General features: G+C 41.3%; 2 protein-coding genes across 14 annotated transcripts; one reads left to right on the top strand and one right to left on the bottom strand.

Annotated features, from left to right (window-relative positions):
- The first annotated feature begins 2,139 nt into the window (after nucleotides 1-2,139).
- Nucleotides 2,140-31,483, top strand: ZNF518A (zinc finger protein 518A). Of its 9 annotated transcripts, XM_054690710.1 has the most exons (7): nucleotides 2,412-2,518; nucleotides 4,945-5,030; nucleotides 17,259-17,400; nucleotides 18,468-18,503; nucleotides 22,221-22,272; nucleotides 22,809-22,932; nucleotides 23,077-31,454. In XM_054690710.1, the coding sequence occupies exon 7, from the start codon at nucleotides 23,204-23,206 to the stop codon at nucleotides 27,644-27,646; it is 4,443 nt and encodes a 1,480-aa protein (XP_054546685.1). In that variant the 5' UTR covers nucleotides 2,412-2,518; nucleotides 4,945-5,030; nucleotides 17,259-17,400; nucleotides 18,468-18,503; nucleotides 22,221-22,272; nucleotides 22,809-22,932; nucleotides 23,077-23,203; the 3' UTR covers nucleotides 27,647-31,454. The 9 variants fall into 9 exon arrangements, 8 of the variants coding, with proteins under 8 accessions (XP_054546684.1, XP_054546685.1, XP_054546680.1 ...); XM_054690709.1 differs by lacking the exons at nucleotides 2,412-2,518; nucleotides 18,468-18,503 and adding an exon at nucleotides 2,140-2,241; XR_005122388.2 differs by lacking the exon at nucleotides 18,468-18,503 and having other exon boundaries at nucleotides 2,410-2,518; nucleotides 28,685-31,483.
- A 2,333-nt stretch (nucleotides 31,484-33,816) lies between these two features.
- On the bottom strand, nucleotides 33,817-94,015 carry BLNK (B cell linker). Of its 5 annotated transcripts, none has more exons than XM_037496003.2 (18): nucleotides 93,538-94,015; nucleotides 73,267-73,332; nucleotides 71,145-71,194; nucleotides 67,577-67,630; nucleotides 64,655-64,695; nucleotides 61,405-61,561; nucleotides 58,800-58,963; nucleotides 57,368-57,449; nucleotides 53,257-53,328; nucleotides 50,187-50,259; nucleotides 48,517-48,541; nucleotides 47,657-47,702; nucleotides 44,757-44,841; nucleotides 44,276-44,307; nucleotides 41,898-41,974; nucleotides 40,812-40,895; nucleotides 38,706-38,861; nucleotides 33,817-34,309 (listed from the first exon to the last, which is right to left on the bottom strand). In XM_037496003.2, the coding sequence occupies exons 1-18, from the start codon at nucleotides 93,582-93,584 to the stop codon at nucleotides 34,190-34,192; spliced, it is 1,431 nt and encodes a 476-aa protein (XP_037351900.1). In that variant the 5' UTR covers nucleotides 93,585-94,015; the 3' UTR covers nucleotides 33,817-34,189. The 5 variants fall into 5 exon arrangements, with proteins under 5 accessions (XP_037351900.1, XP_037351901.1, XP_037351902.1 ...); XM_037496004.2 differs by having other exon boundaries at nucleotides 47,657-47,699; XM_037496005.2 differs by lacking the exon at nucleotides 67,577-67,630.
- Nucleotides 94,016-117,773: the final 23,758 nt, after the last annotated feature.

Here is a 117,773-nt window from a genome sequence, read left to right as displayed (position 1 = left end):
GAGACGGATAATATTTGAAGCTCAGGTCCAACTAACACTTGTTTGATAGATAGAGGAGAGTAACCTACAATATTTTTAGGCAAAATATGTAACTATTTTGAGCTAGGTCACCCAGGTTTGTGATATGTTTTTTCCAATTCTGGTTATACTTGATTATATTCTTGGAGATAGGGAGTCTGGACTGAGAGGGAAAAAAGAGCAAGGAGAGAGCCATTTTAAAGAGATTCTTTACTTCTTTAATTTGATTGTAACAATTGTCATTTATATAATGCTTATAAGGTTCCAAGATATCTATAACTTAAAGCATGTTTACATTTTTTATAAATGCATATGTAAGCTTGTAACTTTATTATGAAATGGTGTTATGATTCAAATGTGTGAATCCCTAGAATGAAATGTAACTTACACTTTAGAAGAAAATGTCAGTTTTGAAGTGATATGACACAATATCCTTAAAAAAAATGTATATATATCTCCTTGAAAAGCAGAGGTTTACAGTCAAGATGGACATTTTGACCATCACCACAGTACCGTTTGCACTGTAGATTCAATTAAGTTGATTACTCTCTTCAATCTGTCAAATAAGTGCTATTATATATTGCATAAACCTGTCACACTCAGAGGTAAAAATCTCTCAGGTAGTAAATAGCTGAGTCAGGTCTTTGGAGGAAACAGCTATTTAAAAACATTTATTTAGATGTCCTATGCCCACTAGCTGTCCTTCTCAAGTACAAAGTATTTTTGAATCCTTTAAGCTATGATTCAACTTTCTCCCCTTTATATTTTCTTTCTCTTTTAATCATCTATTTCCCTTCCTTTTTGTTTCATACCCTGTTTCTGAACATCCTTAACCTCAGTGATCAAAATTTAAAAAGGAGGGCAAGAAAGTGTGTGAGGATTATATGATATGGATGGGGGAAGCATAGACAGAAAGAGATAAGATTGGGGCCAAGTAATATTTTATTTATATAAAACACACATGCTCTCCAATTCTTCCATAACACATCTGCAGGTTGCAAGATTTGGTAGATGAATGGATATGTGTAAGAATGAAGTTAAAATGTGAATAGTGAGGAGGGTGGGGTGTAATTTCTTATTCTGAAAAATAAAACCCAAAACTACAACAAAATACAGAACAAACAGCTCCACTTTCCCCAATTTTTTTTTTATTTAAAGCAAATCCCACCCTTTCTTTCCTCTTGCCTGTGTGTATGTTTGACTTATATAGAAACAAAGATTGGAGAAAGGGGAATAATGGAAAATAAAATCTGTTTTGTAAACACCGTGGCGTCCCTTTTGGTGTTTGCAGAGTTCTCCTTGTATGTATTGTAGAGGAACATGCGTGCAAGAGAGTAAAGCATGGTCTAAAGTGGATTTCCCTTCACTTGCCATTCCTGGAGGAATTGTGTAGACCAATAAACACAACAGCCCAATAAACACAGTAAGAAAACTTCCTGAAGAACAAAGTGAAGATTCCTCTACGTGCTTTTTATTAAAGCATGGAGAAAATCTTGTGACTAGCTACAGATGGGCACTTTCTGACCAGTGAAAAATGATTATCATAATCATTTAAAAGTGTTTTTTGTTTTTTTTTTAATTCTAAAGGGCACGTGTATTCACATGGAACCAAAATGACAAAAAATTCGATCTTATTGCAGCTTTAATATGTTGGTGTCTCTCTCCGCCCCATTCCTGGCTTTAAAAAAAACAAACCCACACCACACACAGCATTTTGGTTTTGTTTGTTTTTTTAAGTAAGGTAATTTATGTAAAAAATGAAGTCAATTAATAGGTTTGACTCCAGAACTGCTCTAGAGAAGAGGAGCCATACCGGCTCTGGGGTGACACCGGATGTTAGTGGATCTCTTTGTCCAGCTCTGCAGTGATGTGCAGGGAGGATTCCTCTCGTGGGGATGAGAGCTTCCTTTATTGCAGTACCAGTTTCAGACCAATTATTAAGTATATACATGCTTGGAGGCCAGTAGATCTCCCAGAGAGCTTTGTGACAGCTTCTCTCATGGAGGTGGGTTGCAAAGGCTGCTAAAACCTGCGTGTCAAAAGCAAGGGGTGGGGAGACGCCATTTGCAAAGCCGGAAATGATTAAAATCTCGAGGTTGAGACCATTCCCAGTCAGCAAGGGCTTGCCAAGAGCACAGTTCCTGCTTCTGGTGCCTACTTTGAAGAGCATAGCATGGACGTTTGTCTACCATTCTATTGGCAGTAGGATCTCTCCAGTTACTGGTGAGCAAGGGGCGGGCAGTGAGTCAGTGGCGGGGCAGGCAGCGGGAAGTGCACTAATGTGAGAGGTCAGCGGCGAGCCCAGCTCAATGGCCTAGTCTCGTCGGGCTGAGGCGCGGGCCCTGCCGGCCTCCGTCCTCTTCCGCCGCCTCAGGTGCAGCGCGGATCCCTCCGCCGCAGCGACCGCTCCTGGTAGCGCTGCGATCGGCTTGTCGGCCATACCCGGATGGAAGCGTAATGGCCGCCATCAGGGACTCGCAGGCCATGGGGACCACGACAGGTATTCCCTGTGAGCGGGGCCGCCCAGACCTGGTAGGATGCCAGGACTTCTGAAGGGGCAGTCAGGGGGCAAAGGACGAGTTTGTGGGGCGCCAGGGCCTCCCGAGCGGGCTCAGGGTCCCGCCTCCTGTGAGAGGAAGCCTCTGTTAAATAGTCCCGGCCATTCAGCGCTTCCGGCTAACTTGCCGCAAAGTTTTCCTAGACAAGTCGGCCCTTTTCCCCGTGGCTCTGGCTGGCCGCTGGAGCACACCCCCGCCTCGCAGCCTGGGCTGGCCTCACGTCCCGGCTGTGCGCACTCCCCTCTCTCCCGCTACCTTGGAGCTGCAGCTGAAGCGCGGCGACGTGTGCCTCCGCGCGCGAGGGGCGGCCGAGCCCCGGAGGAAGGGGCGGATCCGGCGCGGTGTTTGGGACCGAGCCGGGCGCGGCGCTCGAAGCTCCCACTCGGCGCGTTCCGGGGCCGGTGGAGACAGCTGGGGCACCCCTCAGACCGCACCCCTCCAGCTGTAGGTTCGCGGGCGCACGGCCACCCGACTCGACGGCGTCCCCATTGTGGGTCCAGATTATGGTCTTTGGAGGTCTTTTCTTGCAGATATGCTCAGCTCTCTGCGCGCGCTCCCACCTCCAGAGTTGGCTGAAGGCGCTCTTCCCTGCAGACCCTACCATGCCCAGTAGCTGATGGATTTCTTTGTAACTGGCTGTCTCACTTGTAGGGTCCATTTTGAGTCTGTTCTTAACATGGTGGCCTCATTGTCAAGTAGACAGTGTCTTCCTGAATGGCTGTGGAGTTGGAAAATGTAGAGAGGGGATGTGTAGAAGACAATGTCATAACTCATAGGTAGGCCGATGAAACAGAATTGATAGCTTTAGGGTTCTGAATACAAACATGAAGGTTTGATTTCCTTTTTAGATTGAAATTTGGGGCATTGAGTGTTTGGGAGCTCTTTGAACGAAAACATTCGTTGGGTATGTTTGGATCAAAAGTCTTAAAAACCCTGGAAAAATAAAATAGGTCAATGTTTAAGGATTTCATAAGAACGTTGAACTTGGTACGCTTGTCACGATGATAAAACAGGAGGACACTCTACATCAGGGGAGGAATTTCATTAATTTGAAAGTCTCGGTGTCAGGCCTAGTTTACTGATAGTGTTGAATTGATTTCCTTGTAGCAAGGGATCTATCTGATTTGAGTGTTCCCTGAAGTTTAGTGTTCTCCGATTGAATAGATACGAACCATTCAACTTAAGTGAAATGCCCTGACATTTTCAGCTTAATAGCACTTTAAAGTCATTGTCTCTTAGGAAAACTGTGGTTTTTTTTCCCCTTGAAAATCATAAAGATTTTGCATTGCATTAACATTTTCAGGATGTTAGCATTTCATGGTGAACATAGACAGTGTTGATTTTTGTTAAAATTCTCATAATTCTAGATCTCAAATCTGTAAACAAAGGGGGAGATAGGGATGTAATGTTAAGTATTAGCAACCTATTGTGCAGTCAGTTTTTTCCTTATTGCAGTAACAGGAAGTTTAAATATCAATTCATACGTTTGATGTTTGGTTTTATGGAAGGATAAAAGGACAGTGACCACAACAAATACTTGCTGTGTGCATTGATAATTTATAAAATTTTAAATGGTTTTTATTTTTATGATGATGACACTTCAGATCCTATCCTTTATTCTTTAGTAGTAGTGTACTGTGGTCTTAATTTTTATAGCTTGAAGCACTCTGGAGGGCATATGTTTTGGCATAAATCTAGAGTTTGACTTTAAAATATACTTTAAACAAATCCTTTTAATATACTTTATTTTTCTGTTTGTAATTTTAATTGTTCTTATTTAGAGCATTATATGCTTTAAGACCACCTTCGTACAACTTTAAAAAAGAAAGACTTGAGTCTTACCTGGTTGGCTTTAGGTACTTACTAAAAACCTTTGGCAAAGAAAACTATAAGAAAAAAAGAGTGTGGTAAAGTTGAAATATCTATTATCTGATCTCAGGTGGTTAGGTTCTGTGTGGAGTGTTAGCTTCACATGGTGAGCAATTTTCATGACATGTTAGATATCAGAAGTGAGTGTTAAAAGAGATCGCATTATGGTGGTAGAATATATGGGTTGGAGTCAGACCCAAATTTTAGTTCTACTTGGTAACTTTGGGCAAAACTCATTTTCCCTGTCTTGTAATAAATTAAGAAGTCGAATTAGATTTGAGTGTAAACTCCCTGCTAATCTTTGCGTTTTGTGACTTCTGTAAATTTATGACTTTATCATTGGGTATCAATGATAGGTTATTTGCCTAAGGGCCAAGAGGTAGTTTTCTTTCTGAAGTTGTGCACTTAAGTTAACTATGAAATGAACTTGAATCAAGAGTGTAAAACCATTTTACTAACAGTTTTTGCATAGTTTTAAAATCTTGATCTTCATTTCCAGATATCATCTCTTTTGATTGCTGTTCCTGTATTGTGACTTTGCCCAAGCATTAAATTGTGTGCCTTTTGTTCCTTGAAGAAAGGAAGGTATGGTAAAGATAGAAGTATATGTGCTATTAAATAGTAAGTTGATGTGTTTTAATATTGAACAAAATAAAGTAAAATAGTTATGTATATGTAGCTTTTCATAAGTTATAGTTTTATTTTTAGCCTAAATAGAATACTTAATACATGGGTTTTCATTTAATGTTAATGAAAAGCATTTTTGGTTTCATAGTATATTACTTAACATTTCATTATATCTAACATTTTAAACTGTATCGTCCTTCTTCTATATGTAAATGTAACTAAGGACTTATGGATAATGAACGATGGAAATAAATATGGCAGACAGTTGCATTGAAGCTGTAGAAATGGTCAGAAGAATGTTTTACTCCAGCAAGTGCAAAGTAAATACACCTAAAGAAAAATTGTCTAATGTATATGTTTTTTTCTATATGACTAATGGCATCTACATTCTGAGTTAGAAAAGAGAATTGGGAATCACTGTAGAGTTATGATTGGTTTTCTGAAGGCAATCATCTGAATAATTTGGTGTGGACAAAAAGAGGAAAAAAAATCTGCCAACATATCCATGGTTTTTTAAACTTTTTTTTTTTTTTTTTTTTTTTTAAATAGAGGCATGTTTATTTATTTATTAATTATATTTGTTTGTTTGTTTTGTTTATACATGCACTGGGTACAGTCAGAAGCGCGGGAGGGTGAGAGAATTCACCAGAGCCACAGTGGGGAGCAGAGCAGGCAGAAGGACCGAAGTACACTGCTGAGGGGAGCAGCGGGTGGCAGGAGAGGTCTGCGCACCATGTGGGATCCTCCTCCGGTGGCCGGGGAACAGCCGGGGATCGAACCGGCGCCGCAGAGGCCGCGGGCAGCTTCGCAACCCAGCGCTCAACCGCTGCGCCACCGGGGAGGCCCATATCCATGGTTTTTTAAAGAGATTTATTTTTATTTTTGCATGCAAGAGCTGGGGTGGAGGCTAGAGGTGTGGCGGGGTAAGAGGATTCACCAGAGACAGAGTGGGGAGCAGAACAGGTGGATTCACTGAAACATACTGCTGAGGGGAGCTGCAGATGAGACAGGTCTGCTGCACCGTGTGGCTTAGCTCCCTGGCCAGGATTGAACTTGTGCTGCAGTGGCTGCTGATAACTTCACAGTGCTAACACTTAACCCCTTGGACCACCAGGGAGGCCCCCATATCCATGGCTTTATAAGGAAAGTTTTGCAAGTTCAGTGGAAAATATTTTACCCTTGTGCAGGAAAAAAACCATGATTTATCTGCTCTTGAAACAAGTGTTTCTTGCTGTTTGTGTTCAATAGGTCCTGAGACACCACATTACATAGTTCCCCTCACCAAATGAATTAGTGTGCCCATAAGTATAATCCTAAGTTAGGAATAATATTATGTATGTAACTACAGAAGTAACTAAAGTAGACCTAAAGTAGACTATACCACCTTAAATTATTACTTTAGTAATCATAATCATGTTCAGTGATTTCAGTAGCAGCTTTTTTTTCAGGACCATTTTTCACAAAGTCTTTTTTTTTTTTTTTTTGTTATAAGTTAATGTCTAAAAATAACATGAGTAGAACACAACAAGGCTGAGTTGATACCAGGTTATTTTTTATGTTCATTTACTTGAGCAAGTTCTTATATGACGTCTGACACCTTCTATAGTCGATAACACATGGGTACTGTAAAGCCAATGCTGATGCTAGGAGTTTAATATTAGTGCTCAAATATATCAAAAAGAGTAATATGAAAAATAAAAAATCCTAAATAAAATGAAGTAAACAGGAGATTGTTGGAGGTTATGGCTGGTAGCATCAACACACATGGATTTTGTTGACACATTATCTTGATTTGGGAAGCTATCCCTCCCCTATTTTGAGTTCTTTGTTGGCTATCAGTCTTGTAACTCAATTCTAATCATCCCTGTTGCAATAGTGATTGCCTGTTGCTCAAGCAGAGCCAATCAGAGTCCTTTTTCCCTCTAAATTAGTTGTAATCCTATCTGTAGTGAGACAGTGAAGCCATATAGAGATGGGGGATGGTTGGAAAAAGAATGCCTATTTCAGTTTCAGAGACTATGTTATGTGGTCTATAGTTTTCTTTTGATTCTATTAGTTTCCCTCATATCTTCCCCAGTCTCCAGGGCCAGAATTCTGTTTATAAATTAGTGTGACTTGGATTGGCCGCAGAAAATGATGAGTTCTGATGAGTATGTGGCCCTTAGGAATTCAAGATCTGTAGCTTCAAGTTGATCATTCACATCCATCTACAGTATGTTTTTTTCCTCTACCTATTTTTCATGCATCATTCATGTATTCAGTCCTTCGTTCAACCTGCAACCATTTATTGAATGTCTGCTATGTACAATTATATGCAACTACCTATGTATAATTATATGCAAGGATTATTCATACTAGGCTGAGTGGATGATAGACTTTCTTTAGTATAACATTTTTTTATGTGTTTAGGTTAAACAGATCAATAAACATGTGTTGAGAATAATCAGTGCTATGCTTAGCATTTTAGAAATATGTAAGAATAAAAGAAATTCTTCACCTTAAAGTGCTTATAGTTTGTTTAAGAATCCAAATTAATGTACATTAAAAAAACAGAGCAGATAGATGAGTATACAATTGTACAGTATGGATTTTGAGTTTTGAGTTGTGGTAGGAAGGACATTAGTGAAGACAGAGTCTAGAAAGACTTCTTGAATGGGTTTTGACTTATGAGTTGGGTTTTGATAGGCATAAAGTATAATTGAAGAAAGGATGGAGTTGAAAATGATTAAGGGCTGATCCAAGATGGAGAAGAAATTCGTTTGGTTCAAACAACTTGTATTTTAGGGGAATGAGAGATAGTGGGAAGAAAGTTCGGCTATTTTAGGTACATCTATATATGAAGCATTTTGAAAGCAAAACAGAAATTTTGTTTTTTTCCCTAAGGTGGAGATTTCTAGTTATTTTTCAGTGAGATGGCATTTTTGTGATGCTAAAATACAAAATAGGTTATCAAGTGGTATACATTTATCTTTGTGGAAAAAAAATCTTGTTGCTATATTTGTCTACCTTGAAGATTTTTTAAAACAGTAATTAACCTGCAGTGCTGTTCTGTTTTATGTATGTAATTAGTCTGTATTTTCTTACCACTCCTTTTTGGAAAATCCTTAGTTTCAAAACCATTCTCCTCCCTAGAGATGCAGCCAGTTCAAAGCTAGTGTAGCAGAAGATTTAAAAACATTTTAAAAGAGATAGGCAATGGAATTAATGTTTAATTGTTCATAGAATATTCATTTTGAGCTCCAGATGCTCAGAATGAGGTGCAGGTTAATGCCGTGTCAGTCTCTTATTACATGCTGTGTTTCATAGGTCTTTGCCTACGTACTTTTTTCACAGCCAATTATCTGACTTTCAACGCAAGAGAGTTAACAGTTGGAGTATCCAGAGACACTCAACTCAGAGAGTTAACAGTTGGCAAACTTTTGCGATAAATGGTCAAATAGTTTATATTTCAGGCTTTGTGGGCCATATCAGCTGCTGTTGCTATAACATTGAAGTAGCCAGAGACAATATGTAATTGAATGAATGTGGCTGAGTTCCGATGAAACTTAATTTACAAAAACAGGCAGCAGGCTAGATTTGGCCCACAGGCTGTGGCCGTAATTCAGTAACCTTTGCTGTAGGTTTAGTGAGACATTTTATTCCACAACTCTTCACAGTCACCTCTACCCACCTGCTAACATCCTCCTCTCTAGTAGCTGTCAATGAATTATCTTTATTCTAACTTCAGCTTTTCCATTTCTTTACTAGATTCCTATTCCCTCTACTGAAAGATACCGCTGTTGCATTTCTTTCCTTCCTCCCGCCATCATCAGTTATTCCATTTTTACTGATCATTTTCGCAGGCGTGCCATCATACTGTACTTTCTCATCTCAGAGAAACAAAAACACAAATCCAGTTAAACCCTTTATCTTTTTTTCCTGTATAGTACCAAGCAAATTTTTAATTCTTTGAAAAGGGTTGTCTGTACGACATCTCTACTTCTTTTCCCATTTTTCTCTTAAAATTGTGCTAATCTGCCTTTTCCCTCTATAACTCCGCTGAAACAGTTTTTGTGTCATTAGTAGTCTTGATATTAAGTGCAGTGGTCAATTCTTAGTCCTCATCTTACTTGACAGAGTTGATCATCCCTTATCCTTAGGAATAGTTTTTCATTTTGCTTTCAGGATACCATTCTCCTGATGTATTTTCAGTCTCACTAACTGTTTCTTTCTCATCTCTTTCCTAGTATCATGAGGCTCAGGCCTTGGGCTTCTACCTTTGTTTACCATTGCTGATTTCATCCATTTCTACATACGAAACTACATACACACATATTCACACACACTGATGACTCCCAAAATTTTCTCTTACTCTTGCGCCTCTGTATCCTATATTCATATTCACATTCAGCTGTATGACTAAAACTGAACTGCTGATAGATATTCCAAACTTACTATTCCCACAGTCTTTTCTAGCTTAGTAAATAGCAACTCAGTTCTTTCAGTTGTTGAGATCAAGATTTACAGAGTTATCCTTGACATTTTTCTTTTCTTGTAGACCAAATTTAGTCTGTTAGCAAATTCTATAGGCTCTATCTTTAAAACATATCTGGAGTCTGACCATGCCTCATTGTTTCCACCAAGTTGCCATCATCTTTTACCTGGGTAATTGTTGTATAATCGCTAAACTGGTCTCCTTGCTTTCACTTTTACTTCCTGCCAAATATTCTGTTTTTAACATAGCAACCAAAGTGATCAGCCCATGGTATTTCTCTGCCCAAAATGGTCCAGTAACTTTTTGTCTCATTCATAGTAAAATCAAAGTCCTTAGCAATTTTAGTCCTCTACTTCTTTGACTTCACCTCCTATTACTTTTCCACTGGTGCTTTCTCTTCCAGTTACATTCAGGTTATTGCTGTTTCCCAGATATGTCAGGCATATGCCATACCCATGGTCTTAGGACTTAACTATTTATTTATTTATTTTTTTGGTAATGTTCTCTCCTTCAGCTCCTTAAGATCTTGGCTCAATTAGGATATATTAAAGTGAGGTCTCTTTCACTTTGTATTTAAGAATTGCAACTCTCTGATTCTGCTTTATCTTCACTGCTTAATTTTTCTCCATAGCACTTGTCACCTTTGAATATATCATTTTTTACTTACCTTGTATATTAGTTGAATAACTTGTAGTGTTAGCTCCAGGAAGAGAGGGATTTTTATCCTTTTTTCGCTGCTATATTCCCAATGATTAGGAAATAAACTGGCGCAGGTTAGGTGCTAGCTACAAGCTCAACTCTATGCTAGATGCTAGTGATACAGTAAGGTATATGACAGATGTGGTCCTTAGACTTATGCAGCTTTTAGTGCAGTGAGAGAGACAGAAAATAAATTTGTAAGTAGATAAAATATTGCCTGAAAAAAAAAAGTATTACAAACTAGATAGGGGCGTAAAATAGAGAACATATTTTTTTCTTTTTGAGAAGGTAAATAGGTTGGGAATGACCTTTCTAAGATGAGACCCAAAAGATGAGAAGAATCTATCCATTTGAAGAAAGTAGGGGCTAGCAGGTACCTAGACCTGGGGTGGGAAAGAAAGGAAAAAGGAGTCTTTGAGGAGCTGAGACACTGTATGTTAGCTGGCTAGAATGTATTTATAGATGGAGAACAGTGTGAGATGAAATTTAGAGAGAGGTCCAGTAACAGATGTCACTGTTCTTGCAGGCTTTAGCGAAGAGATTACATGTTATTTTAAGAGCCTTGGGAAGCGACTAAGGAGTTTTAAGTGGGGAGTATTTTGACCTATTTGATATTAAGATCGCTTTTGCTCTTGTGGGGAGTCTGGATTCAGAGGAGGGGGGGTGGGCAAGAGGGAAGTGTGAGTGCCAGTTAGGAAGATTACCATTTTAAACGAAATTAGAAATGACAACAGGTAAGGTAATGATAGTGGAGATGGAAAGAAGAGTTTAAGATGTGTCTTGGAGTTAGAAGCAATAGGACTTGCAGATGGATTAATGCGGGATGTAAAGGAGAGAGGAATCAAGTGTGAGTCCTTGTTTTTGGGTTGAGTAAGTAGATGGAGTGTGATGCCATTAGTTGAGATGTGGAATCCTGGGGAGTGAAATTTGTTTTCTACCCATAGAGATGTGTATGTGTTCAAAGAAAAATCGAACAGTTTATATTATTTTGGGAGATAGATTACAGATGTGTTCATAAATATTCTCTTCATCAAGTAACAATAAATCTGATTCTCCTTCCACTCCTTATGTTCCAAAATATTAAGGAAAATCTGCCTATTCTCCTAAATCACTGCTGTGGCAAAATGATAGAAGAACCAAGGATGAACATAATCGTTCTCCTTCTCAAACTTAATTCATTGGTTTTTATCTACTTTGAACAGATTATGTCTGTTTTTTTCTCCTAATTCCTACATATAAAAATGTAATTTCTGATTGTGTGCATGCATGGACACATGCACTAATGTGTGTGTGCACACATGTATGTGTGCATTTTAAATCAGATTCCATTGCAACAAAAACACAGTATGGTCTATATAGTGTTTGATACAAAGTGATTTAATCTGAAACCACAGACTTAATCTGAAACCAGGTATTTGTGTTGAAAATAAGAATAAATGAACTGTTAGTTTCCTGTGTATCCTATCTTCTTAGATTTTGTGAGGGATAGAAATAGAACTTGTCTTTAAGAAACTTATAAATGATCTTGGGAGGCAAAAACAAAAAATGAGATGATGTAATTATAAAAGTTAGTACTTAAGTGGTGTGCAGTGGATATTCAAAGGAGGAGACTAGTGTGTGTTGGAGGATATTTCATGTTCTGACAGGAAGTAGAGGAAAGGAAGTTTGACTATATTGAATTGAGAGAGAGAAGAGGATATAACAAGCCTGGTAAAAGGAAACAGTATGAACAAAGGCAGATAAAGGTATTATGTGTCCTGGAATGGAGAACATACTGGGTTATTTTGTATGTGTTGCGCGTGTGTGTATCTAATAGTCATAGCTTCAAAGAGAAATGAAATAAAATTCACCACAACCAGTAACTGCTGCTATATTTTAATTTTTTACTTTAACTCTTACCTGATTGTACACTAATGTCACTAGCCTGCTTGAACGTTCTGTGGCTCATTACACACTTGCATTTTGAACTCTTGTATATATAGAAGGTCTTAATTCCGTTTGTATACATAACCCTTCAGAATCTTATCTGTGTTTTAAGCACATTAGACCACAGTGATTGGGAGTTGTTGTTTTTTAAAGATTTATTTATTTATGCATATAAGAACTAGGGTACAGGCCAGAGATGGGGGTGTGAGAGGATTCACCAGAGGCAGAGTGGGGAACAGAACAGGCAGATTGACTGAAGTACACTGCTGAGGGGAGCAGCTGGTGAGACAGGAGGTCTGCTATGCCATGTGGGTAGCTCCCTGGCCAGCTGGGGATCGAACTCATGCTGCAGTGACTGTGGATAGTTTCACAATGCTGTGCTTAACCCCTTGTGCCACCAGCGAGGTCCCTTAAACCACAGTGATTTGAAGAGAGCAAGCTTTTACTATATGTAGAAATTCTACAAAATTTATTCTTTTCACTTCTTTGTAATATGATAGGTATTAACCTTTCAAACAAACTTAAAAAAAAAATCGAAACATGTACAAAAAGCCTAAGCTGAAAATGTTCCAAGTCATAAAAACATAATAGTTAATTTGAGGGTACTGAACTGGGTTCTGCTTTGAAAATAAGAGGTTTTTTTCCCCTTATCCATTCCATTCAGGCAGAATCTTACATGTTTGTAGTAAGCTTTTTCTTCTGAATGTCATTTTTGTTCTGTCTTCAGTTATACGAAAATAATGGCTAATCTATCTGTGTAATGTAACAAGTTACACAGCTATATACTAAGTCACAAGTAGGGTTAAGCTAAAGTCAGAGTATTTTAGTTTTTTGTTAAGCAATTACAATATGCAGATTTTCCTCCACTTATGTGGTTATGTCCTGATAAGCCTGTAATAAGTTGAAAATACATTTAATATGCCTAAACTGCCAAACAGCTTGCCTTAAACGTGCTTAGAACACTTAACATTAGCCTACAGGTGGGCAAAATCATCTAATACGAAGCCTGTTTTAAAATAAAGTATTGACTGTCTCATGTAGTTATAAAAACTACTGTAAGTGAGAAAAACAAAATGACTATATGGGTTCTCACAGTTGAAAGCACCCTGGACCTGAAGAATATTTGAAGCATTGAACTAAAATTAATTGCTGGATGATAGGGATGCTGATGGTCACACAGAGTGTCAATTTTTCGCTTCTGACTAGGCTTGAGAACAGCTGGTAGGACGTTGTTTGCTATGGTTCTCAGCAATTTGTTATGGAAAGCAGACAAAAAGCTCCAGGAATGGTACTTTTTGAGTCATTATTCAAGTGTTCCTTATCCTTGATATTTTACTTTGGGAATATCTTTAAAAAATTTCTTTGTTTCTACCTCATGAATCCTAACCTCTGCCAGTGCTGCCAATTCTCTTTCCTCACTTTTTGTTTGGATTACCACTTACTCCTCTGATTTTCTCACTTCCTTTTTTGCTCACTTTCTCCAATATGTCTTATCTAGAAAATCTGATGATATTTGTTAAATACTTCTTTTATAATCTCACTGCTCATGATCTAACAAAGGCTCCCTATTACTTTCCACTCAAGTTGAAATCTGTCCTCTGCAACCTGTCTCTCTCACCCTCCCATTATGCATTCTTTTGCCAGTCTAGATTGTGCTGAGCTGAGGGAGAAAAATGCTTTTCTTCTAATGTTTCTGTATTTTGTTTTTCTGGTCTTGGCAGGCTTTGCTCCTTTGTTACATGTTTATGTCCCACTGCTCTTTAAAGGGTTCATCACAAAACCTACTTTTATGTAAAGTAAATACAATCAACACTGATCTGTCAATTCAATATCTTAAGAACCTTTTGTTACAAGTCATAGAACTAGCTTAAGCTGTTTTAAGCTGAAAGGGGGTACTTAAAGCAATTCCTAGAATTCTAGAATTCAAGGATAGGAATATATATATATAGAAAATACTTAGTAAAGAAATATGCTAATGACAGTACCCCTTTGGCTACAATCAAGGTACTTAGGAGAGCTGATGATTTTCTTCCATTTGTTTTGGTTTGTGTTTTGCTATGCCATGCTGTCAGTCCTTAAAAACAAATAAACAAAAAACAACAATTAACCTGTTAATAGTTTGGATGATATCTTTCTATAGATTTGTTTATGCTTATATAAGCATGTAGAGTTTTTCTTCCTAACATAGATATGAGGTTCTTTCCTCCTCATTTAAAAATGTATTGCATGTCTTAATCTTTAACTTCCTTTTTTAAAAACTAAAAAAGTTCACAGTAAATATCTTTCCAAGTCAGTTCATATATATTCCTATCTTTATAATGTTTTCATGTAGATGTTCCATAAATTTCATAATTTTCCTGCTTATGAACATTTAAGTGATACTTAAATACAACTATATGTTATGCTTTTATTTCTGTTGGATAGGTTGTTAAAAGTGTAGTTTATGGGGTCATACTTAGAATGTATGAAGGAAATCAATTCTGTTCAAGGAACCTATAAATTGCTAAAAGTGACTCAAGCAGTGGAAAACCCAAAAAGCTCAGGAATCATAGAAGAACTTGCAAAAGTTACAAGGCCTACAGTCTAAAGAGGAGCCACACCTGTATGGTATTGTTGGTGTAATCTGTGTAATTTTAGGAGGGAACAGTTCTCATGTTTGGTGAACTACTGCAGAGCAGATGAGATAGTAGAAATTCTCCATAACACCAGTGCAAAAATTGTTAAAGATAACATCAAACAAGAAAATTTTAAATAGTTAGAACATCAAATCTAGCACTTTAAGAACAATATGCTTAACTAGTGTAAAAAAATCTGAACATTATAGTTACTATACATTTATTGTATAATATATAGAAAAATATGGCCAAATTTATACTGATTTTATACAATTTTTTACTGTTGTATTTTTTTTAACAGTGTACCAAGATCAGGAAGCATATTATTGGTTGAATACCATTTATTTTTCGATATAAACATTCAACTTTATATTTGTATAATAAAATTGCATACTTCACTGTTATTCTGGTGATATCAACACCCTTAATTATTCTTTAGGTAACGTCATAGCTCATAAACTAATTGCTAAATAAAAAAACACTTCTATGAATTTATTTAATATTGAGCATTATATTATACATGTAAGCCATAATCAAATATATAATGTAGATTAAATGGTATGAATTATTTTAATATGTTTATAATGACTATAAATATATATTTTGCAAACTTTCTTAAAAAGGTTGTGTTAGCTTATAATCCCTTCATTGGTATATCAGAGTGCCTCTATTAGTAGAAAATGAGTTTTTAAAAATGAAGTCCTATGAAACAGGTCTTAATTTTTGTTAGATTTAACAGATATATATCTAACTTTGTAAACAGTTTCTAATACATAATTTCTGTACATATCTTGTCAAGAACTGGAGACAAATGGTTCGTGGACCATTGGCAGGTCATATTTTTAATAGCACTGTGTCTAGCCTAACCTGGGAGGGGAGAAAGGGATTATTGGGTGGGATTTGTGTCTCAACATATATGGTATTTAATCCTCTTGTGTTTGGTGTGGTGTCCACTCTCAGATGTGTCGAGTATCCCCTATGTCAGAGATTCTTCTCTTTTGCTTTCCACGGAGAATAAACCTCCAGACTTACGCTGTGTACGGGGAACAGCAGCTACCTATTTTCAGGGAGTGGGGCAGGGAATTTTAGTATCTAACCAAAACTCAGAAGCAACCTTACTTCAAATTTCTTAGCTTCTTTCTCCCTTCTTCCCATTTCAGTTATTCGCTGCCAATTCCTACACCTTTTGAACATACGGACTATAGAATGAGTTAGTTCTTAACTTTCCCCACTGTCTGCTTGGGATTTAGTTTTCTGGAGCCTACGAGGTCATTCACTACTTACTGATCTATTTTCTGGCCTCTGTAAATTTGTTGCTAATTGTCATCTCTACTGTTCTGCATTTATTTATGCTTTTTAAAGGACTTCTTATGTATTTGTCATGTGTTCAGTGTTTCCCTTGTCCAGTCTTTTTTTTTTTTTAACTGTATCAACAATATTTACATTTATTTCTATTTTGTAGACTATATTGTTGATACTTTTTCTGTATCACATTATCTCCTTTTTTCAGTTCTTTTTTCTGATTGAAATTTGATTTTGCCTGAAGTATTACATAAAACTTTTTTCCAGGAAAAATATGTAGGTAATACAGATACTCTCTGAACCCTTGCATATCTAAATTGTGGTTTTCCCACACATTTAAGTTATTCTGGTATAAAATTAATTCTTGGGTTAATTCTGTCCCCCCAAAATTCTGCAGATGTTATTTTGTTGTCTTAGTATTTAGAATTATAAATTCAATTTCTGATTAACCTTGGTATATGATTAAAATTGGTGTTGGTGCTGAAAAGTTGATCATCGTTTTAGGCTAACTCCATCTGTTTTTTGGTGGAGTTTTTTAAACTTTTTTTAAACGTAAACATTTTACTAGGACAAGTTGTAGATACTGAGTTTTACATTCTCCTCCCACTAATAATCTGGCCTGGCATTTTGGGAGCCTTTGATTTTGAAAATTCAAGTCTTAAAAGAATTAATAAAATTAATAAAAAAGATTACTGACTTTGATCTCTTTCTCATGGTAGTATATTCTTTTTTTTTCCTCAGTGTATTATCTCATATTTTAACTGAAACTGTCAATTATTATTTCATTTTTGAAATCTTTTCCTAAAGTAACTTTTACTGTAATTACTGTTTTTCACTGCTGGATGGGAGGGAAGGGGGTAGATTTCTCCAAGTGTTCAGATTATTTCCCTCTTTTAAGCTGCTGTTTCCAAAGGGATGTTTCTACCCATTTATCTTTTTTGGTTGCATTGTTAATTGAGATGAATTCTTAAAATAAACCAAGATGGCCTCAGTTTTTTTGTTTGGGGCGGGGGAAGAAGTTAAGAGTAAACGTAATTTTTCTAATAGCTTAGAGACTATTTATATGGGGAAAAAAACCAGAATTCTTCAACAAGAAGACAGTGGTCATGCATATAAGGAAGATTTATCTTTTGTTTAAAAATAATTTCCTCTTTACATCTCTCCTTGCAGCTGGTGCTAGCAACCCCCAACTCTGTTTGATCTGAGAATTCTGGATTCATTTTCTTCCTCCTCATATCCCAGCACAAATCTCCTCTCACCCCCAAAGTACTCTACACAGTCTTCCTTTCAAGCCCTCACCTTCCATCCCAAGGTATGTTAAGGGTGGAAGTGGGCAGAATTTGTCAACATTTTCTTACTTAGAGCCTGCTTTATTGATACTAAATATTGGTTGAATAAATGTCCCCTAGTCAACTTCCTGTTCTAAATTGGGGCTTGGCAGTAGGTCAGCATTTATTTTTGCTCCTCTGTCTTGCAACCATTTCATACCCAACACCTTGTAGTATTTGTAGGGAATGTTTTAGTTTCTAACCATTTTATTTTAACGATTGATTTATGCATACAAAAACTGGGGTGTAGCCGGAGGTGTGGGGGATGAGAGGATTCACCAGAGACCGAGTGGGGAGCAGAACAGGAGGACTGACTGCTGAGGGGAGCGGTGGGTGAGACAGGAGAGGTCTGCTGTGCCATGTGGGTTAGGTCCCTGGCCAGGGATCAAACTCCTGCACAGTGGCTGGTGATAGCTTGACAACAATTAGACTTTAACCCCTGTGCTACCAGGGAGGCCCAGTTTGTAACCATTTTGCAGGATTTTCTGTATTACATTTTTTTGTTTATGTTTCAGTGGAAATTGGGAGAGAGGAGAAGTCAAATGACTTGCTATTTTAATGCAGAAAACTCCATATTATTTTAAAGGAACAGTCTCACTTCATCTAAATAGTATTATTTCAGGGCTTTATGATATATAGGTTAAATCTCATGAGGTAATAATACATAAGTAAAAGGCAGTAATTTAAATAGGACATTAAAAATCAGTAATCCTTGTTGGCTGGGTCGAGATTGCACTATAATGAAGAACATTAGTTAGTTCATTGGAGAATTAAAATTATAAAATTTTTATTTTTTAATGTTATCTGTTATTTTTTACTAATAAGTGGCAACTGTAGCATAATTTGCCATCAGGTATCTTTAGTTGCTTCTGGTTGCTACAGATTGAACATAGTTGACAGCAAAATAGAGTCTATAAACTTAAATTTTAAGGGCAGAAAACAAACTCAAAATTACCTGAAATATACGAACTCATACACAAAATACTGACATTCAACATTAATTGTTGAAGTTATAAAAGTTTCTTCTTTTATGTCATTGTTGTCCCTGCAGGCGTGTCGCTGTGATTGTCCTGCCGCCATAGCACATGTGAGCAAGCACCATAGTTCCTTGTGCTCTCCTCTCCCCTGTTTGACCTTCTCCCCTCCTCCCCATGCTGTTTGCCTCTAATCTCTAGTCAGCACGCAAGTTTTATCTTTTTCTTGACCCTTTGTTTGGTTTTCCTACATTCCATCTATAAGTGAAACCATTTGGTATTTTTTTCCCTTCTGACTTATTACACTTAGCGTAATAACCCCTTACAGCACCATCCATATTGTTGTAAGTGGCATGAGTTTATGTTTTTTGATCACTGAGTAGTAGTCCATTGTGTATATGTACCACAACTTTTGGATCCCTTTGTTCGTTTTGGGGCATTTAGGTTGTTTCTGTCTTAGCTATTGTAAATAGTGCTGCAGTAAATATAGAAGTGCAGGTGTCCTTTTGAATTAATGCTTTTGTGTCCTTTGGGTAGATTCCTAGAAGTGGAATCGCTGGATCATAAGGTAGATCCATTTTTAGTATTTTTGAGGGTCTTTCACACAGCTTTCCATAGTGGCTGGACCAGTTTGTATTCCCACCAGCAGTGTAAGAGGGTTCCTGTTTCTGTATATCCTCATAAAATACAATAGAGGAAAAATAGGCAAAACACTTCATCATCCATCCTCCTAGCATTTATTGTTTCCAGGTTTTTTTTTTTTTTTTTTTTTTAATACGGGCCATTCTTACAGGTATGAGGTAGTATCTCACTGGAGTTTTGATTTTCATTTCCCTGATAATAAGTAATGTTGGACCTTTTTTCATATGCTTATTGGCCATTTGCATTTCTTCTTTGGAGAAGTGTCTTTTAGCTCTTCTGCTAAATAGCTTTTTGGATTGGGTTGTTTGCTTTGTTTTTGTGGAGTTGTGTAAGCTCTTTGTAGGTCTTTGATGTCAGTGCCTTAATCAGTTGTATAGTGTGCAAATACTTTCTCCCATTCTTTAGGTTGTCTCTTTGTTTTGGTTACTGTCTTTTTTGTCCTAGCCTTTTATCTTTTTTGTTTTCCTTCCTTCTGGAGATGAATCTTCAAAAATGTTTCTGAGGTATATGTGATGGAGTGTTTTGCCTGTGTTTTTCTTGTATTTTATGGTTTCAGGTCTTACATTCAAGTCTTTTGTCCATTTTGAGTTGGTTTTTGTGTGTGGTGTCTAGTCTAGTTTCATTCTTTTCTATGTGGCTGCCCAGTTTTCCCAGCACCATTTATTGAAGAGACTTCCGTGTTCAAGTACATATTCTTTGCTCCTTTTTCACAAATTAGTTGACCACATATATTTGATTTTATTTCTGGGCCTTCAGTTGGATTCCATTGGTCTGTGTGTCTTGTTTTTGTTCCAGTACCACTCTGTTCTTATTATGGCTTTGTAGTATAGCTTGAAGTCTGGGAGTGTAGTATAAAGGTCACACACTTTAATGGGTGAACTTTGTGACATCTGTTTCATCTGCCATGTGACCTATTGATTTTAATTATTTTCTGTGTGTACTGGAAAGGTGAGGTTGCTGGATGGTCAACTCTGATTAAGCAGTGTATTAATATATATGACCTACCTCGGCCTTTAGTGTTAGCAGGGACCATGTTTTTTAATCTCTCCATAGCATCGATCAGAATGCCTCACATTTATGGTAGGCATTTACTAGTGTTAATTGATTGAGGTATTGAAAAACATTTTTTTACACTAGTTGTCAGGCTTGGATATGTTACGGGAAAATTTTTAATTGTAGAGATATTTTAAAATGGAATTGATAGTATTGAATTATTTATTTTTAAAATTTATTCAGTTATGCACACAAGAACTGGGGCATAGGCCAGAGGTGTGGGGGGTGAAAGGATTCATCAGAGACAGAATAGGGATCAGAACAGGCAGACAGAGTGAAATATACTGCTGAGGGGAGCAGCAGGTGAGACAGGGGAGGTCTTCTGCGCCATGTGAGTTGCTCTGGGGGATTGAAATGGCTGGGGGATTGAACTTGTGCTGCAGTGGCTGCGGACAGCCTCATAGGTTGCGTCTTAACCTGTTGCGCCACCAGGGAGACCCCGGAATTGATAGTATTTAGAAGCATTATCAAAATCTAGCTTTAGTGTTACACATAGTTTTTAGACACATGTTACATTTAGACTGTGTCTAAAAGAAGCAGTTTGCCTTTTATAATGATATCCTTGGTAGTTTCCTCTTGTGTGGAATACAGTTTCCTCTATATGGTAGTAGAAAAACTTGCCTATTAATAATGGCCAAATTATCATATTTGGAAAATGGAGGCAAGTCATTGATAGATATACTTTAAATGTTGCACATATTTGAACTCCTCTGCCCTTAAGTTCTGGTAATGCCGTGGGTGATTCCATTGATGATTATGATGCTTATCACTATTGTGAATGTGCCACAGCATTGGGAATCTTCTCAGTTGGTATGGAGAATCCACCAGGTGTCAATGAGTGCTTTTCTAGCCAATTATTTCTTTAAAAAATTATTTTTACATTTAACTTTGACATTGTGAAAACTTTTAAATAAAAATTTTAATATTTATTGCATTAAGCATGGTATATGAAAAATTCAGTAAACTGGTACCCTGCTAGGAAATTCATTATCAGTTTAGTATGTATGTATCTGATGAATAATAAATGTCAAAAGTATTAAGTAGTTAATTTTTAATTGCTTTCTCTCAATAAACAATTTATAAAATGGGGAAGTTTCTAGTTATATTTAGATTAATTGAACATTAAAGTTGAGGCTTTTGTATAGACATCCTGGCTGAAGCTTAACATGATTTATGCTTTGTCTTTTTTGGCTTATCTGATTTTGTCTATTATCTTTTAAATGTGCAAATATAGTGCTTTTATTATCATACCTCAATGCCTTTGTATCTGTTTTACAAAGCTTCATCACATATTTTGAGATTCCATTTTTTGCTAGTTCATCACTCTTTTCCCTTCCAAAGGCAAGAATGAATCAGAGAAATTATAGCAACACAGAAATCACAAAATAAAAAACAAGCTTATTTGTACTTTTAGTACTGTGATAACCAAATAGTCTCACATCACTCTCATGAGATTTTAAAGTTTGTTTCATCTCCTGTATTTTTTTTTTTTTAAGATTTATTTATTTATGCATACAGGAGCTAGGGTGTAGGCCAGAGGTGCAGGGAATGAGAGGATTCACCAGAAACAGTGGGGAGCAGAACAGGCAGATCAACTGAAATACACTGCTGAGGGGAGCAGCAGGTGAGACAGGAGAGGTTTGCCTCACCATGTGGGTTAGCTCCCTGGCTGGGGATCGAACTTATGCTGCAGTGGCTGCTGATAGCTTCATAGTGCTGAGACTTAACCCCTTGTGCTCCCAGGGAGACCCTCTCTCGTAGTTTTTAATAATGCTAACAGTATTATCCTTTCCCATCTACCAGTTTACTCCTGACCTCTTTGACCTTAGTAATATGGAATATAAAACTGGTTAAAGTAAAGGAAACTTCGCTAAATAACCTTTTAAATATAAACGCCAGTGATTTCTACAGTGTATTTATGCCATAGACTTAAAGGGTTCGTATACAATCAGTCTGAAAGTCACAGCAGAGCATACACATTATAAATTTTCAAATTATGCAATGGTTCTTTGACTGCTTAACTGAACTGATTAATGTCAATCTATGAATGCATGTTTAATAATCTGCCTGCATCATTTGTAACAACTCTTTGAAGGAGGTGGGGGAAGTACTAATGGATTTTTTTAATTTTATAGATGAAGAAACTAAGACACAGATATTGAGACTTCTCTAAAGTAACACAAACTAGTAAGTGTTTGAATTAATGGACACACACTGTAATGGATACATTCTAATGTGCCAAGGGCATTCCTTTTCACTATCTGCCTGAGTTCTAAGTACAAAAAGCTAAATAACTAAAATCATAGGGAACCAGAGAAGTAGTAGGTGGACTTTATAATACCCTGTTATGTATGTGCTATTTCTGTTAATTTCCTCTTACTTAACATTTACCAGTTAGTAATGATAATTTGAGAGAACAGATAATGTTTTTTTGTTGTTGCTGTTAGATGAATGGAACTTTTATTTTAAACATAAGTTATCCCTGAGGCCCTAAGGATGTAGAAAATCTGGAGAGAAGTTTGTTGAAATTTTCACAAGGTAGTAATACTGAAGGATCAACTAAGAATGTTACAGTTGTGTCATTGGAACCACATATGTATAATTGGAACTTCAGTTTAGGGATCCTTTTCTTGTTAGCCTTTTCAAAATCTGTTTAAAACCTGCAGTATCAATATAGACATCTTTGAGCTTAAGAGTTCTTATCCAGTTGTGGTTTTCTATAGATGAATATACTGAGGTGCAGAGAAGTTGATGTTTGCCCAGTGTCACAGAACAGAGCTGGAACTCACGCTTGTATTTCCTGATTTCAAGAATGGTGTTATTTCTACTTCAAACCGTTACATCTTGGTAAGCTGTTCTTAAAATACTTAACAGAATTAAATCTTTCATTTATATGTGATTAACATTCCTACTTTGTTTCAAAATGAATTTAAAAAGAAAAAATTTACTCACACTTTTGTAATGAAAATTTCATTTCTTGTTTGATTTTAGGTGAGTTAATGTGTGGGAAATCCCCGTATTTTGAAGATGTCTTGGCACAGTATTGTGTCCTGTATAAATCACAAGTAACTTCGAGAGTTTTCAGGAAAAAAAAGAAATTTGGATTTTTTGTAAAATCATGCCATCCGAACAGAAACAGTTATTTTTTGATGAAAAACAGAGTACTCTAAAAAAAGATTATGATGTGAAAAATGAGATAGTTGATACTTTGAGATCAGTACTTAAACCAAAAATTTCAGAAAGTAGTTTTCATTATAAACTAAAAAATGTGAAAATTGATTTGCCGAAGATAAATATTCCAAATGAAGTTCTCTTGAAACACGAAGTTGACAAGTACCGAAAATTATTTCAGTGCAAACCACAGACTGCAAGAAAATCTATCAGTATAAAGACTATAAACCGTGTAGAGGAATGTATGCTGTTCCATAAGTCTGAGAGAGTTGAGGAGGGTATAAAAATGTCTGCAAAAATACTCAACTTCAACTGTTTAAAATGCCAAGATAGTACTCGATACAGTCCAAATGATTTGCAGAAACACTTTCACATGTGGCACCATGGTGAATTACCTTCATATCCTTGTGAAATGTGCAGTTTTTCAGCAAATGATTTCCAGGTCTTCAAACAACACAGACGAACCCATAGAAGCACTTTAGTAAAATGTGACATTTGTAATAATGAGAGTGTATATACTTTATTAGACTTGACAAAGCATTTTGCATCCACACATTGTGAAAATGGTAATTTTCAATGTGAAAAGTGCAAATTCTCCACCCAGGATGTTGGCACATTTGTTCAGCACATTCATAGACATAATGAAATCCATTATAAATGCGGTAAATGCCATCATGTATGTTTTACCAAAGGAGAGCTTCAGAAGCACCTTTATGTTCATTCTGGTACATTTCCCTTCACTTGTCAATATTGTAACTATGGTGCTACCAGGAGAGAGCACCTTATAAGACATGTTATAACTTTGCACAAAGAACATTTATATGCAAAAGAAAAACTGGAAAAAGACAAATATGAAAAAAGGATGGCAAAGACTTCAGCAGGACTTAAGCTAATATTGAAAAGATACAAGATAGGTGCATCAAGGAAGACATTCTGGAAACGTAAGAAAATCAATGGAAGTGACCGAAGTATGGAAAAGAACACTCAAGTGCTTAGAAAAGTGACTAGAACACTGGTTAAATCTGAAGACCAGAGTCATCTTGTTCAGGAACATTTAAATGTGGAAAAGGGTGAAAGACTGTACGGTGAGAATAATGATAAACCTGCTGAGTCAGAGTCAGAAAAGCCAGTTGTTCTGTCCACTGGGCAATGTAATAGAGTTGAAGAGGGATCAAATTGTACTTCAGGTTTCTTGAAGAATGCTGTGCAAGGACCTACAGTGTTAATGGTGAAAAACAATAGAATAACAGTTCCTGCTAACTACAGTGCTAAGTTTATGGGCTTCAAGATGGTGGATGGAAAACAACATATTGTAATAAAGTTGCTGCCTACCAATAAACAGAATTTATATTCAACAGGCTCACAGTCAGAGACTGCAAAGGATAGTACTCATTTGCAGCCACAGACTTTGGATACCACTGGATTTTTATCAGGAATAACAACTGAGTTAAATGACACAGTTTACATGAAAGCAGCTACTCCACTTTCATATCCACCTGTACTTCCGGGGAAAATAACTTCAGAAAAAGAAATGACTTTGCTATCTCAAAGGAACAATATGCTTCAAACAAAGGATGATGAAAAAAATGTATCTTCTTTGTCAACAACATCAGAATTGATTACATCATCAGTGAACTTGACCACAAAACTTGAAACAAGAGATGATGACTTATGGGGAAGTCATATTACTCAGAGTCACCCTGAGGTACTAGGTACTGCCATTAGAAGTCCAGATATAGTCAAACCAAATGCATACAACAGTGGAGATATGCATAACTATTGCATTAATTATGTCAACCCTGAGTTGCCTGTCGAATCTCCCAACCAGGGATCGTTACCTTTTCATAATTACTCAAAAATGAATAATTTAAGTAAACGTCGTAGGTTTTCAGGAACGGCAATGTGTGAAAACCCTCAAAGAGAACCTTCATTAAGCAAGACAGTTTCTCAACAACCGATAAGTGAATCGGTTTTATCCCTAGTGAGGAAGGAGAGCTCAAACCCAGATAGCCTGTTAGCATCTATTAGCCTTTTACATACTAAAGATGGAACCTTAAAAACACAAACTGAAATTGGAGAAGAATGTGTTTTAGGAAAAGGACAAAACATTGATGGACAGAGCCTATATACTAATGAAAATCAGGATTTAGAGAGTATGACTGAAAAGTCTAAATGGGATGACATTTCTAATGTTGACTCACCCATGATGCCTAGAATCACATCTGTTTTCTCTCTCCAGAGCAAACAGGCATCAGAATTTTTGCCACCTGAAGTAAACCAGTTACTTCAGGATGGATTGAAAGCAAAAACTGATGTAAAACAAGACTCTGCTAACTCTCCAAATAAAGACCCGCCACTTGATTATGACCAGTCCTATCAGAGACTTGAAGGAGAAGGCAAAGTCATTGAATCTTCAAAAGAGTTCAAAATACAAGGCATCTTTCCAATTCCGTCTGCCAGTGTGGGGATTAATGTACCTACAAATGATCTGAATTTAAATTGTAGTGGAAAAGAAAAACAAATGCTGTCAGTGTCACAAGATATGAGAGATTCAGAGAAGACAGCTAGAATTTCAGGTATTGGCACATTACTTAAGACTCAGTCAGATGCAATAATAACACAGCAGCTTGTAAAAGACAAACTGCGAGCCACTACACAAAATTTTGGTTCTTTATATATACAGAATCCACTTATAAATTCAGAACCAAAGAATACTATATATGTACAGACCCCAAAAGGCTTTTTTGTACCATTGCACATTGCAAACAAGCCTGGGTTACATGTCCTTTCGCCAGGAAGATCGCTTCCATTTGTTAGTGCACAAGGTGTACCTGCTTCTCTTCTTTTTAACAAGAAACCTGGGATGCTTTTGGCATTTAATAATGGGAAACTTGAAGGTGTTCCCGCTGTCAAAACTGAGAGTGTTCAAGCTTGTGGAACTGCAACTAAGGAGCCTTGCAGAATGCCTTTCTTAAAAGTAGAACAAAATAATAATTGTCTGACACCTGCACTTTGTTCCAGCATTGGCAGTTGTTTGAGTGTGAAAAGTTGCTCAGAAAATACTTTGCCATTAAAAGGCCCTTACATTATTAAATCAGCAGCAAATTCTTCCGTGAAAGCTGTTCCCACTTCTAATGTAATATCTGAGCATCAGGGCACTAAGTTGAATATCTTGGATTCAGTAAAACAGCAGAACGAGACTTTTCCAAAACCACCTCTTTATACCCTCTTGCCTGATGGCAAACAAGCTGTTTTTTTCAAGTGTGTGATGCCAAATAAGACTCAGCTGCTTAAGCCTAAATTCGTCCAAAATAGTACTTATTATCAAAATATACAGCCAAAGAAACCTGAAGGAACACCACAAAAAATACTGCTGAAAATTTTTAACCCTGTTTTAAATGTAACTGCTGCTAATAATCTTTCAGTAAGTAATTGTGCATCCTCATTGCAGAAAGACACTGTACCATCTAACCAAACTACAGGAGAGCAGAAAGAGCCAGAATCTTCTAGCAATGCCTTACCCTTCATACTAGATGATATGATGCCAGCAAATGAAATTGTAATAACTTCTGCGACGTGCCCAGAATCTTCTGACGAACCGATATGTATCTCTGACGGTTCAGAGACCAGGGTATTAAGATGTAAAACAAATTGTACAATTGAGAGAAGCTTCAATAGAAAAAAGACTTCCAAAAAAAATTTTTCAAGAATAAAAACTCAAGTAAGACATATAGATTCTGAAACTGCTTTTGTATCTAGAAACAGAAACTGTAAACGAAAGTATATTGATAGTGACCTAGAACCTCCAAGAAAAAAAGCAACATTACATAGAAAGTGTAAAGAAAAGGCTAAACCTGAAGATGTCCATGAATCATTTGGATTTAGCAGACCTAGACTATCAAAAGATTCAGTCAGAACTTTGCGGCTTTTCCCCTTCAATTCCAAACAGCTTGTGAAATGTCCTAGGAGAAACCAACCAGTTGTAGTTTTGAACCATCCTGATGCAGATGCACCAGAAGTAGTAAATGTAATGAAAACTATTGCTAAATTTAATGGACGTGTACTTAAGGTTTCATTGTCAAAAAGAACTATCGATGCTTTACTAAAACCAGTTTGTTATAATCCTTCTAACACAACTTATGATTTTTCCAAGAGACACAAAACATTTAAACCTATTAGTTCTGTGAAAGAGAGATTTGTACTAAAATTAACACTCAAAAAGACAAGCAAAAACAATTACCAGATTGTGAAAACTACCTCTGAAAATGTTCTGAAGGCTACATTTAACTGTTGGTTTTGTGGTAGAGTATTTGACAATCAGGATGCCTGGGCTGGTCATGGACAGAGACATTTAATGGAAGCTACTCGTGATTGGAATGTGTTAGAATAATTTATTGTTAACTATGGAAAAGAAAAGTTATCTTAGAAAACAATACTGGGTTGATAACTTAATGCAGACATTTTCTATTTCAATTTAATACCTGAAATTACTTGTAAAAATTGGTAGTGTGTCAACCGAAGAGCAGAAGGTATGTGTGATATTTGAAATTGCTTTCGCCACACACATATGTTGAAAGAAACATGACAGCACAGGTGTACTTTGATTTAATTTTTTTAAAGTGTGTTCTTGAGAAGTTAGGGCTAAAGATAACATAATTTTCTTGACTCAGTTCTTCAGTGACTCAGCAGAGGGTAATGGCTGATGGCCCCATTCCCTCTCTTCTTCCACCAGCCTTATGAATCTGAAAAGTGTAGCTCCTCCAAAGATGGAGAGCTCTTTCATCATGGAACTGAAGGAGTTTCTTACCATTTGTGAAGATGTACTGAGAAAGCTTGAGTAAAGAACTTACAACTTACTCTACATCTGCTATAGTTCTTTGGAGGGGTACTGGGTGCTTTGAGAATACATTTAATTCACTACAGTTACACCTCATGTTTGAAAAGAGCTTCTGACAAATCTTACTTTCTTATAAACTCTACCCTCTGACAGAGGTTGGAACACCCTCGCCAGATAATTTTCTTTTTTCTAAATGTCAAGCATTGCATTCGTAGATGGGCAGCTGGTAAAAGAATTAAACTCTGTCTAGTTTGAAGTCCAATGAAAGAATTTGGGCATTTTTCTGAACTTGGTTATATTTTCCAGTGATTGTCTTATACAGAACTAAGCTTGTTTAATTTAAATTGTTTGTTACCCATAGTCCAAGTGACCTTTTTTTTTTTTTCCATGGTTGTCATCCCTTTAAAAAGAGTGGAACTTAGAAGCACTTCCAAGGGTATGGCTTTTCTCAAAAATTGAATTTTTTTCTACAGAAACAATATTATGAAGCAAGATTAGCAAAGCAAATCTTATTTTTGTTTGTGTTTAATTACTCTTAGTATCTGAACATGTCCACGTTGGGACAAACCATTTTTATTATCAATTTTTCAGTATGACTGACAGCCCAAAGCAGATGATTTACTGATTGTTGGCAGTTGAAAATCGAGAAGCATTATAGTGAACTCTGGCAGTGCATGAACTTCAGGACAGATTTCTAAGGGATATGCCCTACATAGAGTTTTGAAATGGACATTTTCATGACAACAACAGAATCATCGGTTTAAACTTCTCATCTTGTAATCTTGGATCAGATTTGTTGGATCATTAGATAATGGAGTTCTTGTATTACAAAATTATGTGAGACCATTTTTGTTACATTGCTACTATAAGTGTTATTGATACTTTGATTGAATGAAAACTTCAGGGCTTGTTTTCTGTATATAACAAAAAAATTAAACCTGTACATATTTTTGTACGTTTCAGTTATGTAAATTTTGCACAGAAAGTTTTGACATAAAATTTATTTTCTTTCAATTTAGTTCTGTGCATGCACTAATAAAACTGGTTGTTTAATTTAAAAGGCGTATATAAGACTTTACCCATGTTATTTTCTTGGTTTTTATTTCAGATGTACTTTTTTTTTTTTTGGGTAAATTCATTTTTCAGGGATTGAACACTATTGTTAGCAAGTGCCTAAAAGATGTGAAACAGTTTACATTTGTCAACTGTAACAGTAGGTCCCAAATGGGCCCATTCCCCCAATAGTTCTATTTTAAAGAAAGCCATACACAGATGCTTCAAGCTATCTTGCTATGCACATTATACATGTACTGGTTTTGTGCAGTTTGTCTACTTTCTTAGTGAAGTATTTTTTGTATAAAACCTGTTACAATTGTGTTTCTTAAATTGAGCCTAAGAATGGAGTTGATTGAAAAGATACAGTATATATTAATGATGTATATGATGTTTAAAGAATGGTAAGCATTGTTAATTTCTGTAATGAACCCGTTTTCAATTAAATTTATCTTGTTTGTGTTTACACAATTCTTTTCACTGTGCTAAAATTAAATGGGAATTTTATTCTAATGGGAAATATTTAGATTTTAAAGTTCTTTTTTTATGATAGTGAACTATGCAAAATAAAATGGGATTTTTTTTCTTCTCCAAAATCATAGGTGAGATTTTGTTTGATAAGGGTAACAGTTAACTATAATTTTTCTGTCATTGTACTGGGAAGGAAAGCCATAGAGAGGCTTATGCTTTTCAATATCCTAACAAGTAAAAGTGAAATACTTTATTGTGGATGCATCTGTTATGAGGCATCACTTCCTGTGGACAGAGCGATGGGACTATTTTGCCAGTATTTGCAGCACTGTAACAATTCAAAATTGCCATACCAGTAATGAATAAAATCTTGAGATACACATTTTTTCTCTCAAAGTTTAAAAAGCCATTTAAAAATGCTTTATGTCCAGATATTTTAGTTAGTACTCTCTCTGATTTTTATAATTTTGGTTGCTCTGAAGGTGGCCAGTTTGCCTGGAACTTTGCTGCTGCAGTAGAACATAGAAAAACCCATTATCCTTTCCTTCTCGCTGAAACTAAGTTAAAGGTGGCATTCTAAAATACGACATTAATAATTTGTGTTTCTTACTGTAAGTGGAATGGCTAATTTTATTTTTGCAATCTAATTTCAGAGTCAGAAATGTTCTTTTTTCCCTGTTTGCTAATCTTTACTAAATGCACCTTGCTAATTTTACATTCACTTTAAAAAAGTTTGCTTTTTAGAATTTTTTGACCTTATTAAGCATTCAGGAGCATGTTAAAGTGCAATAATAGTTTTCATGAAACATTTTATTAAGGGTCAGCAAAATTTTTCAGTGAAGGGTCAGATTGTAACTTTGTAGATCATTTAGTCTGTCATAAACAGTCAATGTAGAAGCAGCCATAGACAATACATGAATGAATTAGTGAATACATAAAACCTCATTTAAAATACAGGTAGTTGAATCTGGCCTATCAAATCATTTACCAACCTTTTTTTCCCCCCTAAAAGCTATGCTCTGGGATTTTTAGTAAAAACACAAGTCTGATAGTTTTTGGTGATAGTCACCAGTTGTATGAATGTTACTAAGTATAAAAATTTAAAATATGAGCATAAATTGCCAATGTAGATGTGTTTGTAGTAAAAGGAAGACAAAATGAATAAATGAAAATGACTAATGGGTAAATTAGATAATCATTTGTGTAAGAGTAATGTAATTTTTGGAGGAATTAAAAATGAGATCAAACAATTGCATGAGAATGTATGTCCAGGTTAGATTAAAAATAAATGCTAGTTCTTATAGTGGTTTGAAATAGCTGTTAATAAAAAGTAATTCTTTTTGGATTGGGGAGAATGGAGACGAGGTGAAAACAATATTGGGTTAATCCCATATGACTAACTCTTGATGGTTTTAAATAAGTGATTCCATTTTGCCATTGACATCTGCTTAACTTGAGATTTGTCACTTTTGGGTTGGAGCATTGGTTCTGTGCTTTGCCTTGGCACTTTGTTAGTATCCTAATTTTCAGCTAAGTTCTTTGACTTTATTGAAATTTGCTGGGGGAATTTTCAGGGCATTTTTTGTTGATAGTTAAGCATGGCTTTAGCAGAAAATTTCCCCTGTAATGGAGAGTTGAAATAGGACAGCTTGGTTGGTTTGGTGTTCACGGATTTAAGTATGTTTGCTTCCTTTAGTAAATGGACAATTGAGAAGTAATATCTTAGTGCTATTTGACACAATGAGGTACTTTTTGACTAGGTTAAAGGGACGTCTATTAATGGACACCCCTAATTTAAGAGTTTTTTTCTGCTGGTTGATAGGTTAATATTTTTCATAAAATCTTAAGACATTTTAAAATTTCAAATATTCTAATGCTTGCTTTGTCTTTTTTTTTTTTTTTAAGATTTATTTATTTATTTATACAAGTACTGGGTACAGTCAGAAGCGTGGGAGGGTGAGAGAATTCACCAGAGCCAGAGCGGGGAGCACAGCAGGCAGAAGGACCCAAGCACACTGCTGAGGGGAGCAGCGGGCGGCAGGAGAGGTCTGCGCGCCATGTGGGACCCTCCTCCCGTGGCCGGGGAGCAGCTGGGGATGAAACTGGCGCCACGGAGGCTGCGGGCAGCTTTGCAACCCAGCGCTCAACCACTGCGCCACAGGAGAGGCCCTTGCTTTGTCTTCTGAGACTCACTCACATTATGTTTATGCTGTTAGGTTTGATACTGTTCCACAGGTCTCTAACAATCTTCGTTTCTGTTCTTTTTACTGTTTTTCTTTCTTTTCCTCAAATTGGACAGTGTTAAATTCATGGATTCTGCCCTCTCAAATCTGCCCTCTTAATTATTGTTGAGCCTATCTAGTAAATTTTTTATTTCAGTGATTATACTTTTAAACTCTGAAATTGAAAGTTTTAGAATTAAAACTTCTGTTTATATTCTCTACTTTATATTCTCTACATCATTCTTACCTTTTCATACCTTAAGCATGGTTTGAGGTAAATTAAAATCTTTGTTTAGAAAGCCCAGTGCCTTGGTTTCCTCAGGGTTTCTATTGCTTGCTTCCCCCACCCTCCAATAAGTGGTTGTACTTTCCTCTTGGCATGCTTTTAATTTTTTTTTCTGTTGAAAAGGAGACTTTAGCTATAATGTGACAGTTCTGAAAATCAAGACTGTCCACCCCCATTCCCCTGGTTTTGTTACTACTTGTGATTGTTAGTAACTTCCCTGAATGAATTTATAAAGTCTATTTTTTGTCATGTGTGACCACTGAAGTTTCATGTTATCCTAATGGTCAGGTAATGATTTGGCAGATTTCACACCGGAATGAAAAAAAAAAAATTCTCCCAGTTGTTTGCCAGAGCACTATGGTGGTGGTGGGGGGAGGTGGTGGTGGCACATTTCATCACTCAGGAAATTTACAATTGTGCCTTAGCCTTCACTTGCTTCTTTAGCAAAATGTCCTACTCAGTCAGAGATGACAGCTCAGGACCTTCTCAGGTCATTCTTCAGTGCACACAGGGCCCTGGGCTTGCATGTCACCTTTTAGATTGCCAGGAGCATTCCTAAGTCCTATGGACACCTTACTCCCCAGCCTTTCCTCAGTTTCTTGGTTAGTGCCTTGCTTGCCCTATATGTTGTCTATTGGCTCTGTCAGCAAAGACTGAAACATTTACCTGTTAGCAAACATGAAGCTTAAGGTGAAGACTGAAAACTTAGATCTTAAGATCAGGAACAAGACAGGTATCCTTTCACTAAGTTCAAGATTTATTCCTGTGGGGTTTTTTGTTTTTTGTTTGCCGTGTTGTTTTTGGTGATTTATAGTCCACAGATGGGTGAACCCATCTGCTATCTATCTGTCATACAAATTTCCCACACCCATTTATACCTGATTTCACTATCAAAAATGTATATAGAGTATTAGTTTCCTAGGACTACCGTAGCAAGGTATCATCTATTGGGTGGCTAAAAAATACAAGGTATCATCTATTGGGTGGTATCATCTATTGGGTGGCTAGTGGGTGGCTAGCCTCCCACTTCAGGAGGTAGGTGGGGAAGGGCACAATTCAACCCATAACATAAATGGTCATCATGACAATATAGGACATTAAAAAATACAGTTATCTTTACAACTGAGTCTGCGAGTACTCTGAAATCTAGCATTTAAAAACTCTTTCAGAGATTGTGCTTATTCAGTGATCAACTATAACCCTCATTTAATTATTAGATTTATCTTAATTAATTGCTTATCATTTCCTTACTGTCCAAAGTACATAGGAGAAAAAGCTTTGATATGACAAGATGTAAAACATTTGAAATGGTTTGGCTGCTTGCAATGATACCTCTTTTATACCCTAGTGTTCACAGTAGCTCTTTTTTTACCCTGGTTTGAAGGACATTTCCCTAGGCCTTTACTTTCTTCCCACAGTGAACCTCACTGTGACTCCTTTTAATAGGCAGATCAAAGAGGGTATGATTACATTTCATACATAAAGCTAACAACATAATACTGGACAAGAAATTCTAGAAAGTTCAAATACACATCCACACCTCCCTTGGTTGGGAGCACTGACAAAGAGGACCACGATATTCTCATCTCTACAAACATCACATTTTTACCTATATTCTATTCTCTACACATTAAAATTTTAACCAAGACCTAACTGGCAAGCATCAACAGTAGCCAGCCCATCTACATTGGTGCTCCAGTGACCATTGTAATGGCCTGAATTTCCTACAGCTTTCTTTTATTCCAGATTATATTATTTTGGAAATAATGTTATTTTCTTACATGATAAAAAACTTTTCTTACATGTTTCTTTTAAATAAAGACATTTATTTGGACAACATGAGCATAATAATTCACCCTTGCCAGATATTAACAGTTCATCAGGTCAGGCCATAGTATAAGTCCGTTTGAGCTCCTTACAAAGACATGGATGACCACCTCAGTAGCTGCCTCCATCTACCATTTTATTACCAGATGATTCGTAATCCAATATATGAAGTTTTGGGATTGTTTCTCTGAGATGAAAACTTGGGAGAAATGTCCGGAGCAACAACGTTGACATCCTTTATGAAACCTTAACAGCGTATTTCAGTCTTGTGGAATCTTTTGTGTTATTCTGACTGTCGATGAGAACCAGAGGGCTATGTTGATGATTCTTGATAATTTCAGCAACGCTTCCAAAGTACTAGAGCAAGAAAACATAGATGAATTGTACACTGGCACTTATGTTAACTCGGAGTACCACACCTCCCATTTTCTCCCACTTTCTCAAATTCCTCTAAGTTACTAGGTCCGCTTGACAGTCTACCAAAGTAGAATGTCTAGTTTCTCATTTAACAAAGGCTGCCACCTTTGAGGTGACTCACATTGGCCTTTTCTGTATTCAGTGAGAATAAAAACACACACAACTGACAGCCTTCATGTAACTTACTTCACTGAGTTATGATGTAACATTTTAATATTTTGATTTATATTTAGTGTCAAATGTAAAATTGTCATACAGATTTTTCTCTACATTCTTTACAAATCATAGATTATCTGTTTTGTTGCATGTCTTAGATACAAGCACTGATGTGATATATTAACCTTAGAAATTAGTGCTTTGAGAAGTTCATGTTTGTTTTTAATAAGAAAAGTTTTATAAATCCTCATTTCCATTTTACTTTTACTCTTAGTACGTTTAGAGCTAAATTAGAGCCTAATTAGTAATGGAACTTTATATGCTAAGCTTTAACTATTCATCAAATAAATACACTTAGAGTCATTTTTTGAAAAGTGGTAATTATTTTACAACAGTTCCAAGAATTTAACAATTTCTGCCAATTGATTTTATTGTCTTAATTTTTCATAATGACAAGCATTTGGAATAATTTTTAAAAGCTTTTATTAATTATTCACATACCTTCCAAGTATCTATATACTGAATAAAGTAAAATATTCAGAATACTGGCCAATTTTTTCAAATGAAATACTCGTTATCTTTTAGATAATTGGTTAGCTGCATATTAGATCATAGAGGAGATGTGAGAGACATGGATGTTTGATTACCGCTAGTCTTTATTTCTTATTTTCTCTCCAGTTATTCAACCCTTTTGCAATTGTTAATGAAATTCTTTTATGATACTCATAAAGACATTCATTCCATTTGTTTGGCATAGCACATTAAACCAAATATGGACTAAACCAGGAAATGAAGCACAACCTCTTTGAAGGGGATTCCAAGTGAAAAAGTGTATTGAGAACCCAAGAAACATAGGAGTTAGATGCTGTGCTTATCAATATACAAACAACATCTCACTCTGTTCTTCCAAGTCCCTTAATATTTTTGAGTATTGCTTTGTTGTAGTATTTGGGGATTGAAATGTCTGCAGTAGGGAGTGGAGTTGACATATTTAAAAGTGTGGAGTGGAATCGGGATATATTTGTGATACAATTAAAAGAAGAACTGGGCATAAATTAGTTGCAGTTTCCCCTCTGTTTATACTAATTCAGTGAATTTGAAGAATTATACATGAACAGAAAAACAACATGTTTGATAAAATCTTGTGGCCAATAAACTAAAGCAAACAGGTGTCACAGTTGCAAAATCCTTCAATACTGTATCTATACAATGCCCAAACAGCTGCATAAAAAGTTCAACAAATTAATCATTTGGTTACTCTTTCCACATGGTTAACATCACAAAAACAATGTCTTCACTTTCTCTTCAGATGTTCAGTATCTAGGAAACATGACTTTGATTATAGATAATTTAAGTAAGATTCTTAATGTGCTCTGTCAGTACTTCCGGTAGTAGTATATAATAATAACATACTATTTATTTTGGTACCGTAGATTGGATATGTGGACAGTGAGGTGAAGACCGATCTATTCATCCTGAGGTAGAGATGAGGATTCTTTAGGCTAAGAGGAATCTCTGCTTACTAGTGCTTCTAGCAGGACAAGAAGTCCAGAGACCCTTTGGGCACTCAAGATTTATGAGAAAATTTCAGGACCTTTAAAAAGGACAGCTCCCCCATTCACCCTTAAGTTTCTTATAGAAGAATTGGACCCTTGGGGAAGCTTTAGAGTGAAATCATCCATCCAAAGTCACTCTAGAATCTACTAGGATCAACTCTATTTACTGATTATTATTGAGGAACATTTATTTTGAAAGATTAATAAGACAAATTTCCATGTGAATGAAGGTTTTTGTGAGTTGGGAATATCAGACTCTTGTTAAAGTTTAACTGGTGTGAAATGATAATACAATCTCTATTTTAAAGCCCTAGTCTGGTATTGATCTGTTTTGTGTCTTTAGATTCAAGAGTTTTGTGTTTTAAATGACCTGAGACTTTATGAAAAACAAAATAAAACCCCAAATTATAAAAATCCTAGAAGAAAAAAACAGGGCTTCAAAAAGTTTCATGAGATTGTGTTTGGAATTGTTTTTTGACTATGACACCAAAGTACAATAAAAAACAAAAATAGAAAATAAAATTACATCAATTTTGAAAGTCCTGTTCATTGAAGGACATAATGAGCAGAGTGAAAAGGCAACTATGGAGTGGGAGGAAATATTTGGAAAGATCATATATCTGATAAAGGATAAATATCCAGAATACATAGAGAACGCCTACAATGGAACATCAAAAAGATCAAATAATCCAATTAAAAAGGGGGCAAGGGACTTGATTAGGCATTTTTCTAAAGATGATCGACAAACATATGAAATAATACTCAACATCACTAATCATAAGAGAAATGCTAATCAAAATTACAATGAGGTCACATCATACCATTAGGATGGTACTACTGTAAGAAACAAAACAGAAAAATAACCAGCGTTGGTGAAAAAGTTGGAAACTTTTGCACTGTTGGTGGGATTATACGGTGATGCAATCATTATGGAAAATAATATGGTGTTTCCTCAAAAATTGAAATGCTTTATATAATTTGCATAAAATCATATGATTCTGCAATCTCACTTCTGGATATCTGTTCTGAGGAATTGAGACCAAGGTCTTGAATAGATATTTGCCATATTCATAGCAGCATTATTCACAATAGCCAAGAGATGAAAGCAATCATTGACAAATGAATGGATAAACTATGTAGCCTCAAGAAGGAAGGAAATCCTGTTACATGTCACAACATGTATGAACCTCGAGGATATTCTGCTAACTGAAATAAGCCTGTCAAAAAAAGGACAAAAATTGTATGATTCCACCTATAATGAACCATCTAAAGTAGTCAAATATGTAAAAAAAAAAAAGATAGTACAATGGTGGTTGCCGGAGCCTGGGGTATGAGGGAAAAGGGAAATTGTTGTTCAGTGGGTATTGAATTTGTTCTGGAGTTGGGTATTGAATGGAATGGGTGTTGAAAAAATTCTGGAGATCTGTTTCACAGCATTGTAACTATAATTAATACTACTAAACTGTACACATAAAAATGGTATGACATACTTTATGATAGGCATTTTTAGCACAATTTAAAAAGGCAAAATAAGGAGTATATTCATTGACATATAAGATCTTTTCAGTTTGTTTTACAAATGCTTTTCTCCTGCTTATAATCACTCAGCCAACAAATCCATTTAGTAAGTATTGATCAAGCATCCACTGAAGTTACCTATAGTGCTATGGTTCTGAAAATACAGAGATGAATAGGACATAATTCCTGACAGACACAGTTCATCTAGCAGAGAAGACAGACACTTCTGCAATTATGACATTTTCTAACAATTCAAATACTAGCAAGTGTTAGGTTTGGAATGGTTATAGATCTATATAGGTCTTGAAAATAAGTTTCTCTTAACTTGAATCTTCTCATACTATTTTATCTGTTTAGACTGTTCTTTCCACTTTTTCTCCTCATTCATGCCACTTTTCATTCTCCCTACTCATATTTGACTTATCACTCAAGACCAGAATAAGTATACCTTCCCTTCTGATCATTCAAATATGGACTTACCAGCCCACATTTCAGAGTTGATTTACAGGAACAGGCTGGATAAACTGAGGTAAGATGAGCATTGAGTCTGGTCCAGATTAAAGAGAAATTGAATTTTATGCTGTTAGTAATCAAGACCCATATGTTTGTTTGTTTGTTTGTTTTTCTTGCACAGCCATAAGTCATTCTCATCCTAGGGCTATAGCCTGATACTTCAACTCAAACTTCTGTGTGTCTTATGGATCCTTCCCTGGTCACCTACCTGTTACTTGAGTTGAGATCCTACTTCTTGACTTAGGAGTTCTGTACATTGAAATTTGATTCTTGTACCTATCATTTTATTTAGCATTTCATCCTTGACAACTTCTATGTCCCCCTAGACTTAAATCCTGAGTCAGACTGACCCTAAGAAACAGGATTAAAAGACTAAGAAATAGCCCTTCAATCATACCAATCTGCCTTCCTTTTTGTTCAGTCATAGGATATTCTGTTTGAACATGTATTTTATCTTGTACTCTATTTGTGACGTGTGTAAATCTTGGACCAAGTATACAGGTATCCTTTCTCCTCATTTGCAGCACCTAACATAGTATGATGCCATTGTGCTCAATACACTTATAAGTTGGATTAAAAGACAAATTACTGACCTCTTCACCATTTTTCTTTCTGCCCAAAGCATACTGTTTTGTTGCTTCAATAAATCGCACGGGGATATTATATACCCGCTTATTAAAGAATACAACTAGTGTATATGGCTGTTTGGAATCATGGCCAGAGCTTTTCCGAATAAGAAATGATCCATCCTGTTTAAGAAAATAAAAACATAATTATGGCTAGTAAGTATCCTTTAGAAATAGGTTTATGAAAAATATCTGTATTACATTCAAAAGGTAATTATTTAGCTATGTGATGTCTATTATTCATTAGTTTTATTATTTTCCAAGAGAATACTTCAGTTAAAAAACATCAGAAATCTCAAGTGAGGCCAATGCTAGATTTTTTAATACACTAAGTAAGATGTTTATAGGACTAGAAATACATGAAGGGACACATTAAGATCACACATAGAGGGCAGTCTTGAACTAGGAACCATGCTCGTAAGTTGCCTATGAATTAAAAAAAAATTCCATTCAAAAGTACCATAAAAAACAAGGCAGAATTTGGGAATCAAAAATACTTCCTGCTGATGAAAATTCTCTCCCCTAAAACTGATATTGAAGCAGAAAAAAACTAACAAATTTAATTAAATATCCCAAATTTAATTATTTTGTAAAAATGCCCTAGAATCATAAATTCAAAAATTATGAACAAACACTGGACAAAAAGTAGGAAGAAGAAATACAACCAGAGTTGATCAAACTCAGGAAAGAAACTGGAGAAAAACAAACCTATCTCAGAAGTGACAAGATGCCCAAAGGACAGTGTCCTGAGATGAAGATTTAATAAATGACTGAAGGAAGGTATAGAAGTAACCAACACTGGGGAAAAAGAGATTATAAAAAGAAGTACAATTGGGTTAGAGAGACAGTGGTTGTAATGAAAGAAAGATAAAGTACAAAAAAGGCCTAAAGCAGATGTAATTTGAGTCCTTGAAGAAGAAAAACAAAACAATGGAACAGAATTAACTTTGAAGATCATGAGAAAAGCTGTTAGAAATAAGAGATAATAAAGCTACATATTGAAAGGGTTTCTGTCTATCTGAAACTACTGATCTGGAAATCAACTCGGTTAGTAAGACTTTAAAAACCAAAAGTCAGCAGATCCTTAAGACCAAAATACCAACTTACACATAAAAGCAAGGAAATAACATTAACATCAGATTTTTCAGATGCATCTTCTATAAAACAAGGCAATTCAGTGGAGCAGCTTTAAAAAATTTGAGCAAAGAATCTTATATCCAGCCAATATTTCTCTCTGGAATAAAGCTGTGAAAAAAACTGTTTCGTATGTGCAAAAACTCAAAGAAGAAGGTAAGCAGTTCTGAGAATCTAATAAAAGGTAAGCTTCAGGGCCTCCCCTGGTGGCACAGTGGTTGAGTGCTGGGCTGTGACCCGCAGCCTCTGCAGCGCTGTTGGTTCCCCGGCCGCCAGCGAGGGTCCCACAAAAAAAAAAAAAAAAAAAAAAAAGGTAAGCTTCATCAAACACAAATAGATAACTTGGAAACCTGAAGAGGAACTGATGGAAAGCATTTCATATGCTGACTTATAGAACTAGGAATAAAAGAAGGGTAGAAAGGAACAGTATGCAAGTGTCATATATTCTGTCAAAGTAGGGCACACGTGAAAAAACAGAAGAGGAAAAGGAGAACACTTTAATGGTGTGTTGTCCAAACTGTCTCTAGAGTTCCAAGACATGACTGGGTTTGGACTCTCGAAAAATTTACCTCCAAGTATTTTCTGCCATCTTGACCCAAATCTTTAATCCCATGGATTGATCCAAAATAACCTGTTACTTCTCACCCCTGGATTTTATGTAGCACCCAACTTTACAGAGATCTCCCCTGGAACCTTCTCTCCCACTGTTTGGAGAGCATGGATCCCCATAGAGAGGAAAGGACAAGCAGAAATGAGATGCGGGACAAAGAGGAAGATTTTTGAAGAAGAGGAGGGGATGGGAGTCGCTCTCGAGTAGGTAAAGAAAAAAGATTTCCTGTTTTCATAATTGTTGTGATTATTTAATTAGCATGGTATCAGGATGACCACTGTGCTTATTACAGCCTGAGGACAGGAGATGGGATTTAAAAATGAGTGGACCTTGTTTGATCTGTATAATGCTTCTTCTGCAGACTTTCGATCACAGTCGCCAGCGTACCATGGCTTACAGTGGACATCCGCCTCCTGTGAAATAGAGGACAGGGTAGGTATGAGATGGCCTTTCACCGACTGTATCCTCTATGAACTAGAAATGAAGACCAGCTTTGCAGTACCAAGTCAAGCCTAACTATTTAACCCTTTGCACTCCGCTGTCCCCTCTCAGGGGACATCGGAATTCTAGCATATCACTCGGATGTCCCCTCTCAGGGGACATTGCAATTTATTAGTGATTACGGGGAATTGAGGTTATTTCAATGCAACTTTTTGAGACATGCATGTTTCCCTGAAGTTTTATCTTGAAATGGCACAAGAAATTAAATCAAAATATCATAAAATGGTTTGGAGTGCAAAGGGATAATTTTGGACAATAATTTTATGCTTAGTTTTATGCTTCATTTGATCAACTGTAAGGATTATGGAACTTATTTTTCCCTCATTTAGCCTTAGCTGCTAAACTTAGTACTTGAATATAATGACTGATTCCTGCTAGAGCTCTGAACATTGTATCACTCCTTTCTCCTAAATGAATTATAATCTCCCTTTCCATTGTGTTCTTACCATTATCACCTTGAGGAGTGCCACAATTTCGGAGTGTTTTTACAAATGTTATCTTATTTGACTCTTGTAACTACATCGAAGGCAAGAAGGTTACATGTTGTCATCTCGGTTTTAAGTTTGAGAAAGTTCAGAGACACAGAATCCTTTTCCTGTCTTTTTAAAAACTGTGCTTTTGTATGTGTCTTAACATCATATGCTCCCACAGATCTATTCTGAGAATACTACAAAGTTTAAATAGAATCTATGTGAGAGAACAATAAAAAGAACTTTTTTTTTTTTTTTTTTTTGCTGCTTTCAAGAAAAATATTGTTATTTGGGGCATTTAGAAAACAGATATATTCTATGTCCAATAACAAATGACAGCTCCCAAGCCCACCTACAATGCAGTCTGTTCTCAAGCTCTGAACCCTCTCATAAGACATAACCCTCCCTGCAGTTTGCTAGTAACAACAAGAGCTTGTTTCATACCTGTTCTGATAAGCTGGAATTAGGTGAAAAGCTAGGTAATGGACCATCCACTGTTGGGCTTCCCCCTTCTGGAAATCCTGAAAGAGATTTGAAAAATCAATTGATCATCACTGTATCTTGAGCAGTTACTCTACCAAAATCTCAACACTGTGCTTGAGGGCGCGCACACACACACACACACACACACACACACACACACATCAAACAATCCTTAAGAGCCATGGTTCTCAAAACATAATTTGAGGACCATGGTAATCCTCAAGATCCTTTTAGGGGCTTGCAAGGATTTCTCTATCAGTAGAATAGAAGTTCCATAAGGCCAGGGACTCTATTTTAGTCTCTGCTGTAGCCTCTTTGTTGAGAACAGTGCTTGGTACATGGTGGATGGTCAGTAAGTATTTGTAAATTCAAAGTATAACTTGGGTTCAAAAACAATAAAATATAGCAGCTCTCTTGCCTGCCTGTGACTATACAGGTGCTTCTCTTTCTCTTTTTCCTAGTAAACCTAGTCTTTTTAAATGTAAAAAAATGAAAAGTGAAAGAAAAACAATAAAATATAATAAAGCTTTACATAGTGAGAAATAAAATTTATGTAGCCAAGCCACATTTACTTTGTATTCAGAATTTTAAAAAAATGTATCTAGTGTAACTTTCATTTAGGGTGAATAAAAAAATATCTAATTAAAACCTTAAAAATTGTTTTGTTTAAAACTACCATGAGATACCATCTCACACCAGTGAGAATGGCACATATTAAAAAAACTAGCAACAACAAATGTTGGCGAGGATGTGGAGAAAAAGGAACTCTTGTGCACTGTTGGTGGGAGTGCAAACTGGTCCAACCACTATGGAGAGCTGTGTGGAGATTTCTGGACCTACTAAACATAGAGCTTCCATATGATCCAGCAATTCCACTCCTAGGTATTTACCCAAAGGACACAGAAACATCAATTCCAAAGAGCACCTGCACTCCTATGTTTATAGCAGCACTGTTTACAATAGCTAAGCTTTGGAAACAACCCAAATGCCCAAAAATAGATGACTGGATCAAGAAGATGTGGTACATATATACCATGGAATATTACTCAGCATTCAAAAAAGATAAACACATGCAATTTGCAGCAACATGGATGGCACTGGAAGGGATCATGCTCAGCGAAATAAGCCAAAAAGAAAAAGAAAAATACCGGATGGTCTCACTCATAGCAGGAATCTAGAAAACTTAAATAAGGGACCAGGAAAATGAATATAAGAAAGTGAAAATCAAAATCAACAAAAAACTATGAACCAGAGACACTTTTTGGGGGGTGGGGGGCGGGAGGGGAAGGATTGGGGTCAGAATGGGGCGTTTGCAATTGTATGGGGGAATATAAAAATAAAATTTAATATTTAAAAAAAAAAAACACATTCTTCAAACTTATATGCCTTCTGATTGAAGAATTGAAGTAAAAGCAAGTACATGAGTAGTCACAAACTCTCTCTCTCTCTCTCTCTCTCTCTCTCTCTCTCACCACACACACACACACACACACACACACACACACACACACACAGAGTTAAATTCAGCAATCCTCTCAACAGCTCCATGAGGTAAACATGTTTTCCCATTCACCCCTCACACCCTCACAGATGAGGAAGTAAAAAAACAGACAGGTTAAGAAAAAAAAAATTGTTTTGTTTAGCATAAATGCACATGATTTTTGTACGTAACAGTTTTTCTTTTATTTAAATTTATCTAATCTTGATTATTTTGTATTGTTTTAGATTTTCCTTTTTTTCCCTACACTGAGAAAAATGGGTTTGGGCAGTTAGGTTCTGAAGTTTGACATCTTATATTTTTAGGGTGATAGATTGTTTGTCTAGGGAAAATTATCCTGATATTTGTTTAGAGTGATAGATTGTTTAGGGAAAATTATTCAGATATTTGTCAAACCTTCTTTTCAGGATATCTTTTATTGATTTATTTTATGATAATTAAAATGTATTTCAGAATTAATATAAATATATATCATTATTGAGGACCACCTATATATACCAAGCATTAAACCAGAGACTGCCCAAATATGTGTTCTTTTATTTTATCTTCTTATTTTGGAAACAGTTGTATTGTTTCTGTTAAAAAATAATAAAGTAAATGAAAGATGACCTGTATGGTCAGTAAAATATTCAATCAATACTGAAAACTTAAAAAATAAAAACTACCTCAAATCTGTTTATATTTTAGGACACCTCTGTGAAATAAATGTTCTCGGCTCTCTTTTACAGATGAGGAAACAGACTAGTGAGTTTACGGTTACATTAGAACCCGGGGCCCTCAGGCGGGAAGGCCCGGCCTCACCACCACCTCATCTTGCTCGTCATGACTCCACTGTACTTACTTGGCAGAGGTATGGGTTTTTGATGGATTTGTCTGAAATGAAAAATTTCAGATTAATTAAAGGGCAAAGCATAAGATGAAAAAATTTGAATTTTTGTTTACATTAAAGACGCTATAAACAGGAATATTACAAAAGAGACTGCATGAGTGGCCAATAAAACACATCTAAAAATAGGAAGGGCACCAACATCTTCAAGATAAATAAAATTGCTCCCTTTAGTTTTGAAAACAAAGGAACCTCAATTAACAAATTGGATTTTTAGTTATGTCTAGTAATTAACCTGAATGTTACGTTTCTGCAAGTCCAAGCAGCTCTTTTAAAGTTGTTATCTATTTAACATTTCATTGCAAAAGTTGTTACCTCTACAATTCATTGCAAAGCAATGGACTATCAGATCTTTACCGAGCACTGCAAGCTGGTGTTACTGTGAGGTGTAGTAAGGCAGGCGTTCATATTACAAGAGGAAACTAATTTTTCTTACTTTTGGGCAGGAGGAAACCCTGGTGACTGTGCAGCTTCTTGTCTGTGACTAGACCCTCGGTGACGTTCAGCAGGTATAGGTCTTTCTGCAAGAGGAAGACTCTCATTTAGCATTTGAATGAAATGTCTGTCCCCAGGTCCACACTCAGTAATATCAACCAGATTTAGCCAGGTGTCTTCCCAGAACAAGCCTTTCTTCAGGATGTCACCCATGTGACACCTGTCAGTGAAGTCCTGGGAAGTGTTTGTGCAGGACACCCATCCCGCAGAGGCATAAACATACCTACCCTTTGTGTTCATCCCTTGGCAATGCACATGGGAACTGCACCGGGTGGCCTGGATCCCTGAGTGTGTGAGTATAGGTGGGAGCCAGAGATGAACGAATTTCAGCCACCCTACTTTCTCTGTGGTCTCCACATGGGTGTTACTATGCTCTGGTGTGTCCTTGTTAGTCATAAGAGATGGTATAAGTAATTTCTTGCTGATTATAGGTAAAATGTCAGAGTTTGTGAGTGACCAACTCTGAAAAATTAACTGAGCAAATTCAAGGTTATCCTTGTAATAGTGTTAATCTCACTTGCATTTTGTTGTTTTCCTGGGGTGAGAGGACAGGGTGGAGTTATAACTAGTAGATAGGGAAATAGGCATAATCTGAAATGTAAAACTTTATGTTGAAGCCCATAGTGAATTTTGCTACTTAACCATTAATGATGATGAATGTGATTATTAATTATTTTAATGGCTTATTTTCTCTCAAAATTGGTCTAAGACAGGTTGAAATCTGGGTATGTCTCAAGCATGGAAGAAATGTTGAGAACTATTGTTACAGGAACCCCAAAGGAATAAAAGCAGTAAGAACTCAGAGTCCAATAAATGCTTAGATAAACTTCAGAGTTTCTTGCAACAGAGCCTTGCACTTTTGAGCTCATGTTTCAAGTTTGTGGCAAGTTACTTTGAGTGGCCACATGAAATATTTTGCTCATGACCTTATAAATTGGTCTTTTCAGTAGGAGAATATATTAGATCCCCAGAAACTGAGGAGCTTCACTAACTCTGCTTCGGCCCTGCCATCCTGAGGGCTTCCTTCCCAGGTAAGACGAGGCTGCTCACCTGCTCTGGTTTGGACAGCATTGCCTGTGCTCTTAAAAAATAAGAGATGGCATGCTGAATTTGGGAATGAGGACACCAGAGCCACATGGTGCAGGCCATGAGCTCTTTCTTTACTGATTTCTGGAGGCTCCTGAAGCCATGTTATTTGCACAGGTTGTACATACTTCCTACAAGGACCCCCTTAAGGGTCCATTGTCACTCCAAGCTCCCTACTCAAATGGCACAAAAAGACTCTAAGGAATGGCAGAGCATCAAGGCAAAAGCATCAAGGAAAGACAGAAGAAAGCAATACTCTATGCCTCAGAAGTACTGTGGGGCAGAGTGTAGAGAACAGGAACCCTGGCGCACTGCTGGTGGGAATGTAGACTAGCCTCTGTAGGAAACAGAATGGAGATTTCTTAAAATATTGAAAATAGATCTACTGTATGATCCAGAAATTCCACTCCTCACTAGCTACTCAAAGAATACAAACACACTAATTCAAAGGGATGGATGCACTCCTGTGTTCACTGCAGCACTGTTTAAATAGCCAAGTTATGAAAACAACTAAGTACCCAAGGAAAGGTGAGTAAAATAAGAAGATGTAGTATATATGCACAACTGAATACTGCTCAGCTCTAAAAAAAGATGAAACCTTGTCATTTGCAAGATAGTAGATGGAACTGGAAGGGGATTATGCTGAGTGAAATAAGTCACAAGAAAAACAGATACTGGATGCTTTCATGCTTTCATTCATATGTGGAATATAAAGAATGTAAAACAGAGGAACAGATAAAACTAAACCAAAAACAAACCCTAGACATCTGACTGTAGAATTGCGGCTACCAGATGGGGAGGGGAGGGTGAGATCAGAGGGTGAAGGGGCCCAATGGGCTGTAGAGGAAGATTATGGGTGCTTAGGTGATGAGTGTGGTAACATAAATTGAAGAGGTGTGAACGTATATGCTGTGAAACGTATACAGTGTTGTAAACCAATGTTGCCTCAATTAAAAAAAAAAAGATAAAACTGAAAAAAAAAAAGACTGAGAAAACTTACTCCTTGAAAAATAAATGTTTGATTAAAAAGAAAAGAAACAGCCTGGGGGGGAAGGTGTGGGAAACAATTAAAGCAGACAGAAAAACGTTTATTGTCCATTGTCAGAGAAACCAGGACAGTGTATGTAGATCTGCTTATATGAACTCAGAAAATGGTGAGAACATTCACTAAGCTTATAACACTGGGTGCCTTCAAGCATGCAATTAGGTGGGTGCAGGACTCCAACTGCATATAGTAATTTATGTGTTGAGATTACAAGGGATTCTTTCTTCTTTCTATTTTGTTCCCAAAGTACATTTCAAATACAAATATAGTGTTTAAGTGGGAAAGTTCTAATAAAAGTGTATTAAGGTTTGGGAGGTTTTGAAAAGGTGAAGGAAAGCATTTGAAGATGTACTCAGGGAGACATTTGAACTTTAAAAGCATTATTTTGAAAACTTGGCAAAAGAATACATTCAAATAAACAGTGTTTTAAAATTTCCATTACCTTAACTAAACTATGAATTCTACGATATGTTATGGCTTTAATTAGCCTCCATACCCATGTAAAGTCCTAGTCCTGCCACCCACACTAAAGACAGTGCTAAAAGGCTCAGGTCCTGACCAACTTACTCAAGGTGAAGTGAAAACCAATTGAGTTTCTTATTTCCAATTGTCTTAAAAATCAAGAAAGAAATTTAGAAATACATTTATATACAAATCTTTAAAGCCGCTTGTAGAGGACATGTTCACACTGCAAAATTAAATAGATTTACCTTCACAAATATTTGATGCATTCTGTTGAGAGACAACTGGAGTCTGCTAAAAAAGAAAAGGCAAGGAGATTCAACACAGTGCGTGATGGAAGTTAAAGTCAAAGGAACATTATTAAAATAAATACTTGGGGAGTACACATCTCTGCTGCATAGCTGTTCTTTTAATCACAGGGACAACAACTAAAAACACACTCACCCCAATCCAATCTTTGCAGTAAGTAACAACAGACTGGAAGGGTGCCCTGGAAGGAGCAGCGCCACCTTGCACAGGGACTGCCCTACTCCATCACCAGGGTGGATGGATGCCCCGCCCTCTAGAAGGCAGCAGCACTTTTGCAGTGGGCATCTAGCATCCAACTTCCGTCTCGGTCCATCATTTAGTTGTTGGCTACGTAATTGTAAATGTCAGGATACAGGGTCGTACTAGGTCAAGCTGGGCTTCTTTGAATAATGGGCTGGCCCAATTCTGGCCAGAATCTGAGTGTAGTCAAGACTATGTGTGCCTCATACACAATAGTCAACCATTAGCTCCCTGACCTGGGGTGAAAAGCAGAAATGAGGGGATCACATGGGGGGATCACATGGGCGTATCCCATGGGCAAGATGGATCATGGGGGAGCAGAGAGCCTGCCCAGACTTCAGATGTAAGGCTGACACACAGAGTGAGGCGCCAAAGTCAAGTGAGGATGTGAGCCTCTCGCAAGCGGGGATTCCAGGTTTCTCTTGGACTATCTTGGGAGCACTACAGTTGTTAGAGCTGGCTGATGTTCACCTTAGCAGGAAACATTTTCAACTTTCAATAAGTGGATAAGGATGAACATTGTGGGAAATGAGCCATGTCTAATGCAAAATTAACTTACCGTCTTCAGCATAGCTGGTTTTTTCCTGGGAGAGAAGAGAGACTTTGTTAAGCATACAAAGATAAAGCGGAGCTGACCACTGCTCATTTTAATCTCAAATGTAAACTGGAATAACAGAGGTGATATGTAGAAGTGTAGGAAGACTACGCTTGAAGGATGGAGAGGGATGGAAGCAGGATTCAGTCATGATCCTCTTAGTCTCCCATAGGGTCCGGGGACAGATGGCAAAGGGGTTAATTGGGGATAAACAGGAGCGCCAGTTGCCAGGGAGTTGGCATAACTGAGCTCTTGTTCCAGTTCTGCTATTAATCTGTGACCTCAGGCCTCTTTCTCTCAGCTGTGCGGCCCGTCTGAGCTTTAGTTTCCTTATCTGTGAAACGAAGACCAGAATCAGTGTTTCCAGAGCCCTCCCTCCAAAGGCACAGGGGCAATGGCTGGGGTGGAGGGTGGAGATCTGAGGGTGGCCAGAGGAAAGCTGCAGCTGTCACCTCCCCATGCCAACTTCCACCCTGCTTGCAGGTGACTGTTCTCCATGAGACAACTGCCCAGGATTTCACTCCAGAATAGAGAAATTCAAACTCAACATAAGTTTGAAAAATGCTGTGAATTGTGGTCCTGAAGGGGCTTGTCTGAGCTGACATTCTGGTTTGCCCTAGCTTCATTAGAAGCTGGAATCTGATGTTGCTGAGAGTGTATGCCTCTCTCCTGAGTTTATTTCCACTGTTGGCTGTGTCTCCTGCCTTATTTTTGTCTGGGAAGAACACTACTACTTCCCAGTGCCTCTGAGATGCCTGGCACTGGCATAGACTCTTTATATTCATGTGTTATTTAAACCTGACAGTGATCTTTAAAAATGGAGATGCTCATCATATTTGAGAGATTAGGAAACTGAGGCTCAGATTAAGTAATTTGCTGAAGGGGATAAAGTTGAGTCAAGAGAGACATGTACAGTTTTGGTTAATAAACCCCTAAAATGAAAGATTTCCTAGCTTTACGGGAAGGCAGATTTAAGATTGTAACTTTGCAGGCCAGCTTTAGACATATTTAAATGAGCTTTAAAAATTACCTATGAGCAAGTGTAAATTATGGGATGGCTGTGGTATCATCACAGTCCCATACCCCCTGACTGTTCGCAGAACCCCTTGATGTTCAATAAAAAAGGAAGGACTCGCTTATCTGATTTTTGAAAGGAACCTTGGCAGTGTTGCTTTTGATCGAACACCCCAGTGTGTGCTGGGCCATTTCTTTACAGATCATCAGCACTTGAAAGACAAGTCAAGGACCTAAAAGTAAAGCTGAAACCTCTACAGAGTTTCTGTTTGTGTTATACAAGTCAGTAAACTCAAGATTGAACTAAAAATTGATGGGAGAGAAGACTATTAGCTCTTAATTTTAGCAGGGGCACCCCAGTTCTACTTGAAGCTTGCCAAGGAGGCAGAGGAGAATAGGCAGTTGGGTTCATTTCCACACGCTGCAGAAACACACTGATTATAATGTGAGGTGCACTTATTGCGCAGGTGGGCACTTCTGGATGGAACTAGCAGAAGAGCACCCTTGCCCCCAGAGTCTCATTGAGGACTTCTTTGTGGATTTGGGGCAAGCCCTGCTCACAACAGCAGGGGAGACCATCCCCTCAAATCTCAGAGCTGCTTCTCTGCACAGGTACTCACCCGGCCCTGGGCAGAGGGCACGGCACAGCAGGCGAAGATGGTGACTTAGTGTCCCAGACCCCGCCATTTCGACCTGCACAGACAGACACACAGGTCAGTCTCCAAGTTTTCAACCTGGGCTGTGGCCACAGTGACTCTGGCCGTGTCAGCAGGCTCAGAAACACAAGCACATTGTTTTTGTTACTCTGAGTTAGCATATACAGGTAGTGGAGCTTGTGAGGAGAACCTGTAGGTAAAGGTGATGAAACAGAAGTAGGATGCAAATTAAGGACTCCATCTTAACCTTTCTAAATGAACTTCTTTACCTTCTGGGCCAAGTCCACAGACCCTGATCCTGCGGGCTAACGAGAGCCCCACAGGGTTCAGTGCGGGGAGAGAGAGTTCATACTATCTTCTCTAGTCACTGCACAAATGTGCACACGAGTGGTGCCCAGAGACAGGGAGGCACAGACCCACCACTCCCGACATGCACCTGTGACGATGCTTATTCACAACCACATTTAATACTTCCATATGTCCGATTTCATGTGCAGAGGCTATTCATTCACCTGAGTCCTCAGGACCCCATTGCACAAATAGAGACAAGTAGCCAGTTACTGCCCAAACCTCATCATCTTCTTCTTCTTCTTCTTTTTTTTAAGATTTATTTATTTATGTATACAAGAACTGGGGCACAGGCCAGAGGTGGGGGTGGGGGAGGGTGAGAGGATTCATCAGAGACAGTGGGGAGCAGAACAGGCAGACTGACTGAAATGCACTGCTGAGGGGAGCAGCGGGTGAGGCAGGAGAGGTCTGCTGCACCATGTGGGTAGCTCCCTGGCCAGGGATTGAACTCGTGTTGCAGTGGCTGCGGACAGCCCCATAGGCTGTGTCCCAACCCCTGCACCACCAGGGAGGACCCCAAACCTCATCTTCTGAAGTCATAAAAGGGGCCAGAGGACCTTGTCCAGTGCACCCAATTTTCCCTCTCCCTACCTGAAGATAGATGTCATCAATCATTAGCAGGGAGACAGACAGAGCTTCACCCTTCACTGCTGGGATAGGGAGAGGGGCCGGGCTCAGTCAGTCCCCACAACATCCCTGGCTGCCTCCTCTCAGGCAGACGCTCACCTGCCTGAATATTGTTGCTCTGTGAGACAAAGGCTCCTCATTGAATTACAATGAAGTGAATAAATATGTTATTAAGAAACTACTGTATTTTTAAGTCCACAATTCCTGATAGGCTCAAAGGGAATAATCTATAAACATAGATTGGACCTGCCCTCAGTATATGTTATTTTAGCTTTTGAGAAAAAACACACATAAGTAAACACTGAAGTAATAAACGCCAAGAATTATTGGAAAACTCGTATGTGTAAAGCATGGCAGGGCTTACAGAGGAGGTGAAATAGAGCTAGGCCTGTCCTCTCTGAATTTACAATTAAAGACCGTCTCATCTCATAGGGCCACCTATTCCAAGCACAAAAAGAGAAAATAAGACCTCAAAAAGTATCAAAAACAGAGATATTGGAGCTCATTCTCATGTGCTTTACTGGAGAGGTGTGCTCAGCCTTCCCTCAGAGCCCTTCTACTCCCTACACACTTTTACAAAGGTTTCCATCACCCAAGTGCTGATTCTGGAACATTCCCAAAGGAGAGCAGCAGCAGAGTGGGCTGCATGGACTCCACATGGCAGCCTTCCTGGCTCCAGCAAGGGAGTGTCCCCTCTGTTGTGCCTTCACGTACCTGCCACCTCACCCGGACATGACTTCTAAAAACATTTCATTCAGAGACTCCCTTTGCAACTGTCAACATTTCACATGACAATAAGGGAAATAACTGAATATGTAGTATGGGGCCAACAGTATTTAATTCTCTAGTGAATCAAACAAATATAGTTCATATTCTCGGTACTTCAGATTGACACTGAATAATACTTTCTGAACTACTCATCGATTTCGGTGGAAGATTTTGAGGAAGCAAAAACAAACAAACACCAAACTAAACAAACCAAACCAAGAAATAAGGAAGTGGAAAGGTCTGAGTCAGTTTCCTCCCAGGGGGGTTCCCTCTGCTTAAATGCTGGAGATTTGCATTCATCATCCTTATCCCACCTACGGTCTGGCTTTTCTAAGTGTCCCTTTCCTTCCTACTTCAAAGAGTTGACCAATGTCTTCCTTTCCCCTGCCCTCCCCATGAATAAATGGCTTCAGAGGAGAGGGAGGGCGTGCCAGCCTCCAGGGTGGTGCTGGGGTACAGCACTGGCGGGGACCTGAGGTCCTACAGTTTTGCATCGTGAGGTCAGGGTTCTAGTTATTTCCATCAGAGATTGGCTGGGTGACCTCTTTCAAGCCACTGTGCCTCCCCCTTTGAAATGAGGACACCACCACCGTCTACCTCACCTACCTCAGAATTATTGTGGTTATACAATAGGGTAACTTTGAAAATGGAAAATATTAGCCAAATATAAAGTCATATTGCCAGGAAAGGGCTGAAAGTATCTGAGAGTCAAAACATTATGCTAAGTGAAAGGATCCAGGTGGAAAAGACTTGTTTTGTATGACACCATCTATATGAAATGTCCAGAAAAGGCAAATAAGTCTATGGTAAGGGAAGGCGGGTTGGTGGCTGCTGGGGCTGGGGCGGGAGCAGTGTTGACAACAAAGGGGCCTCTTCCTCAGGCCTGGAAATGGGAAGCCCTGACTTCCCTCACATTCCTTTGCCCCTTGTCAAATCTCAGCACTCCTGCCACTCAGGAAGCTGGTTGTTTTGGGGGTGCCAACTTCCTTGATGGTCATCTTGAATAAAACTCCTTCATATAAAGATAATTTTCTTGATTCAGAGTTTGGCTTTCTGGGTGTCAGCAAAAGACCCTGCTTGGTCATTTACACTCCCTTTGCTTTTGTGTGCATGGATGGCCAAACCCCTTTTTAGAGCATGTACTCCTTGCACCCCTTAACGTTTGGGTTCCCTGGTCATGTGCTAACACCTTTTACAAAGATACCACCAGAGAACAAATGAGGATAAGGTCTTCTGACCTCAAGTATAATAATTTCACAAGAAAAAAAATGCCAAACACAATATACTTTACCTAAAGCTGTCCTTGGAGGAGAGCCTGGCTTTGTGGAGTTATTTGGCTTAGTTGATCTGTTTACCATGGGAGCTGTTAAAAACAGAAAACACAGGCCTGAGTTTCAGTCATTCAGGGCAGGCCCTCTCCCAGATTTAATAACTAATGTTATTTCAGTTTCAACTTGTCTCTTGAAAGTATGATCCTAAATCAATCAATATGGAATTTCCAGACTGAGCAGACTGCCTTCTGACCCTACAAGGAAGTGGTTTTGTTAGGGGAAAAAGGCTATCCCAAAGCTAATTCCATACAGGCTTTGTGGACTCCACCCCCACCCCAGGCCAAAGCCAAAGACACTGGGAACTCCAAATCCCATCACCACCCAAGGGAAGGTGGCTGGGACCTGAGGGTGGGGTTAAGCAGCCAGGTGGATACAAAAGGCAGACATGTGGGCTTTGGGGCTCTCTCCATTTTGGGGCCCTCAGCCAGCTCGCGGCGTCCGTCTAGCTCTGAGAGTGACTTTGGGGTTTCCAGGTCGTCGGATCGGGTAGGACGCATTAAAGACTTTATTTCCCTATTTTCTCCCTGAGTTGTACATTTTCCTTATTTCTTTTTCTCTTGTAAATAAACCTTTTATTAACCCTTTTGCGTGTGTCTGTAGTAGAGTATTCATAAGTCCCTTTAAAGCGCGCGGGTGAGGACCCACAGCCAGGAACCCGTTTAATATCGGGGTTGCTCTATAACAGTTTTACCTGAACTAATCTTTCCTTTTGCTGATAACCTGGTCCCACCCTCTTTCCTCTATAAACACCCTCCATTTCGTGTATCTTTCCTTTTGCTGATAACCTGGTCCCACCCTCTTTCCTCTATAAACACCCTCCATTTCGTGTAACCCCTTGCAGTATCTAGCTGAGATTCATGAATCATTTAATAAAGCCAATTAGATCTCTAAATTTGTGAATTTTGTTTTATAACAGAACTTAAACACATACACACACACACACACACACACACAAAGGAGATTCACACTTAGGGAGAAATGCATTATGGAAATAATGCATCAGATCAGAGAATTTGCAAAGAATAGGAGACACTCATTATGTAACAGGGTGGTCCCCAGGAAAGGGGGGTATTCCAGGTTTCCTGCCCCACCCAGGGGAGGGTGGAGCTGAGCAGAGAGAGAAGAAGCTGGAGAGGAGACTGAGGAAGGAAGGAAGCAGGATAGAGCCAGGAGACCTGGAGGAGGCACATGAAGCAGAGAGACACATGAAGAAACTGCGCTTGCCTTTTGGTCGTGGACTGGTTGACACAGATGTGGGTGAGAGACCCGTGGGGAGGTGACAATGGCAGTTTTTGTCTTGATTTTGATTTTGCTCTTTTTCTCCATACTTGTCTGGCTTTTTCCAATCCTTTTCTGTGGGTCCCCACTGGAAGATGCTTTAGACTTGTGGCAGGCTTTGGGGCTTTGCTCTGGGCCAATCCCATTTGGATGGATTTTTACCCACAAGGGAACGGGTAACTTTGGGTGCTTGATTTAAAAACTAGATTCTTTGTCTTTGCTGTATTGTTCACTAATTGTATTAAAGTTCCTTCCCACTAAAGTCTCATCTGTTTTGTGTTGATGCGGCAGATGGCAGAACCTATTTTGAGCAGGCAGGTTTGCAGGGTCTGGGCTGCCCCTCTCCCTGCCCTGTAACAGATTTGGTGCCCGGGCCTCCCCGGTGGTGCAGCAGTTGAGTGCTGGGTCGTGAAGCTGTCCACAGCCTCTGCAGCGCCGGTTCGATCCCCGGCTGCTCCCCGGCCACCGGAGGAGGGTCCCACATGGCGCCCAGACCTCTCTTGCCGCCCGCTGCTCCCCTTAGCAGTGTACTTCGGTCCTTCTGCCTGCTCTGTTCTCCGCTCTGGCTCTGGTGAATTCTCTCACCCTCCCGCGCTTCTGACTGTACCCAGTGCTTGTATAAATAAATACATAAATCTTAAAACAAAACAAAACAAAAAACAGATTTGGTGCCCAACATGATTTAGGACAGAGCCATCCGTGGTTAGTCAGCCCCATGGGGCAATTGGGCTTCCCTGTGGCACTGGCTCCTATAAGCACAAATGTGATTTTTGGTTTCTCTAGTGTGTTTGTTTCATATGTCGATTTGCTGTTGAAAAACTGGCTTGGGCTTTGTAAAGATTCACACTTAGGGAGAAATGCATTGTGGAAATAATGCATCAGATCAGAGAATTTGCAAAGAATAGGAAACACTCATTAGACACACAAGCCTTTCTCAGGAGAAACATCTTTAGATGAATATTGTTAAAAAGAGAAACAAGTCCCAAATGGAGTCATTCATACTGGACCCCATGAAGACTTAGTAACTAAAGTACTTAGAGAGTCAGCCCCTCTCAAAGTGGAATTCTAAGCCAATCAGTCTGGAGTTTCTGGTCTGTGCCAGTGAGGTGGATCTGCATCGTAAAACTCCTGCTTCCTCTGAGGAAAGATGGTTTGTTGAAATAATCTTTTCTTTTGCTAATAGCTTGTCCCGCCCTCTTTTTGGTTGTAAAAACCTCTGCCTTTCTACTTGCTAGATTGGATGCTGTCCTACCATGGATTCTTAAGTAAAGCCAATTATATCTATACATTTATTCTGTGAGTTTTAACAATCTAGTGAAGATGAAAGGAACAGTCAAATTATTTAATGAGGGATTTTGTTAAAATGAATTGGAATTTCATTGGCTTGGAATTTCATTTGCCAGATTGGAGGTGGAGTTCAAAGGTTTTTTGTTTTTGTTTTTGTTTTAAATCAGGAGACTTGCATGGAATCTAATAAAGGACCCAACCTCCTTGCCATAGTAACACACACTATTCCTCTTGGACTTTGAACTTTGTCTCTGGTGGCAGAAGTGGGGTATTGATTTGAATTGATTGTTTCCTGGGAGTGGGTGGCTCAGGAACTCAGGTGGGTCTTGAAGCTGGTGATGATATTTAGAGAGCATGGGAGAAGGTTGCTACATGGTGGCAGAGAAAAAACCTGAGCACTGCTACTTTGGAGTTGAGATTATTAGAAAAGTAATGTTACTTGAAGAGGAATCTTCATACAGGAGTATAGTCTCCATAGTGACTTCCCAGACTAAACCTCCACTGATCTGAGGGTATGTAGCCCTGGTTTGGAAGATTTTTCGTTTGTAATTGAATTTGTTTTTTCCATGAAGCGTTTACAAATCAAATTCTTCTAATGCGCCGGAGAGTTAAAAAAAATCTATATTTAAAAAATTTGGACACAGCAATTTCATGCTTTCATTTTTGGTTCTCTCAGGTATTATTCCTGGTGCAATGTTTCTAAGGTAAATATGGTGGCTTTTGACTGGGTGTGTATTTGGTTTTATGGGAAATCTATTCTAAGTGAGGACACTGAAGATAATGTTAGGGGGAAAGGGTGTCCTGAGCAAACTCCATACAAGTTTTGTGAATTCCACCCCTATGACACTGGGAACCACAAATCCCATGATCACCAAAGGGAAGGTTGCGAGGACCTGAGGCTGGAGTTAAGCAACTAGGCTCTCTCACTTTTGAGTATTTATCTGGCCATGTGGCCGGGGGCTTGGGGGCTTGACCATGAGGCCTGCTAGGTTTTTCCGCCAGCTCGGCGGGTCATTGGGATTCCAGGTCAGCGGAAGGGGTAGCACGCATTTACGAACTGATCTCCCTGAGTTATTCATTTCCCATTTCCCCTGCCCTTGTAAATAAACCTTTTATCAACCTTTTGTGTGTGTCTGCAGTTTAGCATTAATAAGTCCCCTTTAAGCGCATGGGTGAGGACCCACAGTCAGGCAACCCCATTTTATATTGGGGTTTGCCCTGTAACAATAAGAACTAAGGTACTTTCCTAATGTGAGATGAAATCATTAAATCATGGAGAGAATGGAGGAAGAAGGTAAAGAAAGGCTATGAAACAGAGCTTGGTCACTCACTGATGCTCTACTTCACCTGCCAAAGCAAGCCAATGTGTGGCTAAAAGGAGAGACCCCTGGAGGTGCCCACCTGGACTCATCATTTCTGAGTCCTTGAGTGCTTGCTTCCAAATAGTCTTGTGATTCCCCAATCTACCTCTAGATGTTTCTGGTGCTTAAAACTGCAAGCACTTGCCTTTTGCCGATGGGAGTGAAGTGCTTTCTGTGGGATGAATATAGTTTTCATCGTCAGCTTCCACAGGGACCACATAATCAGCCTAAAGGAAAGGCAGAAATAAATGAAGATTATGCTAGACATTTCTAGTTTATGATATGGAAAGGAGAGATTTAAAATAATATTGATTGAGATAAATATACATGCCATTAAATTTATGCAAATTGTATAATTTGATGGTTTTAGTATATTCATAGAGTTTTGAAACCATCACACAATCTAAGTAAATTTTCATCACCCCCAAAAAGGAAGCCAACACCCCATTAGTCACTTCCTATCCACCCTCCCCTCTGATCTTGTCAACCATGTATCTATTTCTGTCTCTTCTAAGATTTGCCCCCTCGGGCCATTGCACATTTGAAATCATGCAACATGTAGTCTTTTGGGACTTTTTTTTTGAATAATGATTGCAAGTTTCAACCATGTTGTTGTATGTATATTTACTTCATTTCTTTTCATGACCAGTAATATCGCATTGTGTGAATGCAGTCATGCACTGCTTAACAGGGGAGACTGATGATATAAATCCAGAGTTGGGGGCCTCCCCTGGTGGCACAGCGGTTGAACGCTGGGTTGCGAAGCTGCCCGCAGCCTCTGCAGCACCAGTTCGATTCCCGGCTGGTCCCCGGCCACTGGAGGAGGGTCCCACATGGCGCGCAGACCTCTCCTGCCGCCCGCTGCTCCCCTCAGCAGTGTGCTTGGGTCCTTCTGCCTGCTCTGCTCCCCGCTCTGGCTCTGGTGAATTCTCTCATCCTCCCGCGCTTCTGACTGTACCCAGTGCTTGCATAAAATAAATAAATAAATAATTCTTAAAAAAAAAAAAAATACAGAGTTGGGCAATTTGCACAGGTGTAAGAAGCAAGAGCAGCTGAAGGAAAGTGAAGGGCTGGTTCCTCTACAGGTCACGCAGGGCCCCAGGACTAGGGCTCCCTTTATGGGTCCTACTGCTCCCATCATATATATCTGAGGAGGAGAGAGAGGGAGCAGAGAAAAGAGAAGGTGGAGGAAAGAGAGCGAGAGAGGACCGGGAGGAGAGGCAAGGGGGGATAAAGTCAGGGAAATGCCTTGTGAAGGAAAGAGAAGATTCACAGGAAACCAAGGGAGGAAAAAGAGGGGTGATAAGTGGGCACAGACCCAGTCGTGCTATACCATGTGCCGCTAGTAAATGAAAATGTTTCAAATAAGATCACATGCACCATTTTAAGAGAAACAACATGCTTGCAGTGTAGCAGTGGGAGCTACGGGAGGAGAGATGGGGTGGGGTGGTCAGAGCCCAGGACACAGGGCTCGGGACTGCAGGGAAGGAGCCTGTCAAATGGCCCTGGCGCCTGTGCCCTTACCACATGCATCCTCCTGCTTGGCCTGGGGAGTCTTGGGGACAGATTTACATTACCTCATCCTCGAGTAGTTCTTTGGGTTTCGGTGGAACTTGAGGTTTCTGCAGAGAAGTCGCGGCTGGCAGAGTGGAGGCCAGCCTCGCCTTTGCGGAAGGCCAGCTGGGCTTACTGGGGAGGGTCTTACTGAAGGGCGGAGACTGCCTCTGGCTTGATCGATTGTCTTGAAAGGAACAAGAAAAAGTGTAAGACAAAGGATGGAAGCCACCAAGATTTAGGAAGTAGGAGAATCACCAGCATTTATGTAGCCATAAGTGATTCATCAGGGCATTCCTTAAAGGAGAACAATCACATGTTAGGTGAACAGTGTCAGTGTCCACGGACTTACATTATGAAAACCAGAAGAATGTCCCTATCAGAAATGTCCTCCTGGGGGAGTGACGGAGACCTGTAGACACAGGATGCAGATAGCCTGGGCTGGGGCAGTATTGGGGCGGGGCACTCCTCGATGGCTCACTTTGCTCTGTGAATCCTTAAGGCCAGTGCTGCTTCATCCTGCTTATACATAAGAACTATGTGGGGAGCTTTTAAACCTGTCAAGTCCAAGCTCCACTCCAGACCTAGTAACTTAAACTTCTAGGGAGGGACCTGGTATTAGAGGCTTTAAAGGTTTCCCAGGTTATTCTATGTTGTCAGGGTTGCTTCTACTCATTTGGGTCAGCCCTTCAGTAGTTCCCCCCAAATTACAGTGAATCCATGAGTTCCCCTGTACAGGGCTGACCTCAGCAGGGATCAGAGGAGTCCAGGCTCTGAAGCCCAAGACTGAGGGCAGTCCTCTGACCTGCATCTGCCAGCTGCTCTCCTGTGGGCTAGCTACCTGTCATTGAACCTCTTTGAGACTCAGACTCTTCATTTAAACAAATGAGGTTTGTAATAGTCACTTAGAGATAATTGTAGGGATTAGGAAGAGAGCAATGAAAGCAGGTGGGTCATGTGTCTGGTAGAGTGGGTGCTCAAAAAATGGAACTAAGCTGATGCAGGTCATGTGGTGGAGGGCTAAGGCCTCACAAGCCCACCCAACTCATCCTGCGGATGTGGATTTGGACATAATACACAGTGAGAAAACCTCAGCATAGGAATAACCAGCAAGTTCCCCATCTAACAGCCCGGGCGCTTACACTGGCCTCAGCCACTCATACTGGCACCACTGGATTCCTGCTGCTTCCTCCTGCAACAGTCCAGCCCTGGATTGAGGCAGCTGCCCCTGCCCGTCAAGCTCCCAGCTCTGCTCCACTGGGGCCATCTCCTGCCCTCAGCTAGCACTTGTGCCTTGTGGAAGGTGTGTGCTTAACTTCACATAAATGCCCCCTGGGGAGCCTCTTTCTGGGTGGCACACCAAGCCCAGGCACCAGAGCATCCACTTGCTGTGCCTATGAGTTGACAGTTTTTGTAGTTTTATTTGTAGCTCTTGGAGTTTGCTGAGATTTCCTAAGGTAATAGTTAAGCCCATCAGAAGTAGCAAACACAGAAGACAGGCTTTGAAGAGGGTACTTTTAAGTGAGTCACTTAACCACTCTGTGGTTTCCTGAACTGTGAAATGGGTCTAAGAGCCTCTTCCCCCAACGCTGTTGCGATGATTGAACAAGGTCATCACCAAATATGGTGAGTAATGTGGGGAGCAGAGTGGTGAAGAGCATGGGCTTGGGAAGCTGAGTGGTCCAGTTCCCATCCAACTCTGCCACTGATAAAACCTTGGCCTGCTGGTTCACTCCTCTGAGTCTCACTCTCTTCCTTGGTAAAGGGGCATGGACACCTTATTCATAAGATTATCAAGAGGGTGAAGTAGGTCTCAACAGTAAATCAACTAATTTGTAACTATAAAGAGTTTAGCAGTCTGTCTTGCTTGCTGCTGAATGCTCAGTGCTTCACATGACTCTGGCACATAGTAGGTGCTCAATAGATCAGTTGTGGAATGAGGCAAGGGGCAGTGTGTGGTACCCTGTGAGGAGGCAGCTAATGGCAATGTTGATGGTCATGGGCCTTTACCCTCTGGACAGAGGGTCCCTGTGGTCACCAGGGGCCCCTTTCTCTCCTCAATTAAAACTGGAACACAGACTTCTTGAGGGATACTTAAAGCAACACTTGGGCCTGAACCCCCAATCTGAGCTGTGTCCATTTAATCTTGGAGGCTAATTCTAGGCTTAGGTCTCCTCACCCCAACCCCCACAGAGTTACAAATCCACAGCCAAGGCCCAGTGTGTCAGCAGCCATCGGGATGTGTACATGGAGGAAGGATGGGCTTAGCAGACACCGGGGGTCTTGCAGGTCATCCTTGTTCTGTACAGATGTCTCAAGGGAAATTGCAGAAATTCGTGTACAGGAAGCCCAAAGAGAGGCAGGGACTACTGGGAATTGGGTGGGGACAACACCCAGGAGCATGCTGGCTTTAGTTTTTGCCCATTTCCAACATTCCCCATTTAAGAAGGATCCCTTCCCTGTCAAGTAGGCAAAACTTTCAGCTGGGTGCCATTACCCATGAGTGACCAGAGGACCAGCTTGGAGGAGTTGGAAGTGGGATCAATTTTGCCCACCATCCTGCAACCTTGGCCGATGCCCTCTCGCGGCCCCACTAGCATGGCGCTCAGGGTCTGGGCCTGGGCTCACCTACGTACTCGCCCCTGGCAAAGGGCAGGGCTGGGTGAACCGTCCTGGTCTCCTGCTCGACAGGCGGTGGCTCATAGCTGTCGTCCCCGGTCTCCTCGGCCGGCAGCACGTACATCTCGGAGTCAGAGTGTTCATCTGGGTTTTCATAATCGCTGTCCTGCAAGTGCAGACACTGCTCAGTGCCTGACGGAGCCTGGACCTCATGGCAGAGTCTGCCTTAGGGGACCAGACTGCTCCTCCAATGCAGGGGGGAAGGGAAGCAAGGCTTGGAGGGGCAGCACCACGGGAGGCAGCACCAGGGGTAACGTTGGAAGGCAAATTTTTCTGCACCCAGGACTTATCAGCCCACCACCATTTACCATCCAGACCACCATCCTGGGCGGGGAGCTGGGGGACCATTTAAGCTGAAGGGTGTTAGAAACTATGTCAGCAAGGAAAAATCATAGGAAAAATATACTTCAAAAAAACAAACAAAAGAAAACAGAACCCACCAAAAATTGAATAACCAACAGATTATCATGAATGCTGACAGCTAAAAAAAGTAAGTCTAATAAGGAGCGGGTAGAGGCCTGCACGGCACAGGATACATGACAACTTCAAGTAGATGATGGGGCTTATTTTTAAATAAGCGTGGCAAGCTCAGAGGTTGGGCTTCCAAAGGACTCAGAGCCTACTCTGTTTCTTCTGTTTTTTGTTTTTTTTTACGTAAATATAAGTTTTATTTAAGTTCATATTGAAAAAACGCGGGCGTGGTGTAAAGCACAAACAGTGCAAAGGGCGTTAAGTGAAATCCTCTTCCCAGCCTCTCAGTTCCTCTCCCAGAGGCAGGGTGACTTAGCTTCTCGTGCATTTTGTTCAGAGGTAGCTTTTGTGGAGAGTTTTATGTGAATATTAACGGGAGGAAATATTTGATCAAGCACTTGAGTCCTCTGACCTGTGTGTCCACCGCTCCCGTGTTCTGCAAGGACACACAAGCTCCATCCATGACTTCCCAGGGAATGGGTCATGCACCCGCCTCATAGCCTCCCCTCAGAGAACTTACATTCTGGGCGTGGGGAGACCAACGACAAACAAAAAGTGAATAATAAATAATCAGCAGATATGCAAACACCCAAGATGGTGATCACTGGTGACAGGTGCTGGTAAGGGGACCATCAGGACCCCACCTCAGATAGCAAAGGGAAGAGGGTTCTGCCCTGGCCGGGGTGCAGGAAAGACCTTCCTGAGGAGGAGGCATTGAAGCCAAGCCTGCAGGACAAGGCAGAGCCAGCCAAGTGAGGAAGAATGGAGCTCTCTTTGTTTTTTCCTCTTCTCCCTTCTTCCTCACTTGCCCAAATGCGCAAGACTGAAATCACTGAGGCAGACAAGATATTGCCCTGTTGCAGGAACCGGGGGCAGCCTGGTGCCTAGGTTGTGATGAAAAGGCCCTGCTGAGGGGCTAAATGGTAGTCTGGACAGGCCCACAGGGCAGGACATCATAGTCCTGGAGGCTCTAGCAACAAGCCTGCATTTTATTTCATGCAGTGGGAATCCAATGTGGCAAAAATAATTGTTTAGTCAATTCTTGTTATAGTTGGTCATTTAATTTTGGTTGTTTGACTTTGGGGCACGGTCATCCCCACCTCTTTAGGCTTATTTTATTTTGTGTTTCTGAGCCCCGACGGGGTGCCCATTTTACAAACTTGAGCCAGAGCACTGGGTTTCCTTGGCTTCCCTCTGGGTGGAAACCAGTCTCTGCTTTGCTCCAGATGTGGCTCGGTGTGCAGCCAGCAGGGGGCGCAGCTGCAGTTCAGCTGAGAGATCAGGGGCCAGGGTCCTCAAAAGAACTCTGCCCAAGTGACCCACAGAGAGGCCATCTTTGCAAAGAGAGGCCCTCTTGTAAAACCTCTTTTCTCTCACTTGAGAAGGGAGGAACTTCTGTCTCCTAATGCCCTAAATAGACTCCAGGCGGTGTATATAATGCAGAGCTGAACCCAGGCTCTAGTTTGGGCACTGCCCAAGGTCTTGGGTCCTCATTCCGCAGGGTCACTGAGTAACTGCGTGATGGTGAGTAACTCCTTTTCATCCTTTTTCTCCCAGTTTCCTAATCTGTAAGAAGGAAGATGTGGTTCTGTGGAGGCCTTCTTGGTTCCCTTCCAGATATAAAACTTACAGGCAGGAGCAGGTTGACATTCTGTATGACTTTGATGTCCATGAGGGATAATTATTGTGAAATAAAGTTTTAGGATGTTTTGCCCCAACAGGAAGTGACTGCTGGGCCCTGTGGGTTGAAGGACCTCCTTAAAGAGGCTGACAGTTAATTCTGACACAGCACCCTCAATGTCACCATGGTGGTCAGACCTTTCTCTCTCACTCTGTGGCCCCAGAGCTGTGCTCATGTCCTCTGTCACAGCAAGCACCTTGGTGTTAAAAGCCTGCTTCTGAGGGCCTCCCTGGTGGCGCAGTGTGTTGAGCGCAGTGCTGTGAAGATATCCGCAGCCTCTGCAGCGCTGGTTCAATTCCCAGCCGGCCAGAAAGAGACCCACATGGCATGGCAGACCTCTCCTGCCTCGCCTGCTGCTCCCCTCAGCAGTGTCTTTGGTCCTGTTCTGATCCCTGCGCTCTCTGGTGAATCCTCTCACCCTCCTGCACCTCAGACTGATACCCCAGTTCTTGTATAAATAAATAAAATCTTTAAAAAAAAGATTTAAAAAAAAAATAAAAGCCTGTTTCTGAGACTCTGGTGGCCTGGGTTTGAATTTAGGAACTGCAAGTAACAGAACGTCTCCTTGCCTTTCCCTGTAAAATGAGCAGGGCCGATACGCAAAATGCTTAACAAGTAACATGGCCCAGGGGCTGAAGAGAGTCCCACGGTCTCCCGCTGCGCCAGGGTTTGTTTAGGGCTCCTGGGCAGGGCTCAGGTGGTACTGGGACTCTGGGGAGCTCAGGGGCATCGGCCAACTGATATGGCCCGTTTCCAAGTGTGGCGAGCACTCTGGATACCAACTCTGATAAGCTGCCTGCTCACAGAGGTGTGGCGAGTGTTACTTGAGGCCGTGCACACGAAGCTCGTCAAGGCACCACAATGTGACCGTAACCTCAGCCATTATGAGGTTACCCCATCTTCTCCGCAGTGCCCTTCCAGCCCAGCGCTCTCCCCGCTGCCATGTGCAGCTGACGTCCAGTGCATGGCTCAGAAGCAAGCCCTGTGAAAGACCTCCCGCTGCCCTGGTGAAAATGGCACCCGCCTGTCCTTGGAACAAACACTCACAAAGTCATCTGACCACTGCTCCTCTTCATCTGCAGGGTTCTCTGAAACGACATGTGGGAAGCAGATACACAAGCGTAAGTGTCCACGGGCAGCCTCACCCGGCAGCCATGATCTCTGCCCGTGGGTCCCCTTTACTTGGCCTTGAATGGTAATTACAGTCATCTGTGCTCACCCACGGTCAGCGCCTCTGTTTTTTCTTAAAGAATCAGTTCTCTAAGTATAAATAGAGGTCCCACTGGAGCAGAAAAGTGTTATGACTCGCCCTGGCTTTGCAAGGGACATCTTTGGGACCTTAAAAGTAACTTACCATTAGGACCTGCCCTCCATATTGTGGGGATTCTAGGGATTTCTTTGAATCAATATGTGGATGGTGAGTTGGCAGAACAGGGGGCAGGGAGTCAGACAGGCTCTACTCCCAAGGAGTTGGACAGTGGGCAAGACACCTAAGATCTCAGAGCCTCAGTTCCAGATCTATAAAATGAGGGGCTATCTTCTGTGATCCTCTCTGGTTTTAACTTGGACTTATTTATTTAAAAAAAAATTAGCCAATCCTGTACTCCATGGTAGACAATATTCTCAGAGCTTTGTACTCATTTAGCTCTGTCTAAAACCTTGTGAGGAAACTGAGGCATAGAAAAAAATAAGTCATTTGCCCAAGATCAGACAGTACGTGGTAAAGCCAGGAGCTGAACCTACAAGTTGACTTCCTAGCGCATGCTCTGAATCCCAGCCCTGTGCTGCCCCACTGTCTTTGAGCTCCAGGCTGCAGACATTGGCCTTGGCTCTACAGGGGCAGGAAAATGTATATGACAGGTCTCAACTCCTGAACAGCTTATGCTCTTGAATAGCAAAATAGATCTGAATTATGACATCCAGGGAGAATATGACCCTTTTCTCCAAAACACATTTGAGTACAATAAACATGGCATCTGTCCCATCACATACACGGACCTCTGAAGGTTAAATATAATTCACTCTGCTGTGTGGGAGATCAACCTGATACAGGCTTAGATGACAGCGTGGCTCCAGTGACTTTATCGTCAATTGTCCTGACTCCTCTCCCTTCAGCTCCTCTCCCTCCAGCTGCTGCTGGAGGGTATGGTGGATGCTCCCTCAATCCCCAGAAGCTTTCCTTATCACTTCTGTCCCCTGCCACCGCAGATCACTGACTCTATCTCCAGAGGGGGTTCGGAGGGAGGCTCACAGAGACACAAAGAAAGGAGTTGTGGAGCCAAAACTGGGGCAGGAAGGAACTCTTTGGGTCTCATTTTAAGAGGTGGCCACATTTTAAGCAATGGCAGCTGCAGCAGCACCCCCTGGGAAAAAACATGATTGTCACGAAGAACTTCATTCTTTAAGTGGGGTCAAACTGACATTATTGGTCAAACTGACATTAACAGGAAATAATTTTTTTTTAAATCGAAGTGTATTTGACATAAAACATTACGGAAATTTAAGGTGTACACCATGTTAATTTAATGCATTTATATAGTCATGATTGCCATTGTAGCAATAACCATCACCTCTATCACATAAAAATTTTCATTTCTTTTTAGTGGTTGGCATCATTAGTTCTAGTCTCTTAGCAAGTTTGATGATTAGAAAACAAAATTGTAGAAAATAATTCTCATTAAGTTATCCTTTGGACTGTCTTGTACCAAGTTAGAGTGCATTGCAATCATTAGCATTTGCCAAGTAACTTTAGAAGAACTGGTAAATAAATCCACTTCTCCACATGGCCACCTCTCTTAGCAAGTGCGGGGGGAATTGAGTTTCTGATAGCTTAAATTTGGGGATAAATGGAAGCTGAAACTTAAGTCAGCAAGATATTTTTGTTACAACCATTAAAAATAAGAGTCTTTCTACAGTGACTTTGTAGAACATATTTCCCTGCTTTTGTCAACTGCATTTGCTGGGCCCTTCCTTAATGAGCCAATATCCACTTTATGACCACTTACTAGTGGAAGTCATTGCTGTAGTCATCTAATGAGTTTCCCTGTTTCCATTATCTTTTCCTCTCCAACGTGGCCTTCCTACAGCTTCTAGGAAGCTGTTCCTTTCTTTAAGAATCATCAGTGGCTGCCTATGGAATCAAGTCAAGGTTCTGTGTCAATACCTCCATCCATGTGGCAGCCTTCCTCAGTCACTTACAGTGATACCCAATGTCTTCTTGCTCCCATCCTGTGCTTCTGAGCATTCTCTGCCTTGCTCATGCTGTTCCCCCAGTCCATCTCCTTTTTCATGGAAATCCCTGTGCTCCCTCCTCCATTAAAATTTTCCCCAGCCACAGCCCATCAATATTTCTCTGGGCCCTCTCATGCTGCTAGCAGTTCATACATGCAGTTCATACATGCAGTCGCATGTGTTTCCTTCTACCCTGTACTATGATGAAGCTGTTTGGGTCTCTCTATACTAAAATGCAAGACCTATTTAATTTATCTTCGTATCTGGATGATCTTTTGCATTTGTACTCCATGCACTAATAAATAATAATATAATGATATGTAATAATATAAATTTTATATAGTATTAATGGCATCTTTACATACACTAGTATATATTAATATAATAATGTAATGTTATCATATAATTTAATGGTATAGTTATTAAAATTAATATAATGAAAAATAATAAAAATATGAGTCAACAAATGAGTCAAGTGATTGAAAATTAGGACAATAATAATTATGTATTGAACATTTCCAATGTGCTGGGAGCTAGGCTAAGTGTTACAAATGTATTTCTTCATTTATCCTCAAACAGTAATAAGAGGCAGCTGCTGTTACTATCTTTGTTTTATAGTTGAGGGAACCAGGGCTTCCTCTGAGGGGCTGGAAAACCTGATTGAGGCCCATGGCCAGTGGTGTGGGGCTGGCTTGGAGGTCAGCCTCTCTGTGTTGGCTCCTGCAGCTGAAATCTCACCTGAATTTGGCCTGGACTGGAAACTTGCCCCTCCACTGAGCATGCAGGTAAAACCTAGAGGAGACAAGGATGACCCGATCCAGGAATTGTGGTGTATCGGGGGGAGAGGGGGCAAAAACATCAAGTGGTAGATGTTATTGGATGGTTCCCCACCAGCCCCAGCTACACCCAGACTCAGGTCCCAAAAGTGACTAACTCACAGCATCATACTTCTCAAGTCAGAACCTTGCAGGCCCTCACTTGGACTGCAAAGTCCTAAGCAGTGAGTGGCTCCCGCATTTCAGGGAGCCTCCCAAAGTGTGTGGGTGGTATGTTTAGAACCATGTTCCCTGGTTTCAAATCTCGACTTTCCTCTTTTCTGTATGCTTGGCAAAAGGCCAGTCCTTGAATTGTTTATAGCTCAATTTCTTTGCTGTAAAACAAGGCAGGACTACTGCCTCATGTCTTTTGAGAATCAAGTTATATCACACACGTGAAGCACGTAGCGCAGCCTACTTCACCACAAACGGTGTTACTTGCTTGGGTCTTAATATACCCTCAAAACAATGCCAAATCCTTTTTGTTTTCAGTAGCAACCATGCAGTATGGCCACCTCAAAGAAATGGATCCAGGAAAGCCTCTGGTTAGTGAGTAAAATGCTTAGGAATGTTGAGCTCTCACTTAACTTGGGTCAGCTGGTTAAATTTTGGGTATGGGTTGGCCTACCCCCACATCCCCAGGCAGCTGAGATGGGCCTCTGATCAGGGAAAGCCTCTGCTGTTGTGTCATGTACCTGGTTTGGGATTTATGCTCCATTTACTGTGTCATAATCCCATGCCACACAATAAAGCACCTCTCCCCTGGCTGCCCCGCTGTGTGGTTCACATCTGTGGGCACAGCACCTGGCACAACGAGACATGTGAGAATGGTCACGATGGCTCCATCTCAGCGTCTGCTCCTGGCCAGGACATGCGGGGTTTTGAGCTTGGGCTCTGGGGTCAAGCTGTCTTTGGCCCAATTGCAATGCTGCCGTTTGCTAGTAAAGCAATCACAGGCAATTGCTTGGCTTCTGGACCTGCTCATCTTTCAACGGCACATTAGCAGCAGTACCTATAGTGCAGATTTTGAGACCATGAAAATGAAGCAACACATTCAGAGTGCTTGGGTGAAAGCCTGGCATAAGGTAGGACTCCACAAACGCTGGGATTGCTGTTCATTTACTTCCTCTAACTCACAGTAATCTGAAGGATAGGCTTTATCTCCAGAACAAATATGAGACTCAGGGGCATTATAAAACTTTTCTAAGTTCACACGGTGTTTATGTGGCAATGCCAGGATTCCAGCTGAGACTAAAAGGACTGAAAAGTTTCAGATCTTTTCGCTAAACCCCCCAGTCAGGGAAGTAAAAGACTGAATCTAGACCAACAGCCGTGTGTTAGACTGAGGACAATCCAGGGAGTGGTTGACTTTCCTGGCCCATGTCCTAGCACCTGGCGGTAACTCCCCAAGTTCAGAGAAATGTAGGAAAGGAGGGCTTGGAGGTTGCAGGAGGCTGTTTGGGAAGGTGAAACTGAAGTGGGGGTCTGGAAGCCTTGGACAAGAGAATGAAGGGCGCCCTCTTTTCACCCACTAAGATGGGGCTTGAGTGGCAGTCCCTGAGCAGGGCTTAGCGGGTGCTGGGTGGGGGCATGATACAGTGCACACGTGTACAGAACGCACAGCTGTTCTGGAGGGTCACAGGAAAAAATGCCAAGTGGGCAAACGAATCTAGCTTCCGTGCTAGCTGGAGGAGGCTCCCATCATGGTGACACTGTAGTTCTGAGGCAATTTGGAGATGGAGAGACTGACAAGGATGGTGTTTGAGTTACTCAGGTGTGAGGAGACAAAGTCTGCACCAGGCTGGGCATCTTGGGAAGGGAAAGGAATGTCTGTCAGGACAGTAAAGGCTGCCATGGGGAGAACTTGAGCAAGGGGTTCTGGATCATCTGCCCCAAGTCCCTGGGGCAGAGGCTGTTGTCATCCCAACCGTGGGCCTAAAGGGGTGCGCCCCTCAGCAGCATGTCTGACACACAGCCTCAGTGTGGCTGCTGGTCTGCTCTGGAGGTTGTGTGTGCTCCAGGCTGCTAGGCCTGCCCAGGTCTCCCCTTACAGCGCTGGTGGTGGGAACCAGTGGGAAGACTGCAGTGAAACAGCAAGGAAAATGGCAGGAAGGTGGGCCAGCCGCAGTGGTGGGTCAGACACCGGAAAGGACCAGAAAGACAACTAACTACAGAGGCTACAGGGGAGGCAGGAGTGCCCAGTACCCTGAAGCGCCTTTCAAGGGATGTGGTTTAGTGTGTGGAGATAGGGCCAAGGCCAAGATCCAGGCTGACTGGGAGAGGTGATTTGCAACAAAATATTGAACATCTTAGAAATTCTTTTGTCTGCATGTTTACTCGTCTCTTTCCAAGGCTCTGTTGACAGGGGGTGAATGTACAGAAGTCGGAGACATAGTCTTGGCTCAGCCATCACCTGGCTGCGTGACCTCGGGAAGTCAGTTTGCCTCTCTGATCTCTAGCTATCTCTAGAGTAATCTGGAAGGCAAGACCAAGAGACAACAGAGCAGGGACACAAACAGTGTCCTATTTCACTTCTTCAGTGAACAAAGGGTTGTTCCCCATACCCTGTGTTTCTGTGGTGGCCATTTATTTACCCAAGAATCCCAGGCTCAGCATCTTCCTTTGACCTGAGGAAAAATCCTGTGCTTGAGCCCCTCACCCTTCAAATCACTCTGATCTCTTCCCTGCAGGGATGGGTTCACCCTCTCAGGTCCACCCAAAAGCCCTGGACGTCAAGGCCCAAGGGCACAAAGACAGAGGGCTTGTTCAGTTCTAGTCTCCCCGGGGGAGTTGTGAAGGCACCAGTGGAACTTCTGTGATGGCCTCTGCAGACTCTGGAGACACTGAGCCTGTTCTCCCCTCCCTCACTCCCAAACCAGCCCTCGGGCTTCAAAGATACAGGAAGTTGTGAAAAGTATGAAAGTGCAGGTTGTGGAGTTCAAATCAGAAGCTGATACCGGGGACCTTCAGAATATTAGGAAATGTGCCATGAAAGTCTGAACACCTCAGCTGGGGTCAAAGGGAGGGAGGAGTAGGAACTAGAGGTGGGCTTCTCTTTCCAGGTTGCGCTAACCTTGGGCAGGTCACTTAGTTGTTGCTGAGATTCATTTTCCTCATCATTTCTATAAATGGTGTTAAGGATAGTTAAAGGAATTACTGTCTGGACTGACTTCAGCACAGCAGAGCAGAGTAAACACCATGTCTGGATTGTTTTCCTCCCCACAATAGTACCAGCAGACTGAGTGGACCATGAGGAAGGTCTCTCAGACACAAAGCAGGGTTTTTGGGTCCGAACTGACAACAGCAGTCTCCACAGGGTCCTGGTCTACAGGAAATCTGGACCTTACTCTTTATGTAATTCAAAGCTCTCAACCAGGAGAGGAGGTCATTCTTAAATTTAGGATGGGTGTCTTTTGTGTATCAGTGAGTAGAATAGAGTTTCCTTCCCAATAGGTAAATAGCATCAGCTGAGTATTCTGAAATATTCTTACCTGAGGCATAGTCCCTTTGAGGAACACTTGGGGGTGCTTTGACTTTCAACCTGTAGATAATAACATTAGACAAATGGTCAGCGGGGAGAAATGCTGTCAAGGTCCACAGCAAGAGCAGATGTAGAGATAACACAGAGACAGTATGGCTTCTTATAGACCCGTGACACTGAAAGACTTAATCTAGTTCATGGAGTGAAGCTATTAATCAGCAGTTCCCACGTCCTCCCTCTTCCCTGTGAGCCGAGTGACCATGACCTGAGCACAGGCAGTGACAACCTCCATGAGGGGTAAGCACTGAGCTCAGAGCTTCAAGAGAACTGGTTGACAGAAATCCGAGAGATGAACTCTTTTTTTAATGACTTGTTCAATAGATGACTTAGCAGCTGGTGGGGAAAATGAGCTATAATGAGAACTTAGTTGAAAGTTGGGCTGAAATTATTTTTGCACCATTAGAAAAATGATGAATAAATGTCTCCAGATTGAGAATTTTAATATTTAGCTTATTTAGAAGCGGAACTGTTTCAAGCACTCTCAAAACCACCTTAGGATCTTTTTGCGCATAAAACACATGCTAAATATTCATAATTCCTCCCCACTCATTCATCCAAGAAATATAAAATTAAGTTTTAAAAATATATCCCACTTTTTAGCTCTTTGTAAGTTGATAATACCTCCCCATCCATTATTTAAAATGGATAATGTTTATAGTAAATTATTCTTTTAATAATATTCATTTTATTTAAGAATGATTTGCTTAACATTTAAAAAAAAATCTATAAAATCTTTATTGCCAGTAGACTTTGTTTACTAAAACATCACATTCTTTCATAGAAGCAGTATAAAATGTAAGCAAGACATACAAAATATTTCATTTCTTGAGGAAAAAAAATCAGTATAGAAATTCATATTTAATTACAAGTAAACCCCACAAGTCTTATAAACCAGATTGTAATTTTACCATATAATCAACATTTATATTTGCATAGAAATTCAGCTTTTTGTTTCCCCAAGGACTCTCATATCTGTTATTTCATTCATACTTCATAGCAGTCCAGCAGAATATGCTAGCAAGATAGTATCCTTAGAGCTGTGATAAGATCCAGAGAAAGTGATTGTCCAAGAAAAACCAAAACAAAACCAGGCCTGGTGTTAGGTATAGACCAATAAAACTTCAAAAAACACAAACCAACTATTACCCACTCATGCTCTCATTTCATAAAAAAAGAAAAAAGGGGGAGGTGTATTTTAATACCCCTAAGTAGGAAGGTCCTCATCTCAGAATATACAGACTCAAGAAAGAACTGTGGGTCACTGGAAACCCACCAGGAATGAAAGGTGCGGTTTTGGCTTCACTTTGCAGCCAGCAGCTGCACACCAACCCCCACACTGATATTCTCATTCGACCATGGACAACTCTGTCACGGTCTTGTGCTAGGAAACCAGAGTGTTCAACCATGTTTCCTCCGCTCAAGGTGGCACCTGCTGCCTGGCTAAGAGTGAGAGCTTAACTACAGGTCACTTAGCACCAAAGGGCAGTCAACTTCACCAGGGGTGATGACTGTGGCCGCCATTTTCCAAGCTGAGAAGAAACATGGTTTGTCAAGTAAAGTGCTTTTGAGGACAAGGGGCAGGATGAAACAGAAACTGGAAAAATTTGGGTTTTATGGCTGTTGTGAATAAGATGATGCAATAGAGAGACATTTTGTAAGAGGCTTCATTAATGAGAAAACTGGCATATGGAAAATTAGCAACTGTGGGACAATTAATCTAAAGTTACAACTGATGAAAACAATGACTGGCAGGGCCCTCTCCTTTCAATGAGATTCTGTATGTATCAGAAATAAGAAATGAAAATAATCACACACCTCTCCCAGTCACAGGACAGGACATGAAAACAAGTTCTCCTCCCTATGAGATGTCCATTGCCTCACAAGTAATGGTCCCTTATGTAGATTAAGCCTCATTTATATTCTGAGGTCTGAAAACACTAGGAAAAGTGATCTTTTACTTTTAAGTGTACTAATACTTATTTCCTTCTACTTAGCACAGGCTTATATAAAATGTTCTTTACATGTTCATTATGTCAATAGTTATTCATACAGAGCTATGGCGTCTAACTTACTTCTTGATTTTGTTCATTATTCCACCTTCATTGTTCTTAATATCATGGACCATCTTTTGAAGTTGTCTGTAAGAAACAAAATTAAGCATAAAATGTTAATGACTAGGTTGATTTTTTTTTAAAAAAGAAAAGTCTTCTATCTTTTTTGAATACAAAGAGAAAACTATCAAATAGCATAAATTATATTGCATTTAATTAATGTGATCATCTACTACTTGAGTGAGTTGAAAATGTGGCTACTTCTATAAGGAACGTGATTCTATAAGGAAGTCTCCATCCACTGGATAGTCTGGGTCAGTCTCAGGCTGTGAAGAGGAATTCTGATTCCCATATCTGTCCCTTCTGAGGAGACATTTGAGGCAAAAGCCCTCTGATCCTTTCAAAAGACTCAGTGTTCATCATTTACTATTAGAGTATCCACAGTGCAAGCACTGTTACGTTGAAAGACATAGCAGAGTCTGAAATCAACAAGATGTTATTGCTGGTCTTAAATTTACTCGGTAGAATCTGGAAAAATTATTATTTAAAAGTTGCACGTACACAAAATTGATAAGGAAAATGACCTGTGAATCTGATTGCTTTGGATAAAACTGCGTAAAATTGAAAGATAAATGACAATGACACACTGGAAGAAATATTTGCAGCAAATAATGGCAAAATAACTGATTTGATTTACCAAGACATCTTGCAATTCAGTAAAAAAATTAGTAATTCAATAGGAAAATGAGTGAAAGAAATAAAAGTGACCACAGACTAGTGAAAGAGACATCACTTATATTTAAGGAAATAGAAATCAAAACAATGAGATATATTTTGTTTATCAGAATGGTGAAACTTCAGTGTGATAAAACCTAGGGTTGACAAGGATATGAGAATATAGATATTCTTGGGAATATAAATTGCTATAAATCAATATATCTGTCAAAATTTAAAACCTCCATACCTTTTTGACTCAAAAATTCCATTGCTTGGAATTTGCTTTATGAACATGGTCATAAAACAATACCATTAAATGCACATAAACATGTTTATTGCAGTATTATGTGTAATAATCCTTGTCCTTCCCCTCTGTCCTCCTAAAATCCTGACCATCAGTTACAAAAGGGGAACTTGTTAAATAAACTTTGATATGAGTCACACAATGGAATACCATAGAGTCTTGTGGGAAAAAAAAAGAAACATAGATTGGTATTGCTGATAGATAAAATTCCCGAGGGATATTGTTAGCAAAAATGGAGGAGAAAGAAAAAGAGAAGAAAGGTAAGAGAGTTCAGAATAGTGTGTATCATGTAGTGGTGGGGGAGGAGGTTGTGCATCACTTTTTAGAGGGATGTTTAAGAAAAAGTTGAAAGGTTGTCTTCAAAGCCAATAGAGGGCCTTCACACAAATCAGAAAAAGCTGTGCCTTTCTTTTGGGAGGGCACTGCCCAAGTGCAGGGCAAACAGAACAATTATGAACTTTCTGGGCACCCACTCAAAGGCAGAGTGAGGATCCAATGGCCCTCGTGAGGGCGGGGACTTCTGCTTCCTAAAAAAGGGAGATTTTACATTCTAATGAAGATTTTTTTCCTATACTTTATAGCATGTATATGTACAAAGATCACTTTTATTGTCTATTTTATATACACATGTAGAGGAAAATGTTAGGTATACAGCCACCTTTTCTTCCCTGCATAGTAACTTCCTTACTTTATATATATATAAAATTTCACATGATTCTGCCCAGGAAGAATAGAGTATGTGAATTCACCTTTCTGGCTAGCTTGTTCCTTTGTTCTGAGGAGATTATTTGATTTGGCATTTTAGTTTGTACACAGCCATTGCTTTGGAGAAAATTGTGATTTCCTGTAAACCTGAGTGCTGGTTTCTCTGACTCTGGGGGTGAGGCCTTCTGTTAGGTACTATGCATTGAAGGGGAACATTTGAGCTTAAGCATAGGTCTGTGAAACCTGTTCTTTAGGGGGCATCTAAAAAATGTTCCCTTGGCTGTGTGGTCTAGAATACATGTGCAGAAAAGCTTTTCTGTGGGGCGATGGAGCAGTTTAGAGGACGACAGGACAGCTCACCTGAAGAATTCTGCTGGAGCTGTGGCCATCCTCTGCTAGGAATTAACTTAAGGCTTAATAACCCACCTATACAGATGCTTTGCTGTGGTTGTATACTGGGGGCCATTGGGCACCAAGGAGGTTTGGTGAGATTTACTGGGTAAGAAATAGACATTCGTCCTCTCAACCATCTTGGGAAAAGAGATTCTCAAACAAGGAATGGAGACTTAGACTGAGGATTTTGGGGAGCTCTTTCTCTTTCTAGGTCTAATAACTATTGGGTGCTAGAGTCTGGAAAACACAGACAAGCCTGAGGGGTTTTCAATAGTGGGGAGCAGGGGAAGGGAGGTGGGGTGCGACCCTGATCTAAGGCTGGCTCTGAGAAGAACTATTCCTGATACCATAACTAGCGATTTTCAACAGAGAATTCCTCTTCATCGTCCCTGTTAGCAGTTGCAGCTACTAACAGGGCTATGAGGAGGGAGTGTATTCCCGTGGCATGAAGGGATGGAGGAGAAACATAAGAGAAACTTCATTCAGGACACTACAAGGTTGTGTCTTGGAGAATTATCCTCAGTGGGGGCCAACTGAAGACCCCAAGTTTGGATGTGGGAAGGGGTAAGTGCCAAGTTGTAATTTGGGTAACAAAGGAAATGAAAGTATATTTTATACTCCCCACTTAGGGAGGTGGTGTGGACTATTCTACGGATGCCAGAGCACAGCCAAGCTCCAGGCTCAGGAGCAGAGAAGAAGGGCTGGATGAGGGAGAAGGGAAACACCTCTCCCTCCTGAGACACCCACAGGGTCCCTGGAGCTGGACCCTTGAGCTGCCTGGGAACCTTACAGTATTTCAGGATTTGTTCCATATATCCTGCATCAAACCTTCTCCTTTTCCTGAGGAATTCTGAAAAATTTCTGAGCCAGAGGTAAGGGGAAAAATGAAAGAGGCTTGAGGGTGGAGAGAAAAATATTGCGAGGAAATTGAAATGGATGGATTGGGAAGAAATTGAATAATTCTAAGGCAGAGCAGAGGGCAATGCTGGTTTTTCCACTGACAGTAGCTGAAAGGAATGTCTTTCATCTGAGTTACTATTTAACTAGAAAGAAGGTTTATGAGCCAGAGTGAAGGACCTTATCAGATGTTCTGAATAGCAGGGAGCCAGGGGCTGATCTGTAAAAGCAACTTTGCTATAGGTGTAGATTAAACATGTAAATCGCTGCAAAAAATCTGGTGCAATTTTGTCATTTACTCAACTTGATATTTGCTGCTTCTTGGCATTTCCTAATTACTTGTTATCAGATTATTAAAGTTATTATAATTATAGTAAATTGTCGAGTTGTTGCATAAATGATATGTGTTCTGTTTAAAATTTTTCTTTTCCCTTTGCATCTTGTTCACACAATCTGCTCAGTTACTGCTGTTACCAGGTAACTTCTGTCACCTGGAAAAAGTGTCCATCCAAACAAAAAAGATGTGCTGGCACTGGGCTCATTCTGTCAGCTCTGCACACATGATGTACAGCTCCGCTGCTCCCCTGGGGCATTGGCTCTATCGGGGGGCACTTTTCCTTCTTTGCTACCTGTAGCATATGCAATAGCAAAGGGACACACCACACGATGGGGAGAGTTTGCTCCCTATTTAGACATCAGTTGTCTTACTGAGATAAGTTGTAAATAAGTGTAGGTGAAAGTAGATAACATATAAAACAGCTTCACTTTGATTATTCCTTTCAAAAATATGCTCCCATGGTTATGGAAGGATTAAAAGATTGAAATGTTCACATTTTTAAAAGTTGTAAAGAGATAGCCATGTTCATTTAACAAAATAAAATAAACACAGTTTATCTAACATATTTCAAATATATGGCTATGCCGTGTTTAAACAGTCTGACATTTTAATATGGTGAGCAGGTCATATAGAGAATTTTAATAGTTATGATAGTTCCATAAACCAAGTTAAATTCTTTATTATCTCCTCTTCAATTTTTTTTTTAAGATTTCAAGCTTTTGAATTAATGTCAACAAACTTAGTTACATAACAACAAACTGGTGTAGGGTGACTCTGGCTAAACCTGGATCTCAACAGATTTAGATCCCAGAAAATACTGAGGGAAGAAAAAAATTCTTTGAAAGTTATCAGCAGTTTTCAAATAAGTAGCATACCCTAGAATCTGAAAGAGTAGTAGTTGTCACACTAGAATGAACCAGAACCACTGGATGCTTTTGAAATGAGGAGGGCCAGGCCCAGCCCCCAGAGTTTCTAATTGGGTCGTAGGTTCCTGGTGGGCTCAGCTTATTTGCATTTGTAAGTTCCCAGGTGGTGGGGCCACACTTTGAGCTGCGCTGTGACAGCTCATACCTTTACCCACCATGGGCCTTTTACTTGTGTCCAAATAAAGGACATGCCCTCTCTGGGAAGCTGAAGCCCTTGTTACCCGAGGGCAGGCAGGTGAGGCTTCAGGTAGACAGCTGAGCGGTCAATTTGATAACCTAGTATGGGCGTGTGCTTTACTGGAATATGCGACTTCTGACTATTCTCCTTATTGATTTAGAAAACCCTAGGCCTGTATATTTTTACTTTATAGTCGTATGTTTTCTTCTGGAGTCCTAGTTTGCAAAAACTGCAGGGTGGAGATGAAAGGCTCCAGGAAGAACAGGTACCTCATGTCTGTAACAGTCCAAAAGGGGCTGGACCCGCCTGGAGCAAGTCTCTAAAATGGAGTCACAGCTTGCTGTGATGTCAGGGCTAAGGCATGACCACAGCCCTGCCCTCACTGTCACTCATCCTCCAAAGACGTGAGAAACAGGAGGTAAGGACAATACGGAGCCACAGTGGGAGGCCAAAGGTTTACTCAGACACTTTCCCCAGGAAAGCAGGAGTGATAGCAGGAGTTAGAGACTAGGGAGCAGTGCCTGCTTCAACAGGGGAAAAGAGCAGAGGGAATTAGATGCCAAAGTATGGATGCCAATGACCAGGCTTTTACTTTTGCCTCTGCTCTGACAGATATAGTTCATGCACAAAGATATCACTTATCTCCTTGCCTTCTGTCCCCAGGCAGCCTGGCACCAGGGCAGGGACTTCAGCCCCAGGAACTGAACACAAGCAGCCCAGCCTTCTTCAATAAGTTTCTGAATGGAAGCGAAGAGCTTCCTTCTGTGGGCAGTCTCTATCCATCTCCATCTTAGACTATAGAAGTGGTTTCGACTTTGGCAACATATCTGAATCACTTGGGAGCTTTTAATAATTCTCACGCCCAGGCCTCCCTGGTGGTGCAGGGTTTAAATCTTAGCATTATCAAGCTATCCACAGCCACTGCAGCACAAGTTCGATTTCCTCAATCCCCGGCCACATGGTGCAGCAGACCTCTCCTGTCTCACCTGCTGCTCCCCTCAGTGTATTTCAGTCAATCTGCCTGTTCTGTTCCCCACTCTGTCTCTGGTGAATCCTTTCACCACCACCCCCGCCCAACACACACCCCTGGCCTGTGCCCCAGCTCTTGTATGCATAAATAAATAAAATACATCTTAAAAAAAAATTCTCATGCCCAGGCCTCCATCCAGGCTATTGACTTCTAGGTGAATCCAATATGTGGTCATGGATGAGAACCGCTGGCAGTATTACCAGACCAGATTAGATCTTTGTAGATCTCCAGGAAAGACCACTAGCTAAGAGTTCCCAGAGATGAGAGGAATCCACAGGTGATGACTGCCTGTCAGAAATGCTTCTGCAGGCTGAGAACAGCCTCAGGGAGGTGGAGGGCAGGACAATCCAGGCAGGCTCCACCAGGCCAGGGGCACCGGTAAGGCAGCAGCACATGGGTATTTTGGCCAGATACCCAAAGAGTAGCCCAAGAAAATGCATACTTTACAAAATACTTTTTCAGTAATTCTTATTAAATAGAGGAGATGATTTAAAAGATGGGCTCATCTGCAAGAAAGCTGTTTTTTCAAACTTAAAAAGGGAAAGAAAAGCATCAGAAAACAAGTTGACTTCTTTTTAGCTCCTTAGTATACGCCAGAGGACCATGAAGGGGCAGGATTAGCATATATCTTGTTCACTTCTGTCTTTCCAAAGCAGATGGAATGAAAAAGCAATGTTAATCAGAGAAAATCCCTGTTTAATCTGGGATTTAGGAATGAATTAAAGAAGGTCTCAAATTAAAGAACTCTCTGCAAACAAAAAGAGCAGGTAAGTCCTTCCTCTTTCGTCATCCCCACAACTTGACGCTGGGTCCAGCTCTGGTGTTTCCCTGTCGGTATCTCTGGGTCTGGTCCTCTTCTCAGAGCCAAGATCTAAGGCTAAACCTTCTTCTTCACACCACAGCAACTCTGCACTGGTCAGCAAGCACCTCCAAGCCATTTTGTGAAGGTTTATCTGGACTCTTTTCAGCTGATGTTTCTAAGACTCAGCTTTCACCAGGCACTGCTGAATCAAGGGTCTGCTGAATCAAGTCTGAGGGTTTGTCTTGGCCAAGAGTTACTCAGTCTCACCTTGAGCTTCTAGAACCCCTAGCTGGCTTCCCGTTCTGTCCTGTGAGATGTTTAATTTTCTTGGCTGGGCTGCCTTAGGACATCTGAGCTCTCCTCACACTGGCTTGATATCTCCAACTTAGATGTTTCCAAAATCAATCCAGAGGAGAAATTTTTCTAACATTTTCCTTGGTGTATATAGAAGGAAAGAAGACATTCATCATGCTGTGAAAGGATTTTTGAAAACACAACCATCACCGCTGGTCTGCTGATTCTTTGGCTGACGTCCCCTTTTGTCAGGTATTTAAAATCTCTCCCACTCTTTTAAGAGGTGATTCTTCATTTTTACAGTATGTTATATTTCTGTTTCTTTACTCAGGGATGTTGTGATTAGGGTGGATGAGGGCCTGGACATGGGAACACTGGTGGCCAACATGAGGGCAGGTCTCCTGAGCCCAGGACAGTGGGATAGTGTGAGCAGGGGAGTAACATCACAAGTGTGCTTTAGGACCTCAGCTGGCAGAAGGGAAATTGATGGCAATAAGGCTGGCAGCCCTCCAAGACGATGTTGCTAGGACACAGTGCCATGTTGGAGTGTGAAGCCACATGATCAGCAGTACTACTCCCGTCTTCATTTGAAATATCAATATTTTGTATCATGGATTTTTGCATTCATTAAAAAATATTACATTAAATATTCATCTTGATGTGCTGATTTGGAGCCTTCCCCTAAAAGTTTAGTAGTATGATTTGCTTTATACAGCACATGTATTTGTCTTATTTACTCTACAAACACCGAGTGAGCGTACAATGGGCCAGGCAGCTGCAGAATGCAGAGCTAACCTGAACACCAGCCCTGACCCTGGCAGTGCAGGAAAGAGGTTCTATCTGCCTCATTATCTCCTATGAGGCGGTTTCTGAAGCCAGAGGCAGATGCAGACACACGGGTTTATCTGAATCACACAAAATATCTTCCTTTTGGATAATTTCTGCTCAAGCTGATATCTCTGGCTACCAGTGGTCATTTTGAAGCCGAAAGCCACCCTTTGGTGACTGTTCTGTTTGTTATTGGCACGGAGCAGAGCCCACCCTATCACTGGAGTCCCTCCTCTGCCCTCGCCCACAGTCTCCTCTCATCCTGGCCCAGCTTCCTCCTGCCCCACTTCCTCCAGCCTGCTGGAGCATCATTGCTGTTAAAATTAGATTTGCAGATTTGGCAACCAGACTGCTTCCTTCTGGAGAGTGAGTTCACGGCGGAGCTGGTGCAGAAGTTTTGCCCAACCTTTCCATGCTGGGAGAGCCCCAGGAGGCTGCTATGGCTGGCACTCCTGCCCCACTCACAGATGGAGATACTGAGGCCCAGAGAGCTCACTCCCTCTTCTTTCCCTTTCCACATGTGGCCCAAATATCCTGCCAGAGGACCAGTTTTTCCATGGCAGGGACTGTGACTTCCACTTTCTTATGTCTCAGCCCAGAGTCATGGCTACAGTCCAAGTCCAGGAAGCCAGACCAGTGGCCAGACTCAGGTTGGCAACAGCAAGCACAGCAGCGGCCAGCACTGACTGAGCATGTGCCACACACCAGGTCTTTGCAGTCCGCGTCTCATTTCGCCCTCCCCCTCAGCAGTTAGGGCCTCTGATCACAACTTAGTCATGATAAGAATTAATCACACATCATAAAAATGCCCATCCTTAGCAGTTTTTAAGCATACAATTCACTTATGTAGTCAAATATACTTAGTATATTCACACCATTGTGACTACCCTGATTTTTTAAATTTTCGTTATTTTTTTAATCATATCTTTTTTATTGAGGTAACATTAGTTTAAAACACTGTATAGGATTTAGGGGTATGGGTTCACATGTATGAACCCACATAGATTTTTGCTCAGAGTTCTTTAATTTGCCCCTAATCCAACGCCCCTGGGTGACTCACACTGACATGCGTCAGCTTGGCCCCTCATGAGGGCAGGTGACTGGCTTCACCCCCTGTCCCTTGGGCGCCCTCCTTTCTGCCTCTGGAGAAGAAGTCTAATCAGGCCCTCAACCAGCCCAGCAGCTTTCGCTAGGTCCACGAGCCCCCTCCCACCCCATTGCCCTGCTATGGGTCCTTCAGTTCACACTTATTGCTTGGGGAGAGCATGGGCTCTTGGGGCCTGTTTCAGTCTTTAGGGAGGGGCAGAGAAAAAAGAGGAAGAGACAGTGGCAGAAGGAGGAGGAGAGAGAGAGCAGTGCCCACAGGTGGCCAGAGGGAATGTTCAAGAGGCTCCCTGGGGGCCCCAGACATGCTCAGAAGTAGAGTGGCCAAATCCAGCTGGAAGGAGGCGGAGCACCACGTCCCCATGTGTCCTTTCTCAACACCCAAGGCCACCGAGGAGTCCCAGAGAGCTGGGAGTATGTTCCCCTCATACTCGGGCACCTCGTGGCCTGGGTTGTCTCTTACTAACCACCCATGAAACAGAGAAAGTAATTTGCATGTTTCTCCAGAACCTCTACCATTTCTTTCTTTTTTCCTACCAAGAGCTGCAAATGTTTTGTGGCAGTCATTGACACGTCTAAACTGCCAATCTGGGCTTTGTGCAGATGGAAATGGGGCTGACTTGACACAACCAGGAGTTGGGGTGATCCTACTAATATCCTGAATCCTTTAGAAAATCCTGGCACTTTACCCTATCAGAGGCAGGAGGTGTGGGGGAGCCACCCCCCCAGGACTGAGGAGAGGACAGGGAACTGTGCTATCCTCACTTTAAAAAGTTCTTTGGGGGCCTTCCTGGTGGTGCAAAGGGTTAAGACACAACCTATGAAGCTGTCCGCAGCCTCTGCAGCACGAGTTCAATCCCCAGCTAACCACGGAGCCACACACATGGCACAGCAGACCTCTCCTGACTCGCCCACTGCTCCCCTCAGCAGTGTACTTTGGTCAATCTGCCTGTTCTGTTCCCCACTCTGTCTCTGGTGAATCCTCTCAGCCCCCCACCCCCACCCCATGCTTCTGGTCTGTACTCCAGCTCTTGTATGTGTAAATAAATAAATCTTAAAAAAAATAAAATAAAATAAAAAATTCTTTGAAGATTTGCCATTCCATGTGAGAGCAGAATTGTCACAGTGCCCTCTCGCCCTGATTTCAGGGGCTGGAGCCTGTGGCCTGTGGGGATCCCACACTTTCCTTCCCCTTAGCACCAAGCAAACCTCGCTTGTCCTTTCATCCATCCACATGGCAGAGGGGAACTCGGTAAAGGGAAACTTCTTCCTGAAGTGAGATAAGAGCAGTTTGTGAAAACTGAAAGCATTAGAGGAGGCACCTGCAGGTACAAATGACAGGGCGCTTGGGTTGGGAAGGCCTGGCGGTCAGGTTACTTAATCCCATCTCTGCTCTGATGTGCTCATTGTTCTTTGAGGTGCTGATGGCTGAAGTTTTACCATTTTCACAGTCTCTCTTCCATTAGCATGAAGTTTATCCTGAGTAACTGATGAGTCTCAAATTTGTAAGACCAAATGACAAAGAAGTAATTCTAAGTGTTTCAGGAAATTGTGAAAAGGCAATTTTATGTAATTCTAGAAAATGAATGTGTTTTAAGAACTTGAGCCTGTTCTTTTAAAAATTAACCTTAATGGGGAAAAACAAGTCTGGACCCATGAGTCTCGATACATGGTACAATGGAACATTATCTTCCACCAGGCTGGTCATCGATTTCTACAACTAAGAGCTTAGATATTTTCAGGAAGTAAAGAGTGATTTTAAGGAATATATTTCACATATACTGAAAAAATTGGACCTACTCAAGCTCATTTCACTGGATTTTGAGTAAAAAGAAATATTGAGGAGCATCTTGTGGGGCCATTGAAGTGGAGGGGAGCAATGTAGTTCTAAAAGTCATCTAGAAATAGATCAATAATACATTCTAAAAAGCTCTAATATTCAAATTTTATATATCACAAAAATACAATTATGGATCTACAAAACACACACTCTTGTGGTAAGTATGGAAAATAATTTCATTACCAATTTTTCTGTGGTGAAATACATATAAAGCTTACCAACTCGGTGCACTTGATAAATTAGCACTGTTGTGTAACCCCTGTTAGTGTGCAACAGAGGGGCACCCAAGGACCCCAAACCGGTTAAGGGGTGCATGCTTTGAAAAGGATTTGACCATCTGCAAGCACAAAGGCAAAGGAAGCAGACTGTTCCCAAAAGAACTCTTGGTCAAATGTGCAGCCAGGAGACTCATCCTAAAGTGCAGTCACTGAGGCCTGAAAGCCATAAGTCTAAGATACCTTCTTCCAGAAAGGAACCACAAGAAAGGACTTAGGCAGAGAGCTGGGTCAGAGGAGAAAGCCAAAACTAAAAATATACCACGTCATCCAACATGAAGTCAAGATAGCAGCTGCCATTGTCTCTGCCAATGACCAGGAGTCCTCTGAGGACTCTTACCCATATGTCTCTCTTTCCTCCACATCTCACCTCCAAGTTCCTTCCCCTTTTGTTCCCTCTCCCTTTATATATCCACCTTGTTTGTTCCCAGCTGCCTCCCATGCAGGAAATCTGGTTCATGTGGTTCAGGGACTTGTGGTCCGAGGCTACTGCATGGAAGTGGGGGGAGAGGGAAGAAAATGGCGCCTGTCTATGCTCCATGCCTTCATGGAGTTAGATCTATTACACCACCGCTGTCACCCTCAAAGGAAACTCCACACCCATAAAACTGTCATTCCCAACCTTAAAGCACAATTTCACCCCCTATTTAACAGCGAGGTTTTTATATGAATAGCTCTTATTTTAATCATTCATATTGAGAGGTTGTTTTCGGCATTTATCCAGCATTTATCAGCCCAGTCATCTGGGGCTGTAACAAGAGGACATTGTAACAAGAGGACTCTGAGCAGACAGTTGAAAAGGCAAAACAGTCACATGTATGCGGAGGGTCCACTTTCCCAGTGATGTCGAATCACATTTGCCATTTTCCTTTTTGAACCATTTTTTTTTTCTCATGTTTGCATTTGAGTGTATTATAGTTTTTGGCACAAAAATAAAAGGACTAGTCCCCTCCTGTTCAGTACTGGGTATAAACATTAATAACCTTTATGTGCTTTAAAGATTAGTCTTCATGCTGTAGCCTTTTGTACTTGGAATCAAGTAACGCTATAAAGTAGACAATAGCGAAATTAAACAGGGGATGGGACGAGAGGGGCAGGACATTTCATTCTGTGTTTGAGCTCCAGTCGGCTCCTCTATTCCAAGCACCCTTAGTCATGGCTTCCTCTTGGGAATCCCCTTTACTTAGGTGTGGTCTCCCTCCTCTGACCTTTCTTTCTTTCTTATCACTACTTTCTGGAACAATGATCCATTCTTTCAGCCACCCTCTGTGTGGGAGGCAGAGGGACACAGCTCTGCCCCCTTGGTCTGAGCTGGCTGTCAGATAAGTGATTCCCGCCTGGGTGTTAGTGGCAGATAGTGGCTTATTGTTGGAACCTATTACACTTCGTGATGCTTAACTCTGAACCAGGAGGTGCTGCCTGAACTCACATGGATGCCTCGCTAATGACGCAACATGGGACGTCAGGAAGGCCCAGCCCAGGAGGGATTTTTGGGTAGGTGGCACTCTGATGCCCTAAATTTAACATATTTACCATTACAACACCCTGTGCTAGATGACATATTATTATTCCCATTTTCTGGATGAGAAAGCCAAGACTAAAAGGCAATAAGTGACCTTCTTGAAGACCATGAACTAGTAAGTGCAGAGCAAGAATTTGAAGCCAAGTCTTTCTGACTGAAGTTCAGATTCTTTCCAGTACAGCAAAAACACCTTCCTGGGTATTTCTAAATTATGCCATCTTGGTCTTGTGCACGTAAACCACACGTAAGACCAACGCCACTCCTATAATTATACCTCACTCTCAGATCACATGAACTATTGTGGGAGCATTCCTTGAAAAATATGTATCAGTAGGACACCAAACGTGTCTGAGTCAGCATGGAATTCAAGTTTGGACCTAGAAACGTGTAACAGCCTGAAATACTGACAACACGATTCTGTCTGGTTTCACTGGGCTTTCTAATACGTTAGCTGTCTTTTCATTTAAAAAAAAAAAAAATGTGTCTAGGGAAATATAGCACACAGATGAAGCTAGGATGTTTTACTGGCCAGTAAATGACTCAGGGAAAAGGCAAAAAAAGTGGTCGTAGCCTACCCTTCCTTGGTCCTCACAAGCAGATGTGGAGGTGAGGGCAGAAACAAGCCCTACAGCCTCCTTCAGCTCTCTGGGCCTTGATTTTCTTACCTAAGAAATAAAGGGGCTGCAGAGGTGGGCTCTCAGCCCTTGTCAGTCAACCTCCATCACCTGGGGTACAGGGCTCTTGAACACGGGGCTCTGAGCTACCACATGGCCATACCCCCAGGAGACTCGGGGATCTCTGCTGCGTGTTCCCTACACTGTGGAGAGGGATGAAACCTGGGGCAGGTCTGGGGCACTGCTGGCCTGCTGGAGGTGGGGGGGCGCGGCGGGCAGGGACATGTCCCTTGGGATGAGATTCTTTTTCAGGAAAGTAGAAAACAGAGAATGTTGCTCAGCAAGGAGATGTAATGTGTCCTCTAATTTTCATTGTCTTGCTTTTGAAAATAGCACTGGACAACCATGTGGACTGAGGGCAAATGGGGCATTTGTGAAAGACTGATGAAAACAAAGGAGTCAAAAAGAAACCTGCACATGAAGCTGCCAATGGCACCTTTTCAGAAGAGGTGAGGCAGGTTGGGCAGGAGAGGGTGGGCCAAACCAGGAAGAGCAAGGGCTGGCAGGAGAAGAGCAGACGGCCCTCAGCAGTGGTACAAGTGCAAGTGTGGGAAGGAAGACAAGCTTGCTTACTGATGGGTGGAGACCTGGGGGTGGTAACACGTGAGCCAATGAGGCTGGGCACAGGCAGGAAGTGTGACTCCCTGAGAGAGGTTGTCGCTGTAGGCCCCAAGTAATCATGCCCCCACATCAGAACTCAGCACAAAAACCACTTCCCTACAATGTGCTTGAGGTCAGGTGGGACCTACAAGTCAGCAAGTCCAGGTCATGTTCAGGGGTCACCTTGAGTCTGGAGGCAGAACTTAGTTGGGGGCTGGAATTCCATCCAATCAGCTGGTGGGGTCTGTTTCTGGAGCCACAGGTGTGCCATCCACTTAACCCCCAAGCCTGTGCTTGGTTCTTGGAGACTTAGGAAACCTAGAAAGTATGTGGGATGAGAAAACTAAACTGTCCCCAAGAGGCTAAACAGAATCACCCAAAAGAAGCAGAGTGGCCGAGATAAGTGACATTGAAGGAGATCTGATGGAACCACAAAGTGTAAGACGTGATGTGACAGGGAGGCCGTGGTGGCCCCTCTAAGTGCTGTCCTACAGCATGGTGTCTGGGTTCAGGGGACTTAGAAGGTTTCCTTGGCAAGGCTAAATCTATAGTGAGCAAGGACACTATAGCCCCTTCTGTTCAGAGGCAGGATGGAGGACCCTGCACGGCCTTGAACATCTGGCAGACAGCAGACAGCAGCCTTGCCCCATCACAGGCCCCTGGCCTGCACCTCTCACCATCCCTAGTACACATTAGAGAATTGGGCAAACTCTTTCTGAGATCTGGATAAGATCAATACCATTTTCATGAGTCATTTGGAAGGGGAAGAGAGGAGATATAGGATTGTTTTATAATAGAACTGGAATAAACTTAAAAAACACTGCACTCTCAATATCCATCCACAGTTTCAAAATCTATATACCACAGCCACAGGGAGACCAGGGAAGAGAGAGTGAACAGGGCAGCCCAAACCATCCCAGCTGATAGAGAACTGCTCCAAATCTGTGCCTCCAGACATTGCTGTAGAATCTTCACATGACTGAGAAGACAACAAATGATCGACATCCGAGGGCATCTCCCTTCCACCCCTGTATTGTCTTTGATCAGGTAGCATTCATCCTGTGGACCTCAGGGCAACACGTTCTGCTTCAAAACAAGCACAGCATGTCCACCTCTATCCAGAATTTGGCCATTGGATCAGACCCACAAGCTCTTGGGCTTCTTAATAGCCCTGTTATAATTGAATGTTTTGTCCCAACATTAAGGAATTCCACTCAAGGTTCACTTGGTTTATTAACAGAAGAGGAGACAGAGACCATTCCAAGATGAACTTGTGTCGGAAGACTTGCTGCTCTCACTTCTTTACACAGGAGAGGTGGAGATTGACGCAGACCTCAATGGCACATGTAGTTCATGGAATCTAGTTTCGTTTGACACTGATTTTTTTTTTAAACACAACTTATAGGCCCAAGCGTCTCTAGCCTGTCCCCCCATGCATGCCTCACCCAAACCATCCCAGACAGAAGGCAGTCACTCTGGTGAGCAGAAGCCACATCAATGGTAAAGACATAATTGCACATTCCAAACTTTAAATACACAGCCACTCTAAGATCATACCAGTGAATACGTGCTTCTTGTTCTAGAGAGAATTCATTCCACTTGGTCTGAACCAGAAGCACTATGGACATTTGGGCTCAGATATTTCTTTGTGGTGAGAACTGCCCTGCACAATTTAGGGTGTTTAGCAGCATCCCAACACCTACCTATTAGGTGCCAGTGGCAGCCTCAGTTGTGATGACCAAGTCTCCTAGTGGGCAAAATTGTCCCTGCTGGAAAGCCTCTGATTAAATGCTGCTGCTATGTTGCGGGGAAGGCAAGCTTCCTTCTTATTAAGCTATTAAGTTAAAAAAAAAAGCCCTCGAGGTTTGCAGTGTCCCTCTAATAGGCTGCCATTTAATTTTTCTCTCTCTTTTCCATATTCATGTTTTTAACAGGCCTACATCTCTTGCTGTCATTGTATGAGGTGACAGTAAGGTCCTCTGAAAATGAGCCAAATTAACAAATTGTCCACAGAACAGAGGAGGTCAGTCATCATTGGAGGAAACCAAGAGATTATAAATACCTTTACTGGGTATGGTGCCAGCTGGTCTGGGAGCAGGTAGTGAGCAGTGATGTAGAGACAGGGCTGGGAGGTAATTGTGTTCAGTCCTTGGAAACTTAGTATCATAGTCCTGCATAGTCCATTTGGACAATGGCTGCATGAAGAGGAGGGAAGTTGTCCAGCCATGCTCATAGGTGACCTCTGCTTCGAGAGAGAGGGTGTCTGGCTATGTGGACCCTGCTCTAGGGTTTCCTGGCACAAGTCATGCCCAGAGCAAATGGGCAAGAGTGAGTTTTCTTTGCTGGTAATCCTAAAGTCCACATACACTAGATAAATTTCTAATGATTTGGCTACTGTGTACTTAGCCCTCAAGAAGAAAGAGCCCTTGCTGGAATATTCTATCCACCAATGTGACGCAGGTGGCCCAGCTGACTCTCAGCTGACATAACACAGGTAGGTGGTGTGACGAGAAGGGAAACCATACATCTTGCAGAAGTCTGTCTCTACCATTAGACATTGAGCTTCCTTTTTGCCCTCCCACATCAGCATTGGCTTCTGACCCAAGCTTATTAAAGAAGGAGAAGGGAGATGCCTGAAGACACATGTGTGCTTGAGAGTTGTTCTGTCTACCTCGAGCCACTGGGCAGCCTCTTGCTTTGCTTGCCACTCCAGTTAGAGGGGGTTGGAGCCATTGCTGTGAGTAGGAAGAGGGACAGCAAGCGGTCACTTATGATGGTGTGTTGAAGCACTGGTTGTTGCATTTACTTTTAATTACTTGTTATACTGCCCATGTGACAAATATCATCCCGGGCATTTTGACCATGTTGTTCTCCCTTGGTCTCCACAAATCTGTGGGGAACGCATTTCCAGTTTTGACAGTTGAGGAAACTGAGGCAGAGAGAAATGGAGAGACATCCTCAAGGCCCCATAGCAAGTAACTGGCAACTGGAATGACTCCAACTGCATTTTCCTATTAGCTGCATCACAGCTACTATCCACATGGTCACATCTGGATGCTATCCAGATCCCAATGTTTAGTGATAGACACCTTTCAAAGCAGTAAGGGAAAAAATTGAAAATAGATTGAAACCTGATTATCTCAAGAAAGTTGATAATTCACCCAAGAAGTATTTTCAGAGGGTCATGGGATAAAACGGTCACCTTAAAGGATATAACCTATGTCAGACATGGCCTTCATGTTTAGCAGATCATTCAGCATCAGAGCTGAAAGGACCTTTGGGAATTGTCTGCTCCAAACTCCTCATTTTGTACATGAGGACGCCAGGGAGACGAGGGGCTACCCACGATGGTGTGGTGGGAAAGGGAGTACATGTGGCTGATCATAAAGGAAAGACTTCAGGGTGTGGTTGGGGAATAGAGGTGTAGAGAGAGGGATGAGTCAGACTTAGGGTTGGGGATGATGCCATTGACAGAAACAAGAAGGGGTAGAGGGGTGCAGAAAGGTGTAAAGGGGATTTGTTTCTGAAGAATTGAACTTGGAAAGTTAAGCAAAGGAAACTCCAGGTGAGGACTTAAAGGACATGACTATGTCCCGGAGTCTAACAAGTGGGATCCCCCAATGAGAGCCCTGGCAGTGGGGCCAGACACCCAAGACAGGGCTCTGTCATGCTCGACGGTGTTATTAACCACTTAGACAAAGGCAGGGAAGGGCTGTTTGTCACGTCTACTGTCCATGCAAAGCTAAATGCCACAGATGTCAGAATCAGCAGGTAAAATAGCCAAAATAACTGGAAAGAAGAACTGAAACTAACTTGAAATCTATCAAGGATCAATGTAAATCAATGTTTATGTTCAGAATATCAATCGTACACCTACAGAATTAATAAGAATAACAAAAAATCATCTTAACTCAGTACAGTTTTTAATCTAATAATCACCATATGCAAGGGTTGCTGTGCCAGTTGTTTATTTAATTCTTACGGTAGTCTTATGAGATCAGTACTGTTATTATCTCTGTCTTAACAGCTGAAAAACCAGGACCAGAGAGATTAAGTAAATTTGCCTGAAGTCACGCGTATGATAGCTTTGCTGAAAACTACCATACTCTTTAACCAATAAGCTAAGGGTTGAGGAGACTTGACTACATTGTGTTAAAAACTTTTTCCACTTGTAAAAAAATAAGCGAGTATGTGTGTCTGTGAGTTCATCAAAGAAAAATACGCAGGCATAGATGATGAGTCCATGGATGGTTAAGAAAAATATAAAATTTCCTTTTCAAATTTGCTCTATTAACATGAAGAGATATATTCAACACAGCTCAACACTATAAATGTCTACCAAGAAACTTTTGTGGTTACGGGAATGTGTACTGTGGAAAGATTGAGAACCTAAATCTCAGCTGGTTTTCTGAGATTTCCACTACCTTATAAAATCCAGAGGGAGATTATGGTTAAGAATCTACTGAGAGTTTATGGATCCCTGCTCACAGAGAAACCTACTCGTGTGATGCCTCAATGAAGAAAAAAAGGGAGACTCTGTGCTCATACATTCCTGTGGTCACATACAACTTAGCTGCCTCGCATTTCTCAATTCTTCCACAGCAGAAATTCTCAGGCCGAGTACCCATCCCTAACTGTGTCCATCTGAGAATGTTGTCCTTTATCATGAGAAGTCCCTGTTTCTATCCAATCCCATCTGCCCTACATTCCTCGGTGGACTTCCCTCCACCCTCCTTGTCAGCCCCTCTGCCTCCAGTCTCTTATCAGCCTTGGTAATATGCCCATTGGACCAGGAGTGTCCCCCCTGTGGACACCCATTATGTATTTTTTTATGGCTAATAGTTTGAGTAAATTCTCATATAAGCTTTGCTAAACCCAAGAGCATAAACACAGCTCTTCACTCAGGTTGTCATCCGGTGCTAAATAATTGCACAGCCTTCTGACTGGTGTTAAACAGCCAGGACAGAGGATACAAACCACAGAGATGGAGTATTTCATCTACCCTCTTCTCACTATCTAATTATAGGAAAGATTTAAGATGGTGCTTTAAATCCATCATGTTTACAATCTCATTTCTTTGAAAAGTTCCATGTCGAGACTGCACATTTTACCAACCCAGGCTAATTCTGAAAGACAACTGAGTAATCAAGTGGAAAAAAAAAATTTCTTCTGCCTAAGCAGATGAGTGTAATGTCTGATTACCCAAAATGTAATTCTGGCTTTCCACACACTATAATCTGCGCTGCAGATTGCCGTCAACTGCCCCGTGATCAAGTTGGACTTAGTCCCAAAGGGAGGGATCATAAAATGATTTAGGGTCAATGTCTTTCTTAAATTCCCATTCAGAGTTTTTGAAAGACATTCTAAGGTTTAATATAGCTGAAGGTTATGGCTTTAGACTCCCTTGCTCATTTGAGAGAAGCCTTAATGTCCACTCTTTGTTAGTTTCTTTGGCATGTCTTTCCCCTCATTTTTCCTTTTCATTCCCACCACTGCACCCTAAACCCAAACTGACAAGGCTGGCTGCTTGGCTTACTCACCTGTTTCCCTCCTAGTGAGTATCCCTGCCTCCAGAGTCCCACCCTGCTGGCCTCCAGGAAGCCTGCTGGTCTGACATGTCCAGTGTGTAAATCCTTCTCTAACACCCTGTGTTTAAAGCCCTCATTATCCTTGGTGACCAGCCCCACCTTATCGGAACAGTCTGGTCCCACATGCTCAACACTCCAGCTTCTGTCGGGTGGGAAACTCCTCACCATCCCACAAATAAATGGTACCTTAGTGCAGGTCCAAGCATCAGCTTCCCACACATGATCCTTTCCCCCTCGTTCTTCAACTACTTTTATCTTCCCACCTCTCAGAAGCTTAGTATCTTCCCCACAAAACCTTTTCCAGCTACTCCGATTCTCTTCTTATACTCATTTAAGTCACTAATTCCACTGCTTTAACTACCCTCCGTCTATGAAGGTTTAACAACTTGAGACCAGCTGGAACTCAGGTACCTTGTGGTCCCATCAGCACAAGTCCTAACAGCCGCCCTTGACTACACACTCCGGAAATGGCAGCCTGCGGCCAACGCTCCCCAGTTCCCGGATCAGCAGTTGTTTCAAAGGTGTGTTTACCAAGCACCTGCCAGGTATAAGACCCGTATTCTAACTGTCAAAAGCTGTGCCTCTGCCAATTCCAGATTAATTTCTCTCACATTTTGTCTTGAAAACTAATTCTCTAGTTCCTTACAATTTGTATCACATCACCCCATGAAAAACGGAAGTTCAGATGGTAGTTGGAATAGAAAACACTCACTGAATATTTAAAAATTCCAATGTCCCAAAGTCATGATGCCATGAAAGCTCAGAGGAGTTTCCTGATTCTTGCTCTTTGGGTCAATTCTTTCTAAAAGACATTTATATTGATATGAGGACAATGGAAAATCAGATCTGATTTCCCCAATTCACTAGTGATAATCACCCAAAATAATCAGAGACAATAAAACCACAACGAATGATTATGACCATGTTCAAGTAGGAACCCCCAATGGTTCTCAAATGGTTGAGAACTCAATTTGTTGTATTCAGACTCTGAAAGCTTCCCTTGGGTAGAATCTAAGCTTTTCCCTTTTCTGTTTTTATTGCCCCTCCAAAGCTTTACCTTTTAATCTATTACTGGCAAAAGCCAGTCAGAATAAGCGCACTTGCTCCCATATATTTCCCTAAAAACCCAGTCCACTTCCTTGCAGTAATTGTCATCCATTGCAGTGGAACTAGCAAAGTACTCCAGGATATTTCAGTATTTCTGAGATGCAGTAGATCATCGAAGGAAAAAAAAAGAGAGAGAGAGAGAGAAGAAGTATTGAATGGGGAAAACCTTACCTCAACTTCTGACTGGCAGGGACAGTTATTTTGTTAAGCTTGTCCATTCTTTCTCGCAATCCCAAGAGGCACGGTGACCGTTCAGTGGCGAGGTCAGTAGTCCCTGACCCTCCGGGGCAGCACTTGCATGGTAAGCCTTGGGTGCCAAGGGTCCCAGGCGCCTGAGTCTAATTTCCGAGGTGCAGGCTGCTGGCAAACACCCCTGCGCTAGGGAGAAGTAAAACTTGCTCGAGCACATAGTCAAGTTTCATGTTTCTACATAATCATGTGATCTGGGTAGCCAGCCAGCTCGCTGATTACTCCACATTGTGTAAACTTTAATAGTGAAACCTATTGGACATGCACATTTCTTCCCAGCTGCTTTCTTTTATAAGATCTGTAACCAGGTCAGGGCAAGCTTCTAGCTGGTCACTACTTCCTGTTGTCCTAGTTACATTCAGTCCCTGCTTTCAGTAGGTGTTGTGCTGTCCCCAGCAGCTTCTTGGGCTCAAGGAAAAGTGGAAAAATCAGTTCCATCTGAATGTTTCTGTGGGACTTTCTGCTCATTTGCATAAAGTCATGGATAAGCTTTTCCACTTAAAGAAACATGATATGAAAATGACATTTTTGTTTCATTCTCCTCTCTCCTCTTCCCAAATCTGTTTTAAAATAAACATCGGGGCGGTAATAACACAGTTTACTGGGAGATAATAACTCTCCTTTGCTGAAGATCTCTTTAAAATGGAATAGATAGTTCTCTCAGCAAGGGGGTTTAGGGGTAGAGAGAGATGAGTGCTCTGGTTTAGGGGAGATGATCTCCATCATAAGAGGAGGCCTGCTTATTGGGCTGATGGAGTCAGGAGATAAACTTGTAGTGAGATGTTTCAAATAAAATCAGGATGTCCCTCCCAAAGTCAGCTGCAATTAAATCTCACAATCTCCCAACAATGCCTTTCTGACATTAGGCCATTTAGAAGTCCCCCCAAAAGTAGTGCATCTCTGTACCCACTGCCTCTGTCCCCTCCTGTCCTCATCTACAGCTCTGTCATCCTCAGCAGGCTTAGTGACATGCCAGACCTGGGAGCATGAAGGGGATGCCAAGCACAGCCAGATGGGGCGAGGAAGAGGGAGCCCACCCAGACAGACCCACTTCCCTCCTGGAAGGCTTGACATCTCCTTTCACCTATTCTGAAAACCGCTGATGTGTCTGCCATCTAGAGAGCAGAAGGCAGTCTGGGGTTTGGGAGGAGGGACACAAGAGGGACCATTCCATTTGTAGCTGGACACACTTCCCCGGGGCCAGCAGGAATGCCCTGCTCACCCTACTGAAGTAAGGTGCACGTCTCTCATCCTTATCAGCTGGCTGGTCCTCTCCTGGGTCTGAAGAACAGAGAAGACAAAGCAGAGGGATGCCCGACGCCACTCCTGCTCTAGAGCAAGGTCTGGCTGAGGGGAGAGGGGAAAGACATGAAGTGATAAAAGTAGTTGGAGGAGGAAGGTGAAGGAAGTAGGGGGAGGAGGGGAAAAAGCCACAGCTGCAGTAGCAGAGGGGGAGGCAGTGGATGGATTTCCCCTTGTTCCTCTGCACACACGGAGGCTCTGTATTTCCTCAGGTAAATCTTGATTATTCACCACTGTGCGCTGCCTACGAATTTCTGGCTTGACCAGATATTCAGGAGAAGAATCCTCAAAACTATCAAAGGTTGGGACCCACTCACTTGGCAGGCCACCGAGAGAGAAATCATTTATGAGAAAAAGGCCAGCATTTGACCCCTCCAGTGGTTTACTCGCCCTCCGGCCCCACCCCAGTCAAGCAGCAGGTCCCCATAGCTGGACCAGGGTGGTGGAGGCATGGACAACGGCGCCGAGGGTCAGGACTACTAAGCTTCACCCAGGGAGAGAGTCACTGGCAGCCGGTTCCTTCTGTAAAGTGCTCCCCAACTGCTGGAATCTTCTCTCGACCAACAACTCTGCTCAACACCTGGGCTGGCAGCTACTTATTTCCCCAGAGAAAAAGACCAGGGGCAAGAGTTACACTTCTGCTTTTTCTTTTTACAGCCACTTGTCTTTCTTCTTTTTACTGTATTTGGTCTGACATGATGAAAATGAGAGTCTGCTTTTCCAGCCTGGACATTTGGGCCATGTGCCGTGTCGCTTGCCAGCTGCCCTGCAGCTCTCCCCGGCTCCCCGAGGCCAGCGCCAGTGTGGAAACTGAGGACAGTGAGTGTTACCTGAGGACTTCTGAATGAACGGAGTCCACCTAATAGCGAGAACAACTCTGCAATAGACTTGGAAATTAATTCACCACTAGACTAGCAGATGGGAAAAGGATAATCCCAACCTGACAGGACATTTGGAACTTCTACACACAGTGATAAAAATATAAGTGGATGTAATCATTTTGGAAACAGTTTGATATTACATGATATATTTGATGACAAAGAAACCTACAACCCACTGTGCGTCATTGGCCTGACAAAACATTAAGTATAATGTTTTGTAGTATATTGTGCATCCACCAAGGCCATGGTCAAGAATCGTGACCGAAGTGTCATTTCTAGCAGAAGATAAGACAACACTGAGAATAGACCAGTTAAGACCAACACTGAGAATAGATCAACAGGAAAGTAAATAAATCGTGGCATATTCTTGCAATGATATTCTGATCAAGAGCGACTATGGAATTCTATTAAAAAAAAACCCAAAAACTACAGGGCCTCCCTGATGGCACGGGGGGTTAAGACACAACTTATAAAGCTGTCTGTAGCCACTGCAGCATGAGTTTGATCCCCGACCAGGGAGCAACCCACATGGCACAGCAGACCTCTCCTGACTCACCCGCTTCTCCGCTCAGCAGTGTATTTCAGTCAGTCTGCCTGTTCTGTTCCCCGCTCTGTCTCTGGTGAATCCTCTCACCTCCCAGAGCTCTGGCCTGTACCCCAATTCTTGTGTATATAAATAAATCTTAAAAAAAAACACTGCAGGTCTATCAGTATGGATAAATGAAAATAATTTGAACAATAAAAGCAATTTAAGATCATACAGCATAATTCTGGTTGTATTAAGGTTAGAGTCACATAATATTAAATAATATAGTATATAGGACTCACCCACATATGACAAAACCAAAGAAAGCAGGATAAATGTAAAATTGAGGAGAGTGCGATTGGAGCAAAGGAACCCACAGGGCTTCAAACACCGAGGTAGTTTCCCATTTCTGAAGTTGAGTTTTGGGGCTCTAGGTACTGAATGTAGGTATTAAATATTTAACAAAAATAAATAAAATAAGATCCGGCCTAGAACTATGGAGCAAGGCCGGGGCAGCCTGCCTGTCTCAGTTAAAGCTGAGATGGCAAAATCTGAAAACAAGAAGACATTATATTATACTAAGGCCTGATGATGAAACTCTGGTTTCCCTTGAGCTCTCTCCCTTGCTTCTATGGATGACAACAAAGAGGAACACACTCATCAAATGTGTTCCTTATGCTTGTGCTATGATGACATTCATTTCACATATATAAAAAAACCTGAGGAGGCAACGTGTGGTGTGGGTACTATACAGTGTGGGCCTATGGTTCTAGCATAATCTGCTCTCGTGATGCTCAGCCTCATGACCACTCTGTGGGGGTTACTATTACTCCCATTTTATGATGCAAACTCTGTGCTTCAAAAGGCTGCTAACATGATTTACCTAAGACACCCCCCACCCCCGCCAGTCTCGTGACTCCTCAAACCATTCCTTTTTGGAGGTGGAGGTGAGGGTTGGGGGTATGACCTGCAGGAGCAGTGGCCCTGGCAGTTTTCTCACACATATCGGCCAAATGAGCAGCATCTTGCTGTTGCTCAAGCCCATGTCTGGTTTTCTGACCAGGACCAGTTAAGTGCCCAGAGAAAGGAAGATTTGAGAAGAAGTTAAGAAGTCTGAGCAGGGCCTCCCCAGTGGCGCAGCGGTTGAGCGCTGGGTTGCGAAGCTGCCCGCAGACTCTGCAGCGCCGGTTCAATCCCCAGCAGCTGGGTGAGGGTCCCACATGGTGCGCAGACCTCTCCTGCTGCCCGCTGCTGCTCCCCTCAGCAGTGTATTTCGTCAGTCTGCCTGCTCTGCTCTCCTCTCTGGCTCTGGTGAATTCTCTCACCCTCCTGCACTTCTGACTGTACCCAGTGCATGTATAAACAAATAAATCTTAAAAAAAAAAAAAAGAAGTCTGAGCAAACCAGATGAAGAAAATAGCAGAAGAGGTCAGGGAAAGGTAGAGAGAGAAAAGGAAGTGTGGTAGAGGCTGGTAACATCTGTCTGTCCTCCTGCTTTGTTGATGGTGAGGGACAAGAGCAGAGAAAAAAGGAAGGAGAGAACCCATCTGTGACTTGAGCAAATAGACAATCTCTTTTAAGCTCAAGGCTTCATTTTCTGTGAGACGAGTCATTTTCATATTTTATCTCTTCAGTAAATTAATTCAACATTCTGCATATCGAATTGTCCTGGAGTGTGGCATTTGTATTATAAGAGTTGCTTAGAAGAAACAGCCTTTACTCCTTTGTGGGTTCCTTCCTATGAGCTGGCCACTCATGCGCAGTTGTGACCTATTTGTTATCTGCAAATCACAGCAGAGCATTCCTTGACTGCCTATGGAGTATAGTCCATATCCCGAGGCAGGCCCAAGATTGCCTAGGCCACTGTTGATCTGAATACGTGACTATCTCCATGGAGGTCTCAGGATGACTCTGCCAGTGATAACATCATACTTTGCTGACACAAATGTCTCTTGACGTATGGTCATGATGATCCCTTCCCTGTCTCTTGTAAAACTTTCTCCCCCATTCCTATCCCATCCTCTGGACCCTATTCCTCATACCATCGTCGCATCATCAGCTTTTACTAGCCTGTGTGCTTTCAATAAATGGCACAAGAACTTCTGCTCAAGTAGCAGAGTCTTGCCTTGCAAACCTGCTCCAGGACTGCTGTGTTTTTCATGGTGAAACAAAGTTTCAAAGTGGCAACAAATTTCCTGTGGCCACACTCCTTGTTTCAGTCCAAGTCCCTGGTTGACAAAAACAGTACAATGGCCTATTGTTGGAACAGTCAAATCCTGGCTGAGCTATCATCTCTGCCCTTGCCTTTAGTCCTCAGAGCCAACCTGCCAACAAGATTCTTCTGTGTGGTATTTCCACCATCACCCTGCTGCCATTCCACCCAGCCCTCGCCTGAATCACTGCTCAACTTCTGGAGCTCAGTCCCAGCCATGTCCCCAACTGCTGGCTGTCCTTAAAGACATCTGAAGCTTTTCCTTGATCTGAATATTAGATGAGGTTAGGGAACTGTCAACTTTCTTAAGTATGATCAGTATATTGTGGTCATGTAGAAGATCCTTATTAGGACATTTTGGAGGAGGTGTAGGCTGATAAATTTAAAGTTTAAGTGTCTTGATATCTACAACTTTCTTTCAACTGGTTTAGAAAAAAGCATCAACAGTGGTTGAGGCTGGGTGATGGATATACAGATGTTCATTGTGTCATTCTTTCACCTTTTCTATACATTTGAAATGTTGATGTAAGAGTTTTTTTTTAATGGCAGAAATCCATACGTTTCTTACCCTCAAGCCCCTCTGCAGACATACCAGGGGTATTGGGACTGCCTGGCCCCAGGCCTCCTTATCATTATCATTAACAAGGGAGAATCATGCTCAGGAATTCCCTGGCACCAATTTCCCATCTTTAATGGAAAAATTAGATACTTGAGTCTTGACCATTTTCTAATTTCCCACTCATCTTCAAGGCTTGATTTCCCTGAAGTTTGTTACATCTCTTTCTGGTCCCCCTGGGCCTCTACTATGAGCTCCTCCGTCTCTTGGTACTTAGAACACAGTTTTGACTTTTAGTCATAGGTCAACTCTTTAATACTTTTCAAAAGGGCATCCTGTTACCTCAATGAAATTATAAATAGTCCATTGAAAGGGTTGTATTATATTCTTTGATTAGTCTCAAAAGCAAGTAAAAAACTAGAATATTATTTGTATATAATACATTTTGAATTAAATATGGCAGTTATTAAAAGACATCTGCAAATAAATAAAGTAAAAATCAGTTGTGAGATGCAACCACTGTTCAAATTCAGGAGATGAATTGATGTTAAATGTCATTGAAATTATTTTGACATCCAAGGAGCTTGTGTGTCAAACACCTTCAAAACAATAAAAGGCTAAACTTTAAAACCAATAATCCTTCCTATATCTGTAAGACAGATACCACTGCCCCCAAGATTGGAGAGACAGATTAAGTGTAAGCAGGTCATTGCTGTTTACTGGAGCAGAGACTTGAGAGAGGAAACTGCTGTGGGAGGAGTGAGGGCATGGTAAAGCCTGAACTATAATGACAAATTGTTGGTAGCTCAGTGTTCAAAACACCAGAGGGGACTCAGTCATAAGTTTCCCCACAATAGTGAGGTTGATTTACCTTAGGACCTTGAGCCAGTTGCTACAGTAAATATCAGAGAAACATTCCCTTCTGCTTCTGGCAGGGGAGGAGAAAAGGAACAATTTCGAAGCATGCCTAAACACTTTCGTCTTCATAACAAGGCCTGCCTTCAGGGGAAACTGGTTAACCAGAGTTTAACTTGCTGGGGTATTATCAGAACCTAAGTGACAGGGAGAAAGAAAACACCCAACCCCAGCCCACTCTAGCCATCCTATCTCACCTAAGTGTGGGTAGGTGAGAATAAAAAGGAAAAACATTTGTGAAGTTCACAGTCCAGAGGCAGAGGCTTTCTAAAAGCTGGAGACTTAATCATAGGACTATTGAAGATTTCCCCTCTCTCCACACATCATCAGCATATCTAAAGGCCTATTTATAGCAATTCCTTTTCCCCAGTATATCATGTCTGGCTATCAAGAGAAAATTACAGCAAAACAAAGACAAAAAACACAAGTTGAAGAGAAAATGTAAGCATCAGTCCCAGACATGATCGGGATGTTGATGTTATCAGACTGAGAATTAAAACATCTATAATTAATATGTTAAGAGTTCAAATGGATAAAGGAGATGCATGCAAGAAATTATCTTTCAGAAATAAAAAAGAAATAATGACTTTATAAGACAAACAAAATTTAAGGGACTTCATAGCCAGTAGATACATATATATATATATATATATATATATATATGCTTACCTATAAATGAAATGAATGCCAGGAATGACATAAGACAAGAAATCTTTCTAAACGTTCTGTAACATTGCTAACTAAGAGATCTTTCAAATCAATAGGTAAATGGCTAATACCCCACTTACATGTCATATGTAAGTGGGACATACGACATGTAAGTGTGATCAGAGGAATTATCTGAAAGTGACGATACAACTGGCAGCCACAGATCTTTTTACTATTTCCATAGTTTTGCCTTTTCCAGAAATTTATATAGTTAGAATCATGTAATATGTAGCTTTTTCAGATTGGATTCTTTCAGCATTTAAGGTTCCTCGAAGTCTTTGCATGGTTTGATCAAGAAATAAAATTGCTCTGCGACAATTTTAAAACTTTCAGGAGTTTTGAGAGCCTATTGTTAATCTAGCCATTATTTGGAAAAAATTATATAAACCTGCAATAAAATAAATGATATTTAAGGCAAAGGCAACAAATGCTTGAAACTCATCCCTTCCTGGTTATTTTACTACATTTTGCCGTTATCTACACTCTTGGTGTTATTTACATCTACTGTATCTGTCTCTCTGGCAGACACATCAGGTTTGCACCTGCACATCTCTTCCCAACTCCAAGTTTAGCAACATTATGTTGGAGCTTGAAAAATCAGCAATGGTGAAAGTATTTGCAGCAGACTACAAATCAGGGCTGACTTGGGTGTTTTGAGAGCCAAGATTAACATTCATGACCATATCACTACTATCATTGCTCCAGCCTTACACAAGTTCAATTCAACAGGGTGGGGCAGCACCCTCACAACATAGTGAGAACCACCCTGCCTGGCTATCTTGCAGACATCTCCATCCCTGAACCAAATACTAAGGCCAGGGAAAGTAGCGTCCTGCCCTCCATGCTGGAACTGGGTGAGAAGCCCCTCAAAGTCCATTCATTTTGCGGGTGATAAAAATCAAGCTGTCACTGCAGGAAGGAAAAATGACTACTGAAGAACCCTCAAACTGAACTACCATAACATGTAAAGCAGTAGCTTGCACATCATCTCAATCTCCCCTTACCTACCACAAGGTCTCCTTCCATTCATCTGGGGTAAGAGGCAAGAAGTTCTAGACCATCGAAGCTCCAGGTAAGTGGAGAGAGATGTGTAGGCTTTGATCTGAGACCTCTTCCCCACAATCTCCAAACTTGGGCTTTAGTGGGGTGATGTCCCTACCCTCTTACTCCATTTTTTTACTCTCATAGCTCGCTTCCAACTTAGGCAAATGGAACACAGCCATTTGTTCTTGAGATTTTTTTAAATGAATTTAAATTATTTCTCCCTGTAAGTGATTCCTAGTTGAATGTAGGAAACATACAAATAATTGCAAAACAATGTGAAGTGGGCTTTGATAATGATCCCTACAGACTACACGGAGAGCTACTGAGGGAGGTAGGAAAATGGGGTCCTGTGAAGCGGGAACTTTACAAACAATAGGAAGTTTCCTGTGTGATAAGAGGATCACAAAAGTGGGGGGGGGTTCTGTTCAGTAACAACTTGGGTGCCAGAAGGTCACCCAACTTCATTTATCCTCCCTTTCCCCCAAAACTCCACACACTGCAGAAAGCATCTCCTCCTCTCTTGCTCCCCATTCCATTCTGAGCCAAAACCAAAACTCAAGCATGGAAGAGCTACCAAAGCATGGGGTGTTGCACCCCGGCATAGGGATGAAGAACACCTGGCTTTGAGCTGAAATGGCCCCAGAGCACCTTGGCAATCCTCAGCTCCCTGTACCACCCCTTCGGGAGGTCCATTTCTTTTCAAATACCAGCATTCAAAGCAAACAAGTCTTTATTTTGTTAGCTTTTTTCTCTTTAGCCCAAATACGGTATAGCCACAAGATTGTTTTCTCCTTTCACCACCAGAGCTAGTACTTCTGTAACGGTCTTTTGAGTCTGGGGACCAAATCACCATTTTTAGCTTGGCTTCTATGGGAAAAAGTACTTTTAAGTTCCTAACAATCAACTTACAAATGAATGATTGAACTCAACTGCTTCTAAACAATGAGCTTCCTGTAATGCTTTGCACACTTCAGTGCTAAAGGCTGGTGGTGGCGGTGGTGGTGGTGTGTGTGTGTGTTAAGATTTCTAAATATGAGCACCAGGTGGTACATTTTTCAGACTGACAAAATATAAATTTTTTCCCCCTTAAAGCAACAGGATCATTTCTTTGGTGAACACCTATCTGTTTAAGAGAAAGCTTGGTGGAAGAAATGAGTAGCCTAAAAATATTAACTAGTAATACTGCGAATTTAGGGAGAAAAAGAAAATAACTTAATTTTTAACTTTATTATTAGATATTCAGGCAAAGAACAGGGAGAGAGAAAAGTCCAAAGCCACCTGAGCAACTTAGCTTTAACTGGAGTCTAGTCACCCAAAGAGGGTGCCGAGATGGGCATTCTAGCCTGCTGCAAAGCAAACCCAGACCCCAAGTGTGGGAGAGGCACACAGTGGAGAGAGCACACACACTGTCTCCCCTATAAGCCAACATCACCTGACAATGCACTTTTCAGAAAGAGTGACCTTGTGAGTTGCTTTTTCACATTGAAAGATGACTATAAGGTTCAATACTTGATTGATTTCATGCTCCCACCCTCGATTCTTTATTTCTTTTCTACACCCTTGATTGATCGTCTCTATTCAGTCTCTTTATTTCTCTCTCACTTCCTCTAAATCTTGGGGGTGATGTGGTCAGAATTAGAGTTCCCAACCCAAAGAAATTAATTCGATTAGATTTGTTTTCCTTTCAAGATTACTTATTTAGTGCTATTTATTCAAGATTCATAGCCGTTGTATATACATTGGTATGATAAAGCAGTTTTCCTTATAAACACGGGTGTGTACTTTTCTACATACCCAAATAATAGGCATTTTTAAAAATTAAAGTACTAATATCTATCAATAAGGGCCTCCCCGGTGGCACAGCGGTTGAGCGCTGGGTTGCGAAGCTGCCTGAAACCTCTGCAGCGCTGGTTCGATCCCCGGCTGCCCCCGGGCCTCCGGAGGAGGGTCTCACATGGCACACAGACCTCTCCTGCCGCCCACTGCTCCCCTCAGCAGTGTACTTCCATCCTTCTGCCTGCTCTGCTCCCTGCTCTGGCTCTGGTGAATTCTCTCACCCTTCTGCGCTTCTGACTGTACCCAGTGCTTGCATAAATAAATAAAAATAAATCTTAAAAAAAAAGTCTTAAAAAAATTTAAAAGAAAAACATTTTTAAAAACACATTTGCCCTTTTGAACAAAGTCCAATATTTCATAGTGAGCAGGACTGGCTATCTGTTTTGGGGATCCAATGAAAAACAGAAATGTAAGGCCCTTTGTTTAAAACTTATTAAGAATTTCAAGACTGTGACAGCTGAGCATTAAACCAAGTGTGGGATCTTCTGAATGTGGGGCACTGTGTGACTGTATGGGCTTCACGCCCAGAGAGCTGACCCTGCAGGTGGGTTTTCGTCAGTGACACGCACACACAGAAACACATGCACAGTTCTCTAACCTGGTAGAGAATTTACCAAAAAATGCACACCGAAAATATAATAAAGTGACGTCACAAAGAATGCAAACATCCTGTGGCGGTTTCCAATCCACTTCTGAGAGTTTACTTATGTATTTTATGTACAAAGTGAGATATGGGGTAAATAGAGGTTTGGGGTGACCTATTTTCAAATTTTTAGAACTTAATAAAACACACTTGGAATGTGCTAAACACGGAAGGAATTTGAAAATGCTTTCTCCCTGGAAACAGAAGCATTTGTAACCAGGATGAATTGGGAACTATCAACCTTAGCTGCCATATAATGGATGGACAGAATAAAGCTGGGCTTACAGCTGAGAGGATGACGAAGAACAGTTTTCTTTGATTCCAACAATTAAATCACAGTCATGTTTTTCTCCAGAAAGTATCCCATTGCCACAACCCAAATGGTTGGTACTTCTGATGGTCCCAAGGACCTCCTTCCCATTAAGCCCCCATCCTGCACCCCTACCCCTTGTCCTCATGGAAAATGGAACCATTGTCCTTTGTCCTTTCTGGCAAACTTTGTAGCATATCAGTAGCACCCTCCTCTGCCCAGATTTCTGGCTGCAGAGCGGAGAGTGGCATTTGTCTGCAGGATGGGGAATGGCCATGGTCCAGACTTCAGTTGCAGCTGTCTCCAGCGGGGTTGCTTGCAGAAAGATTCTCATGTATTTCCCAAGGGTACACACAAGCCACTATCATGAGATTTACACTTGTCTATCAATTTCTCAGTCCAGTCCCCTGTCTAGTCTCACATGAGCCTGAGGCATGCACTTATGGGTACCACTACTTTTCAGAAATGAGAAAAATTGGGCTACTGAAAAGAGGAGGGACTCAGCCTTTATTCTGTACTGCCCATGAAACTGATGTAAATTAAATAATGAAACAGAAAATGTTATCATTTTCTAGGAAATAGTTATATTTGCAAGACTGAAAATAAACTCATTCACTCTCCATCTGGTTTTCCTTGTTCTCTATCCTTCCTTCAAATCCCTCCTCTTAAAGCCCATGCTGGTTCCCCTCCCTTGCCTTCAAAACTAGAGGGATGATTCTAATTTCTGATCTTTCCTCCTTGTTCTATTGCTCTCTCCCCCCACTCAGATGCAGTCATAAGACCAATCAACAAACACAAAATACGCAACAGCAAGGAGAAAGGAGCTAACCATCTCCAAAGAGTTTGCAGGATTTCAAGAAAGTTTATGAATTAAAAACTAGCATTGTGCCATCTAAGCTAACTGGCAAGCTGTCTCAACTTGTGAAAATTCAAAAAATCTGCCTAGAATCTTGTGGAATTGATAAAACTCTTTCATGTACATAAATGCATTTGAATTTCACAGTAGAATATGCCATAGATGCTATTATTAAGTCTGTTTTACAGAGGTGAAAACTGAGGCACTGGGTAGTTAATTTGCCCAAAATTAGTCAACAGGAGAAGTGTGGTCAGGTCTTCTGACCTGGGAGCCTCTGTTCTTTCCACTCTCCCACACAGCTATTTGTTGAATTAAATTTTCAGATCAATGCACATGTATTTCTTTTTTTCCCCCCAAATAATAATAGACACAATTCAGACAGAGCTAAGCCTAAATTTCTGAGGTTGAACATCCTCCTGCTGCCAAATTTAGAAGTCAATGATCTTTCAAAATCTAAGTCTCAAATCACTGGAGAAATTCTGGATTGGTTAATAAAAGGATCTAGGACAATCAGGAGGCTACTTAGGGGAAAAGAAGCTAGAATCCCATGTCTCAGTTTGTACACAAAATAAACCCCAAGTGGGTTAAAGATTTAAATATGAAAATAAAACTATAAAAAAGGTAGAGAAGAACATGGGATTTTTTTCCTTCCTGTTTTTGAAACTCAGAGTGGGAAAAGGCTAAGTATGTCACAAAATAAAGTAGCCACAAAAGATAAGATTGATAAATTTGACTGCATAAAAAATAAAAAGCATGTGTGTTGAGAAAACATTGGCATTTACCAAGTTAAAAGAGGGCAAATTGAGGCAAATATCCACTCCCCAAGAAACTAAGTTCACAGCTCTATCCCCTGGCCTGAAACAGTGCCTGGGACATGGCAGAGGCACAATACAATATTGACTGAATTGAGGGAAAGGAGAGGGGGTGGCCACATTGGGCTCACGGGGTCCACTGTATGGTGAAGAACAGAACTGGACTTCTGGTTGTGAGCTTACTGCAGTGCCTAGAGACATTGATCTACAATGATACACACCACTTCTAATGCAATGCCACTTCAATAAATGCTTTTAAATACTAAAAATTAAGAAAAATATTTATGAATGAACAACAACAAAAATTTAAAGCAAGTATTTGCAACCTACATGGAGGCAAAGGGCAGTTTTATGATATGTGAAAAATGAATGCAAAAATACCCACATCCAGTGGGAAAGTAGACAAAAGATATAATGGATGGTTTATAGAAATAGTCATGGCTCTTAAATAGGTGAAAAGATGCAAAAACTCACTCATAATATTAAAGGAAATGCAATAAAAATTCTGCTGCAACATATTTCCTATATATCAGACTGGCAAAGATACCAATATTTTCCTAAACGTGTACAAAGAGCACAAAGAAATCGTTCTATTTCCACCTCTCAGTTGTATAATCTGATGTACTAGCATAAACTAATACATCCTCAGTAAAAAAGAAATTTTCGGATGGGCAATATCTATAAAAAATTCAAACACACATACGGAGGAAATAGCCAGTGACCTGTTGTCGAGTGTAAGAGTGGAATCTAGACTTGTCTCCAAATCCCAGACTATACATTGCACGGCATCAGAGCTGGTGGACCATGGGGTCAGAGTTACCCCTGCCTACACACTAGATATTTAATAAATATCCATTAGGGCCAGTTATACCTTTCATTTTCACGATAAATTAGAAGAAATATGTTTATAACGCACACTTTATGTATGAGCAGAATGGATCAGAGAGGTTAAGTTTCTTGTCCAAGGTCACACAGCTGCTTAGTGGCAGTAGCAGCTGCTTCCTCTGTCTTGTTTATGCTGATGTCTGGAACCCCAAAATCTCTGTAGGAGGAGGCTCCTGTGTCACACAATGCTGATCTTCAAAACGTGTTGGTAGAACAAACGAATGGTGCAGTCCTATGTCAGTCTTTGCAGATAAAGAGGATGCTGCCTTTCTTCTGAACAACGGAAAAAATAATCTAGACAGCAGAAATGAAGGAGTGAGGGCTATGAGGAAGAATATAAAAACTTCTAAAATAAAGCAATTTATTCACAATCACTTTGGACTTTCTCCGACAGGCATTTTACTTTGCAACTTTTAAAAATGGAAAACACTGACACCAAATGGTGACAACTAGAACTTCTGCGTGTGAGAGGAGAAACACTGGAATTATAGCCTGGCCTTGTCTGACCAGCTGGTTGAATGATCTCAGTAGTTCCCACACCCTGTTAAGGGCACTGCTGCTGTGTTTCATTTTGTAGTTTGCCATATGTGTAAGTCAGGATTTGCCCCCAAGAAACTAGTATTCCTTCCCCGCCTCCAGAATCACAGTCCAGGCCCAGTGCTGCCCACTGCTGGCCTGAATTCTTGTTTACACTGCTTTTGTCCAGTGAGCCTGGGTGTGAGTGTGTGTGTGTGTGTGTGTGTCCATAGGCACATGCAAATGGTTTGATAAGTTCATCTCAGAGTGCAAAATCATTACCTTACTTTATGAGGACCGGGAAAATGTGAGCTTTATTGTTTTGTCCATGAAAGAGTTGATTTTCTTCCTTCTTGTTGAAATGTGGCTTAAGTTCATTCCCAACAGGATATTTCAGTTCAATTCCATAATGTGACCTGTCCCAATAGGTAGCTCACTTTCTGTTTGGGTAACTCCAGGAAATGTAACACTCCCAAGATGGTGCCTGCATACATGGGAGAAGCATGTGTCCCTGGGGCAGCTGGGGAACCCATCTCAAAGCGCGGCCAAGAAAGTGGAGTGAGTACTCAAGAAGGGGAGGGGGGTGATGTCTTTTTCCAAGGCCTGCTGGATGCCACCTACAGTGCTTTGTAGCGCTAGTTTGAAAGGTGCAGAATATTAAGGCAAACATGCCATCAATTTTACATATTTCATTTAGCAAATCCAAATATCACAAGGGAATGGAAATCAGTCAATGTCTCTACTCCTTTTAGCTTCACATCAAGTACTGCTAGCAACGGCAGGCATGCGCAAGGACCTTCTAAACCAGCAGTTTCTCCACCCAGGCAGCACAGGAGAGTAACTGTGGAACTTGTCAAAAATATGGATGCCCAGGGCCTCCCTGGTGGCGCAGCAGGTTGAGCGTCACTCTGTGAAGCTGTCCACAGCCTCTGCAGTGCGGGTTCAATTCCCAGCTGGCCAGGGAGATTCCCACATGGCGCAGCAGACCTCTCCTGTCACACCCACTGCTCCCTTCAGCAGTGTCTTCGGTCCGTCTGCCTGTTCTGCTCCCCGCTCTCTCTGGTGAATTCTCTCACCCTCCTGCACCTATGGCCTGTACCCCAGTTCTTGTATAAATAAATAAATCTTTAAAAAAAAAAAGATGACTGGATTGTTCAGACAATGCTATTTAAGAATGAGTATTTATTTAAAAAAAAAAAAATGGATGCCCAGCCCCAAACTCTAAAATTCAGATTCCTTGAGTCTAGGATGGAGCCAAGTCCCTGATATTTTAAAAGCTCAGGTAACTCTATTATGTAGCCAAGATTATAATGTGAATTTTGAAGTAGAGAACTAATATTTGTGTAACAATGTCTGTTTGTGACAAGTAAACAGTGTTTCTGATTTTGTGCTTTACCCTTTTTTGTGTCTTCCAGAAATTCATATATTGATGTCATATTCTCCAGTGCAATGGTACTTAGAGGTGAAGACTTTGGAAGGTAATTTGGACTTGAGGGTAGAACCCTTAATAAGTGGCATTAGTACCCTTATAAGAAGAAACAAGAAAGATAATCTCTTTCTCGGTCTCTCTCTGCCACACGAAAATTCAGCAAGAAGACCACCGTCTACAAATAGTGAGAGGATTCTCACCAGGAACCAAATCAGCAGGCACCTTGAGCTTGGACTTCCAGCCTCCAGAACTATGAAAAGTAAATTTATGTCTTTTAGTCCACCCAGTTTATGGCATTTTGTTGTAACTACCCAAACTGGCTAAGACATGCATTGCATGTCCCGGAGACTCTAATATCTGGAATTTACTGAATTTTCCTCTTCTTGGATTTTCCTTGAACCCTCCTTTTTCTCTGCCCTTCTCCTCCCACTCTGAAGCAAACCTCTTCAGCAGAAGTTCTTTCTGCTAAGCCTCTTCTGATACCATTCAAATTTACCGGAGGTGTGGAACTTTATTTCCTCTGAGATTAAGTGAACTGCTAGCTCAGAAAACTTCCAAAAGGAGCCAGTTTCTTCTGCACTGTCATAGCATATAGTTTACAAAACTTCAACATTTTTGGTTAAATAGAACTGAACTATTAACAAATAGTTATAAGCTAAACTATTGTCCCCACAATTTAAAATATCGAATAGATTTTTTTGGTTATTTTAAGAAAATAAACAACTGCTTGTAAACCTTTATGAAAAAAAGATGACTTTGTTGAAAGTGAGTCCTTGCTTCCCTCCCCTTGAAATTGTTCTCGTGGAGAAACACACATTCAAAACAAATTTCTCAAAGATGAAAAACTGAATTTCATGTCATATATACCAATGTGTGATTGCTTCTATTGGGGCCGGGCGGTTGAACCCCCTTTTCCTCCCAGGTGGTGATAAAAGGCTTTCACTTCCTGGCAGGGAATAAGAAGGGTTTTGGTTGTATCTCCAGCAGAACCGGCCTTAGAGAACTGGTTTGGTGCAAACGCTTGTGGGTTTGAGCTCCCCTGTCCTATCCACAAGTGGTGTGTCACCCGCAGAATTCCTCTGGTCTCTGGGGATGGACGCAGAAGTGTGCACCTGTAACCAGGGACTGTCATCTATGCACAAGGACTTACCGTAGACCCTCTAAGGCACAAGAAGGACAGTCTCTTTGCTGCAAGAAGGTTATGACCTGGTGGAAAGACAAACCATGCTTGTCTACATCAAGAAAGACAGTTGGAGGCAGAAGGCAACCAAAATAGGGGGCAGATCAAAAGCTTGTCTTCAGGGAGAGCTCCTGGGAAGCTGGGAAGCTGGTCTGAGAGGGGCATCTGTGTGCAAGAAGTCTGCTTGAGGATGTCTGTCCTTGGGATCAACATCTGTGGGTGGTGAAGGAGGCAGTTGGGTGGAGGGGACAGTTGATCCACGAGGTAGTCACAACACAGGCCTTCCCCAAGGCCACAGGATATGTTGCGATGGGGGGGGGTTTCTTTGGAGTTGTCACCCCTTGAAGCAAAATGGTCCTGGCCTGTATAACCCCACACCCCACCCCAAACCATAGGCCAGGTGGTCCCCTTGGTAGTGTGCCATGACCCTCAAAACACTCCCTGCCACAGAGGAAATGAGGGCCTCCGTCCTGAGGGGGGCTGTCGGTGGCACCACAGCATCCACTGGGAAGGGGGATGGTGGGGGACAGAGACCAGTCATTTTGGTGATAAATGTTTATAGCAGGTGGCAATAAAAGTCCGAAGGGACTAGAAACAACCAGGGACTTTGAAGTATATAATTCTCATCAGCCCATTTGCCATTCATTTCACTCTAAACTAAGACAACCTCAAACCCCTAAAGTTACAAATCCTGTAATAAAAAATTATAGCACAAAATTTCCCCCCTAAAACCTAGTAAAGAAAAACAGAAACATTCAACCAGCTCTTTTCAAACTATAAAAATCAGACATTCTTCCAGTTCAGTTTAATTCTATTTTACATCTTACTATTTACAGTTCTAGTTGTGATCCCACAGTTTTCCAATTCGTTGTCTGAGTGATCATGAGATTCTTTTTCAAGTTGTCTCTGTGATTTGCTTTCTTGACTCCAGTCTCCATTCCTACTGTCATCTTTCTTTGCTCGAAGATCACCTCTCCAGTGAGATCTTCTAATCATCTCAGTTAAAAGTTCTGTCCCAACCCCATCCTATACCCTTTCTTTCTTATCACCATCCGACCTACTCAATTTATTAATTGCATTTGTTGCCTGTTTCCCTCTAATAGAATGTAAAAACCACCAGGGCAGGATTTTCTGCTTTATTGCCTCTGTATGTTGCACGGGATAGTGCCTGGAGCAGAGGAGCCACATGACAGTCGTCGAACAGCCCCTCCTGGCTTCCCTCCCTCCCTCTCCACGACCCTCCAGCCTCTCAGCTCTCCCAAGTGTCCTGCGCTGGCTTGTTCCTGCCACAGTTCTGCGGGGAAGCTCTCCCCGGCTTCTCAGTGGCCACTCAGGCTTCCTGCTAGCTCAGAGATCTGGCCCCAAAATAACTTTGCTTTTTCCCTGTGAGGGCCCTTCACCTGTCTGCCTGGTTCCCACATCCCTCCTGGCGCTGGGCAGCTCCCCCTCTTGAGCACATTCCTGCTTCCCCAGGCTCTCCCTCTGGATTCCCCACCAGCAGGTGTAAGAGGCTCCATGCAAATACCCTGCAGGGGGCGCTCTGAAGAGTGTGAGGACCAAAGGGCAGGGAGTAAGGCCTCACATCTTTATAGAGGAAGGTTATTGCGGTATGATTATATCAGAGACTTATCAAATTGTATGTGTCTTATATGGGGTCGGGCTTGGGATTTAGGGGAAAGTAATGATCTTAAGAGAGGCATGACATTAAATGGAACAAGTTGTCATTTGAATCCACTTGTGTGTCTCCCCAAACTTTATGACTCCCAATAAATGATGTTCCCAATAAATGATTGTTGTCTGAAAGTAAAAAAAAAAAAAAAAATTGTATGTGTCTTTAAGGTAGGAGCTAAAAAATCAAGCCAAAATTTCCAGTTTCCCAAAAATGATGCTGATCTAGTGACCCATGACGCTATGCTGGAGCTGGTCAGTAACTGCTCACCAGGAACCAAAGGTTAACCGTTTTTGAAAATTTGTGAACGCATCGTTCAGCATTCCCACGTTCCCTGCTGCTACTCAATCCTGCGCTGATTGCTGCTTTGTAATCCAGAGGGGATGGAGATGTTCCTGGTTGCCTCAGAAACACCATCAAGTAAGGAGAAGCTGAAATGGTGGACAGAGGTGAAGGATCAGGAGTGAGGGTGAGTTGTGTTTAGGGGTTTTGAGGAAATGGAGTCTAAATCGGTTGGGCCCTCAGGGGACTGGAAGGGGCTGGCGGTGAAGACGTGAAATCTCGGAATACTGGCTGTGCTGGAGGACTTGTCCCAGGTATCCCGGAGCTGAGGCTGACCCTGGTCCCTCCAACCAGGGCCAAGGGGGCCATCTGCACAAGTGGGGTTCTTGTTACAGGGCAGCCCTGATATAAAACGGGTTGCCTGACTGGGCGTCCTCACCAGCGCTCCTTTTCCCCTAACACTCTCACTTCAGGCCTTGTTCAGATTCTCTCCAGCTGGCCCTGCTTGGTCTTTGATGAGCTCCTGCCTGCAGAACTTGCTCCCTAATAGCTGCCCTTCTCTCTCCTCCAATTCACCCCATTCCTTACACTTAATTCATTCCCCAAGGCACAGTTTTATCTTGTTCTGCCCTTGCTCCAACACCTTCAGTGGCTCCCAATTCTTTGCAAATGTAATCCCAATTCACCTATTTAAACTCTTCTTCAAGGCGTTTTCTCTCACCTCCACACCATACTCCTGTTTTCACCCACCATTTTGTGTGCAGTTTAATGAATATTTTTAAAACATGTATAAGGCAATTTATTGAAAACATTATCATCTCTTTGTTTCTTAAAGTATTTTTTTTTTTTGAAGAAGCCCTGCCCTGTAATGCTTGTGAACTTCAGCGTGCATCATTGTAAGTCAAACTTTTCTGAGTAGAGACTAGAGTTACACAGAAGCTGCTGATTCCTTCAGCTCCCTTGTATTTGTCATCATTTCTCACCTTCTGGACCAAGAGGAACCCACAAATTGTAACAAAAATATTAAACTTTCTTGTATTTATTAGCATCAAAGACGCATAGTTATAGATGGTTTCAAATGGCTAGAAGCAAAATTTCCAAGATTTCTGTCATTCAAGTAGCTTTGCAGGCTTCCCTGGGAGGCAGTTCTAAGAAGACACTTGCTGCCAAGAACCAAACACAGCTGTTCAGGCAGCAGAGGAAGCTGGTAAAAACCCAAACCAAAACAAAACTCTGCCCACACATTCAAGGATGGCACAGTTCCCAGATCTGCAGCTTGACATGAGTGGAGAATATTTAATATAAAAGAAAGTAAAACTGCCGGAAGCAGAAGCGTTCTCTCTCAAACTGACTTCTTCTAAAGCACACAAACAGGACAATAGGATCCTGGGGATAAAAATAGTGTTTTGGTGGAAAGAGGCCCACTTCTCCACCCAGCCAGGGAACCCTGTACCCTCTCCTATTGTTCCTGCCCACGCACTCAATTCACAATCATGTGGATGCTGAGTATTAGCCCAGGTGGAAGATCAGATCAAGTCTTGGGTGACCCTAGAAGTAGCAGAGAAAAAAATCACCTTCTTTGTGGATAAGGGGCCACTTACTCTGCTTTGCTCCAGTTCTTTAGACTGGCCTAGTGTTGGGCTGTCTCCCTCACTAGCACCGATGACTACCCTGAGCCCGGACACTTTACAGCACTGCTGCCTTGCACAAGCCATGGCTGGGGGAGTTTGTGCTTTCTTAAATAAAGCAGTTGCTTTTTGGATTAACACTTCTAGTGAGGTAGAAGTATTGCAGAAATAAATTCTAGCCTTTTACCCAGGCAGGGGAAGAACAAGCAGTACTTCAGGAATAGTGAGGTCAGGAAAGTTTTATTACTCATGCATGAGGTCCCAGACCTGGGTAGTCCCGTAAGGTCTGAGCACCAGTCTAGGGACAGAGGGTTTCTTTCATACATAACCATCTTACATTGATAACATCGGTCACTAAGCACAAAAGTTTGTGACAAAAGACAGGTATTCAAGGCTGCCCTGGGAGATCAATCAGCCTGGCGGCTGTCTGGCCTTGTTAAAATGTAACCTCCTTTAGGTAATCTCATCTAGACAGGCAGGCATTAGAGAGGCAAAGCTTGTTGTTTACATTTACTTTGCATTATTTACTGCACCAGACCTGTGACTCTTAGCAGGAAACAGGAAAGATTTCATTTGATTAGCGGTTCCCTTTCAGAAGAAAACCTAGAGGTATTAAAAAATACCTGTATTATAGATGACCTTAAAAGACAGACAGGGCAAGGGCCTAGCTGGCTACAATCTTTGCCTCTATAAAAAGCCAACTTCTGTCCTGGTTGCTCCCCTTTCTCGTTCCCTCAATAATTTTCTATATTATTTTCTCGTTTGGGCCCTGTATCCTCAGTACCCTTGTCACAATCACTTCCTCTCGCCTAAAAGCCAGCAGACTTCAAATGGCCCTTCACATGGAACCTGATGTGACACTTCTACTGTCCTTCCTCCGAGGTCCCTTAGCTCATTGCCCTGCGTTGGAGCCCTGACTGCTTCCCCACATTGCCCATTTTCAGCAGGAAGCAGGAAGCAGTGACTGATCTGACCAAGGCCCTTTGTCCTAACAGCAGTTAGGGGTCCATCCGTAGAGGGGGGAATGAGCCCCAGGGTAAGTTAGGGTTAATTAGGCAGCTTCAGGGACAGCACAGGCAGGGACTTCTGGAGAGTTAAAGAGGCTTCTGAGATAAGGACAGTAAATTCTAAGAAGTGCTAATCAAAACATGCTCCAGAGATGAGGCCAGAAAGTCTAGGAGGACTAAACAAAGACAGTAAAACTTGAGAGAAAAAGACCTTGGACAGGAGAGGTAAACTCTAAGATAAGAGCTGGGAAAATGGGACATCTGTCCGGAGGAGTATGGCCACTAAGAGAAAAAGCCAATCACAAAATAGGATGGTGAAATTTTAGAATAGAAAAAGAAAAAAACAGAGTTTAAATATCCCCTACACTCAGGCCCATACCAGCATCTTCTGCCCCTCCTTGGCTGCGCTGCCTTGGAGTCTTTGCTTTTGTTCTTTTTCCTCTAAAAAACTTTTCTTTGCTTTCTTGAACAAAGTTTGTGTCTCTCTGCTTACTTATCTAAAATGTTTGCAAATTCCTTTTTATGGCTTTGTGGGACAAGAACCCATGGTGGTTCGAGGGCTAAATTAACAGCACACACCAGCGGCAGTGTTACACTAAGAGCAGCAGCTGCACAGGAGCAAGACAGCAGTGGCCAGTGGACAGGTGTCCTCTTGTTTTGCCCCTGGCTGTCAGCACTGATGCCAGCCAGGAGCACACGCTTGGCACGGGGAGCGGAGGGCGAAACCCAGCCCAAATTTGGGATAACTGATAACTTTATCAAGGATGCGCCCTCTGTGTGATGCTTGAAATGACAGTCTGTTTGGAGGTATTTTAGGGGATCACATCTTCCTGTGTCTAAGACCACTCCAACAGCCTGAAATTCTTAAAAGGCCCCAGAATGACTTGGTTACTATAGAATTCCTCCTGGAAGAAATTCAGGGCTCTGGATCCTCCCTAATCTCCGCCCTGGGCTTAGAGCAGAGGCAGTCACACCCTTTAGAATTCTCCACCTCCAGTGACTATCACTTAGCTTGATCCTGGGCTTGGCAGCACAGAAACGTCTCCCCCCAAATTCATGTAGTTGTGTGGAGTCACAGGACTAGCTCTGGCCAGTGGGCTTTGACCAGCACTAATGGTGTCATTTCTGAGTCAAAGGATTTAATTACTGATGCAAGACTCTCAGGGCCTGCTTCCCACCACTAGAGCTGGAAGAACGATGGGACCTAGTTGGGATTATTGAAACTTGCAGGCATGGAGCAGGGGTCCTCAGGGAGCTGGAATACAGATCTCAGCAGAAGGGGTGCTGCCTGCTGCTACGGCTGCCATTGGGGTTCATAGGACAATTCCTTCAGAGGCAGGCTCGGATGCCTGAGAAGGCCATACACCTGGCTGGTAATTCTGAAGGACATGATGAGGCTCTATCTAGATGGAGGGGCAAGGGAGGCAGGTGGTGTGGAGGATAAGGTTTTAAAAAAAAAAAAAAAAAAGAACCCCCAAATTGGGGAGTTCAATCAACTGCTGCCACATTTCAACAGTGGTTCAGACTACTGGAGTACTTCCCATCACCTGTACTAGGCCACCACACCATCAGCTTGACTCTACCTGCAAACAGCTCCTGTTAGTGAAACATTCTTACTTGCAGAGAGCTAAAGGCTATTCTTCAAGTTCCACCTGAAGATGTTTACTCTTGCTCAACTGAGCCACACAGAGTTTTGCAAAGGCTTGGAGATAGCTGTCACATCACTCTGCCCTGGGGTTGTAGTGAGGAGTCCATGTGCTTTTGGAGGCAGCAAAAGTCTGAAATGATACAGAAGCACAGGTGAGCAGGACCCAGATTTGTTGCTGGGGAAGAGTTTTAAGGCAGTTGTTTGCTATTTGTGACCATTTACCAGCTCTGTTAGCTTGAACCACTTATTTAGCTAAATAGGGATGCTGGTCCTACCAGACAGTTGTGCTGTGAGGATTCAGTCAGCTAAGGCTTGCAGGTGCTTGCCTTGGCCACATGGTAAATGCTCAGGAAATGAGGTCTGTACAGTGGATTAATGAGAGATACTAATTTTATTTTGCACATAAAAAGTTATGGCAATGTCTCTTTGTAGCAGTAAAGATCTCATCTAAAGATCATCCAACTCATCGCAAAAGATGGAATTTGGATTATGTGACAAACGATTCTCTTGACAACGTTAGTCCACTGAAAAGTATTTGGGGGCCTCCCCTGGTGGCTCAGGCAGTTGAGTGCCGCGCTGTGAAGCTGTCCGCAGCCTCTACAGTGCCGGTTCATTCCCGGCTGGCCGGGGAGACTCCCACATGGCGCAGCAGAGCTCTCCTGTCTCGCCCGCTGCTCCCCTCAGCAATGTATTTCGTCAGTCTGCCTGTTCTGCTCCCCGCTCTGTCTCTGATGAGTCATCTCACCCTCCCGTGCATCTGGTCTGTACCCTGGTTCTTGTATAAATAAATAAATAAATCTTTAAAAAAAAATGAAAAGTATTTGGAGCCAGCCCTAAGCCCTGAATACAAGATGGGCTTCTGCCCCAATTCAGTGATCTTGAGTAAATTGTATGAGCTTTACTTTCCTCATGTATAAAGTCTACCAACCAAGCTAAAAATCCCACTGTGAAGTACTTTGGAGCAATGAAAGGCAACAGATTAGAACACAGAGATATGTGGATGGATCTGAAAACATAGTTTTGGTGAGGGAAAAAGAGGTGATCAGCAAAATAAGAAATATAACAATGCCATTTATGTAAAGTTAAGACAGCCATCCAGTGTACAATATCCAAGCAAACTACAGAAATCCAATGTATTGGAAGAAAGGAAGAGCATGCAAGTGAGTTGGGAAGCTAAAAGGGGAATCACAAAATAAAGACAAGAGGGGTCTCAAGCTATTTATTTAATTAAATTTAATATTTATTTATTTATTTATTTATTATAGAGGCATGTTTTATTTATTTATTTATTTGTTTGTTTGTTTTTTGTTTAT

The sequence above is a fragment of the Talpa occidentalis genome, unplaced genomic scaffold, assembly GCF_014898055.3.
Source record: "Talpa occidentalis isolate TD23 unplaced genomic scaffold, MPIMG_talOcc4v2.1 talOcc4.8, whole genome shotgun sequence".
Classification (NCBI taxonomy): Eukaryota; Metazoa; Chordata; class Mammalia; order Eulipotyphla; family Talpidae; genus Talpa; species Talpa occidentalis.
Note: the sequence above shows the minus strand (reverse complement) of the source record. Positions and strands in the feature narration are given on the sequence as shown.

Excerpts from the sequence above, each read along its gene's own strand:
- ZNF518A (XM_054690709.1), top strand. The coding sequence starts at position 23,204 with ATGCCATCCGAACAGAAACAGTTATTTTTTGATGAAAAACAGAGTACT.
- BLNK (XM_037496003.2), bottom strand. The coding sequence starts at position 93,584 with ATGGACAAGCTTAACAAAATAACTGTCCCTGCCAGTCAGAAGTTGAG. Across the intron at positions 67,631-71,144 it reads TCAAAGGGACTATGCCTCAG|GTTTTACCTGCATGCTCAGT; the intron begins GTAAGAATATTT and ends TGTCTCCTCTAG. Across the intron at positions 41,975-44,275 it reads AAAACCCATACCTCTGCCAA|GATTTCCAGAAGGGGGAAGC; the intron begins GTAAGTACAGTG and ends AATCTCTTTCAG.